General features: G+C 34.1%; 7 protein-coding genes, 1 long non-coding RNA gene and 1 pseudogene across 14 annotated transcripts; 4 read left to right on the top strand and 5 right to left on the bottom strand.

Moving 5' to 3' along the window:
• Positions 1-29735: 29735 nt before the first annotated feature.
• On the top strand, positions 29736-33373 carry LOC108201269 (uncharacterized). Its single transcript, XM_064084133.1, has 8 exons — positions 29736-29789; positions 29913-29965; positions 30182-30246; positions 30392-30470; positions 32485-32611; positions 32697-32763; positions 32940-33127; positions 33241-33373. The coding sequence occupies exons 1-8, from the start codon at positions 29751-29753 to the stop codon at positions 33364-33366; spliced, it is 744 nt and encodes a 247-aa protein (XP_063940203.1). The 5' UTR covers positions 29736-29750; the 3' UTR covers positions 33367-33373.
• Positions 33347-36752, bottom strand: LOC108201268 (probable carboxylesterase 12; annotated as a pseudogene).
• An 8186-nt stretch (positions 36753-44938) lies between these two features.
• On the bottom strand, positions 44939-45568 carry LOC108201267 (probable carboxylesterase 1). The gene has a single exon (XM_064085129.1). It carries the CDS (start codon positions 45566-45568, stop codon positions 44939-44941), a length of 630 nt encoding a protein of 209 aa, XP_063941199.1.
• An 8286-nt stretch (positions 45569-53854) lies between these two features.
• LOC108202778 (4-hydroxybenzoate polyprenyltransferase, mitochondrial) lies at positions 53855-62125 on the top strand. 6 transcript variants are annotated; one of them, XM_017371317.2, is made up of 11 exons: positions 53855-54013; positions 54859-54930; positions 55036-55481; positions 58330-58465; positions 58913-59034; positions 59594-59663; positions 59764-59913; positions 60145-60280; positions 60373-60469; positions 60733-60810; positions 61711-62125. In XM_017371317.2, the coding sequence occupies exons 3-10, from the start codon at positions 55054-55056 to the stop codon at positions 60800-60802; spliced, it is 1209 nt and encodes a 402-aa protein (XP_017226806.1). In that variant the 5' UTR covers positions 53855-54013; positions 54859-54930; positions 55036-55053; the 3' UTR covers positions 60803-60810; positions 61711-62125. The 6 variants fall into 6 exon arrangements, with proteins under 6 accessions (XP_017226806.1, XP_017226804.1, XP_017226803.1 ...); XM_017371315.2 differs by having other exon boundaries at positions 54859-54945; XM_017371314.2 differs by having other exon boundaries at positions 54859-55481.
• Positions 62126-62184: 59 nt separating this feature from the next.
• On the top strand, positions 62185-66184 carry LOC108202780 (receptor protein kinase-like protein ZAR1). The gene is made up of 3 exons (XM_064084389.1): positions 62185-62297; positions 63578-64200; positions 66097-66184. Exons 1-3 carry the CDS (start codon positions 62228-62230, stop codon positions 66163-66165), a joined length of 762 nt encoding a protein of 253 aa, XP_063940459.1. The 5' UTR covers positions 62185-62227; the 3' UTR covers positions 66166-66184.
• On the bottom strand, positions 64475-65799 carry LOC108202779 (8-hydroxygeraniol dehydrogenase). The gene has a single exon (XM_017371320.2). It carries the CDS (start codon positions 65693-65695, stop codon positions 64631-64633), a length of 1065 nt encoding a protein of 354 aa, XP_017226809.1. The 5' UTR covers positions 65696-65799; the 3' UTR covers positions 64475-64630.
• Positions 66185-66311: 127 nt separating the features above from the next.
• LOC135149251 (uncharacterized) lies at positions 66312-67332 on the top strand. Its single transcript, XR_010287569.1, has 3 exons — positions 66312-66455; positions 66765-66890; positions 66972-67332. It is a non-coding gene; the product is annotated as an uncharacterized LOC135149251 (long non-coding RNA).
• An 8223-nt stretch (positions 67333-75555) lies between these two features.
• On the bottom strand, positions 75556-108984 carry LOC108202891 (structural maintenance of chromosomes protein 5). 2 transcript variants are annotated; one of them, XM_017371493.2, is made up of 30 exons: positions 108627-108982; positions 107839-108016; positions 107604-107757; positions 106686-106759; positions 105060-105209; positions 104873-104977; positions 104646-104791; positions 103861-103972; positions 103611-103766; positions 103095-103216; positions 102649-102793; positions 102420-102485; positions 97904-98029; positions 97719-97817; positions 97026-97191; positions 96802-96947; positions 96603-96666; positions 96364-96488; positions 95542-95619; positions 90687-90759; positions 88635-88738; positions 83684-83800; positions 82991-83068; positions 82683-82782; positions 82549-82603; positions 78562-78610; positions 78386-78473; positions 78227-78299; positions 76709-76812; positions 75556-75994 (listed from the first exon to the last, which is right to left on the bottom strand). In XM_017371493.2, exons 1-30 carry the CDS (start codon positions 108662-108664, stop codon positions 75933-75935), a joined length of 3153 nt encoding a protein of 1050 aa, XP_017226982.1. In that variant the 5' UTR covers positions 108665-108982; the 3' UTR covers positions 75556-75932. The 2 variants fall into 2 exon arrangements, with proteins under 2 accessions (XP_017226982.1, XP_017226983.1); XM_017371494.2 differs by lacking the exons at positions 82991-83068; positions 83684-83800 and having other exon boundaries at positions 108627-108984.
• A 22762-nt stretch (positions 108985-131746) lies between these two features.
• Positions 131747-136557, bottom strand: LOC108200355 (uncharacterized). Its single transcript, XM_017368478.2, has 5 exons — positions 136171-136557; positions 134360-134437; positions 133271-133370; positions 132309-132451; positions 131747-132124 (listed from the first exon to the last, which is right to left on the bottom strand). Exons 1-5 carry the CDS (start codon positions 136480-136482, stop codon positions 131915-131917), a joined length of 843 nt encoding a protein of 280 aa, XP_017223967.1. The 5' UTR covers positions 136483-136557; the 3' UTR covers positions 131747-131914.
• Positions 136558-144179: the final 7622 nt, after the last annotated feature.

The following is a 144179-nucleotide window of genomic DNA, read 5'->3' as shown; positions in this document are numbered from 1 at the left end:
CGAACCAAGACCCGACCCGAAACCCGATAAAAAATATTATATGCATATATATTATATGTTAAATGTAGAGTATATATATTGAAATCTATATAATTCTTAAAGCATGAGTCATTTTTTAAGGCTGCTTTGGTAATTTCACTTTCTCTTGGATCAACCCATTAAGCTTCGGATCGACCCGACAGCTTTCTCATTCAACTTAACACTATGAAAGAATATTCCGGATTTTTATGCGACCCACCCGATTTCCACTGGGCATGCAGCAAGTTCCTGCCATATCAGGAGCATGGCATTTATTGCTGTTCCATTGATCAAGCCACTCATTGAGCTTTTTGGATCTCATAGCATCTTCCAACCATATGAGAGTTTGAAAAAGGTATTGAATTCGGTTCCTCCAATCATGGCACTCATTACTACGTCTAATTGATTTCAAATTCAAACATGATAATTAATCATAACAAATCCGTGCTTATTTATCTAAATCAATCTCTTCCTCCTCCATTATGCTCTCTCTGCTATTTTTTATTTAAAATTCGAAATTCTTATTATCAACTTGCATCTGTAATCATTTGATCATTTTTTCTCTCTCGATTTGTAGAGTGTATGGTAGTAACATTTATTTTATATTGCAATGATAACGGTGGTCGTGTTTTTTTAGCATGAAGACGGATTCAACGTCGTCAACAGGTTTTGCAATCCTTTCGATGATAATGTTGCAGTATCGAAATCCTCGATTATAATCGTAAAATTTTGTTTCTGCAGGTGTGAAAAGAAATGGACGTGGATCGTGGTAAAAGTGTTGAGACAATTTCCAAGAATCAAAAGAAAGCACATGCATCAGGTAATTGATTTCCGCACTAGAGTAAAGTTTTCATACGCATTCATTTTCAAGATACAGTACTCTTGGTCTTGGTTCCTCAAAGGTCTTGGACGCGATCGTATTGTCGTTAACGTCTTCATGTAGAATCATTAGTGTGATATACAACAATTTGTAATAAGTTTGTGTATGTTATTAATTAATAGGTATTCTCATGTGGGGAGCTCATATGATTCACCTAATATTGGATTAAGGTAGTTATTGGATGAAAGTTTGGAAAGCTGGAGAGTCCTTTTTTGAAAGTATACGACCTCCACATATGGGATTGTAGCTTAGCATTGGTGTATGTTCTATTTTTTTGTATTTTTGTTCCAGTTTTTAAGTTTTTTATATTGTATAGATGACATGATATTTTGTAATTAATTTTTTTGACATTATTTTTGCATAATTTCCTTTCGTATTGATAGTGATTATGATGCATATATGTCCACTAATGCATTTATTGATCCTTTTTTTATGATTGAGTTTTCTTTGCAGCTGCTGAAAAGAGATGATTCGTCCAGGCCACTATCGGATGCTCACCGTGTGAAGATTTATATTCACTTTTTCTCAACATCTGATCAAGGCTTTTTGTTTACTTCTTATTGCGTGTCATTGTATTTTGACAAGAGACACCGAGAATGAATACGACCCAATTTCCGTCCAGATACATGAATCTAGCCTACTATAACTCATATGTGTATAAGGAAATGTTGTCAAAATATATTTGATTTTCGATGATTTTGGCATTAATTCTTTTTTGTATAATATGTAGTGGTTTCCATATTCACTATATTCAATTTTCAAATCTAGACCTTTTGTTATAATTTCAAATTAATGGAGTACTTTTTCACTTCACAATTTTAGCTCTCGATAAGAAAGTTTTTATATATTAGATTTTTAAATATTCGGATACATAGATCTAGACTGTCATAGCTCGCTCATATGCAAATAGGGAAGTCAAACTTCACAATAAAAATTTTACATATAGTTTATTATATTTTTTTGTTATTTTATTTAACATTCGAGGCGTCGCCTTTAGACGACGCCAAGAAATTTTAATTATACAATCATTACTATTTTCATATCTTTTATAAATATTTTGGAACATATTACCTAATATTTTTGATTATTTAACTATACAAATAATGATTCGATAGTAGATCCATAAAATTATAAATTTTTATTCCAAACATGAATTATTATTATTATATTAAATATTTATTTATATTAATGACACTAATTAAAAATCTATTCCGGCATAAAATCAATACAGAATCTATTCCATTATAGATGTTTATCGCGTATATCTCTTCTTATTATCAATTTTCATTACAGGCAATAATCGTAGCATATAATTTTAGTAATGTAACTGAATTATGACTACATATGTATTCTTTTATTGATGTATTATCTTAAGGTTAATTATTTTTTAACTTATTTATCAATTTTTATTAAAGAAGGGAGAATACTCTATCATTTGCATATTCACCTTAATTTTATAATGAAGTATGGATGGAAGAATTATAATACGCATAATCAGGTTAAGTGTTTATAATTATTTATGTTCTAAATACAAAGATTTATATAGTCCGCGTCCTCATAATTTCTGTGGCACGAGTTTATTTTTTTTCAATCGATATTTGTATATATTATCTTTACCATCTACAACGTACTGATCGTCAATAACATAACTCGAGTATTTTGACTCTTACATACGTTGCCTTTCATAACTTATATCTCATATTATACTGTTTGTTAATAAAAAATGTATAGTTTAACTAGATAAAAAAACAAAAAATCATACTCGTGTGCGTAGCAAGGGCCAAAATGCTACGAGTATATTTTTATTTAAATAAATTTTTCATAAATGAGCAAATTTTCATTTAAATAACTTAACAATAAAATTTTTACATATAATTTATTATATTTTTTGTTATTTTATTTAAGATTCGAGGCATCGCCAAGAAATTTTAATTTTATAGTCATTACTATTTTTATGTCTTTTATAAATATTTTAGAAATAATTACCGAATATTTTTTTATTATTTTAACTATACAAATAATGATTTGATCATAGATCCATGAAGATATAAATTTTTATTCCAAACACGAAATATTATTATATTAAATATTTGGTTATATTAATGATGCTAATGAAAAATCTATTCCGTTATAAAATCAATGCAGAATCTATTCCATTGTAGATATTTATGATGTATATCCTCTTATTATCAATTTTCAATAGGCAATAATTATAGCATATGTATAGTTTTAGTAATGTAACTGAATTATGACTACATATGTATTCCTTTATTGATGTATTACTTTAAGGCTAATTATTTCTCAACATATTCACCTTAATTCTATAATTAAGGAATGGATGGAAGTTTTATAATACGTATAATCTGGTTAAGTTTATAATTATTTATGTTTCTAAATTCAAAGATTTATATAGTCTGTGTCGTCATAATTTCCGTTGTGTGATTTTTTTTTTTAAATTGACATTCGTATATATTATTTTTAACATTTGCAACGTATTGATCGTCAATAACATAACTCGAGTATTTTGAATGTTACATACGTTAGTTTTCATAACTTATATCTCATATCATACTGTTTGTTAATAAAAAATTTATAGTTTAACTAGATAAAAAAAAATCATACCCGTGTGCGTAGCACGGGTGAAAATGCTACATGTATATTTTTATTTAAATAAATTTTTCATAAATGAGAAAATTTTCATTTAAATAACTAAACAATAAAATTTTTACATATAGTTTATTATAGTTTTTGTTGTTTTATTTAAGATTCGAGGCGTCGCCGTTAGGCGACGCCGAGAAATTTTAATTATATAGTCATTACTATTTTTCATATCTTTTATAAATGTTTTAGAAACAATTATCGAATATTTTTTTATTATTTTAACTATACAAATAATGATTTGATCATAGATTCATGAACATATAAATTTTTATTCCAAACATGAAATATTATTATTATATTAAATATTTGGTTATTGTAATGATATTAATGAAAAATCTATTCCGTTATAAAATCAATACAGAATCTATTCCATTATAGATATTTATCACGTATATTCTCTTAGTATCAATTTTCAATATAGGCAATAATTATAGCATTATATAATTTTAGTAATGTAACTATATTATGAATACATATGTATTCCCTAATTGATGTATTACTTTGAGGTTAATTATTTCTTAACATATTTATCAATTTTTATTAAGGACGGGAGGAAACTCTATCATCAGCATATTCACCTTAATTTTATAATTGAGGAATGGATGGAAGCTCTGTAATCTGCATAATCAGGTTAAATTAATAATTATATATATTTCTAAATACAAAGATTTATATAGTTCGCGTCGTTATAATTTCTGTTGTGTGATTTTATTTATTCAATCGACATTTGTATATATTATTTTTAACATCTACAACGTACTGTTCGCTAATAATTCAAGTATTTTGACTCTTACGTACGTTGCTTTCATAACTTATATCTCATATCATACTGTTTGTTAATAAAAATGTATAGGTTAACTCGATAAAAAAAACAAAAAACATACACGTGTGCGTAGCACGAGACAAAATGCTAATAAACATTTAAAATTCTATAATTTAAAACTCATAATAAATAATTTGACTGCGCTGATTACCCGCCAGATTTGGGGTTAATCACGACATAAAGTATAGATTAAGTTTTTTTTTAAAGCAAAGTATAAATTAAGTCGATAAAAATCAAAGAATCAATACCCGTGTGCGTAGCACGGGCCAAAAAAACTAGTATTATGAATTATTAGGTATGAATATAAACATTTTACTTAATTTTATATGCCCAATACAGAATTTATATTCATTTCATCAATATTTTTCTTAATTATTGTGCATTAAAAAATCTAAATATAATAATAGGCTTGTGCTCAAATGAGAACTTTAAAAAAAATGAGAACTGAGATTTAATATCAGCCATTCATTTTTATAAGAGCAAAGTTAATCCTGGCCGTTGAAATATATGGATTAACTTACAGTTTTATCGAACACTTTCTCGCTGTGACTACTTCCGATGCTCTCCCTCTCTCTCGGTGTTTTCTCTCTCTAATTTTGTATATATCTCTCTCTCTCTCTCTTTTATCGCTCTCACTGTCTCGGTGTTTTCTCTCTGCAGTTCTCTCTCTCTTTCTCCCCCTCCCTCCTCCCCTCCCCCCTCTATCCCTCTCTTCCTCCCTCTCTCTCGTTCGGTCCCGCCTCTCTCTGTATCACTCACTGCTATGTAGCTCCATCTGTATGTGCTAATTGAATTCGGTGATTGAATAATTCGAGTATTATGAGCATTCTCCTTCTATCGAGTATTGAGCAATTTACTTCAATAGCATCAATATTATAGTTTTTCAGTATGATTACTCAAGATATTTTAAGAATCGGTGACAATCAAGGTATTTTTGAATATACTGAATGTTCATTTTTGTGTATATAAAAGTTTGATTCTGTTTGTTGAGCTTTTTATGATTTTTGTTTTTGTCAGATTCTGAATATTAATTTTGCTGATTGCGTTGTTAAATTTATTTATTTTTTGTTATTTTGTGTTTGATTTTTTTTTAGTGCTGTATCTATTTTTAACTGTTCTTTGTAATGTTAGTTTTATTAATTTTGTTGTTTTGTTGAGCTTTATTGTTGTTGTTTATGTCTAGTGAAGATGAGCATGTTTTATAAGTTGTTTCTGCAATAGAGTTTGTTATAGTGCTTTGTATTTTTGTTTGTTTTTTTAATGTCTAATTGTGATAATTCGTGTAGGTGTTGGTACTGTAGATGCAGCACATGTTAAGCGATATGTTGATGATGCTACATCTGTTTGTGGTCAAGATTCTGATAGTGCATCAGGTGTGGTAAGCGATGACTCTATTTCAAATCTTAGTATAACTCCAGGGGGTAGTAGGTATTATTTGCAAAAGTGTCCTGATAATAGTTGTAGACCATTTATTGATCAGTTGTTTGACTCTTTGGTAGCTGGTGTGAGTTTCTAGCAGCCTATACTTCATCGTGCTTCTTCATGTCATGTTTCAATATCTAGAAATATAACATTTCCGTGAATCTCTATGTTCTTGGGTTTCTTTGAACTTGGTGCAAGTACAATGGGCATGAGTGTCTTGTTTGCAATCTTTTTGTAGAAGCATTTTGCCTGCTTTGGTTCAATATCTCTATATTCATTCAAGTTAGATGTAAGGATTGCATTTGAGTATTTCACCCTTAATCTTCAAGTTGTGCTCTCTGTCCCATTTGAATCAACAACAACTAGGAAAAAGTTTAAAATGGTTGCGTAAATTGTTTGATAATATAATGTGAAAACGCCTTTAATTTGCAAGTACCTTCTCTGCTTTAAATCCAGTAATCCAGGTATTCTGTTCACCCATATAAGTCTCCACATGTCTCATAACAAATATCCCACATTCTTCATAATTCCTTAAAGTTTGTCACTTCTAGGAATTTTTTATTAAGTGCTTTGTGTATACTTTTAAGTGCTTTGTGCATATTTTATACTTAAGTGTATTCTTATACTTCCAAATGATTTTTTTGTGTATACTTAAGTGCTTTGTGTATACTAGTAAGTGCTTTGTGCTTTTAATAAAGGCTTTAATTCAACATAACAACAGAATAAATGCTTTGTGTACTTATTTAGGACTTTGTGTCTTTTCGGTGGTCTTTGCCTTTCGGTGGTGGTGAATCAGAGAACAAGGTTAATATCTTAAGGCATAATCCTGTTGAATTAAATGAGTTTGGTGAGCTCTGTGAGGTTAAACCTAGAGACTTTAGGACGCTCGAAGATTATGATGTTATTATTTCCGTTGCTAACATCACACAAGTATGTTCATTTCATTCTCACTGGATATGTCGATGTTTATAAATATATTTATTTGGGTGATCTTGATTGATGTGTTTGTTCAGGCAGTCATGTCAACTATCTTCTTCGATTCCAAGACTATTAAGATCTTTGTGGTGACGAATAGAGCTGGGCAACTTGAGATGGCATGTCCGCACTTGGCATAGGAGCATGGACAAGGACAACAAAGCTGTGGTGGCTTTCAGGAGGGCTAAGGACAACAAGGCCACGGAGGCTCACAAGAGCAGGAGCAAGAAAAAAATCACTTGACGGAGAGGATTATCAAAGTGATGGGAGTGATGAAGATTAAGTTGAAATACTTTATTAATTTTCTCAATTTTTTGAATGAAGACTCTGTAATATCATTAAGAAATTATAGTGTGATTTTCTAAGACTCTGTAAAGATAATATATTATGATAATGTCAAGATTTAGTCATTGTTTTTAGTTCAGCAGATATTTTTTATTTTAGTGATTTGTGTACATTTTTTAGTGTTTTGTGTGTACATATTTTGGTGCTTTGTATATACATTATAGTGCTTTGTATTTTATTATTAGCTTATGTAAATTGGGTGATTTAATTACATGTTTTGGGGCTTTGAATACATTTTTTAGGTGTTATACATGTCTATGTGTATTTTAATTTTTGAATCGTTATGTCCTTTTATTTTGAATTATTTTGTGTATGTTATGTGTATGTTGATATTTAAGTTTTTTCTTTTCTATATAGTTGGCCAATTACTTACGAATTTGTGAATTGTTACTTATTGAATGTAAAAGAAGAGTAAAAAAATATGGAATGATATCTATATGCAAAACAAGTAATTAATAAGTCCCTTAAAACACTAGTAATGACTGAAATTCAAATATTTAACACAAGTGATATATGTTTTTACGACAAATAAAATTCTATACATTAAACTTTCTCGCAGCCGGTACTTCATCATGCTTCTTCATGTCCAGTTAATGGATGGAAATATAACATTCCCGTGAATCTCTGTGTTCTTGGGTTTCTTTGAACTTGATGCAAGTACAATGGACATGAGTGTTTGCGATCTTTTTGTAGAAGCCTTTTGCCTGCTTTGGTTCAATCTCTCTGTATTCATTCAAGTGAGAGGTAAGGATTGCATTTGAGTATTTCACCCTTAATCGTTCACGTTGTGCTCTCTGTCCCATCTGAATCAACAAAAAATAGAAAAAAAAGGTTAAAATAGTTGTAGGTATTCTGTTCACCCATATAAGTCTCAATATGTCTCATAACATATGTGTCTCCATATAAATTTAAGTGCTCTGTGTGCAATTTTAAGTGCTTTGTGCATATTTTATAAATCAGTATTTTTTTATACCTCTAAGTGTTTTTTTATGTATACTTAAGTGCTTTGTGTATGCTAATAAGTGTTTTGTGCATAATTTTAATTATATTGATGGATAAAACAGTTTAAGAGCTTGCAATCAAGAGAACTGATTTCTTAGAAGTAACTTATGTATTTATACAACTACATACATGGTGTTCACTTAAAACCTATATGTAGCAACAGAATTCTATGATGTATATATGATTTGTGTTTGATCTGTCCACAAAATACCAAAAGTACAATATAGGCACAAATCAATGAATAGGTTTCTTACCTGCCATATGCATATTACACAGGAAAAACCTTGCTTCCTCTTCACTTAGTGAAACCTATCAACCATGGTAAGAGGCACTCAATCAGTCCAGAGGCATTATACACAAGCTCTGATACATAAGTTCTCATGATACTAAAATGCAGCCGTGCAAGTGGAAGAACTATAAATGCAACAAGTGAACTAGTCCTAAGAAACATAAACAATATTACACACATGCTCTACACATAAGTGCTCTGATACTTAATGTTTTGAGTAAGTAAGATTATGAATAAAAAACGCTCACCTGAGCTTTTTAATACTTTTAATTAAACATCTTAACTTGTGGAAATCACTTTTCTTCTCTTTTAAATGTGGATATATCAGAAAAATCTCCGTATAGCAGTGTCATTCTAGTTGTTTCAGCTACATCATTTACTTCCTTTCTAATTGACCTATGCCAAAGCAATATTTCATCCAGATTGAAATTTGCAGTACGACAGTTTGGCAACATTATAAAGAGGTGCTTGCCTCGGAATCTAAAGAACTTTTGTGCTCAGATTGATCGATTAGATATCTCTCAAGGGCTGGAAACATTACCTACCATTTCAGATCACCCTCAACCACATTTCTACTTTTGCAATTTGCTAAAATATACACCTCAAATTAAATGCAAACACCGGAGCAAATAAACATACCGCTGCCTCTAAACTACAAATACATAATTAGTGCTCTGCATATCTTAAACTGATTAAATCATGAACAAAACCCTAAGCAAAATTTTTAATTAAACACGTACACAAGTTGCTTCCAATACAGTTAAACCAAAAATTAATACAAACTTATTGATTTGCAAGTGATTTAGTGATATGCACTTCACAAAAACTAACTAAAAACGCATGCATACAATATATACGACTCACATACCGTTTTTTTAGTGCTCGAGATATGTTTGTGTCGGCTAAGCACAAAATCTGCAAAAAGACAAAGTGTCTAACATCAGTGATTCGTAATGATGAATCTATTTACCTAACTACTCAAATTTAAAGTGAATCGTTAGAGAAGTGAAAGGAACAATGTCTACGAACACTTGCAAGAACAATTTCAGCAGCGTTGAGCAGCGTTCACCAGAGTTCTGGAGCAAAACACATCGATTGACAGTTTGAGTGGGTAATTTGGGGGTGATTTGCTAGTGACAGTTCGACTGGGTAATGGTTTGTTGAAACTGATTTTAATTTTCATAAACCGCGATGTTTTAGAATGGTTATGTTAATGGGCCTAGTTTTGTCCTAATTTTAAGCCCAATATCTAGTTGTTTTAAGCCCGGTATCTAGTTCTCAACATTTAAAGTTCTCACTAGAGTAGCCCTCTATAATAATAATATAAAATATAAATAATAAGTTGAATGATTGTATACAATTAAGTTAACATGTTTCACGTGTTTATTGTATTAAACGATACTTGTAAAACCCTTTTTTATATTCCTAAATTAAAAAAAAAATCAATCACATTTTTTTATAAATATATAATTTTTAATTTTTATTTAATTTTATTTTTTTAAGTATCTAAATTAGACCCGAACCCGAACCGAAACCCGACGGATCGGATCTGGATCTTCATTTTCCAGACCCGAACCCGACCCAAACCGAAATATAATGGATCGGGTCTGGATCTCAAAAAACCCGACCCGACCGGTTGCCATCACTAAGAATATATTTCATTTAGAAGTACCGTATATTAGTTTGATTTCTGCTATGAGTCGACAGTGGCTTTGATATAACTCCGCCTTAACGTTGGGCTTAAGACTATATATAATATTTTTCTTTTATTACATTTATTAATGATATATTATGATATATTATGTTTGTAGCAGGTCATATGACTGATACTTTTTTACTAATTTTTCTTATATATTTAAACTTATATATAGTACCTTTAAATACGTGCGAAGGTAATTCATATTGTTTGTCTCACTCAATTCACCGTCATCTCTAACCATCTCAAGAAAAATACAAAATATTTCTCTATTTTAGTGACACTGTGTGTAGGAACTTCTTTCGTGTAAATCAAAGAACATTTTGTGTTCTTGAGATGGTTAGAGATGTCGGTGGATTAAGTGAGATAAAAAATATACGCAACTACCTAATTCAAATTTTATTTACATCATTTTATTATTATTTTAGTATTAATAAATTGAAGTTTGATTAAATTATATTAATCGATTGATTATAATATTTTTTACAAAAATTTAGCTTTTACAGTATTTTTTAAATCATAAATCGGAAGTATAAACAAAAAATTATTTTCTATTTCTATCTGTTAATGTTTTTCTAGTAATAATATGTAATTGTTTCAATTATTTTTAAATCATGTTTTTCATGTTTTCTTTTCTAAAAAAAAGATATAAAATTATCATGTACTGGCTTCTTGTTCATTTTGGAATAGACAAAATTATAGTTAAAAAATGTTACACGATTATTTGCGTTATCTTTTAAAGTTAAAGAAGTGTTTGTGTTGAGGTTGAACACGTTAAAATTAAGAAAAATAAAAATTTAAGGAGAACATGTTAAAAACTTAACAAGTGTTTGTCTTAAAAGGAGAACACATTAAAATTAGAAGGTGAGTATCTTCGAGTAGAAGAAATTATAATTTAGAATAGACATGTTGGTCTTTGTTTATAAAAAATAGGGTTAATTATCAATTGGGTCCCTTGTTTTGTTAGTTTGCAAACCAAGAAAATAAGTTAGGTCTCTCAACAAACTCATCTCATATTTACTTTGCATAAACTTGACAAACTTTTGTCAAAATTTCTCATCAGTAGACCCAAAAATTATGTCATCAATATAAATTTGAACAAGTATACTAGAGCTATTGACATTTATATGAAGTTTTTTATTAACAAAACCTCTTGTGAAAAGATTTTCAACTGTCATACCAGGTCGTGTTTTCTTCAGTCCATAGAGTTTTTTGAGTAGGAGTAGATAAATTTAGGAATAATTGGATCTTCAAAATCAAGTGATTGACAAACATACATCTCTTCCTCTATTTCTTTATTCATAAAATCACTCTTGACATCCATTTGATAGACTTTAAACTTGGAATGACCTGCATAGACTAGAAAAATCGTTATTGCTTTCAGTCTTGCAACTGGAGCAAAGGTATCATCAGAATCAATCCCCTCTTATTGAGAATAGCCATTAGCAACTTGTCTAGCTCTTTCCTTGTAACTATGCTAGTGATCCAGAAGTGCATCTTCCACTTTCTTAGGTTCTTCTTGAGACAAAAAAATTACTATATAAACATTCTTCTAAAGTGGCCTTTTTAGTATTGACACATGCAGTGGCATCTCCAATGAAAAGATCAAAAGTTGATCCCTCGTCCATTTTCTTTGAGGTGGTAGATTGAATCTTGTTGAATTAGTCATATTGTTAAATTCATTTTCATTTATGTTGTCTGAATTTGTCCCCCTCCAACTGTGTGGATCTTGAAGTGCTTGACTGATTGGCGCATTTGTATTATAAACTTATGATCTATTATCCATTGATAAGTTGTTGTCAACTGATACCGCACTTCCAAACATATTAGATCAGGCTCACCACCATCACTATATATATATAAGCTTCACCTTGAGTATCATTTTCAAACTAGAGTGCTTCATGAAAGCCTTCATCCAACAAACTTTGAATCTTCTTATCATCAAAGACAACATGAACATATTTCATTAAAATAGACTCTATAGCCTTTATCTACTATATATCCAACAAATATTGCTTCATCTGAGTTTCCTTTAAACTTTCAAATATTATCCCCTTGATATTTGAGGACAACGCACTTGCATCCAAAAACATGTAAGAACTTTAATGTTGGTTTGTTGTCCTTAAACAATTGATAAAGTGTGCTTGGTTAATTAAAGAAATATTCCAAGTATAACAAGCTTTATTTACAACTTCAGCCCAAAAATAAATAGGGAGTTGTGATTCACCAAGCATTGTTTTTGCAGTTTCAATGAGCTCTTCCTTTTAACTACACTGTTCTGTTGAGGAGTTCTTAGAGCTGAAAATTCATGATGTATACCTTTCTCTTCATTGAAACTCTTCATCATAGATTTCTTGAACTCAGTTCCATTGTCACTCCTAATCCTTGTCAATATCCGATTTGGATCGATAATTTTTTACTATCTTAATGTGATTGAATATGATTTCACTTGCTTCACCTTCTACATGCAGAAAATATGTCCAAGTAAAACTTAAGAAATCATCAAAAATCACAAAACAATACTTCTTTGCAATTGACATTATGTTGATTAGGCAAAATAAATTCATGTGTAGAAATTGTAGAGACTTATAATATTGAGAACATTTTTTTACTTTTGAAAAAGGAGCTCTTTTGTTTTTTATCTTGACAAGCATCACATAAATCATACTTGGAGAATTCAAATTTTAGTATTCCTCTTACCAGATCCCTCTTGATCAATTCGTTCATTGTCTTGAAATTCAACTGAGACGATTTTTTATAGCACATCCAACTTTCATCCTTACTTGCTTTACATAAAAGACAAGTGATTAAATATGCATTTGTAGAGTTAAAGTCATCAATGTAGACATTCCCTTTATCGTTTCCAATCAATCACTTTGTTTTCCTTTTTGTTAGTTCCATTCTTGTTAGAACAACCTTAGGCTTATAAAATTTTTTACTTTTTTAGTTTTCGAAGATTCAAATCCACTTTAACCTTAGGAGTTTGTTCTTGAACCACAGGTCAACAGATTGATCACATGCATCATGATTTGCAGTATTATTTGAAATTTAATTAGCATACAAATTATTCATTTCAGGAATTCTACAATATATTTGAGGCGTGTTACATGCAGCAAAATGTGGCTTAGAAATTAATGGCATGCTGACATACTAAGATGATGAATTGTGAAACATAGGCACATAAGACATGTGAATATTGGGGAAGGACAAATGCATGGTATGATCAGCATTTATGTTATCAAGAACATTCCTTTCCAAGATCTGAGTAGAATTCATCTTATCAACATTCCTTGATTCCTTCAATTTTCTATTATTTCTTCCTCTCTTTTCAATCGTGTTTAGGAATCTATTCTCTATTAAGAACAACCACTAATTCTTTTTTTACTATATTAATTTTTTCTTGATTTTCTCAAGTTGAAGTAATTCAGATTCTAATATAACATTTCTATCCACCAACAAATCTTTAGCACTTTTGATTGTAGAATTTTTTTGGTTAATGATTTTAGAGAAGCTCTAAGATTGTATATTTCAATAGACATATCATAAATTATCTACTTGCATTCAATCTCAGAAAGTTAAAAAAAATTAGTGGTTTTCACCAATCCACTGCTTGCAGGGCTGCCTTCTAATTCATTTCCTTTTGGCAACAACACAAGATTGACAAGGAGATCATAATCTTCAGAAATTTCTCCATCGGTTGCCTAGTCTCTGTCTTCAGTTATGAATGCTCTTTCCTTCTACTTTAAGAGCTTAAAATATTTCTTTTGGTAATCAACACTATGAGATGATGTGTTCTTCGTTTTAGATTTAGGCTTTCTGCACTCATTTGAGAAATGACTAGCTAGACCATAATTGTAGCAGTTAACTTTTGGTCTGTCAACAAAGTTTAATGACTTTGGTTGACTACTATTTCTAAATGGTCTAGGTGTCGAGGAGTTTGGGTAGGGTCTAGAAACATAAATATTAGTTGTATAACATGTTTACCTTAGTTCTTACATTTAAAAATTGGTTTACGTACTTCTCCACCACTATTTTAATCGATGTTCAACAAAATATGTTAAAAAAATGTTGAACTCAAGTTATATATGTGTTGAACAAAAAAAGTTTGTAAGTTTGTAAGTTTGTACCAGAACCCTCCCCTTTATATATATATATATATATATATATATATATATATATATATATATATATATATATATATATATATATATATATGTGACGGACCCAACATAAATATCCGACTAAAGCATGCATATCGATAAATATAATTAAACTACAGAGTTATAAATATTAATCTACAAGTCTAAATCCACACTCCCGGAATCACCAGGAATGAGTATGAACAACAACTAAAGTTATTACAACCCAAATAGAATCCAAATTAAGTCTAAGTCAAACTACAGTTTTTAAATCCCAAAAGTTCAAAAGAAAATAACTAGGGAACTACGAGTTCCCAACCTGTCCCATCATACGGCGGAAAGCAATCCCGTTGCCTGAGGTGGTCTTACGAGCGGTCTGCTTGAAACGGGCCATTCTCGGGTTTCACTGAAGGGTTATAACAACAACAATATATATGAGCAAAAAGCTCAGCAAGTGAAAACAGTAAATAAAACGGTTCACAATATGCAATATATCAAGTGCAAAAGCAACAACGGACATCACAAGGTAATAAACACAAGTAAAGGTGCAATGTGGGATATCAATTTATTGGAATTGGAAACACACAGCGCTACGAGCATTGAGGGGTGATCAGCCCACACCAAGCTCCGAACCACATAAAGTGATTCAACCAGGGAGGATCCTCGGCACACATTGGCCATAAACAGACATCAGGCTCCCCGCTACTGATGCTGCAATAATTGACTGGCGCCTCAGTCTTAAGTAAAATATTAACCAATTCCTTTTAAGGTCATTTCAAATCAAATCATTTTCAAAAAGGGGTCTTGATCAAAGACAAGTTATAAGCAAGGGTGTTTTCAAAATACAAGCGATCTTTCAAAAGTAAGGATGTTATTAAGATCAGGGTTCCAAATGAGATAATTCAGGTTAATGTGGGGTATCAAGTTCTCATTATTCATCAAAGGACTATTGGAGTATAATCATGTGGGTGTAGGGTAATAACATATGAAAAAGGTAATTCAAGTGTTAAGGGTATTATTGGAATCCAAAGTCATGATCACAAGGGGTGATAAGGTAATTCAGTTCTAAGTAACCAGTAATTCAACATTCACAGGGTATACAATTATCAAGCAAGTATAAAGGAAGAGTTTCACTTGCCTGGATAAAGCTTACTAAACTCCTGTATAGATGCTTCTAGGGGTTCCTTGCCTGGCCTCCTACTTGCACCTATAATTAATAGTATCCTCGTCACTAACTACCCTTTCGCGTATAAATATATATATATATATATATATATAATATATACATATATATACTATATACACTTAAACTTAATTAAAACAAGTAGCATGATCATCAAGTAATACACATAGCAAGTAAAGCATGGCACTTTATCATTTAACAATTATCACTTAAGAATCTCTAACTACACCTAAGTCACTTAAGCATTTAATCAAGCAACACATAAGGTCTAAGACCAATACCTCCTAACTATACCCTACTGACCTCCAATTAACAAATTAATAGTAAGGCACACTTGTGCCTCACCTCCCAAGACTTACAAGTGAAGTGCAACCTAAGTGACTCACTAGTATGCTTACCTTGGCAACACTTGGGTGCCTTGGTAAAAGAATGCATCTACACTAAGTGATTTGACTTGAACTAACTTGCACTCTCTAATATGACTTAAAACTAACTCATGGACTCAATATGAGGTCAAGGCCTCACTGATGACACATTAAAATGCAATGCACCCTAAGTTGGTACTAGAATGTGACTCCATGTGTGACACTTGTGTTCTTTAGTGGAAATGAGGCATCTCCACTTAAGGTATTGACTCCAAACCAATTTCTAAAGGTTGACACAATCTTAAAATAACATTATGAAGTGGTATGACTCAAAGGTCTTGCCTATATGGGTCCTTAAAAAAAACTAGTGTACCAAAGTGACCATTCTGCCTTGGCAGTTTGGCACCTCTTGGGGGTTTTGGCAAAAACAAGTGTTTCCACTATGTGCCTTGGTGAAATTGTGACTCTACTGGATACTTAAGACTTAAATCTAAGTTGTGCACTTGGAATGACACTAAGGCCTTGCTCAGGCCTCCTTGGGCCTCTAAACAAAGTTGGCACAGAGCACCCTGCCCTGCTGTGGGGACTGCTATGAACTTAACAACTTGAAACTCACTAAACTCACTCACTACACCAATCCAATGACCCAAATAGCTTCCTAATACTTCCCTAAGCTCATCTAAATCAAGGCCCCATGAGGGCCTCATCATTGACAAGGTTTTTAACACTCAAAAGTGCAAATGACACAATTGTGCCCTGTTCTGGGGTGTACTCTGAAATGTGTGTGTGCATCTATGTAAATGATGGTTTTTATGACTTCTAAAGCTACTGGAGACTTGTATACATCAAGTCCTAACTCCAGGAGACTTGGGCCTATGAGGGCCTAAGCATGACACATCTAATTCTCATGGTTTCTAAGGTGCAAAAATCTGCCATGGTGTGTGTGTGACTCCTTCCACCTTAACTCCCTTCCAAACACCAAATACCAACAAACCAATCCTCAAATCTTAATCCATACTATACATATACCTACTGACTATTTACACAAGGCAAGATATTACCAATTTTAACCATTTAAGAGCACAAAACCGAGGCATGTATAGAGGTAAAACAGAGCAGAATTTCAGGGAGCATTCAAAAGCAAAATTTCGAATGTAACATCATGGTATCCACACAATGGCTACTGATTACTACTAGATATCATCATACACACCATAAACTATCATTTTAACACTTAGAACATGGCATGCATGACTCAAAATCATGTACAAAACTCAAATTCCAAAGCTTAACACTCGGTTTTCAAATAACTCAACATGCATCACTAGAGTTTCTTATACATAGCCTTATCTCATCATATAACATCAAAATACTAACATGCAAGGGCTGAAATCACACCAAAAACTCAGCAAATCATTATACCTTTCGAATATACAAGAAACCAACTCAAAATCATGAAGTTTCAAGATCATCACATACATATATACATTCGGCTCCTCTTGAGAGTCATTGCCAAATGTGATGAATCAAGAGGATGCCTTGGTCAAATAGAGGTATAAACCCATCCAAGATCATCTCAAGTTCATCTTTAGGAGCCACCAAAATAGAGACCCTAAGCTCATAAGAACCAAGGCCCTATTTCGGCTCCAAACTCAACATGCAACCAAAGGTCTAACCTCAAAATGAAGATGCAAGCTTGAATGGTGGAGTTCTTGACTTGACAAGCTTGAAATGTTAAAGAAAATGAATAAAAATGGTGGAGAATGGTGGTGTGTATGGTTCGGCCGAGAGAGAGAGAGATGAGGGAGAGAGAAGAGAGAGATGAGAGAAGAGGGTTTTGATTTGGTTGGTGTGTGAGAATGAGTGGAGTGTGGTGGAGTGTTCAAACATTCTTGACCATTTGACTTGACCAAGATGTGGTAGTGGAATGTAGAAATGACCAATCAATCCTTCTAGCTAGTGTTAGTGTAAAATGCATGCAAGGGTAGACTAGACTTTTGATAATTAATAAAAGTGTGATTAAAAGAGTATTAAAAGAATGAGTTTTAGTAAATAAAGTACAAATCGATAAATCATGAAATTAATATCACAAATAATATGAGATTTTAGAAGTTTAATAAAATAGTTTTCACAAATTTTGGACAAGAAATGAATTTTAAAAGAAATATTGCAAGTAGAGCTCTAATAGTCACATTTCTCATAAATATAAAACACGAATATAATACACGTAAAATCTCGAGAAAAATATATACACCAAACGCTATTTTACAAGTTAAAGTTTATCGGCTACTCGCAATTTATCAAATATCACTAAATCGCATATATCTCAACTATTATTTAATCGGGTAACGACAACGATCACATTTATTAATGTAAAGCCAAAACCGTCGCAACTAGTAATATTATTTAATCGCGTAGCGAGAATTATTCGCCAAAAGTCATATAAGTACATTCTAATGATATACGAAAGTCATGTAATCGATAGACGAGTCAAATTCACGTAGTTTGACAATTAAAACACGAAATTTTATATATCACCAAAATGAAGTACTGTAATATATATAAGTCAAATATTACAGACGTTACATCCTTCCCCCCTTAAAAGGATTCTGACCCCAGAATCTAAGTAAACAAATGAGGATACTTATCTAACATATCACTTTCTAATTCCCACGTTGATTCTTCAACTTTGGGATTCCTCCACAAAACTCTAACTAAAGGAACTGTCTTATTCCTTAACACCTTATCTTTTCTATCTAGAATGCTAACCGGTTGCTCGATATAAGACAAATCGGGCTCTATCTCAACTGGTTCATTCTCTATAATGCACTTGGTGTCGGGGTTGAACTTCTTAAGCAATGAGACATGGAAAACATTGTGAACGTGCTGCATTTGAGGCGGTAAGGCTAGTTCGTACGCCACTTTCCCAATTCTGCTTAAAATCTCAAAAGGACCAATAAATCTTGGACTCAGTTTCCCTTTCTTTCCGAATCTTGCTATTCCTTTCCATGGTGACACTTTCAACAGAACAGCTTCTCCTACTTCATATTCAACATCCTTTCTGTGCGGGTCAGCATACTTCCGTTGTCTATCTTGAGCTGCAATCAATCTGCTTCGAATCACATCTACTGCTTCTTTTGTTTGTTGGATCAATTCTGGACCAATTACTTTCCTTTCTCCAACTTCATCCCAATATATCGGAGATCTACATTTCCTTCCATAAAGAGCTTCGTACGGGGGCATTCCAATGCTAGCATGATAACTGTTATTATACGAAAACTCAACCAAAGGCAAATGCTCGTCCCAATTTCCTTTGAAGTCCAAAGCACAAGACCTTAACATGTCTTCGATAGTTTGAATTGTACGCTCGCTTTGTCCGTCCGTTTGTGGATGATAGGCAGTACTCATCTTGAGTCGGGTTCCCAAATGTTCTTGAAATTGCTTCCAAAATCTCGAGTTAAAACGAGGGTCTCAATCTGACACAATAGATACTGGAACTCCATGACGAGTAACAATCTCTTTCAAATACATGTGAATCAGCTTGTCCACTGAAAATCTCTCGTTGATTGGCAGAAAATGAGCCGACTTGGTCAATCGATCAATTATTACTTAAATAGCATCATGATTAGATTTCGTCCTTGGCAATCCAACTATAAAGTCCATTGCAATGTGCTCCCACTTCCATTCTGGTATCTCCAACGGCTGTATCAATCCACTTGGCTTCTGATGTTCAGCTTTTACCCTTTGACAAGTGTAGCATTTACCTATCCACTGAGCAATTTCCTTCTTCATATCTGGCCACCAAAAGTTTTGCTTCAAATCTTGGTACATTTTTGTGCTTCCGGGGTGAATAGAAAACTCTGAATTGTGAGCATCCTTCAAGATCTCATTCTTCAATTCCTCCACGTTTGGTATCCAAATTCTTGATGAAAACCTCAAGATTCCTTGGTTGTCTTTCTGTGTACAGATTTCTTCTCCGGTCAACTCATTCATCTTCTCATTCATCACTTCTTCTTGGCACTTCTTTATCTTCTCTATCAATTCAGGCTGAAAGGTCATGGTATGAATCATTTCTGTAGGTGCACTAGGAGTTCGAATTTCAATTCCCATCTTCTCAAATTCCTGTGATAGTTCTTGAGCCATGGTCAACATATTCAACCTTTCTTTGCGACTTAACGCATCTGCTACTACGTTCGCCTTTCCGGGATGATAGTTAATCGTACAGTCGTAGTCTTTAATCAATTCCAACCATCTTCGTTGCCTCATGTTCAACTCTTTTTGCGTGAAAATGTATTTCAAGCTTTTGTGATCCGTGAATATTTCACACTTCTCGCCATAAAGATAGTGTCTCCAAAGCTTTAAAGCAAACACAATTGCTGCCAATTCCAAGTCATGAGTCGGATATCTTTGTTCGTGTGGTTTGAGTTGTCTTGACGCGTAGGCTATCACTTTCCCGTGTTGCATTAAGACACAACCTAATCCTTTATACGACGCATCACTGTAGATAACAAAATCTCCTTGATCATCTGGCAAAGCTAGAACTGGAGCGGTGACTAATCTTTGTTTCAACTCTTGAAAGCTCTTTTCACATTTGTCGGTCCATTCAAACTTCTCGTTCTTCCGAGTCAGTCTTGTCAATGGTACTGCAATCTTTGAGAAATCCTTCACAAACCTTCGATAATATCCGGCCAATCCCATGAAACTTCTCACTTCAGTTGGGGTCTTCGGCCTTTCCCAATTCATCACAGCTTCTATCTTTGCTGGATCCACTCGAATGCCTTCACTTCCAACAATATGTCCTAAAAACTGCACTTCTCGTAGCCAAAATTCACATTTTGAGAACTTTGCATACAACTTCTCCTTTCTTAATGTTTCCAAAGCTATCCTCAGATGTTCAGCATGTTCTTCTTCAGATTTCGAGTATATGAGAATATCGTCGATGAATACAATGACGAACTTGTCTAAATACTTCTTGAATACACGGTTCATCAAATCCATGAAGGCGGCTGGTGCGTTTGTCAATCCAAATGCCATAACTAGAAACTCGTAATGCCCATACCGAGTTCTAAAAGCTGTCTTTGGAATGTCTTCCGGCTTAATCTTCAATTGATGATATCCCGAACGCAAGTCAATCTTCGAAAAGTAAGTTGCTCCTTTGAGTTGATCAAATAAGTCGTCGATTCGAGGCAAAGGATACCTATTCTTGACTGTCAACTTGTTCAATTCTCTATAGTCGATGCACAATCTCATGCTTCCGTCCTTTTTCTTCACAAAAAGAACTGGAGCTCCCCACGGGGATACACTCGGCCTTATAACTCCTTTGTCTAACAACTCTTGCAATTGCTTGGCCAACTCCTTCATTTCTGCCGGTGCCATTCGATACGGTTGCTTCGAAACTGGTTCCGTGCCGGGTGCTAAATCAATAGAAAACTCAATTTGACGGTCGGGAGGCAATCCAGGAAGATCGTCAGGAAAAACATCAAGAAATTCATTAACTATCGGAATGCTTTCTATATTCGGCGTCTCTTTAGATCTATCAATCACATGAGCCAAATAACCTTCACAACCTTGCCTTAACAACTTCTTAGCTTCAATTATTGTCAGGAATGTCTTAGCTTGTTTCTGCCCTTTGAATTCTACTTTCTTGCCTTGAGGAGACTTAAGGATTATCTTCTTCTTCTTACAGTCTATTTGAGCACCATTTTCTGCTAACCAATCCATACCTAATATAACATCGAACTCTCCTAATCGAAAAGGTATAAGGGAAGCAGGAAAACTAAAGCCAGAAATCTCTATCGTACATCGGGGGCAAATACTTCTAACAGATACTTGTTCTTGATTAGCAACAATGATAGATAAGGGTTCAACTAACGGTTCAATTGCACAATTCAACTTGCCAACAAAAGATTCAGATATGAAAGATCTAGTAGCTCCAGAATCAAATAGCACTTTAGCATGGATGTTGTTGACAGAAAGCGTACCTGCCACAACCTCAGAACTTTGGACGGCATCCTTGATATTCATGTTGAATGTCCTTGCTTGAGCCGGATAAGAGGGATGGAAAACAGGAGTTGCAGACTCAAAAACTTGAGTAGAAGGTAGTTGCAGAATCGGAGCAGAAGATGTCATTCCTTGATTGTAAGGGGTAGCTGCCAATTGCATCAACTTGTTAGTTCCAGGAGCTTTACAATCTCTTGACATGTGACCGGTCTTTCCACACTTGAAACAGGTAACAGAAGACTTCGAATTCTGGCACTCGTTCGCATAATGACCCTTCGAGTTGCACTTGAAACAGACAATATCAGCCTTATTACAACTTCCCGTGTGTTTCTTGTTGCAGAACTTGCATTCTGAATTTGCTTGTTGACTCCTTTGACCACTCGGTCCTTGAATCTTCTTCACATTCCTATTATCTCCCTTCTTGAATCCTCGGGGACCTCCTTGATTCTGAACTCCAAACTTCTTGAAATTCTTTCCACTTTGGCTCCCCTGAGCCGAACCTTCACCTTTACTCACAAACTTTCTCTTCTTGTTATCCTTCTCCTTCTGGTTCTGATCACTTTCTCCTTCAATCACCATTGCCTTCTGGACCACTTCAGCATATGTGGCCAATTCAAAAGCAGCCACTCTGCTTCGTAGCCAAGGCTTCAATCCTTGTTGAAATCTTTTTGCTCTTTTCTCGTCCGTGTCCACATAATCTCCCACGAACCTTGCCAATTCTGTAAACTTCTTTTCATATTCCCCAACAGTCATTCCCTCTTGCTTCAATTCAAAGAACTTCAACTCCATCTGAGTTTGCATATACCTTGGAAAATACTTGTCTAAGAAAATCCTCTTGAATCTATCCCAAGCAATAACCTCACCTTCTTCTAAAGCACGGGCTGACTCCCACCAGTAGTTTGCTTCATCTTTCAGAAAATAAGAGGCATATTCAACTTTCTTATCATCGGTTACAACAGCCAAGGTGAAAGCCTTCTCCATCTCCTTTAGCCAGGATTGAGCTTCAACAGGGTCTTGAGTTCCTCGGAACTCGGGTGGTTTCACAGCTTGAAAAGATTTGAAAGTAGTAGGTGGTGGTGGTGCTTGTTGTTGTTGCTGGAGTTGTTGTTGAAGTAATTGTTGCTGTTGAGCAAGGGTGACAGATTGTTGGTGAAGAAGTTGCATAAGCTGAGCCAAAGTTGGTGGTGGTTCTTCGGTATTTTCATTGGTGGTGTTGCGGGCTCTTCGAGGAGGCATGATTCTGAATGTAGACAAGAAAAGCTTATTCACAGTTCAATATATGCATACAAGTTATATCAAAGGGGAATATTGGGTACAAAGGTATTATTCAAAGGTTATTCACATGGTAACGGTTTATGGTAATTATTATGGCATCATGGTATGTGTGTGTATTATTAGAGTCTAAGGTATCATATTGCAAAGGTACAATTATTCGGTCAAAGTCATATCATGGTATATTGGAAAAGTTTAAACATGATCAAGTTCTAAAGGTTTAACATGGCAATTTCTGTCTAAGCATGGTATATATGTAATGACAAATGAGATAAATAGTCAAAGTGCGAGATTAAACATTAGTTCAAATGATAAGTACGGAACAGTACGAACGGAAATAAAGTGCAAATAAAAGTCTTCCCGAAACAATCCGGGGGTACAAGTACGAAATGGAAAGTCAAAGTACGGATAACATGATCATAAAGATAAATAGACTAAGGAATAGTCTAGGGGGATGGTGATGATGCTGGTGAAGCTGATGGACTGGCAACTGGCTCACGGAGACTGCTAATCACACGGCGGAGCTCGTCAGTAATGGCGGTCAAAGTGATACGGCTCTCACGCTCGCGGTAGGGTGGAATAGCTGCCAAACGGTCCTCGGCCATACGAATGATCTCCTCGACCCTAGCAATCAAACGGGGACGGTTGCCTTCATCATCAAAGTCCTCACGGTACAGCTGGTCAATCCGATGCTGGAGAATCGTGTTCTGGCCCTCGAGTCGGTCAGTAAGCCTCACCATCTGCTCGTAAAGCGGGAACGGAACAGTAGTCGGGAATCCGGGACTAGAAGATGACGATGCCTGCCAACAGTTATATATATATATACGCGGTTATAGTCAAAAGGGTGAGAAAACTTAAAAGATTCTAACGCCCCAAGTCCCACATGATCTAAGTTCATCTTAACCTCTAAATCCTATCTTATATTCATTTATCCTATGTTGTTCAGTGACTCAAACCTGTCGCTCTGATACCAACTGTGACGGACCCAACATAAATATCCGACTAAAGCATGCATATCGATAAATATAATTAAACTACAGAGTTATAAATATTAATCTACAAGTCTAAATCCACACTCCCGGAATCACCAGGAATGAGTATGAACAACAACTAAAGTTATTACAACCCAAATAGAATCCAAATTAAGTCTAAGTCAAACTACAGTTTTTAAATCTCAAAAGTTCAAAAGAAAATAACTAGGGAACTACGAGTTCCCAACCTGTCCCATCATACGGCGGAAAGCAATCCCGTTGCCTGAGGTGGTCTTACGAGCGGTCTGCTTGAAACGGGCCATTCTCGGGTTTCACTGAAGGGTTATAACAACAACAATATATATGAGCAAAAAGCTCAGCAAGTGAAAACAGTAAATAAAACGGTTCACAATATGCAATATATCAAGTGCAAAAGCAACAACGGACATCACAAGGTAATAAACACAAGTAAAGGTGCAATGTGGGATATCAATTTATTGGAATTGGAAACACACAGCGCTACGAGCATTGAGGGGTGATCAGCCCACACCAAGCTCCGAACCACATAAAGTGATTCAACCAGGGAGGATCCTCGGCACACATTGGCCATAAACAGACATCAGGCTCCCCGCTACTGATGCTGCAATAATTGACTGGCGCCTCAGTCTTAAGTAAAATATTAACCAATTCCTTTTAAGGTCATTTCAAATCAAATCATTTTCAAAAAGGGGTCTTGATCAAAGACAAGTTATAAGCAAGGGTGTTTTCAAAATACAAGCGATCTTTCAAAAGTAAGGATGTTATTAAGATCAGGGTTCCAAATGAGATAATTCAGGTTAATGTGGGGTATCAAGTTCTCATTATTCATCAAAGGACTATTGGAGTATAATCATGTGGGTGTAGGGTAATAACATATGAAAAAGGTAATTCAAGTGTTAAGGGTATTATTGGAATCCAAAGTCATGATCACAAGGGGTGATAAGGTAATTCAGTTCTAAGTAACCAGTAATTCAACATTCACAGGGTATACAATTATCAAGCAAGTATAAAGGAAGAGTTTCACTTGCCTGGATAAAGCTTACTAAACTCCTGTATAGATGCTTCTAGGGGTTCCTTGCCTGGCCTCCTACTTGCACCTATAATTAATAGTATCCTCGTCACTAACTACCCTTTCGCGTATAAATATATATATATATATATATATATATATATATATATATATATATAATATATACATATATATACTATATACACTTAAACTTAATTAAAACAAGTAGCATGATCATCAAGTAATACACATAGCAAGTAAAGCATGGCACTTTATCATTTAACAATTATCACTTAAGAATCTCTAACTACACCTAAGTCACTTAAGCATTTAATCAAGCAACACATAAGGTCTAAGACCAATACCTCCTAACTATACCCTACTGACCTCCAATTAACAAATTAATAGTAAGGCACACTTGTGCCTCACCTCCCAAGACTTACAAGTGAAGTGCAACCTAAGTGACTCACTAGTATGCTTACCTTGGCAACACTTGGGTGCCTTGGTAAAAGAATGCATCTACACTAAGTGATTTGACTTGAACTAACTTGCACTCTCTAATATGACTTAAAACTAACTCATGGACTCAATATGAGGTCAAGGCCTCACTGATGACACATTAAAATGCAATGCACCCTAAGTTGGTACTAGAATGTGACTCCATGTGTGACACTTGTGTTCTTTAGTGGAAATGAGGCATCTCCACTTAAGGTATTGACTCCAAACCAATTTCTAAAGGTTGACACAATCTTAAACTAACATTATGAAGTGGTATGACTCAAAGGTCTTGCCTATATGGGTCCTTAAAAAAAACTAGTGTACCAAAGTGACCATTCTGCCTTGGCAGTTTGGCACCTCTTGGGGGTTTTGGCAAAAACAAGTGTTTCCACTATGTGCCTTGGTGAAATTGTGACTCTACTGGATACTTAAGACTTAAATCTAAGTTGTGCACTTGGAATGACACTAAGGCCTTGCTCAGGCCTCCTTGGGCCTCTAAACAAAGTTGGCACAGAGCACCCTGCCCTGCTGTGGGGACTGCTATGAACTTAACAACTTGAAACTCACTAAACTCACTCACTACACCAATCCAATGACCCAAATAGCTTCCTAATACTTCCCTAAGCTCATCTAAATCAAGGCCCCATGAGGGCCTCATCATTGACAAGGTTTTTAACACTCAAAAGTGCAAATGACACAATTGTGCCCTGTTCTGGGGTGTACTCTGAAATGTGTGTGTGCATTTATGTAAATGATGGTTTTTATGACTTCTAAAGCTACTGGAGACTTGTATACATCAAGTCCTAACTCCAGGAGACTTGGGCCTATGAGGGCCTAAGCATGACACATCTAATTCTCATGGTTTCTAAGGTGCAAAAATCTGCCATGGTGTGTGTGTGACTCCTTCCACCTTAACTCCCTTCCAAACACCAAATACCAACAAACCAATCCTCAAATCTTAATCCATACTATACATATACCTACTGACTATTTACACAAGGCAAGATATTACCAATTTTAACCATTTAAGAGCACAAAACCGAGGCATGTATAGAGGTAAAACAGAGCAGAATTTCAGGGAGCATTCAAAAGCAAAATTTCGAATGTAACATCATGGTATCCACACAATGGCTACTGATTACTACTAGATATCATCATACACACCATAAACTATCATTTTAACACTTAGAACATGGCATGCATGACTCAAAATCATGTACAAAACTCAAATTCCAAAGCTTAACACTCGGTTTTCAAATAACTCAACATGCATCACTAGAGTTTCTTATACATAGCCTTATCTCATCATATAACATCAAAATACTAACATGCAAGGGCTGAAATCACACCAAAAACTCAGCAAATCATTATACCTTTCGAATATACAAGAAACCAACTCAAAATCATGAAGTTTCAAGATCATCACATACATATATACATTCGGCTCCTCTTGAGAGTCATTGCCAAATGTGATGAATCAAGAGGATGCCTTGGTCAAATAGAGGTATAAACCCATCCAAGATCATCTCAAGTTCATCTTTAGGAGCCACCAAAATAGAGACCCTAAGCTCATAAGAACCAAGGCCCTATTTCGGCTCCAAACTCAACATGCAACCAAAGGTCTAACCTCAAAATGAAGATGCAAGCTTGAATGGTGGAGTTCTTGACTTGACAAGCTTGAAATGTTAAAGAAAATGAATAAAAATGGTGGAGAATGGTGGTGTGTATGGTTCGGCCGAGAGAGAGAGAGATGAGGGAGAGAGAAGAGAGAGATGAGAGAAGAGGGTTTTGATTTGGTTGGTGTGTGAGAATGAGTGGAGTGTGGTGGAGTGTTCAAACATTCTTGACCATTTGACTTGACCAAGATGTGGTAGTGGAATGTAGAAATGACCAATCAATCCTTCTAGCTAGTGTTAGTGTAAAATGCATGCAAGGGTAGACTAGACTTTTGATAATTAATAAAAGTGTGATTAAAAGAGTATTAAAAGAATGAGTTTTAGTAAATAAAGTACAAATCGATAAATCATGAAATTAATATCACAAATAATATGAGATTTTAGAAGTTTAATAAAATAGTTTTCACAAATTTTGGACAAGAAATGAATTTTAAAAGAAATATTGCAAGTAGAGCTCTAATAGTCACATTTCTCATAAATATAAAACACGAATATAATACACGTAAAATCTCGAGAAAAATATATACACCAAACGCTATTTTACAAGTTAAAGTTTATCGGCTACTCGCAATTTATCAAATATCACTAAATCGCATATATCTCAACTATTATTTAATCGGGTAACGACAACGATCACATTTATTAATGTAAAGCCAAAACCGTCGCAACTAGTAATATTATTTAATCGCGTAGCGAGAATTATTCGCCAAAAGTCATATAAGTACATTCTAATGATATACGAAAGTCATGTAATCGATAGACGAGTCAAATTCACGTAGTTTGACAATTAAAACACGAAATTTTATATATCACCAAAATGAAGTACTGTAATATATATAAGTCAAATATTACAGACGTTACAATATATATATATATATATATATATATATATATATATATATATATATATATATATATATATATATATATATATATATATATATTAGAGCTGGCAATCTGGATCTGAATCCATGAAACCAAACCAATCCGAACCAGATTTTTGGTTTTAGTTGATGACAAAATCACATATTTTAATTTGGATTGGATTCGGTTTGGGTCACATATTTTCTTCCAAAATATGGATATGAAACTGTTACATCCATATTTCAATCCATATTTGGGTCCAATGTAATAGACAAATAGATGGACCCATCATAGCCTTGCTGTCCTTTCTTATAAATTACTGTGCATTTTCCAAATTTTTTTATTTAAAAGTCAAGGTCGAAACTCGCATGTAATATCGGTTAATTTCACTCCGTCATTGCTTCACAGTATCAAATTTGAAGCTATCTTGGTCTGTCATATCATACACAATAGGAGAAAAGATGGAAAGTGAGCACAGTTATGCAGAGCAGCTTTTCGTGCGGAAATATTAACACAGATATAGATACCCCATATTTCTAACCACAACTATTTAGAACCAAACCAAATTATATCTTATATTTGATTAAATATAGTTGAAATATAGTTTTGGTTCCCAAACCAAACCAAATCCATATTATTCATCCAAAACCAAACTAAATCCATATTCTGCCAGGTCATTATATATATATATATATATATATATATATATATATATATATCGAGTCCAAATATGAGGTCGAAAATGACATTTGAAAACTGTAACTTGAAATCAGGATTTGTAGTTGCATATATGGTTGCATATGCAACCACAGTATTTTTGGAAAATATTTTCAAAAAGGTAGTATTTTTGAAAATATTTTAGACAAGGTAGTACTTTTGAAAATAAGATTGGAGAAGGTAGTATTTTTGAAAATAAGATTGAAAAAACAGTATACAAGATAATTCCCCATGATCTTTTCGGAAAGTCTAAAACATTCAATTATTTATCAAAAGAATATATGAATTTTAGGAGAAATATGAACAAGCACAAGTCACATATAAGAACTTAAAACACTATTAAAAAAAAAATGAAGAAGATGATAAGAGGTATGCGAATCAGTGAGAATGAAAGGTGGGGTTGCGGTGACTTGAAGTTGAAGGAGCCAATTAGGCGCGAGACAGAGAGAGAGGCTCGCGCAGTGAAAACTGAACAAGTAGTATTGTTTGCGCACGTGACTAACTCATAATCTACTTACTATATATTAGTATTTAGTATAATCTATATCTATAATATATTAAATAATATACATATCATGGCCAAAAATTATAAATAATATATATAATATATAATATATATAATATATTATTCGGATTTTTTTCGGGTTTCGGGTTTGGATCGGGTTCGAATCGGTTTTGGATTTCGGGTCGGATTTCGATACAGAATACCTAATATCCAAATCCAAATCCAAACTCGTCCGGGTCTAAAAATCAAATCAAAATCCAAATCCAAAATATCGGGTTCGGTAAAATTAATTCTGGTCAAAACGGTCGGATATCCATTGGGATCGGCTTTTTCTGCCATCCCTACCTACCACATATACTTAAACACTGACCCTAAATTCTCCCGTCGACTGCTGCTTCTCAATGCTAAGAACCCTAACTCGCCTCTGTTCGAAATTAGAGGTAATGTATATACTACTCGACTAGCTACTTCAATTAGCTCGATCTTATAACTACTCGTGATTATATATACACCACTCGCATGTTTGTAATCTCATTTGTTTAAGATGCTGTTTGGTACTATAGGCTAGAGGCTCAAAAACTCGAAACTACAGCTCAAAGGCTCGATTACTAAGTGGGTAAGCTCCGATTGGTATGTAAATAGTAAAACTGAATTATATTGAATCGAACCCTAATTTTTTAATTGCTTTTTTTTATATGCATTTGAAATTATGGTTTGTATGTACACATCAAGTTAGTACAGATTTGGAGTTTGTAGTTAGGGATTTGATTTGATACAACTCCAAAAGGGACTATCAACAATAATCGATTTGTCTCAGATTGTCTTGATTCAGGAGGCTGAAATTCTCAGATTCTTCATCTTGGATTACTAGACAACCTGAATTTGGACCCTCAAGAGGTAATGAGAGATCGATGTTCTGGATTATTCAGATAATGAGAGCGAGGCCTGGTTAGCACCAGTGCAGAGTATATTATTGAATCAACTGGTGTCTACTAACAAAGACAAGGGTGATGCACATCTGAAGGTGTGCTACTTGTTTCAGGAATCGGAGTGTCGAAGCTCTTGCTGCTGTTGCTCTGGTTTAGGCTATTCGCGAGGCGCAAGAACCTAGAACACTTCAGGTACTTTTTGTATGTAATATTTTTTTCGTTGTGTAATGTTTTAGTTATACAGTATACTAGCTTATACCCTTATGTTCGGCTATTATATTTTAGTACAGATAGATAGGAGGGGAATTAGGACTCAGACTATTCATCTTGGTTAGGAGGGGAAGATTCAGTAGCGTTCATAAATTGATTATTTGAATGTGAGGAGTTTATGATGTGAACTTAATTGATTTATTTGTTTGCCGAGGTTATTCTTGACTTGAGATTCTAGAATTTACATTCTTGTAGTCATAAGTGATCCTTAAAATAATCCCGCCATCTTAGTTATCGTGCTTTCTGGTTCATTTAGCGGGAATATTAACCCACCTATCTTCCTGGGTATTATTAATTGCATTGAACCATATTGTCTGATGGCCTCTATTGCTGTATTAAAACTATCATAGTTCACTGCATTTAATGGAATACAAGGGTCATACATCCACCTTGCAGAAGTTGTACAAGTTCTGGCTCTTAATTCTTTCATTATAGCGTCGTTATCAACTTCCCATCCAACATCCTTATCTGCCCCTTGAGCCTTTCATTATAGTTTAACCAAGAACATTAATTTAGAGCAATCTATTCAGACAGCAAATTTAGAATTCAGGTACAAAAATAGTTAGCATGATCTTTTTCTTACGGCATTGGTGCTGGTCTGCTTGATAAAGGGGAAAAAAGTTGTGTTAAGTTTATGCATGATTTACATTTACATTCGTGCTGCTACTTAGGTTTTAGTGTTATGTACATAAACTTCATGTTCTGAACAGAGTTCTGGTACGCGTTCTGTGGCACTGTAAGTCTGTAACACATGGTCTTTTGTTTAACCTTTTGTCTTGAAATTTAAAAGGGATGTACTCCTTTGTTAGATGCAGGCCTAACCTCAGTAGAATCTCGTTTGAGACTTTGTACTAAGGTTGCATGGCTTAAGCCAGAAGGTCTATGCACCCGATGGATCTATTTTGTTGATAAGTAGCCATTTGCTTCTAGGGCTGATAAGTAGCCATTTTGTTTTACTCTTAATTAATGTCCACTAGTTCAAGTCTTATGAGCCAAATTCCTTAAAGAAAGTAATCTTGATTTGTTATTTTGGTTGGCAGAACTATATTTCTCTGCCTTGGTTAGCTTTCATGCTGACTAGACTTTTAAAAATATATTCATGTAATCTTTACCACCACATCGTGCATCATACTAAACTATTATGAATGCATAAGTGGTAACATTCTAGTTAAACTACTAAAATTCCTTCCGTTTTATGTCTTAAAAGTTATACTCCCATAATTGTACACCCACCTTTACAAATTATATGTGCAAAAGTGGATGTATTCTAATATAGTTGAGTATATATAAAATTGCTGGTTATCCTTCAATCACGAAAAAAGTTGCAAAAATAAATCTTAATAGAAATATTAAACTAATAAGTAATAACCATAGCTAAGAAACCTAGATTAATTAAGTGTATTCATTAGTATGTTAGATTAGATAAATTAATTAGGATCAAAGAATAAATACATAACTGAAGTTCATTTGAGATTTTTTTTAATTACAAGCAAGAATGTAAGCTAAAGTTCTTTCTTTCAGAACTGAAGTTCAGTAACCTGAGATATTTTTTACAAAATAACCATATGTTGTAAAGAATATCTAATGTTGTAAAGAGTAACCTGTGATGTTAATGGCTATAGACATCAGTTATTAGCTGATGTAAGCAAAAAATTCAAGCGATGTCTTTGTGGGCGATGTTAAAGACATTAAGTTTTAACATCAGTTATTAACTGATGTAAATGAGTATAACAGACATCATTCAAGCTTACAGAACTGATGTTAAAGAGTATGATATACATCATTTAGGATGTACAGAACCGATGTTAAATCCAATAATAGACATCAGTTATTAACTGATGTTAAAGGTAGGTACCTTTAACATCGCCCACAGTAACATCAGTTACAATTCTCTGGGACATCAGTTTTTAACTGATATGTATTAGCAAATTTCTAGTAGTGTTCCAACGGAGCATCTTGCTGATAAAGAGAATGACGGCTCCACAAGTGGCTCACATTTGGATGCTTTGTTGAGTGGCATAACTGGAGACTATAATTCTTCCTTCGGAAATGTGAAAGGAAAGGCAAGAATAATTTTTCTTATACATATGTATATTTAAGTTTACCAATGTCCTTGCTCCATTTGATCATGCTTTATTTTCTTTACAGAAAGGCGACACAGGCTCTTTGATGGAGAACTCAGATGCTTTTCTTTCTCAAGCTACAACTGTAACTGGTAAGCACCAGACCATTACATTCCAGGTGTATACCTCTTACTTCATTAGGTAATTGCTACAAGTTGTAATGGAAGAAAATGATATGTCTCTTTTAATCTTACATGACATAATCGGAAGAACATGTTCAACATCATTTCCTTCAACTCTAAAGCTTCAATTTTTATTATTTGTTCAGAGACAGAAACCACCTATGTTGACTCGTCCAGGAATGAAGAAGTTATATTAGACAGTGCACGTGATACTTCTGTAGATCATGGAATGCAGCGATTCAATACTTCCAGTTTTTGCTTAGATTATGAACTTCCCGCTTCTCTTGATACCTTCCATGAGGAATTCACTTCAAATACAGATGGATATTTTCAAGTTGAGAATGAGTACTTTGAAATTGAGGATTGATATATAACCTTTATTACTGATGATTTTATGATATTATACATCTTACTGATTATGTTGTTTGGCTTATTGACTTGGTGCAGGTGGGGAATACTTCTCCTTTTCTAGAAACTCAAAATATTACGACCGAGTTCACTTCTAGGACTGGTGTGTGCAACATAATTACAATCACTAAACACGAACTCACTTTTATTTCCCTTCGTTTATGAATGAGGCGATTGACCTAACCAAGGACACAGCATTCTGATTTGTGGGATAAAACAGATGAAATACATGATCCTCATCTTTTGATTCCACAAATTCAACTTTTCCTCCCCACCCACTCTTTTCCAGCAATTCTTTGTAATACACTCCCCTATGCTTCAAACCATCTTTCTCAGCCACAAATACAATGACTCTCTTGCACCCCAGGTTCGAGATCTTCGGGTCTGAACCTGGATCAATCAGAGGGTCATCCAAGCCCCTGCTACCTGGATTGACAAAAAGCCACAACTTCTCCATAGAGGCTCTACTCCGCGGGTCGAGAGGTTCACCCCCCACGGCCTCCTTCCCCCAAAAATATGAATGCACCAGAACAATCCCTTCAACTTGCACACCATCTGAATTTTCTGACCCGGCAAGCATGGCCATGTTATGTGCTATGTTAGCCCCCGCGCTGTCACCACCAAAAAACACTCTTTGAAAATCAGCGTACTTATTCAGCCACGGTTCTTGACCCTTTCCTGAGGAATGAGAAGCCGCCCATACTATGGCAGCCCATGAGTCTTCGTACGCGATGGGGAGTGGATGTTCAGGGGCTCTGCGGTAATCCACAGAGAAAACCATAATGTTGGCCTCAGCTACAAGGTTGTTGAGAAAACAGTGGTAGAGCGGAGAAAAGGCCGTTTCAATAACAAAAGCACCTCCGTGAAAATAAACAAAAAGTGGAAGTTTTTCATCAGTGTTTACGGATTTTGGCACGTAAAGTCTAGCAGAAATACCACACTATGTATTTATCATGACATCCTTGGATCGGACGCCTGTGACCGGATCAACTGATGCAGGGACTGTATGGTCCCCTACTAACCGCTCCACCTCGCCGCCTTTTAGGACTCGAAAAAAGGGGGAGAAGTCCTGGAGTATCTCATCAGTGGAACCCATGAGTGCTTGAGAGGGAACAATTAAGAGAAACAAACTTGAGATACAGGTGTGTTGCTAGCTAGCCTAGCAGGGCCTTTATAATTTCTTTTCCACAGAAAAACAAAGATGGATGTGATCACTACATAGTTCTCTTAACATTTAATAAAATATTGAGCGGTCCCTTTTGACTAAATTGGCCGATCAGAACCTTTTGCTCTTGTCTTCTCCAAGAAGAGGCCAAGGATTCAAGCTCTGTAGTGCATCTTCAACAAGACTTCAGAAAAATGCTTAAAGAATTTCGTCTTAGTGATACAAAGTTTTTTTTTAACGATTAGTCACAGTTTCATCAGGTCTATGTTAGTAGTAAGAGGTTGAAGATTCTACATGTGTCGTGTTAGCATTTAAATGACTAAACTTCACAGCTAATCTTGAGAAAGATACATATATAAACTAACAAATAACTCGTGCCCGCAAAATATTGTCTACATATAACTATCGATAACATTTCATTTGGAGGACCTGTTGCTGAACCCTCGATCGGTTGCTTGAACCTCAGTATTTGCATCTGGTAAATTTTAATGTATCCAATTTAATAGGAGTTCTCGAGTATCCGTGTCAGGCACTCTACACTCTGACACTTATTTTTGGCTAAAAGCATTTAAAAATTTTAAAATATTGTTGAGTCCGACAATCAGACACGTATGAGGTTTAGACACTTTCAGCCGAGTAAGGGTAACATAGCAGAACAATAATTATGTTGGTGTTTCAAGTTCTTGAAACTTGCCTCACTTTGCACCTTTGGGCCACATTTTTCATCTATAATCGTTTAGAGATAAATTTCGAGAGAAATAACTTTAAATCTCGATATTTTCCTGCATTTGTCCACTTCTGATTCTACAATACAGAACTAGCAGAGGTAGTAGTTGAGGGTGGTACTCCTTTGCTAACCTGATTTGTCAATTAGTAGTACATAAGGTTTAAAACACACCTCAGCCTCTCGCTATCATCTTCACGTTCACCTATGACCCTCGGCTAAAACTTTCAAAAATGCAAGAGGCAAGTGAGTTTGGACGTACTGGAGTTCAATTTTTCTTGTAAAAGGATCTGTCACTCAATCGGTGTTGCCTATATGTTTCTCTGTTTCGGGTTTACGGTAGATTCTAATTATTCGCTTTCTGAGAATCTGAATTCTGAGCTCTTAAATTTAATACTTTTACTTTATTTCCTCTTGTTTCTTTGGGTTAACCGGTCATGGTAAACATCAGCAGCAAAACTAGAATCTTCTGGAAAATGACCAAATCACGGCTCATCAAAGGGATGCACTTGAATATACGGCTCCGTCTTATTTCTAACCAGTTTGTTCAACCACTTTTCAAAACTAACCAGTTTTTTTTCGAGCTTTCAAAACTAACCAGTCTAAATCAACCGAGAAACAGCGACCTGAACGAAAAAAAATTTACAGCACGGGTCGCGCTTTGAAACAACGACCCAAACACAAAAAAACCCCATTGGGGTCGCGTTTTCAAACAGCGACCCAAGCTGGGTAAATGATCCCTGTCGTGTGCCCTAATTTCTTTAAAACAGCCCTAATTATAATATAATTTTCTTTAAAATAATATAATATTTTTTATAGTATTATATTATATAATGATATAATATAAAAAAATCATATAATTCTTATACATTATTTGTGATATATTTTATTTAAAAATAAAATCATTAATCGGATAATTCTTATACATTATATGTGATATTATATTTTATATTATTATATTATGTAATTATATAATATAATAATATAGATTGTAATATTTAAATATTTAAGCTCATATAGATTGTACTTAAAAGGTAATTCGCATTAAATAAACTTAAACGAAACAGAAGCATTACATAAACTGAAGGGAAATTACATATGATTAAAATGAGAACATGACATAAGTTCCCAATCCTGAGTGAGGTCCACAATATAGTCGGAACCATATCCTTCATCATCATCTTCATCGTCCTCAGCGTGAGCATCATCGTCTCCACCATCATCAGCAACACCGCCTTCCACTTCATCTTCAACATCATCATCGGCCCACGGGGTATGCATTTGCACTCGACGACACTGATAAGTTACATTGTCCACATCTCCCCACTCGGCCCAAAATGTGGCTTCCTGACTTCCCTCGAGTTTATCCTGCAGTGCGGCGCACTGTTCATCGATTTTAACCGCATAATACCTCCTACGAGAATCACCAAACGGGATATCCATCTCACCCATCTCACGATGGCGTTGAAAATAGAGTTTGTGACACCCATCTCACGATGGCGTTGAAAATAGAGTTTGTGAACTTCAGGGAATTTTCTGTTATGGATATCATCCTCCGCCTCCGTCATCACCCAATCTTTGCCCCTTCTAATTCTCCTATAAACATACCTGCAAATATAACGGAAGAGTTTGTTCCACTTCTTCACGTTCTTTTGATGTTCAACCTCGAGACGTCTCTCTTCTCTTGTCTCCTCTATCATTTTCTTGATGTCAAAGTCAGTGCGCATCCGTCCCAACGGTGGCCGAGTTTTCTTTTGTTGCACGACCGGTGGTGCCTTGCTTTTAGGAGCTGGTTTAGGTTGTTGGTTGCTTCGGTTGTTGCGCATCCCTCCCAACACAAGCTCCGGCTGTCTCCTATCTTGTTGCTGTTTGAGGCGTTTTTCGTAGTCGGGGGTCGTTGGTGCTTTCCCCTTATCCATTGGTGCCTTCCCCTTATCCATTTTCAGCTTAAGTGATGAGTGAATTTTGTGTTTGTTTAGTTGCTTGTATGTGTATCAACCATAATGAAGACCTATTTATAAGCGAATGGATTATCGTTTAGCTGAATATATTTAAAGGACTTGTCAATTTTGGAATTGACAAGTCCTTTAAATGAGCTGAATCTTTTCTTTCAATGCATGCTATGGTTTGGCAGTATGAAAACGTGGGTCTAATCTATAAAGTGAGAAACTTTGCACAGTCTAATCTTTACAGTGAGACACTTTACTTTTGCAGAACCTTTACTTTATGACCTACTGTACACCATGTGATCCTCTGCATTATCAGATACTACTTTTGCAGAACCTTTACTTTATGACCTACTGTACACCATGTGACCCTCTGCATTATCAGATACTACTGTTGATCATGTGAATATCAGCATTATGAGATACAACTGTTGATCATGTGAATATCAGCATTATGAGATACAACTGTTGATCATGTGAATATGAGCATTATTTCGTTGCAATGTTATGCTGTGCCTATAAATAGGTTCACATACAATATTGACAATGCACTCACAATCATAGAACTCGCACAAGAAATAGTTCAACATAAATCATGAGTTACACACCAGGTGATCTGTTTGTTGCCATGGGTAGGAAATGGTGGTGTGAGGAGAGTTTAGGTACTCTTTAAATCCTAATTTACGCTACTCCCCTGAGTCGATTACCACCATGTTGGATGAGTGGACGTGGCGTGTGCGTACGCTTGAAGTGTGCAGGGAACGTTGTGCACTAGCTGGGATTATTGGGCAATTTGGGGAGATGTTGACGCTGTGGATGATGAAGATGATTACGAAGAATATGGTTCCGACTATATTGTGGACATCACCAAGGATTGAGAAGTTATGTCATGTTCTCATTTTAATCATATGTAATTTCGTTTTAGTTTATGTAATGCTTCTGTTTCTTTTAAGTTTATATATTGCTTTAACACCATTACATTAAATTAATTAACGAGAATGGATTAACAACAATAAAAAACAAGGACTGAAAAGAAAAATACAGATTAACAATAAAAACTAGATCATGCACTGAAGCACAATATGTCATTACATGTGCTTTAAACCAAATTGCGACAAATTTAACAACACAACATTTAAATCACGAGAAAAGCCACAAACAGTACGATCATTAAACAAAGTAGTCCTACTACGGAAGTCAATGCCTTATGCATTTTCCTGCTTCTCTCCAGGATAATTGCATTCTCGAGTTCTTGCACCCTTGTCTCACAAGCGTGAAGAGTGTCCTGCAGATGTAGACGCTCATCATTCAATCAAGTAATTATAGCACCATCCTCCAAAGGCTCATCATCAATCCATTTGAAATAATAACAGCTATTTGCCTGCAGTGAAATATTTTACAGTTTTAAGCACAAAGAATGTAAACATATGCTGTATATTCCAAAACTTTACTTACAATTGGAGAACCGCAACAGTAAAATCTCTGAGCCATCATCTCATCATTCCAACAAGTTCGTATTTCAGCCCTCAAACCACAATTACAGACGTGGTTGCTTGATGCAACGAGAGAGCTTGAAGACAATGATATCATCGGAATTGTAACAAAATTATGTGTTTTATGTGTTTGTTTGGTTGAATGTATGTGTATCAACCACATATGGAGGCCTATTTATAGGCCAATGGAGTATTGTTCAGGTAAATATATTTCCGGATATGATAATAATTTTGGAATTGACAAGTCCTTTAACTGAGCATAATCTTTTCTTTACAGCCTTTCTTTTGCCAGTGTGTAATATCTTGTCCCGAATGCTTCTGTTTCCTTTAAGTTTATTTATTGCTTCAACACCATTACATTAAATTAATTAACGAAATTGGATTAACAATAAAAAACAAGGACTTGAAAGAAAAATACAGAGTAACAATAAAAAACAAGGACTAAAAAGGAAAATACAGATTAACAATTAAAAACAAGGACTGAAAAGGAAAATACAGATTAACAATTAAAAACAAGGACTGAAAAGAAAATGGCAATTAAATTACACAGTAGGGTCAACATTGTACAATGGACACCTTCTACTACGTCTAGTGTGTCCTTCTTGCTTGCAGCGGCCACATTTGTGACTTGTACGGGAACTGTCCATCTCCGTGCGTATTCTGACGGATTGACCCCTTTCTCCTCGTTTACGCCTTCTCTTTCGCAAGGCCTCATTCGGTACCACAGTTCCAAACATTCTCCATTGCACTGGCAAATCAATATCCCAATACCCAGTTGCTGGTAATGGATATATCATTGGCTCCCACAATTTCAGCAAAGTAGAGTTGTAGTGGAAGGGGTCAATCCACTGTTTCCAGTTTAAGTGATTGTGGTTGCAAGCAGCAATCAAATGTGAACACGGCAGGCGGTGGCAAGCCCATTTCCCCGCAAGTGCATGTACGCTGAGTTATGTCAACCACCCGCGTGTTCCCGCCCTTATTGCACCCTTTTACCATGTACCTTTGCGTCTTTACGGAGAACAAACCGGTTCCTCTATTAAATGTCTCGACCCGGTGTGTGTTAGCTTTGGCTGCAATATTCTCCAACTTATTTCTCGTCCTTAGACAAAGTTCATGACCCTCCCCAATGCCCTCAAGCACTGCGTTCCTCTCCTTATTGACCGTCCTAACAGTTTTATAAAACATGAATTCAATCATTGCGGTCACAGGTAGGTGCCGAGCCACGCGCACGTTACCATTAAAGCTCTCCGTGATGTTTGTGGTAGCTTGGCCGAAACGAGCGTGGCCTGTGTCATGACAAATAGTCCAGAGGGCTGGACTTATCCCTAGCAACCACCTCAAGCCTTGAGGCGAAAGCTCTCGAATCTTCTTCATGTAGGCATCATATTTCCTAATCTGTGGCGTATTGCCGGCTAGCCACATGTACATTTTAAGCTCCTTTCCCGGGAATGCCTTGGAGAAGTTGCTCCTAACATGATGGAGGCAGAATCTGTGATAGCCCATCGGCGGGGTAAAACCACTCGTTTTGTCATTCATTGCAGCAAGGATCCCCGTCGCACGGTCAGATATAATACAAACCCCCAATCTATCTCGGCATACATGTCTACGTAAAAGACGTAGAAACCAAGACCAATTTTCAGTTGTTTCCTCATCAACAAGGGCGAAGCATATGGGATATTGGTGGTTATTAGAGTCGACTCCCACCGTGACCAGCAATTTCCCATTATACTTTCCCTTAAGAAATGTACCATCAATGGAAATAACTGGCCGTACATACTGCCAACCATCAATCATTGCTTTTAGACACCAAAATGCACGAACAAATGTCGATTTACCCCTCTCTTTATGATGTGGAACAACCTCAACCACAACTATACTTCCGACATTTGTACTAGCAAGGAACCGAGGGAGCTCGTTGTAGGTTGTCTTCCAGCTTCCATAAACGCTTTCCATGGCGGCCATCTTCCCCCTCCATGCTTTCAAGTAACTAACCAAATGGTGGTACTCATCATTGACCATTGTGATGATGTTGCTTACCTTCAATTGAGGGGTCTGGGAGATCTGTTGAAACAAAATATATTAACATTAACGATGAATAATAAACGATAATATTTAGACATATAATGATATCCAAGGTTGTAGGACTTATGTAGGGAGCAAACACATAGCCAATCATTTTTGCTGAAATTTTGCGGTGGTCCTGCGTGGGTCTATCTAGTAGGCATGTGTGAATCTCTGGACATTTAGTTATTTGAAAAAGGCCGTGGGACTTCTTCTTCGCGGCCCTTAGCTTCCACTTGCAGTTTGAAACCACACATTTAACTTTGTAGACTTGCGTCGAGCTTTTCTCCATGATGAAATTTCGATCTGTACTTATGTGTGAATGTTTCATAGCAGCTATGAGCACTTCCTTGGTAGCAAATAGAGCTTCTTCGGTCAACTCATCGGTGGCGGGATCAAATCCGAGTGACATAACTGCGTCCTTGTTGGACACAATCACAGGCTCGTAATCCTGGGATCCAAACCATGCAGCTCTAGGTTCATGAATAGACAATGCCTGTGTTTGCAAGTGCATGTTTCCCTCTCTTTCTTCATCGGAATCAACCTCCGAGAAATCTTCACTTTCCGGAACATCCTCCTGTGATAGATTCCACTCCGAATCGTCACTGCTGCTTATGGCTCTTTCCGAGCCATACTCTTCATCATCCTCCTCGTTCTCCAGTGCAAGAGCTATAGCTACACCTCTTTTTGGGGTTTGACGAGCCGGTGATGGCTGTCTACCACTCAAATCGTCCTCGTCCACAACCTCTTCAACAACAAAACGACCCGTATTACTCGAGCCACCACCATACTCTCCAATCGTCCCGTAGTTGTAGCCGCTAGACCACCCTTGCATGCCTTGACTTTGTCCATAGTTTCCCCCATAATCGCCTCCAAAACTCCCACCGTAGTTTTCAACATAATTTGAAACTTGGCCACCTGCAGCGGTTTGTCCGGTTTGTCCATAGTTCCCCCCATACTCGCCTCCATAGTGTTGGCTGGGTTGAGCAATACTCTCGGCCTCGATAAACAATGATACGTCTCCACCCAAGTGAAATCTCTCGGGGATACTTAACATCCTACGAACATCGTCGTCCGATTTAACAGACTTCACAGAGAACCCCGACACGAGGTTACTAACCCCGATTCGAGGATATTTCACACTAAGCTTGACATCCCAATGATGCCTACTTATATGCATCAACCCGAACACCATATCTCGTAGTTCTTCAAGTGAGCTGCTCAATTTCACATACATCATTTCTTTCGGATCTAAGGTGTAGAGAACATCGTTATCTTATTTTATGATTTCACCTCCCCAGAAGAAATTAACGTTTACGTATCCGTCCATCTTTGTTTTGGTTTTTTTGAAGTGGTTTTGCTTTTGGTGGTTTTGGTGTTCTGATAGCTTGCCAATGAGGTTTTTTCAAGTGATGATGGTTTTGTGGATAGGCAACCACAAATGCTTCAGCTTTTAAGGACGAATTTCAAAGTTAACCACTGTGCTTCAATAGTGCATGCATTTTTTGTGTCCACTTATTGGTATGCAGTCAATCTATCAATGAGCAATAAAGTAAATCTTTTTGCTGCTGAATGAATGATTCTCTGGACAAGCTACTGCATAAATCCATTGATATTATTGCATGCTGCACCATGTGTTAAATGTGAGGGATGTGACCATACGAAAAAAGCTGATGCACACTGTTCAAAAACTCATAATTGCATGACTTTAAACGAGCTCATAATTGCAAACAGATGATGCACACTTTCAAAAAAATCATAATTGCAAACAGATGATTTGACCATACGTTTTAAATTTTTTTCACACTCTTTACAAAAATACATTAAATAATATACATATATACACACATATATATAACATATATATATAAATAAATATATATATATATATATATTTCAATCTTTAATTTATATATATATATATATATATATATATATATATTATTTACATTATATATTTTATATTATATAACCGTTAAATTAAATTGAGACTTTTAAGGACGAATTTCAAATGCTTCAGCTTTTAAGGACGAATTTCAAAGTTAACCACTGTGCTTCAATAGTGCATGCAATTTTTGTGTCCACTTATTGGGATGCAGTCAATCTATCAATGAGCAATAAAGTAAATTTTTTTGCTGCTGAATTAATGATTCTCTGGACTTTTTGCTGTTGCTGAATCAATGAGCAATAAAGCTACTGCATAAATCCATTGATATTATTGCATGCCGCACTATGTGTTAAATGTGAGGGATGTGACCATACGAAAAAAGCTGATGCACACTGTTTAAAAACTCATAATTGCATGACTTTAAACGAGCTCATAAGTGCAAACAGATGATGCACACTTTTCAAAAAATCATAATTGCAAACAGATGATTTGACCATACGTTTTAAATTTTTTTCACACTCTTTAGAAAAAATTATAAAATATAAATAATAATATAAAATATAAAATATCACAAATAATGTATCACTATATAATATAAAATATTTTAATATTATATCATTATATAAATAATATTATAAAATATTATAATATAAATAATATATAAGAATTTTCCGATTTTTGAATTTTTTTTTTAAAATAACCCATATGGGTCGCCCTTTGGAAAGGCGCCCCATATGGGCATAAAATCCTGTATGGGTCGCCCCTTACTGGAGTGGTTTTTGGTTTGGGTCGCCCTTTCTCAATGAATTAGATTGGTTAGTTTTGAAAACTCGAAAAAAAAACTGGTTAGTTTTGAAAAGTGGTTGAATAAAGTGGTTATAAATGATACGGAGCCTTGAATATACTATCATCTTTTCAATAAGATGATAATCACTTCATGTCAGTTAAAATTACAATCTTCCTATCAGTTGTTGGTTTCAGGACATTTAGTCATTACATGGTTTTGCAGAATGTACATTTGTAACGGTTATAATTTCATATTGGGAAAATAGATTTTTTTGCCATCCAACTTATTATTTGTTTAGAAACCTACCACTGAATTATAATTTTTTTCTTTTTTGCCACTAATGTTAGGTTCGGATTTTTTTTTTGTCACTAACGCTAGGTTCGGATTTGATTATTACCACTGAACTATAATTTTTTTCTTTTTTGCCACTAATGTTAGGTTCGGATTTTTTTTTGTCACTAACGCTAGGTTCGGATTTGATTATTAACACTATGTTATTCTATTTTTCGGACTATTGAAACGATATTTTTCGAAAATCTATTTTTCGGTAGTCTGCAATATAATGGTGATCTGTGTCTATATCTTTATATGTAGTACTCCATGTGTGTCCTAGGTAGTTTATCTTGGAGGACGAGAGTACGGATTTTTTTACTCAGAAAGGAAATCTCAAAATTAACTTATGGAACTATATTTATAAAAAGTGGGAACCTTAAAATACGTGACAAGTAGTGGTAAAAAACTGTAAAGTCAAGTGATACTATATTTTTGTGGAGTCCTAAAATAATTTATAAAACTAAATTTCTTACGTTCTTAAAATGCTTGTTAAACTCTCGTACTTCAAGATAAACTAGCTAGGGGACATATAGATGACTGTATATAATGTTATAGACACATATCATATCACCATAATATTGAAGACTACCACTATATTTTTATAATGCTAAAAAAATAACATATTGTTAATAATCAAATTAAAACATAACGTTAGTGACAAAAAAATCTAACGTTTTTTTGAGGAAAAAAAACCAACATTAAATTTTATTCAGAAAAAATAAAATAAAATAATTTTTGAAATTTTTCGGAGTCTCAAAATGTGTGTCCAACTCTCGTCCTCCAAGGTAAACCACCTAGGACACTACATATAAAAATATAGACACATATCAGATCGTCATTATATTGCAGACTAACACTATATTTTAATAATGCTAAAAAAATAACATAGTGTTAATAATCAAATCCGAACCTAACGTTAGTGACAAAAAAAAATCCAAACCTAACATTAGTGACAAAAAAGAAAAAAATTATAGTTCAGTGGTAGGTTTCTAAACAAATAATAAGTTGAGTGACAAAAAAATCTATTTTCCCTTTCATATTTCGTCAGTTTCTCGTATTTGCTCTTTCCTCAATGTCCGGCTATGCAGTGATGGAACTAGGTCGGGACTGACTGATATATTTTGATTCAGATTATATTTAGAAAAGTAAAAACTACCGACGACGATAAGCTGTCAAAATTAAATTGCTTTCAAAGAAAAATCAAATTCAAGTGCAATAGTGAAGGATAAATATAAGCATATTCTTGTTCCCACAATAAACTACAAGAAGCATTCTTATTGATAAACAGCTGGAAATTTATTCAATTCATAACTAAGATACAAAATCACATCGATTTGCCCTCACTCATTTACAAAAGATGCCACTGACCTAACCAATGACACAGCATTGTCTGTTGTGGGATTAAACAAATGAAACACATGATCCTCCTCTTTCGTCTCAACAACTTCAACTTGTCCTCCCCAACCACTTTTGTCCAGGACCTCTTTGTAAAACAATCCCCTCTGCTTCAGAACATCTTTCCCCGCCACAAATATCAGCACTCTCTTGCATCCCAGGCTCGATAAACCCGGATCCTTACTCGGATCGATCAACGGGTCATCCAGCCCTCTAGTACTCGGCTTGACAAAACTCCACAGCCTGTCTAGAAAATCTCTGCTCTGAGGCTCCACAGGTTCACCACTCAACGCTTCTCGTCCCCAAAAGTACGGATGCACTAGCACAATTCCTTCCACGTTATAACCCTCCGGCTTCTCGGACCCCACACGGATAGCCATGTTGTGTGCTATATTAGCCCCTGCACTGTCACCACCAAAAAACACACTCTGTAAATCAGCATGCTCATTTAGCCACGGCTCTGAACCGGTTCTTCGCGAATGAGAAGCGATCCATTGTAGCGCCTCCCACGAGTCCTCATATGCAGCTGGCAGAGGATGTTCGGGTGCTCTACGGTAATTAACTGAGACCACCATAAGCTTGAGCCACAAGAAAGTTGAGATGAGTCTGGTAAAGAGGCGAGAAGGCGGTTCCGATCACAAAACCTCCTCCATGAAAGTAAACAACAAGTGGAAGCTCCTGATCAGAATCAACAGACTTCGGGACGTAAAATCTGGTGGAAATAGAGTCACTGATTTTGACATCCTTAGAGTGGACGCCGGTGGCAGGATCAACTGAGGCAGGAACTGTTTCGATTCCTCTGAATCGGTGGATCCGGCCGTCTTTGAAGACTTAAAGAAGAGTGTAAAAATCATGGACTATCTCATCATTGTTAGAATCCATGAGTGGCTGATCAAAATGAGAATTTTATCAGGAAAAGGATGGTGATGGACTTGAGACTTGAGTACTAAGCGTGGAACTTTATATGCGTGAATGTGGTAGCTCATATATTGGCGATTCATAAATTATTTTTCTTTGAAAAGAACTGTATATTTGGGGCTTTTTTTTCCACTTTATAAATTATTTTTGAAACGGACGGTATGTTTGGGCCTTTTTTTCACTTTATACATTATTTTAAAAATACGGCATTGTTATATAATAATATATGTAAGAACAAAGTTGAGAGAGCTGGAGAGCTAGACAAGGGAGAAAGAATGATAAAGAGAATGAGGAAGCATTTTATTGTTCATCTCAAGTATTTTACGAACTCATACAAATGGCTTTATATAGCCATCAAATGTGAGTTACAAGTCATGTGAAAGGTTAAAAGTCTTGCACATTATTGAGAGTAAACAAAAGTTCAAAAGTTTTAGGATAAACCAAAAGTCATCCACATATTCATATCATAACACTCCCCCTTGGATGACTTGTATCAACATCATGCCTCGTTAAAACCTTACTAGGAAAAACCCAGTGGGAAAAACCCAAGTGAAGGAAAAAGAGTACATGAGTTGTACACAATAAAAATATTTCATTTATGTCTCCCCCTCATCAGGATATAAAAATTAGCAAACATGACGAAGTATGGGCATCCCGATCATGTGTACTGATTTCTCGAACAAATCACTGATTTATCTCTTTTGTCAAATTTCACGAGTAAAGAAGAACTTCGAGTATATATGTTCCGTCATGTCGCCTTTAATGTATCCTTCCTTGCACGTGATGTTGTCTGCAATTTGTTTCATAACAAAAGAAAATCTCCACGATAATTTATTCAACTTTTGATCCCCTATTCTTTACGCCTGCAAAATTATAGCTTAAAACTTTATAGAATAGGTTAGTGCATATCGAATAAAATTTTCACTTTGTAACTTGAGGATTAACACGCCCTTAAAGCGAGTGATCCCTTAACAATGAACACTAACCGAAAGCGGAGACTTACTTTAAACAATTATGTCAAAACGTGTATGGTAAAACATGTTGTAGTTTACTTATATACGGTACTACAGGGCCGAAAATTTCTTTCAAGTGTTCACAAAAGTTATTGTATTATCGTATATAATCCTTTTGGGATTCACATATGACAATATATCATTCATCAAAGGGTAATTCTTCTTTCAATATATATACCAAGAAACACTTTTTCACATAATATAACATATAGTATTTTATTCAGTTGCAACTCAATTCAATGTTAACTAGAAACACATTCTAGTTTCCATCTGCCCTGGCCAGAGACTTTATGAGTTGTAACCTATAATTTGATATACAATAATAACATGTATTTGTCAAAATAATTTTGTGTTGGACTGCTGGTCCGAATCCCTTTTCCATTTGAGAGGGTATAGTTCTCGAGAGTTTGTTATACTGCTTCTGACAGCTAAGATCCTTCTAGGATGATTATTGTCAAGTGGGTTGTATAAAATTTAAACTGAACCTTCACATATTGCGGGACTATTTCGCAATCAAATATTCATTTCCACCACAAACACTATTACTCTTCATAACCAACACAAGGTTATCATACAATTATTTGAGCTTTACATTCATAATTTCTAAAACTTCATTTTGTTTTCACACAAATAATCATTCATATCCCACTGACTTGACACCTTTAGGTGTGTTACTGCAGTTTCAAATATTTCTCTATTTTTAAGAGATACTAATTCGTAGGGCGCACTATTTTCACAACTTCAGGTGTGAGAGGACTATTGGTCCAAATAATTTGTTTCTTTATAATTGCCTCAATTATATTCTTTATTCTTTGGCCAATTATATCAATATTTTCTAACAGATTCTGCTTCATGATCCTTATTATCAATAACCTCAAGTTCTATAAATATCATCGACGTCAATTCGATTTATGGTTCCATTTCATTCTGGACAAAACATAATATATCGAGATCTCAATATTTTTCATTACTTATATTTTCTCTAAATTGTCATGTCTATAATCTCTTCCAGAGATCCTTCAATATAATCTCTTCTGGAGATTGTTCAAAAATTATTGATTTCTCAATCTAGCCATCATCAATTATTGCTCCTTTTCACATTTTTTTTGTATAAGATATGAAACCAACTTGCCTATCACGCTTCAGGCGTTCTTTAGACATAGTAGTATCTTGAGGTTGTCCTTTTGCGACATTTATATCATAGGAGCATATGTAGCCGGTGTTTGTGACATAGTCACTATTTTATGGTCATCAAAATGAATTATCTTATGAATTTCTGGTTCATATTCTTTATTTTGAGGATCAAGATGAGCTAATGATAATTCATACTTATATTTCTACTTTCACCGGCTATTTATTTTCTCCCCCTGATTTTGGAAAAACAAACTCATCAAATCAAGTCATAACAAATACATACTGATGATTCCAAATGCACTCATATGTAATATATATCCAATTGAAGAATCGATCTTACTAACATGGTGGAATATCTATTATGACCAAATAATATGTTTATGATGGGGAGACACTACTACAAAAACTGGCTTAGACATCGGCTAAAAACTAATGTCTATTGAAAATAAGACCGATGTCTTCGCATGTGATGTAAAAGGTAGGGGTCTTAGACATCGGTTTTTAACCGATGTCTATAACCACCTTTCACAACATTTCTAATTAAGAACCTGATGTGGTATTGCATTTTTACCATCAGTTACTTTATTTTAACCGGTGTCTAAAATTTATACTTTACATCAGCTTTATAAACAACTGATGTATATTTACTTACCTTACATCAGCTACTTTATACTGGCTGATGTCTATGTTTGTCTTTTAATTCATTTTCTTTAAAAAACTGATGTGTATATGTATATTTATTTTTAGGCATGAATCACCTGCTTTGTATTCTGCCAAAATTCCAAAACCAAAACACTCATATTACCAAACCAAAATATCATAACTGAAAAACAATATCACAAAATGGAAAATCAAAATAAAACATACATTCAACCAGTCAAATATATTATCTAATTCATCAAATACTAAAGCCAACTACATAATCCATAATCATCTCTCCTGTTCTTGATCTCAATGACTCTTTCTTTGAGTGATTCGATCTCCTTGCCAATCTCATAGAGTTTGGCTTCTTTCCTACACAAGAAAATAGAGCTCCGCAAACAACCAAGAACGCTAAACCTCTCCAGGATGATTACAGCATCATTGGCGACATCTTTGACGTTGTTTATCCATTGGCGGATCAGAGGATTCAATTCTTGATTTAGCTAATCTACTGTTAACTTGCGGAGTAAGGAAGTCACCTTACACCATCTTTAAATTATTGCTCGATCGTTTCGCTGATTTCAAATCTGAAATGTGGTCATGAGAGTCCTTTAGTGATTTAAATGAACTAACAGTTTTAGCAGAGAGCTTTATACTGATGTATTTTACATGAACTAACACACAATAATGCATTCCCCTGCAGTATCCTATCTGTTAGGAGTATGCCCCTACCTGTCGACTACTTTGATTATTAATGATATGTGGCTGATAAATTACTATCTCTAAATGTATAGACTTGATCATCAGTTCACCACAGATATAGTATTAGGGACAACTAGCAAGCAAAAAAAAGACCTAACTTAATTATATTTCTTGAGTATGTATTATTGTATTACAAGAGTGTAAACTTAAGTACATTTATAAAAAAAAACCATCACAAAGTTCCTGGCAAATAGATTGATGTATATATAAATAGATTGCTTCATTGTTAACTTAAGAAGTCACTAAACAGATAATAATGTATGAGTCATATTAACACATACCAGTACCCAGATGAGCTTCATAGTGGCATATGTTCCTGTCCTAGTCCAGGGTTCATATTAGCAATATCCAGGGTCCAAAATGCTTCAAGAAAGAAGCACATGATGATCAATATCTACAATTATTTTAATGGAAACAATTAATCAAGTAAAAAAGTAACTGAAGGTTCTAACTTCTGTACCATATGACAAGTAGCAATTAATCAAGCTAATTTCTAGTCAAATTCACAACCAACTAGCTTCATTAAGTAGCAAAATCATAAGACTTTCACACAACTCTAGTCCTCTATTGCTAACATCTCAAGAACAAACAACAACAATCACTAAAAAGAAACAAGAAAGCTTCAAGACATAAAAATTAGCAAAAAAACACAAAAGATTGGATTTTGAAAGGAGGATCATACCAGTGTGGCAAATGGGTGCTTGAGAAACAGAAATCCCACGGCAGGATTTGATGGGGTATATAAAGATTGACTCAATTTTTGCTGCTGCCATCTTTGTATATTCAGTTGCTCTGCAAGATTTTATCTCTCTTTCTCTCTCTCTCTCTCTCTCTCTCTCTCTCTCAGTTGTTAGATAGTAGGAGTAGTAAAGTTGGAAAAGTGTACCAACTCTTTCTTGTCAAATTTGTACAAGTTCAGTCAGCTTACACGTACAGACAAAACAGGTTGTCTGTTGTTAAACTAGATAACACATTCGAAGTGCACAAGATTGAGAGACTGAGGCAGTTGGAGATACTCCCTCCGTCCTTTCCGTCCCAATGAATTGTATACAGTTTCTTTATTTGGATGTCTCATCAATTGTATACATATCAAAAATAGTAATTTTTATAATATAAAATAACATTACCCCAACTACTTTTTTCCACTATCTCCATTCTATAATAATATAAACACTATTACACCCACTACTTTCCTCCACTATTTCAAATCTATTATTAAATATAAATGAGTCCCACCACTCTACTCACTTTTCACCTAACTTTACTCATTTTTTACACTTTTTCTTGGTCTCCGTGTCCCAGCCATTTGTATACAAATGACTGGGACGGAGGGAGTATATGAATTTCAGAAGGAACGAGGGCCAATAATAATTATAGTTTTTTTTATCAAAAATGCTTGGTTCACATCATTGTGTACAAAAACATGTATATAATGACATGTGGTAAGTTTTAATTGCAATGGTCCCTGCATTTACATCAATAACCCCAATTAAAACCCATCACATCACTTGCCACATCATTATATACAAAAATTCTGTACACAATTATGTGCATCTAGCACTACTCATTTTTTATTTAGCGGTCAAAATTTGATAGAAAGAGATTTTTGTATATATCAAGATTATCATTATTATTAAGATAAGTTAACAAAAATGTCTCATTTAAATAAGTGGTTGTTATCATAATAGGAATATTTTAGGAAAATCTTGATTTTACAAAAGCAAATATCAATTTACATGGAGATTGGATTTTTGAATTTAAAAAAGGTAATATCAATTTATATGTTAACGCATTATCCATAATTTATTATCAACAAGATTAACATACGATATATTTTTCTAGCGTGTGATAGCACAACACGGTTAATAGTATATTTTAAATAGATTTTTAATAAAATATTATAATATTTGGTGATACTAAATAAGAAAAGACGGAATCATATTTTATTGAATTGATTGAATTTACACCTCACAATTTTCGTTCAAAAACAAATGTGTACCAGGTTTTAAAATATGTAAATTGCATCGATATCATATTTTAATGAACATATTTTAGTGAATTGATTGAATTTAAACCTCACAATTTTTGTTAAAAAATAAATTAGAAATGAAATTTTAAAAAACATTAATTGCATCGATAAATTTCTCCTACTTATTCATTTAGAATATGTTTAGTTAATTTTTCTCTAAATTTTTGGTTTTGCTGTTAAATAGTGAAGGACAAAACTAGAATTTCAGCACTCTCTTTAAAAAAAACTAAAATTATATCAATAATTGAAAATTTTAACATGACACACACACACATATATTAGAATTCTACACGATCTAAAAAATATTTATCAATATATTTTATTTAAATTTTTAAAAATTTAATATAGAAATAAAACGAGTAATAAAACTTAACATAAAAGGTAACATTTCGATATCTATATAAATAAATATTTGAATGATTAATATACATACATATATATATATATATATATATATATATATATATATAAATATATATATATATATATATGTATATATATATATAGGGTCTTACTCTAGTACAAACTCCTTACTGTACAAACGTACAAACCAGTGATTATGACAATAATATTTAGTGATTACCAGATTTTAATTTTACAAATACATACATACATACATCATCCCCGCCACCACCACCACTGCCCAACGCCTCTCTCTCTCACCCACCACCAACCACCACCACTGCCAGCGGCTCTCTCACTCTCTGGTTGTTCGCTCACCGATCAGTGGTATACACACACACATTCATCACTACTTTTCTTATCTCCCTACTTCGTGTCTCTCTCCCTCAATCATGTTTCTAGCACTGCCCTCACGCTGGTGTCACGGCTGCCGCCGGCCGCACTGCACCACCACTCGGCTATGCCGCCCCGTAAGTGTTATCCTCCCCTTATCTCTCCATCAGGGGGTCAGACCCCTGGTAGATTTAGTGATTCTGTTCAATCATTTAGTGATTCTGTTCAAGTCATTTAGTGATTGTTTGTACGTTTGTACATTAAGGAGTTTGTATTTGAGCACTTGCCTATATATATATATATATATATATATATATATATATATATATATATATATATATATATATATATATATATATATATTTATATATATTTATATATCAGGTTTCGATTTATCGATTCATTAATTGATAAAGATATTTTTAATTACACAGCTGTTCTCAAAATATGTGCAACTTTTTGTCGTGAAAGGTGAGTTATTACGATGTTCATCACCGTTTCATATTTGATATCAGCCTTGCGGATCACCTAATCAACCAAAATACAATATAAATCATTCTTAAGAAATTATCTAAACCCATGATGAATACACAAAAATATCAAATTCCTAAATTAATGGACACGACATTGATAACAAGGCATTCAATAAGAACTCATGCAAAAAATATCGTATCTCAATTTTATTAAAAAATACAAATATGCCTTTTGTCAAAAAAAAAAAAAAAAAAAAAAAATACAAATATGCCTTAACAGTTATCAGATCAGCACAAGACGCATAACCGCCAACAACGACGGAAAAATGAAAAGTCTTAATCAATGAGAAGGATGAAGATCGAAGAGCAGAGAAGAGGCGGCTGAAACCCTAATTTTGAAAATTAGATTTTCAAAACTAAAATTCCTAATTGTCCATCTTAAATATCCTAATTGATATTATAAATAATATGAACAAAAAAAAATCTAATACCACCCGAATTCTTTAGCCGTGTTTGGAATTTAACGGTTTAGGAAAAAATTAGAGGTATGGGGTAATTTAGAGGTTTCAATTTTTCAATCCGCTAATGATAGTGTTTGATAGTTAACAGATTGAAATAAAGTTTTGAGCTCAAAAAGCTAATTTTCAAAAAGTTACTTGGAGGAGTTTTTTGGGTTAGAGATTTTTCAAAAAGTTACATTGAGGAGTTTTTTGGTTTAGAGGTTTATGTATGTGTCATAAAAAACTAATAAAACAGTTATTTACCAAATAATTTTGCACAAAACTTCAAAACATCTGATTTGATCCACTAACAGCTACTCCCTCTGTCCCTAAATACTTTTCTAATTTGTCCTTATCACGTTTGTCAATACACATTTTTGATCATTAATATTTTTGATTTTATATTAGTATTAAATATAAAACATTCACCATATTAAAGTACTTATAAATACGAATCCAACAAGATCACTCATGACTATATTTTATCTTAGGGATTAGATATAAATTAGTAATTTGTCTCGTATTATGAACATTGTCAATATTTTAAATGAGAAATGTTTTTAGAAACGGAGGGAGTAGCAGCTAATTTCCAGACACAACCTTTATACCCGTTCGCATGGAAAATCCGGAAACATAAAACCCATTATAAAAAACTCGCTCGATAATTAACCAATAACAAATTGCCCAGCGATCTTTCCAAAACCCACATACATCCACCCAACCCGACCCGCTCCAACCTACGGGTGTCCTATGTTACATAGATCCGCTTAACTGAAGGAGAAACAAGCATCTCGCCCCTCGTCAATAATCACAGGTATTCAAATTTCTCTGATTAAATTATAACGCTGAATTATATTCATCATTATCTCAATTCACGATTCTATTTCTATTGTCAATTTGTGTTTTTAATTATTATATTGTGATTTATCATGTCTTCACAATCTTAGGGGTGTGCATTTAGGGTTTTTTTACAGACTCTATTAATCTAATCTCGCGACTTCATTGATTTTTGTAATGTGGAGTTGAGGATGTTATGGGAATTTGCTGATAGCGCTGTAATTGTTTCGAGTTTTGCGATGCGAATGGTAGTCGAGAACTCGAGATTGAGTTGGAGCGGTGGTTAATGTTTTGTTCGAGTTTGGCTAGGAGAAAGCAGCTAATTTGCTCGGAATATTATATAATGATAATAATATTGTTTTTTTTTCCGATGTGGGTGTAGAGGATTTTTCCGGGGTAAAGTTGGTTATAGAAGTTTAGGACCTTAAGTTTTAACTGATGGGAGAATTTTTTTTAGAATAAGTAAAACTAGTCTCATGATTATCAGTGCATTTGTTTGCGTTTTTATGAATGATATTTGAATATTATAATGCAAAAGCATGAGCTTAGCGTTAGGTGTTTTTGTATGGAATGATATGACATGAAGATGATAAAAAATTATTTTAACAGATGGCGTCGATATACAAGTGGATGTAATTTTTTCCCTTCTGATTTTTTCGCAATTTTTTAGCTTAATTGCGTATGATTTTTTTTTGTATCTTGCAATAAATTTGACCTTCTGCTGTAGTGTTATGTTAGTCGTAAAAATGTACGATCACCGTGGATACTTTCTCAGATGTTTGATAACTTTCTAATATGATCCGTGATTATATATATCTGCAGGAAGTCGTCTGGAGCATACAGAGGATATTTCTTTCTATCATAAAGATTCTGGCCTTTAATTTTGAGGACAATGTCTGTAACAGCTTGGTATTAGTAATATATGTTTATACTTTATACACATATCACATATGACATAACCATATAAATAAATATATTTGTATTAAAAATTACACGCAGGCTCTGAGCTTCACTCGAATGGCTCTGTTTCGCCTGTGTAAAGCTACACGCAGGCTCCGAGCCTCTGCTCTCTCTCTTCAATTGACCGGACCCGTATTGTCTCCCCCAATTCCAAACCCTAAAACCCCATCCGACTCTTTTTCTCAATCATTCACCACCAATCTCTTCAATTCACTCCACACACACACTCATTGCCTCCCTAAGTGCATATATATTCAAGAAAATCAGAATTTTAGGACTTTTAATTCGACCCAATTGGTGAAGAATGCTGGCATATCAACATTGGGATATGAGAAAAAAGAGGAGAATGAGAAAAAGGAGGAGAGTAAAGTAAAGGGGTGTTCTTGGATTGATTTGTATTTGCCGAAAAATTTGGTGGGTTATGCTCATTTAGCTAGGTTGGATAAGCCTATTGGGACTTGGTTACTCGCTTGGCCATGTATGTGGTATGCGCTTCTCTTTATTGCTTTAGTTTGTGTTAATTTATCGGAAAGATTGCAACTTTGTTACGTACAATGTGGTATTTATGTCGAAAAAATTGCACTGTATTATTTCGGGTGTGTTGTATGTATCGAAAAGATTGCTGGTTTATGGTGTACAATGTGCTGTTATATGTTATGTACATTGTACAGTGTGTTACATGTACAATATGTAATGTATGTGAAAAATATTGTAAGTTTGCTGTGTACAATTTGTCATGTGTATCGGAATCACTGCAACTCTGCATACATTTGTGTATTTTTCGGTACGGTATTTAAGACCATTTTACCTTTTGTGTGTTGTACTTTGTGAAGGAGGAAGGTATATCAGGAAGATTGCTGCTTAGGCTTAGGCTTATATATAGTATTTATAAGCTTCGGCTGATTTCTAACTAGGCTCTAGTTGTGCGGTTAAAAATGTTGGTGGTTTCCAATTCAAGTCTGTAATTGTTTGGTATTTAATAATAGTGTTGACTGGGGAGTTACTGTTGTTGATTTGACCTCTCTATATATAGGTTACAGTTAGGATCCTCGTCGAATAAACAACAATATTCGAGACCAATCACTGAAAAAAGTTTAGTAAATACACGAGTTGGGGTCATTTTCTTTTGTATTGACTATTGAATAGATATGCGACTTTCTGGACTGTTAGTGTCATGGATCTCTTTTCTCCTCCTGTTTACCTTTTGGTTCGGGAATGGTATGGCAAGCCTGGCTTAGAGAATGTTGTACTTATTCTATGAAGAGAAGAATTTGGATTTCATCAACCCATTTTTCTTTTTAGAACTTGCTTTTGCACATGAATTCTGGAAGGCTTTTTGTATTTTTGACTTCGAAACGAGCTTCAACTTTTTTCCTTTATCTATACGGCCTTGCAGTATACTCATCAGTCATCACAAATTCCATAGACAACACCTGTTATCAGGAGCAATTAGGTTGAAAATATGTTTACAAATGCAAATCTATGTGCACCTTAGATTCCAGCTTTAAAATTCTGTAGGGAGAACTGAATGCTTAGATTTGTTTTATATTTGAAAAAAGCTCCTCCACGGCTCCAAAGTGTTTGCTTTTGAGCTTGATTGTCACCTGCAACTACATTTGAAGAAACAGTACCATATGTTGAAAAGATCATATAACCTTCTAGCTAATGTTTTTTGTAAACCTGAGATTTCTTATTTACGTCGATCGACACATGCTCCATTAGAAGACACCTGAAAGATTTACAATGTAATCATGCAAGGGAAAAAGTTTAATTAAGCCAAACACTTGAGTTCCTATAGAATATCAAACAAGAGGTGCATTAGCTTTTTGGTGTTTCCGTTTATGTATTTTGCAACCTAATTTCATCCTTCAATTGGAGAAAATCATGGAACAGGCTGTGCATATTTTGCTGACTTATAGCCTGAATGTAGGAGTTGCCTTTATAAGTATGTTGCAGCAAATCACTAACCCAAAGAGGATCCATTCCCTTAGATTAGCCATGTATTTATTACGGGCTTAATCTTCTTTCCTTCCTTCTAAGCTGTTGGTTTGGTTCTAATGATGCTTATCTTCATAAAGCTAATCTACATGGTAAACATTAGTATAGAACTTTTAAGAGAAGTCAAAAGAGTGTATTGAATTTTATAAATCATTGTCCATTATATAGCAAACTATTTGACCAAAATGATCACGTATAGTAATGGTTTCACGGACAACCTATATTGTTGACTTAGAACAATGTGTATACCAGTTGCAGCAGCAGCTTGCAGCTGTTCGACTAAGTAGATCACTTGGACTCGTAATTATGTAGTTGATGCTCAGGACATATTAATTTGTTTGTCATTCTAATTATAGGTTTGACCGATGAGTTACTGCCTTCAATTCAACCTTTTTCGCACAAGATTGTAGTTAGGCTCCTAAGAGGTTGCATCTGATTAGTAGATTATATACGGATTTTGTGTAATTTCAGTTCTCCCTCAAACTTATTTGGCGCTCATTTTTGTTAATTATCCTTCAGATCGTAGTTAGAGACTAAAGAACTACTTGCCTTCAGGCCCACTCAGCTATTGACTTCAAAGAAAATAATGTTAACTCGTAAGCAGAGACATGAGTTTTTCTCATCGAAAATTTTATACACATAATAGCATGAGCATTTTAATGAACCATAAGCTAATAATCTGTAACATTTCAAACCTTCTTAAAACATTAACACTTTACACAAATCCCTCTACGGATTGAATTTTGCCAAAATTCCAGAATTGAAATTATCTGATGCAGCTTAAAACTAATACTAGCATCACAATTTCTTAATACTTAAAACCAAATATAGAAACGTAGTAATATAATAGATATGGATATAAACAAAGAAAACAAGTCTCCTTTCATTGCAATTTGTCGTCATACTTGGACTCCTAACAAAATTTAGGACGAGTTACCATAAATCTGAACTGTTAACATAATAAGCATAATCATATCTATTGCATATCCTGTCATATGAATAACCAGGTTCAATAAAGAAAGGAAGAGAGCTGATTCAAGTCATATATGCAGTAGACGAGTCTCTATGTCTTTATGTCTCATAAAATAGGAAATCTTTAGTATAACTTTATACTTTTACATCACTGTAAGCCTTTAACTAGATGTTTTGTATATAATTGATTTCCATTTGTTTACTCATTTGCTAGTTTAGGTCGCTGTAAGCCTGTAACTAGATGTTTTGTATATAATTGATTTCCATTTGTTTACTCATTTGCTAGTTTAGGTCGCTGTAAGCCTTTAACTGGATGTTTTGTATATAATTGATTTCCATTTGTTTACTCATTTGCTAGTTTAGGTCTATAAATTTGGCAGCATCGCCTGGGAGCTTTCCTGATTTTAAAATGATGGCCCTATTTGGTTGTGGGGCTTTTCTGCTAAGAGGTGCAGGATGCACAATAAATGATCTCCTTGACCGTGATATTGATACAAAGGTAATTAATAATTAAGTCTGGCAGACTAATTACATAATTTATCATAAAGGCTGTATATAACTATATTAACAGAAATAAAAATGAAATGACTCTCTTTTTGTTGTACAAAAGTAGTATGTCTTTTTATATTCATGAATTTTGTCCAAGGGCCATATTTCTAGATGACTTCTTGCAAATAGGAACACATTACTTGGGCTGATGGTAGTATATCTGTATGCATTTTTCAAGTCCTTTTCTGTACCATGAAAACCACAGGAATACTGAAGCTCATGTATTGTCTAGACGATTTGCTTGTCAATTTTTCTCTATTGTGCTATTCAATAGCTTGTCATTGGTCACTGTAGGTGTTGAAATAAAGATTTATTCTCCGGTCATGCATAGATCCATTAGCCTTTTTTGTTGTCTGTAGACGTGTCTGTTCTCAATTTACAATTTTACATATTGCAGGTAGAACGCACAAGATTGAGACCAATTGCAAGTGGTGCTTTGACAAGGTTTCAAGGGCTTTGTTTTCTTGGAATCCAACTGTTTTTGGGTCTTGGCATCCTCCTTCAATTGAATTCCTATAGGTTTGCCTTTTGACCTTTTTGATTTGTTTGTTCCATCAATTCTATTTTTACTATAGCTATTATCATAAGAAAGTTATTTTAGTTGTCATAGAAACTTAAGGAAACCAGTGATGCTTCAGTCTTGTAGCTCAGAATGATGGGAATTTCTTCATATTATAGAGGCAATATGAAGTTGTCTAAAATATTTAAGTTTGCATCCCAAATTAACAAATTCATTTACACTTTTTTGATGTTTAATATCATGCATGCTTTCATGTTCGAGTGTCAAGTGTATAGCATGGGTCGGGTACAGAGATATTTTTGGCAAGTCAGGGTGACAGAGATTGAAAGAACAGATGTCTACTTTTGTTATACTGTGTTGAGTAGAGATACTGTGATAGTAATATCACCATCATTATAAAAAAAACAGCAAAATCTAAACCAGTGATTTGATAGTATTACTGTGATAGTAATATCTGTGATAGTTTTTGCTTAGCTTTGCTGCTGTTAAGATATCTTTACATTCCTTTATGCCCATACCCACATAACTAAAGTGTGTAATTTGTCTTCATTATGACAGTCAAATGTTAGGAGCTTCATCCTTGCTGCTGGTCTTTACTTATCCTCTCATGAAGCGGTTTACATTTTGGGTAACATTCCTCCATTATATGCTCTCTTTTTTTGCCTTAGCAGTACTGTAAGTTTCATGCATCTCACTGATTGTATGTATCAATTATAATGCTGGTGCAGCCTCAAGCCTATCTTGGTTTAACATTTAATTGGGGTGCTTTGTTGGGATGGGCTGCTATTAGAGGAAGTCTTGATCCTACCATAGTCTTCCCACTTTACCTTTCTGGAGTGTGTTGGACACTTGTCTATGATACCATATATGCGCATCAGGTATTCATAATGTGTCTGTGACTTTGTGATTATTATTTTATTTATGGTCACTTTAGAGCAAGGACCGAGTGGGAACCAATAAAGGGGCGTCTCCAGCAACCATGCATCACCTAGTTCTTGTAAACACCGCTCACATGCTAGTATAGCCAAATATCTTGATCTGTAAATATGCGCTAAATCATGCACCAGCATAAAGAAATTAAATAGCTATTCCTATTGCAATTTCTCTAGGATAAAGAAGACGATATGAAAGTAGGTGTTAAATCCACTGCTCTCCGGTTTGGGGATACCACGAAGGAATGGATTAGCGGGTTTAAAATAGCTTGCATTGGTGGCCTTACTCTTAGTGGATTTAATGCTAATATTGGTAAGATTTTTCATATGTTGCATACTCAGCATAGCAACTTAGTATACTTACAGTGAGAACTCTATCCTCGTTTTGTATTTTGTACGGGACAGGATGGCCATACTTCATATTTCTAACGGCTGCCTCTGGCCAATTAGCATGGCAAATTTGGACGGTTGACCTATCATCCCGAGTTGATTGTAATCGAAAGTGAGTATAGTTACATAAACATACAATAATTTTGCACGCACATGAGTTGAAGATCCTCAAAAACAGCTTGTTAAATCTCTTCAATAGTATTACAGACCAAGAATAGGGAAATGACAGAACCTCAAGGTTGATGGTTCAAGATCCTCGATTCCTCTTTGGCACATTTTAAATTTGTATTTAGGGTGCTTGACATTATTTTAATTATGGCAGATACTCATTCTTGAGCCAATTGACAATAACATTCCTCTTATTTTTCTTATCAGGTTTGTATCCAATAAGTGGTTTGGCGCAATGATATTCAGCGGAATATTATTTGGACGACTGATGTCATAAATTATAAGGTAATTTCAAGCTAAATTAATTTGGTTGTCTTATGCTTAGATCTCTGTTGTAGCTAGTGGTGCTCCAAAGAATCAAAACTGTCCTGAAACTAAGAATTTTCTGGTAGTGCATGCATTTTTTTCCCATGGTCGGATTAATATTACTGAAGTATATGCCAACAACTTCTAACCATTAATCAAGTTTCCTTCCTATCAATCAATAATGCCCACTACTCTTTTGGCACATAGCTCGCGTTTTATTCGCGTACAACTCGGTTCGTTTACAGCCCTAGGCCCTTGCTGAAGTGTCTTATAGAATGCGACTTATATACATTCGACACTCTTGAGCTTACTGTAGTTATGCTCATAGAAGGATTGGGACATGTCAGAGACCAAGTTATTGTGTTGGTGTCTTTTAGGAATTTTGCAAGGCCTACTCGCTTAAATTGTAAAAGGCTAAAAGCTAAATTCACCATTCCTTGAAGTTGGGTTTGCTATGTTGAATAGGACGTATTTAGGATATAATGTTCATTTTCATTTTCATTGTACTAGCTTTCCTCGGAAGATGTTCATCCCCTTATGTACTGGTATTCCTCACAATCTGAAAGCACACATGTTTTACACTGATTTGTTCTTATCTTTCTTTGTTCTTCTATGCACCAGTTAATTTATTAATAAATTTTCATTCTCTTACTACCATATTAATAAAAGAGAATTATGATTTACAGATATGTATATATATTGAATTATGATGTACATATCTGTATAATGTATATATTGATTGGGGAGTTTACTAAATAATGGAAATTAAAGTCAGGATATTTTGTAAAAATCTTCATATCATATTACTAAAGTTGAATTATGTTGGTCTATATATTGCGTTGTTAACTACTTTTTTCATTTGTTTTTTTTCCATTTCAGATATCGGCCTTTAAATTCTCAAATTCTCGTCAGGCGCTTGGCTATGTGCTATCTGTTAATCAGATTTCAATTGGTAATTGGTGTCCATGGTGCACACATCCCAAATCTCCAAGCTGCCATATCATGTTGCAAAACTGAACTGCATTTGCATTGGGCTGGTAAGGCCCGAGAGTGGAACAGAACTTTTGAAAGGGCTTCCAATGATCATATCATTATACTCAAAATTGATAGGTCTAACTACAAAACCATATAATATGTGCTATATCTTCCTCACAGTGAAGTGGCATTTGGCATATGAACCTAGTGGTAAGAGATTTGATGTAATTATGAGAATTATGAAACAAAATGGTCTGAGGTCCCATTAGCAACTCATAACGAATTAATTAGAAGACTAAGACATGTTGATTTGGATGTTTCTGAGGCAGCAAAATGAGTAATTACAATCATGGCTAACCTGATTCCCTTGTGCAGGCATGTGGTGGCTATTAATGCTTAATACGAATGTAATAATGTGTTTATGTGCATTTACCTAACAACAGAGCCCAGCGTCCATGATCATTTTTTCTATAAAGATGCAGAAATATATGGTAATTAGCATTTTCCTACTTGTTTGTTTCATTTCTTCACTTAGTTGCGGAGTCAACAAGCGAAGATATATACTATAATTAAGCAGTCCTTGAGATGAAATAACGACTTCTCAATTGTACTAAATAACTAAATTAAAGCAGCAATCGCGGAGCATGATTGGATAGCCCAAGTGATGAGTTTATCTTCTGTTATCTAGGGAGATTCGGGTTTGACTCAAGGAAAAAAGCAGCAATCGCGGGGTATATGACGAAAATGAGGCAGACGAAACATGCGTCTAGCTCTACATAATCTTCTGTTCGAAAATTAGTAAATTTCGAACATGTCGTGATTTTATTGAAATAAATTAGAGTTTCAAATACTACAAAATTTGAGTAAAACCCCGTCAACCTCCGTTGACTACTTATTAGACATAAGAAAGCGGCGACATAAACAGGAAATGAATTATATGTGTCCGGAAATACATGTGTAAATAGGCCCCGAATATGATAATTGTGTTTTGGGTGCATGCACTGTGTTTATGCGATCAAGGGAAACACAAATTAGATGTATAGTTATATGTAAGTAGCAAGTAGTAACATGCGGATGAATTATGATGAGGCTGTTGTCGCTTTTGATCATCGCCTTTTAATCCATTCTTATTATTATGATAGAGTAGATTTCAAGTAAATAAATCTCTGTATCTAGCGACACACTTTTTGGTATGTTAAGCATCATTACATCGACTGCGCTCGTTGATTATATATGCACTTGTGCTACCTTATTTCATCGAAAATCGGCCTGCGGTCAGCCGACCCGGCCCCTCTTTGAGTACTACTTTGAACTTGCAGAGAGTTAGGTCCTGGGTTCGATTCTGTCTCACCCGAAAATATTTTAATCAAAATCAGTTTTGAGATCATCAATATATGTTGATCAGTGTATAATTCGGAAATTTGGAGGTCCTGAGGTCAGGTAGTCTAAATCTAAATGCTAGTCTTATCCTGCAGCAAAAATTACCTCCGCATGGCATGGTTCTTAAGAAAACAAAAATACTTTTGCAAAGTCATAATCACTATGTATCTGTGATGCTAATCTTCTTCATAAATTTGGTTAAGATTAGATACCGACCTAACATCACAATGTTTGTCCATTATTAATCTATTTTAATAATCGTATAATAGCTAAATAATGGCAACTTGGTTGCTGCTCTGCATGGTATGTTCCTTCTGTTGTGCGAATCATTTGAATGTCATTGTATTTTGCAGCAACAAAATGCCTAACTATAGTTTTTTCCGATCCACAGGGCGATATGGTCAGCCATCGTTAAGCCTCTCTTGGGCAACCAGGCTAAGGATCGCGAAAGGCATTGCCAGGGGTTTGGCCTACCTCCATGAATGCAGTCCAAGAAAATTTGTCCATGGGAACATCAAGCCATCCAACATCCTCCTGGACAATGAATTCCAGCCTTACATCTCCGATTTTGGCCTCAACCGGCTGATTGAGATCACTGGAAACAACCCCTCCACTGGTGGCTTAATTGGCGGAGCTTTTCCCTACATGAAGTCACTTAATTCAGAGCAAGCTAACAACTATCGAGCTCCAGAGGCTCGGATGAGTAACAAACCCACACAGAAATGGGATGTCTACTCTTTTGGAGTTGTCTTGCTTGAACTTCTGACAGGAAAGTCCTCAGAACTTTCATCTGCAGCTGCATCCACTTCTGCCGAGGCTCTTAATCTAGTGAGATGGGCAAAGAAAGGGTCTGAAGACGAAAACCCACTCACAGATATGGTAGATCCATTATTGCTGAAAGAAGTGCATGCCAAGAAGGAAGTACTGTCAGTATTTCATTTAGCTCTTGCATGTACTGACGAGGATCCTGAAATTCGACCAAGGATGAAGACAGTGTCGGAAACCCTTGAGAAGGTTAGACCATAAGGCTTCTGAATTGTAACAAGAGTAGCCTTCAAAGCTTTTCTTGCATTCCCTTCAAACCTAATTAAGGTCGGATTATATATCAGTTTCTTGCAGTCATTGCACTTGGCTAAATCTCATAGTTCATGATTTTTGTTCCTGTCATTGTAGTATTAATAGAATTGTTAACATATCAGATTCTTGTTATCCTGTAGAAATAGTTCAAGGTTACTACAGCATAGACACAAATCACACCCCACCAGAAACAGAACCATGAGCACCAGTCTGTAGTAAAGCATGAAGTAGTGTGGCTTAATAAATTTATTGATGTACTTGCTATAATAGTTCAATTTATTACAATGTAGACATGAATAACAGACCACCAGAAGCAGAACAGTTATAAGACTACATAGGATCACTTGGAGCCCGATTAACGATAATATCAGGAATCTGGACTGTTTGCTTTCAGAGTGTTCCCGACATCAATTACAAAACGATAGTTAACGTCGCCTTTTGCCAGCCGCTCCATTGCTGTGTTCACATAATCCATAGGAATGACCTCAACTTTCGCGGTTATCTTGTGCTTTGCTGCAAAGTCAATCATTTCCTGCGTCTCTTTCAAGCCTCCAATACTGCTTCCAGCCACTATCTTCCTTCCTGAAATCAGAGGATACGCTGGTAACTCAAGAGGTGTGGCAGGTACACCAACTAATACAAGCTTCCCATGACTTTTCAACAGCTCAAGCAATGGCAACAATGGATGTACAGCAGAAACAGTATCAAGAATCCCATCCATTGTCCCCTTTGCGGCCTTCATCTCTTCTGCATCACGACTAACTAAAAAGGAATCAGCACCCAGATTCTCAATGGCTTCTTTCTGTTTGCTAGGGGAGGTACTGATCACCGTCACTTTAGCGCCAAAAGCCTTTGCAAATTTCACAGCTACATGGCCTAAACCACCTAAACCAACAACACCAATATGTATTCCAGGCTTACTGAGTCCAAAATGTTTCAGGGGGCTGTAAGTTGTGATACCCGCACATAGAAGAGGAGCACCACAATCAAGAGGCAAATTTTCAGGCCAGCGAATTACAAAGTGCTCGTCGACAACCATAGTATCAGAGTAACCTCCATAAGTCGTGGATCCATCCAAATAAGTTGAACCATAAGTGAGAATCATTTTAGGGCAGTAATTCTCAAGATTGTTCTTACAATCAGCACATGTACGGCATGATCCAACCATACATCCAACGCCTACTTTGTCCCCAACTTTGCATTTCTGAACCTTTTTACCAACTTTTGTTACTATACCCACAATCTCATGGCCTGGAACAAGAGGATATTTAGATGATCCCCACTCATTTTTAACCATATGAAGATCTGTATGACAGATTCCGCAAAACAACACCTTGAAAGTCACGTCTTTAATGCCAGTAGCCCTTCTGGAGAACTTGAATGGAGAAAGTGTCCCAGATTGTTCTCTGCTTGCCCATCCAAAAGCCTTCATTGGATGTTCATTTACTGCATTAAGCTCCGCACTATTTCCTATTCTTCTGAAACCAATGCCTCTTTGTTTCCAACGGTACTATCCGATATATTACAAGATGGCCTTGTTTCTTATTAACTTTAGGATTACTTCGATGACGGATGTATTACAGTTCTTTTCTGTCATCTTATAGTCAAGCACGTGTTTTTTGACTTGCTACTTTCAAGTAATATTTTCTGATGTTTTGATGTTATGTCATGCTTGCATGTTGAAGCTTCCTGATTGTGACAGTACAATTTTTTTAGTTGGTGGTTTTTATCCCAAATATGATGATATGCATAATTGCAAATTGTTCTCCTTTGCACAGTTTAAAAGATAGATTTAGCTTGTTGGGCCTATTAACAGTACACATTCTTCCACAGGTGAGAAGTTCGATGAGGCAAAAAGTGCAGGAGCATAATTGCATATGCTTTCTTACAGTCTGTCAGTAATACTCAGAATTATATGCACTCACACACACATATATATATATATATATATATATATATATATATATATATATATATATGGCAAGTTTCCTTTCAATATTGCAACATATTTACTTCTTCTTTTGATGTATCTGTACGACAAAGTTACTGATTCTAATATTCTATAATGGCCTGTTTGGGAGCTTGAATTTCATTTGAAATTCTGGATTTGAGCAAATGACATGTTTGGATACACAAAAAATTTGGATTTGAATTTCATTTCAAATCCAGGACATTCAAATACTAGTGTAAAGGTGAGAATTTGAAATGACAGCTCAATTTATGTCATTTGAAATCCAAAATTTAAAATGAGTTACATGTTCCCAAATGCAATTTTATTGTAATTCATTTTCCGAAGTCATTTTGCTTTAGCTGTTTCATTCTTTAGTCATTGGATATTATGACAAGAAAGTATTGAATGATAGAAATAGCAGCAGTCATAAATTCCTGTATTAAATTGATGTCTTAATTTTGTACTTGTTCTTACCTTTGCTCTTAAGCATCCAATCCATGTTTAAACTTGTAATGAAAATACGGGGTTCACGGGACCATGCATCTTGCAGGCTATCAATGAGTTTAAAAAGGGAAAGGTTGAATACAGGGCGGATAAAACTGGGATAGTTCACTTGCCTTTCGGGAAGGCTAATTTTTCAGAGGAAGATCTTCTTGTAAACTTGCTTGCCGCAGTGGTATTCTCTCTCTTCCCTCTCATGTTTCACTATTTAGCTGGACACAATTATTTAATTTTGTTCACTTATTTGATATGCTAGAAATCAGTAGAATCGAACAAGCCCCCTGGTGCAAAAGGAGTATACTGGAAAAGTGCACATGTATGTTCATCGATGGGGCCTTCCATCAAATTAAATATAAGGGACATGCTTGATTTCAAATTGCCAACTGATCTTTGAAGGATGTAAGTAAAGTTTTAGTATCCTCTGAAGTACACTTCCCTCTTTGGTCTCCGCGTATGGAGATTCTAGTTCTTAGAAGATAGTACAGAGTTGAAGGGAGAGCCTTAAATTGCCTGTTGTGGTAAAATAGTTACTCAGAGATCATTCCTTATGTGCCACTTCAACACAATCTTGTATTACTGACTGACGCATTTACGGTTATAGAAAATATTATATATTATATCTCAGGTGTCGAGATTATGTTTGTTGAAATTTGCGACCTTAAAAAATTCCTCCATCTTGTGTTGAGAACATTGACTTGAATTATGAGCTGATAATGATATATAGGGTCGCGCTCAAAAGAGAACCAGTCCTTAAAATAGAACCATAGAACCACTAAGGTTCTGCTGCGGAACCCTAAATTTTAAATAGATTTTTAGGATCTAAATCAAAATACATGTTTTTTTCATATTTTTTCATCGTTGTGTGTGTTCAAAAATAATTTTAAAATCTAATACATAGATATTGACGTTTTTTGCATGTGAAGTTCTTCTGCAGAACCCTAACTCATACTTAAGTTCTACTGCAGAACTCTGCCTTATAAGGTAAGAGTTCTATGGTTCTCTCTGGAACATGACCCATGATATATATCATTTACTAGCTTTATGTATTTATGATATTGTAAAATTTCCTATAGCCATCTGCCCTTGATAGCATTCTTGTTCAGATTAATTAATTAACTTGAGTCTTTAAGGACCTGTTACTGTTATCAACTTTTGGAAGAAGTAAGTATCTGTGGGCTAGTCATTGAAGATGGCACAATACGTGAATACGAGATCATGGCCTTCAATGTGGTATTCATTTAACTGTCAAAGGTGCAAAATAAGACACCATTAATGATTTTCGACAATCCTTCAATTCTAATATATTCCAAATAATAGTCAAAGATAGGGGTTAGTGGGATTAAAAGCCTACATCAGGGTATAAAATTTGTACAGGTAAGTTTCATGCAAAATTTTTAGCCTAACAATAATAAAAATTTTACAAAAATATTTTAATATTTTTGAGAAAACAAAGATATATTAATTTAATTACTTTTAATCTAATTATTTCTCACAATATGAATGAATTTTCTAGCTCGGCGAACAGCACGACTTGTGCATTAGTTATCACTTAGTTCACAAATGACGTACTTTTATTTTCTTCCTGAAGTCTAATTGCCTAATTGGTGGTAATTGGTGGCGAGAGATCCAGTCATCCAGAATACACAGGGATGGCAGTTTTATCCGATCCGTTTCGACCCGATCGGGTGTACCAGAACCTGATTTTTTTTATCCAGATCTGGATCTTATTTTTAGACCCGAAAAAGTTTGGATCTGGATCTCAGGTATTCCGAACCAAGACCCGACCCGAAACCCGATAAAAAATATTATATGCATATATATTATATGTTAAATGTAGAGTATATATATTGAAATATTATGAATTATTAGGTATGAATATAAACATTTTACTTAATTTTATATGCCCAATACAGAATTTATATTCATTTCATCAATATTTTTCTTAATTATTGTGCATTAAAAAATCTAAATATAATAATAATATAAAATATAAATAATAAGTTGAATGATTGTATACAATTAAGTTAACATGTTTCACGTGTTTATTGTATTAAACGATACTTGTAAAACCTTTTTTTATATTCCTAAATTAAAAAAAAAAAAATCAATCACATTTTTTTATAAATATATAATTTTTAATTTTTATTTAATTTTATTTTTTTAAGTATCTAAATTAGACCCGAACCCGAACCGAAACCCGACGGATCGGATCTGGATCTTCATTTTCCAGACCCGAACCCGACCCAAACCTGAATATAATGGATCGGGTCTGGATCTCAAAAAACCCGACCCGACCGGTTGCCATCACTAAGAATATATTTCATTTAGAAGTACCGTATATTAGTTTGATTTCTGCTATGAGTCGACAGTGGCTTTGATATAAACTCCGCCTTAACGTTGGGCTTAAGACTATATATAATATTTTTTTTTATTACATTTATTAATGATATATTATGATATATTATGTTTGTAGCAGGTCATATGACTGATACTTTTTTACTAATTTTTCTTATATATTTAAACTTATATATAGTAGCTTTAAATACGTGCGAAGGTAATTCATATTGTTTGTCTCACTCAATTCATCGTCATCTCTAACCATCTCAAGAAAAATACAAAATATTCCTCTATTTTAGTGACACTGTGTGTAGGAACTTCTTTCGTGTAAATCAAAGAACATTTTGTGTTCTTGAGATGGTTAGAGATGTCGGTGGATTGAGTGAGATAAAAAATATACGCAACTACCTAATTCAAATTTTATTTACATCATTTTATTATTATTTTAGTATTAATAAATTGAAGTTTGATTAAATTATATTAATCGATTGATTATAATATTTTTTACAAAAATTTAGCTTTTACAGTATTTTTTAAATCATAAATCGGAAGTATAAACAAAAAATTATTTTCTATTTCTATCTGTTAATGTTTTTCTAGTAATAATATGTAATTGTTTCAATTATTTTTAAATCATGTTTTTCATATTTCATGTTTTCTTTTCTAAAAAAAAGATATAAAATTATCATGTACTGGCTTCTTGTTCATTTTGGAATAGACAACATTATAGTTAAAAAATGTTACACGATTATTTGCGTTATCTTTTAAAGTTAAAGAAGTGTTTGTGTTGAGGTTGAACACGTTAAAATTAAGAAAAATAAAAATTTAAAGAGAACATGTTAAAAACTTAACAAGTGTTTGTCTTAAAAGGAGAACACATTAAAATTAGAAGGTGAGTATCTTCGAGTAGAAGAAATTATAATTTAGAATCGACATGTTGGTCTTTGTTTATAAAAAATAGGGTTAATTATCAATTGGGTCCCTTGTTTTGTTAGTTTGCAAACCAAGAAAATAAGTTAGGTCTCTCAACAAACTCATCTCATATTTACTTTGCATAAACTTGACAAACTTTTGTCAAAATTTCTCATCAGTAGACCCAAAAATTATGTCATCAATATAAATTTGAACAAGTATACTAGAGCTATTGACATTTATATGAAGTTTTTTATTAACAAAACCTCTTGTGAAAAGATTTTCAACTGTCATACCAGGTCGTGTTTTCTTCAGTCCATAGAGTTTTTTGAGTAGGAGTAGATAAATTTAGGAATAATTGGATCTTCAAAATCAAGTGATTGACAAACATACATCTCTTCCTCTATTTCTTTATTCATAAAATCACTCTTGACATCCATTTGATAGACTTTAAACTTGGAATGACCTGCATAGACTAGAAAAATCGTTATTGCTTTCAGTCTTGCAACTGGAGCAAAGGTATCATCAGAATCAATCCCCTCTTATTGAGAATAGCCATTAGCAACTTGTCTAGCTCTTTCCTTGTAACTATGCTAGTGATCCAGAAGTGCATCTTCCACTTTCTTAGGTTCTTCTTGAGACAAAAAAATTACTATATAAACATTCTTCTAAAGTGACCTTTTTAGTATTGACACATGCAGTGGCATCTCCAATGAAAAGATCAAAAGTTGATCCCTCGTCCATTTTCTTTGAGGTGGTAGATTGAATCTTGTTGAATTAGTCATATTGTTAAATTCATTTTCATTTATGTTGTCTGAATTTGTCCCCCTCCAACTGTGTGGATCTTGAAGTGCTTGACTGATTGGCGCATTTGTATTATAAACTTATGATCTATTATCCATTGATAAGTTGTTGTCAACTGATACCGCACTTCCAAACATATTAGATCAGGCTCACCACCATCACTATATATATATAAGCTTCACCTTGAGTATCATTTTCAAACTAGAGTGCTTCATGAAAGCCTTCATCCAACAAACTTTGAATCTTCTTATCATCAAAGACAACATGAACATATTTCATTAAAATAGACTCTATAGCCTTTATCTACTATATATCCAACAAATATTGCTTCATCTGAGTTTCCTTTAAACTTTCAAATATTATCCCCTTGATATTTGAGGACAACGCACTTGCATCCAAAAACATGTAAGAACTTTAATGTTGGTTTGTTGTCCTTAAACAATTGATAAAGTGTGCTTGGTTAATTAAAGAAATATTCCAAGTATAACAAGCTTTATTTACAACTTCAGCCCAAAAATAAATAGGGAGTTGTGATTCACCAAGCATTGTTTTTGCAGTTTCAATGAGCTCTTCCTTTTAACTACACTGTTCTGTTGAGGAGTTCTTAGAGCTGAAAATTCATGATGTATACCTTTCTCTTCATTGAAACTCTTCATCATAGATTTCTTGAACTCAGTTCCATTGTCACTCCTAATCCTTGTCAATATCCGATATGGATCGATAAGTTTTTACTATCTTAATGTGATTGAATATGATTTCACTTGCTTCACCTTCTACATGCAGAAAATATGTCCAAGTAAAACTTAAGAAATCATCAAAAATCACAAAACAATACTTCTTTGCAATTGACATTATGTTGATTAGGCAAAATAAATTCATGTGTAGAAATTGTAGAGACTTATAATATTGAGAACAATTTTTTACTTTTGAAAAAGGAGCTCTTTTGTTTTTTTATCTTGACAAGCATCACATAAATCATACTTGGAGAATTCAAATTTTAGTATTCCTCTTACCAGATTCCTCTTGATCAATTCGTTCATTGTCTTGAAATTCAACTGAGACGATTTTTTATAGCACATCCAACTTTCATCCTTACTTGCTTTACAGAAAAGACAAGTGATTAAATATGCATTTGTAGAGTTAAAGTCATCAATGTAGACATTCCCTTTATCGTTTCCAATCAACATCACTTTGTTTTCCTTTTTGTTAGTTCCATTCTTGTTAGAACAACCTTAGGCTTATAAAATTTTTCACTTTTTTAGTTTTGGAAGATTCAAATCCACTTTAACCTTAGGAGTTTGTTCTTGAACCACAGGTCAACAGATTGATCACATGCATCATGATTTGCAGTATTATTTGAAATTTAATTAGCATACAAATTATTCATTTCAGGAATTCTACAATATATTTGAGGCGTGTTACATGCAGCAAAATGTGGCTTAGAAATTAATGGCATGCTGACATACTAAGATGATGAATTGTGAAACATAGGCACATAAGACATGTGAATATTGGGGAAGGACAAATGCATGGTATGATCAGCATTTATGTTATCAAGAACATTCCTTTCCAAGATCTGAGTAGAATTCATCTTATCAACATTCCTTGATTCCTTCAATTTTCTATTATTTCTTCCTCTCTTTTCAATCGTGTTTAGGAATCTATTCTCTATTAAGAACAACCACTAATTCTTTTTTTACTATATTAATTTTTTCTTGATTTTCTCAAGTTGAAGTAATTCAGATTCTAATATAACATTTCTATCAACCAACAAATCTTTAGCACTTTTGATTGTAGAATTTTTTTGGTTAATGATTTTAGAGAAGCTCTAAGATTGTATATTTCAATAGACATATCATAAATTATCTACTTGCATTCAATCTCAGAAAGTTAAAAAAAATTAGTGGTTTTCACCAATCCACTGCTTGCAGGGCTGCCTTCTAATTCATTTCCTTTTGGCAACAAGACAAGATTGACAAGGAGATCATAATCTTCAGAAATTTCTCCATCGGTTGCCTAGTCTCTGTCTTCAGTTATGAATGCTCTTTCCTTCTACTTTAAGAGCTTAAAATATTTCTTTTGGTAATCAACACTATGAGATGATGTGTTCTTCGTTTTAGATTTAGGCTTTCTGCACTCATTTGAGAAATGACTAGCTAGACCATAATTGTAGCAGTTAACTTTTGGTCTGTCAACAAAGTTTAATGACTTTGGTTGACTACTATTTCTAAATGGTCTAGGTGTCGAGGAGTTTATGTTGTATTTGAGCTTGGAGAATTTTCTAGACAAGAGATGTTCATCAATATCATTGAGCTCATTCTATGTAGAAGACTCATCATCCTCTTCAATCAACTTGCATTTACCTTTACTAGCTTCTACTCTACCTTGATAAGCCTCCATGCTTGGTGTAGCTTTTGTAGTCCTAGTTGTTGTACCTTTTATAGTAAGTCGAGAATCTTATATAACTGTATTCAACCTTCCTTATACATTTGATTATTACTTGGGAAATAATGGTATCAAAGCGGGCTGGATATTTAATATCAAAAACGATAAATAAGATGTCGACAAACAAGTATGAAAGCATGAAGATTCCAATTCTTAAGAAAACTGAGTACTCTACTTGGAAGGTTAACATACTGACGTATCTTGAAGCATCAGATGCTGATTATCTGGACATGATCTATGATGGACCATAGATCCCAAAGAAGCTTGTGTCACACACAAAGAAGCACAAGTTTTTTCATTTTTAAACTAAAGATAAGATATCGGTGGTTTTAATTAGCGATGTCTAAGTACTCTTTAAAGTTCGTTTCTTCACTTTTGATATTAGAAATACTTTTAACATCGGTGATTTTTACAACCGATGTTAAAGGCTCGAAGTTGTATCTACTTTCTCTAGTAGTATCATGTGATCAACATTCAAATTCTTATGAGATTCCCTACTCCTTATTTTGATTTTGATCGTTGACGCGATCTTTTTCTCCCTTGATATTAGTAGCCCATAAAGAATCAGAATCGTAGTTCCTCCTTCTGCTCGTCCCTATTCCTGGATTATCATAAGGCCTTAGCCTAACAATATATGTAAGATCTTGAGCAATCGTCTCTCGGGGATCAATTACCAGCATATTTGGTTTTGATTCTGAATAGCAGAAGGCAATATAGTGGTTTCGTATTGAAGCCAAGTAAGTGTGTTTGCCATCAAAGAAATAGTCGTGGATTGAAAAGGAATCAATTTTGTGTGCTGAATCGAGAGATTGAGCCCGGTGTTCTGAACATGGGAATCATCCATGAGTAGGAGCCTAAGTATCCTCCAACGAGAGAGTGGTAGTTGAAACGCCTGCTCCGACGATCTGGGAACTTGGTTTCATATTTGTGGATGGGGATATGTCCTTGTAACGGAGGATGGAGTGGTGGCTGCAAGAATGGAATGGAGGTTTTCCATTTCAAAACCGACAACTACTCGTGTAGGCAATGTTTAGTCGTCTACTCTTTAAATTGTGTTTCGTGTGTTAGTCTTGATTGTTGTTTTCCTTCCAATAGACATCGCCAATGATGTTGATGAAAACTTAGATCAGCAATTTGTTAAAAAAAGTCACGCGTATGTCCTAGATGAGACTATTTGGACCGACTTTACATTACTATATTTATCCTTGCAATGTGCTTATGTATCTTAAAGCCTTATTAAATATCAAATCAAGACATGGATCAAATGTGTAGATTCAAAGAAGTATTTATAGGAAGTGTAGAAGTCACAAACTCAGATTAAGCGCCCGTTGTTTGTTTGTTTACCTGAAGCAAAGCAGACGCTTCAGTGCTTTTGGATTCTGTTTTTCTTGACCCGTTTGTATAAATAAGGAAGAAACACTATTAAGAAGTTGAGAATGTTAGCTTCTTTGTCAGAGTATCTATTTCTTAACCAAATACTTTATTAACTTATTTACTTGTCACTTCTAATCTAATTCTTTACTTCAAGTAAGAAGTCACTTTTTTAAAACTTATCCAAATGGCCTCTAAATTTAGACTTCTTGAAGACAACTACTCGTAATCCTCATTCTAAGGCTCTCCTTGCCAAAACCAGTTTCCTATTCTCATTATTCATTCAGAAAACCACCGAGAAGTTCTGGACTTGTTTTTTAGTCCGAGAGTCCAGTTCGATCTTCACAATTTAAAAGAGCCTCAATTCTTTTAATCGACTGGGCTGTTTCTCTTGCAAGTTGTAGCCCATAGTGTTAAAAAATTTGTAGTAAATAGTTTTAAAAATATGAATCACTTTTTAAGATTTTATTCAATAATATATAATTGTCTCCGAGTCGCCATCTAAAATATGATCATTAACTTTTGCCAATATCAAGTACAAAAAATATTACTTCATGTTCAAAAAAAACCCAGGGGTGAAAATATAAATATAATAAATATTATATCAAGTATATCAAGTTAGCATCTTGGGATTTTCTCCTACAAAGTCGCTCTTTTTTTTTTTTGTGGAGGGAGTCGCTCTCAATTCTAAATGAATTGTATCCATGTCTAAGCCTAATCCAAATGCACACTGAATCAAACAATAGCCACCACCCACAAAAGTTTAAAAACAGATGTTATTTATCATGGCAAGGATGAAGAAAACATGCAGCGCCAGGGACAGTAACTGTTTAACTTGACGTAAGTATTCATGTTGCTAAGTTAACCTAGTGAGCGGTGATTAAGTTTTTGCATGACTGAAGAACAAACAGAAAATCTTATTTCAAACTAATACTGCATGAAATCTGAAGTTCTTGCAAGTTGCAACAATATGTGCATAATTGTTTAAGCTCATAACATACATCAACGGTTCCATACGACAAGCACCAAAACCGCCTATATATACAATGATAATACAATTTTTAATTCACAACTCCTTGACATGGGAATGGGAAAAATACTGCAGCTACAAACCTGTCCTTTTAAATACTTGCTATACATTGCATACTAAAAGAAACAAGATATCTTAATTTACTAATACAATCCAAAAGGTCTAGTGAATCAACACAGATGCATTTGTTTACTATGTAACATCTCAGGGTACTCATTCTGGATAATATCAGATGTAGCTGTTTTTGACAAAAAAACATGTCATACCTTGTCTTTGCTGCAAGCCTGCAACTACCTATGGAGATGGTAAAATTATTCTTCAGCACCGACTTTCTGTCAACGAATGCACGATAGAGGTCCAGGTTCCTCCACCACTCCATGCTAAAATGTAAGGGAAGAATGTAAGATAAACTGCCAAAAAATTGAAACACCACCCATTCCAATAATACGGCAGAGAATATTTTACTGGTATGTTTTAGCCAGTAATAACACAATAGTGCATGCAAGTATATCTATAAGCGCACTTAAATATTAATACATAATACCAAAGATAATATTTCTTTCTACAACTTGTATCGCCACAACTTTTATCGAGTATAAATAGTGAAATTTTCAGACTTTCCACTTGAATTTTGACATCCTCAATTTATTACGTCAAAGACCGAAAACAATATAATCTTGTTCTTGCCCAACTGCTGATAATACTTTGTGTACAGTTACTTTATGCATAAAAATTGCAAGAACTTGAGGAAAGTTTCAGACCCGATATAGACCATGTGCAATATGATGCACACACTTTTTAACCAGCACAATTTTGCCAAAAAAAATAAATTAAAACATAGAATATGGAAGACAGGACTTCAGGTACAAACTGAAAAACCTGCCAAGGCTTAGGATATATATGCATCAACACCACAAACCATGGAATATACATTTAATAGATTATTTAAAGGATGCAATTTCAGGTTTTATCAGTTCTTAGATTTTCAAAAAGAACTGACCAGGATTATACTTTATTGAAGTTCAGGGAAAAAAGTCGCAAAAAGTAGTCAATAGTGCAAACAAAGATAGATATGAAGACATAGGCAAAGTAACCTTTTGAGGACTGCTCTATCCATGGCCCATTCATTACATTTATGACACTACATGCCTCGCTGTATTCCAGATCTGAGAGCAGCTTTGGTGTAAGCAAGAAACACCTGAGCATTGTAAACACCACTTTAGAGGCAAACTTAACATAGGGACTATATTTGTGATTAAAAAACATTCAATGAGAAAGGGCAGAACCTTTATTTTAATTGGGGTTAATATAAAAAAAACAAAAACAGAAAAAAAACATACATCCACCAGAGAATTATAAACTAAAACTCTGCATTATACAAAACATTTGCCTGCTTTCTAGTTTCTAGACTATCTATCTAATTTGCAATTCTATCATGAGTCAATTGCATTTCGATGGATGAAATTCACTATCAGATTACTTGCTCTATTTGAACTTAACAGGTTAGTCACCTGAGCCAGGTTCCCAGACTCTTCCTTCGCACCCATGGTTGATACTCGACACTTTGATATGGACACTTATCATAGGCAAAAAGCAATACATAATTTTCAACAAAAACAAATATAGACTATTTTTGAACTTAGATAGTGGGTTTTACAAAACCATTTTCCTAAGATTATGGGTAACTTGACTAGATGAACCAAAAAAAGGTAATTGGTTGTTATCACTTTTCTTCTTTGGCCGTTGTCTCTTTTCTTCTTTTACTAACAATGATGCAGAAAAAATATAAGATATTACTTAAGAGAATTCTGAAGTGGTCTGCTGGAGGAGAAGATCCGTTTCTTCAAATGTGGTCTCATGTTTTTAGTAGTGAAAATAATGGCAGTAACAATACTAAGATATTAATAGTATGCTGTTTGTGGTACTAGTCCTGATGAGGGTCTTGCCGGTAAAAGTGATTGACAAGGAGGCTGTAGTGGGCTATTTGTTTGGTGGTAGTGGTTATAATAGTAGAAGAGGTTGTGTTTTTCCAAGTGGGTTCCCCGGTGGTGATCTTGCCAAAAGTAGTTCTCCCAGCAGCATAGGCCGTCCAACAACTGCTGGGAGGCTGGGACTATGGAAAAACCACTTTGGCAAAACGCTGTCAGGAAAGCCACCTCTGCCACCTGTCACCTCTTCTGCCAGAACCATGAGTCCCCTTGCAAATCTCCCACCACCTCTTCCACCATAAGGACAAACTCCACTAGCGAGACCCTCAACAACAGAGATCCATTAACAACCTTGGTATTTCTACCAAAACTACCACCAATTTTACTATTAAAACCATGATATCATATAGCATAGTGCTTTTGAATATATCATTTTGACAATAGTTAAAAAATACTTACATATATGACAATATTATATTGTAAGAAACATATCTACAAACTATAGAAGCAGAGTGGGTGTTCTCCGCTGCAATTACATCAACACCAAGGCATAGTTTTGATACTACACATAAATTGTACACGGGAGTAGACTATAGATTAGCTATATATCCATTCAAACAATAGCCCTCCAGGAGAAACATACTAGATATTTCCAATTCTATTGCACTTATGCCAAGTACTTACTGTGGTGTATTTGGTTGGCTAGCAGCTCTAACCAACTGCTGAAACATCTTTCTTTCATTAACCGGATCCATTCCTGAGAAAAACGACAATAGTTATACCCTGAAAGAAACACAGCATATACAATATTGCCTACTGTGGTCACAATGAAATTAAACAAACCTTGATTAATCTCATCAACAACTCTGAAAGGGCAGTTTGTGAGGTCTTGCAGCGAAACAAGGTAAAGAATGGTCGAAACAGAACGCTCCTGAAAAGTGGAATGATGTGTGAGTTTTCGTAATACCCATTAAAAAAAGCGGAAAATCATGACTAAAAATTCAGATGTACTACTCTACCCCTCCAGATTGATGATGGGCACTTAAAACCTGAAGTTGTCCAGCTTCCCTGATATTTGTGTAGAAAGACACGATGGGAAATAAACCAAATTAATAAACCATCTTAAATAGGGAGTTAAAAAAAAAAGTGTATATCATCATAATTGGGTTAGCAAACTAATTCCTGATTTATCCAAATTAATACAATATTCCAAATATCCTTAAATGTGTTCAGCATAGAAAATGTTGACCAATGTCTGTAAGCAGTCCTGAATAAGTTACATCTTTACAACCTATTTGTCTTTAAATTTTTGAATCTTCACAATACCTTTTGTCTTTATCTTCACTACCAAATCAGAAATCAGTACAGATATTAATTTTATTAAGTGCCATTTAAATTAGCATTACCGCACAGAGCAAGATAAGAACTGATGCAATGAACCTCAAGTCACTGCCGTTATGGTAGAACAGTAGTTACTAGTCTTCATGTTGCACAAGTTGCTATAGTTGATCAAGATTCAGTATATTTAGGTAGGACAACACCATGAATCAACTATAGAACTTACTGAATAGGTCAACTGGGGCAACAATCGAAAAACTCAAATGCTGACTTAATTGTTAAAGAGGACAATTGCAATTCAGAAAACTGGTACAAGGATATATCACAATCAAAGTCCCAAATATAATAATCATATAGACACTGCTGTTTTAACTAGTACAGCACTAAATTGGGCAGAATACATCTAGAAGTGTTGCTGCTTTACTTGAACTTCAATCAAATGTTAATTGCATTTGCACCAGGGTGCTTTCAGAATTTGTACGGGTGATCATTCTGGATTGCCTTAAAAGTCTGCGGTCATTGCAGCTTTTCTTGAGAACTCTACTGATCATGAAATAGTGGATAGGCACCAAAGGTCCTTCTAAATATTGAGATGCTTTTATACTAGGATGGGAACGTTTCTATTGACCAGGAAATACCATTTAGATACTTAAATGTAACCAGCGTTTTCCTCTGACTTGCTTTTCTTTTTGGTACCTCATCAGTCCATGTTCGTAGATACAGCCATGTTCAAAACATTTTTTAATGTGCATTAATGCATTTAGTATATATGAGAAATCTAGCTTTAGTTGAATACCACAAAACACAGATGTACAGAATAGATGCAATTAATGTGGTTTAATATAGTATTTCGAAAAGAAAAGGAGGTGTTCATCTTTTATATACCTTTTACAACCTTATGATGGTAAGAGGAGGATTAAATTTCCTACTAATTATTGTAACTTTACAAACATAAAATGAAGGTGAATTATCAGTGTGTGTGTGTGTGTGTGTGTGTGTGTGTCTATATATATATATATAGGGGGAGGGAGGGAGAGAGAGAGAGAGAGAGAGAGAGAGAGAGAAGGTAGATTATCAGCGTGTGTGAGTCTATATATATATCTATATATATCTATATAGGGGGAGGGAGAGGGAGGGAGGGAGAGAGAGAGAGGGAGGGAGGGGGGGGGGGAGAGAGAGAGAGAGAGAGAGAGAGAGAGAGAACAAACAAAGTAAGCATTTCCTTGGACTGAAAAGTGGAAACTTTGACCAAATAAAGGACTTGCACATAAAAAGAACTTTTAATGCAATAAAGAATAAGAAAGAGATATAAGTAAGAAGGAAAAATGAGGGAAAAAACACAAGACGAAACTTAATTTGCAAAATCCTTAGCAATATCATGTTTAATTTGAGTTCTATTCTTAATTGTTGCTAATAGTTTTACATAAACTAATTTTTCATCATAGACTATGTTGTATACCTGTACCCTGTACAAATATTGGACAAAGCCCCTGTGTCTTTAATTTCTAGAACTTCTGAGTCGGACCAACTCTATACCCAAGACTAAGTAACATAGTTTGTGTGATTGCTGAGAGTCTCGAGGCTTGTGATGTTTTCTATTGAAAAATACTAAATTAGTTCACCCTATTGGTTTTCTCTACATCTTCCAATACACAGAAGACAACTGGTGTTTCAGATCACTATAATAAAATCAAAAGCAAATGGATGAGGCAATGAATTAGAATCTTGAATTAGACTCATTTCACGAAAACATTACGGTAAAGTGTCCACACTAGTAAAGAAAATTGTTCTATGATATCAACATATCAATCAAAAGCATGTACAAAGCTAAATAGAGGACAGAGACCAGTCAGCTAATAGTTAATCATCTATTATCCTCAAAATCTTTTACCATGATTAACTTTTAAGTTAAGCTAGGAGCGGGTCTTGCATTCAACCTTAGCATCCAATTATAGGTATTTCGTTCATTTAGGATAGTGATACTGGATTTTAAACCAATTTCAGTTCGCACAGTGGCGAGCCATGATATCAATAGAGACAGTGTCCCAGCAGGCCTTTTTAAAAAATAGACATCACTCCTACAGATGCAGTAGCGGAGGCATGTTGCGCCCTCCGGGGGCGCGTGCCCCCTGGATTTAAAAAAAAGACTTATTTTTCAGGTAGAACCCACGTAAATAATATTAGAAATTAGGGCTGTAAACGAACCGAGTCGAGTCGAGTTTTACCGAGTTCGAGTTCGAGTCGAGCTTTTTTTTACCGAGTCGAGCCAAACTCGATTATCTTATCGATCTTTTTTCTTGGTTCGAACTCGAGTTCGTTAACGACCGAGTCGAGTTCGAGTTCTTAACGAACCGAGTCGAGTCGATACCGAGTCGAGTCGAAACCGAGTCGATCGATAAAAATTTCAACTTTTTTTCTTTTCTTGGCTTTGATTTTGTCTACACACTTAAAAAATATTAAAAATTAAAAGTTTAAAATAAAAAGAACAAAAACCAAAAATCTTATTATTAATCCATTCTTTAAATAATATAAAAAAGATTATTTTTCTAATGTATATAGCTTACCGAGTCGAGTTCGAGTTCGAGTTTAACGAGTCGAACTCGAGTTCGAGTCAAAATCGAGTCGAGTCGAGTCGGACATCTAAAAAGCTCGGATCGACTCGTTAAGCTTATCGAACAGATTTCGTTGTTCGAACTCGAGCTCGTTAACGAGTCGAGCCGAACCGAGTCGAGTTTCTTACCGAGTCGAGTCGAGTTTCTTAACGACCAGCTCGGTTCGTTTACAGCTCTATTAGAAATATATAGTTTTAAACCTCATGTACCTCCTAAATCTCAAATTCGATATCATAATTTTATTATAGTTAGTATTTTTCTCCTTATATTCTTTTCACAAAAGTATGAAGGTAATTGAGGGCTCAAAAGATATCACTAATAGTCATGTAACTCATTACGGTTAAAAATAATTTAATTTGCCACCTAGAAACCATGGACTCTAATACGGCGACACGGGACTCTGGGTATGAGGACTAGGGGATTCCCCAAACATCGAAGAGTCTTGGATACAGGACTCGGCAAATAAAATAATAATAAATAAACATATAGATAGATAGATAGATAGATAGATATAGATATAGATATTCATGACAAAATTTAAATATGTATAACAATTAACATTTTCTTTCATAAATTATAATCCGTAACAAGTACTAAAAGTTTCATTCCTAAAAATAAGTGGAAAACTAATTAGACTCGGTTAACATTATAGAGGCAGAGATGATAAAGTTTGTATGTACATATAAAATGTGTGGTTTTATATAGGCGGCTGCTATTAAAATTAGGTTACAAAGACCTTGGGCTCGGCTTTTTCCTACTTGAATTGGGCTTTTTTTACTTGGGCCGAGTCCCAAACGTGTCTGCCCCGAGTCGGGGCCGAGTCTAACCCCGTTTTTACCCCAACTCTCCACCTGGCGAGTCTGATATGCACTCAGCCGAATCGGGGCCGAATTCCCGAGTCGGACTCGCATACGGAATCCAAAACGAAGAGTCCATGCTTCCTAGAATCTCACTAAATACTAAAACAAATTTAACCTTTTCCCATATTCGGAGAGTGCTGTTCTACCAAAACATATAGACTTAATGAATTTAAGGGATATCCACAATTGCTATTACCTGAATTTCACTTTTATAAGTATCCCGTAGTTCTCATAGTCTATGTCCCGCTCATCTGGAAGAAAAACACTGTATTAATATAGAGGTAATGAAGTATCCACTCTCTATATAGAACAAATCATGTGTATATATACCCAATGAAACTTCTCCTGCAACAGCCATATCTTTAAAGTTCCGACTAAATGTATCATTTATCTGAGCAACGAGATCTCTAATTGTTGGAAGCCAGCTTTCCTGCAAACATTCCATAACTTAGCAGTTAGAACTGAGTAATTAGTTTAAACAAGTACAAGTTTGCAAGTATTTAGTAATTAGTATTATAGTACGATTAAAGTCAAAACTCTTCTTCAATACAATAATCACGAACACAGAAGTATGAGCTTATTTAGCAAATAAAACCACTCACTTGAAGAAGTACAACTAAAAGCAATTAAATTTTAACCTTTAAAGCATTTATTTCATCCATGCATCTACGTAATTCCAATTCAACTGTGTCCTGTTTGCCACTAAGGGAATCTATCTGCAAAAGAAAAAATCTTGTACCATCACTTCTATATGATTTAAATTATGGGTTAAATATCAAAGTGGTCACTGAAGTGGAGGCCATATATCACTTTGCTCACTAATCTTAACGAGGTCTCATTCCAATCAATCAAGTACCTCCAAATTTCAGTTCAAGGAGTAAAAATATTATTTATAATGTTTGACACATTACTTTTGATAACTACCACAACCAATTAAAAGGTTATGACTTCTAGTATTTATGATAATATATTGAGATTTTATCAATTCTTTTTACTATTTATTTTTAATTAAAACAAATAAAATATTAATATAATAAAAAATAAATAGTAAATAGACTTTATAAAATCTAAATATATTATTATAAATACTAGAAGTCATAATATTTTACTTGGTTGCGTTAGTATTCATAAAAAATGTGTCAATATCTATAAATAATTTTTTTACTCCTTGAACTGAAATTTGGAGGTACTTGATTGATATTTATTGTGACTTTAATGATTGAAATGAGACCCCGTTAAGATTAGTGAGCAAAGTGATATATGACCTCCACTTCAGTGACCACTTTGATATTTAACTCTTTAAATCATGGATCAGACATTGCTAGATTTACTTTTCTTTGGCGGTTTTCATATTCTTCCAAAATGTTTTGATTAAGTAAAAGAATGGAATTGGCTTCAGACATTGTATCCTCAATATCCTGCTTCAGTTCCTCAACGGTAGATGGCATCTGCGATCATGAAAAACATGTCACAGTGATCAAACTTACCATTCAACGTACCAGGAAAAGATCAACTTCACAACAATCACTTTGAAAGAATATTAAAAAACTGGACACAGCTCCAAATCAACCTTACAACTCAATATACAGAGAAAAGGAAGGAATTAAGGATTATATTTCACATGTATACTCATTCAATGATATATAACAATTTTACACACAATGTTGGTCGACCATATGATAAAGATTGTGGTTTTCCTATACTTACTACAATTCATGTGGTTGTATCATGTTCTGATATTTAAATTTGAGCAGTGTTTGATTTTTTCAAGGGTTAAATCTTTTCGACAAAATGTAATGTAACTAAGATCAACAGATTAGTGACAACAAAGAGTATCTGTAATGTCATGAGAACATATGATCGAACAACCAATCCATTAAAACAAAAGTACTTCATATCACCGAAAAGCTGACTCCCTTAGTATAACCATAAAAGAAAATTTGTGGACATGAACTACCAGGTCTTTCTTGATTTATAAAACTATATATATATATAGGGTCTTACTCCAATACAAACTACTAAATTACAAACTAAATAAAACCAATGCGATTAAGTAGAATGGTATGGGTTTTGAGACCGGGGATGGATCATGAACCCCGAGATGGGCCTAGACGGGGTCTAAGTGGGCCCTAGTAGGGTCGGGGCCTGACCTAGTGGGACCATGGTGGGGCCAAGTTTTGGCTCTTAAGGCTATCTGAAGCCTGTCCAGGGCCTGTGCTGAGCCTTGGCGAAGCCCTAGCGAGTCCAGGGTGGATTGAGTGGGAGCGAGTGGGTGATGTCATTTAGGTATAGTTTCTCTTGGTTTGTATTTTAATGGTTTGTATTTAAGCAATTGCCTATATATATATATATATATATATATATATATATATATATATATATATACTAAAACAAAGCCCACCTTACATCAGCATTGCCACATGTCAACTTCTCCTTTGAATACTGACATCATCTCCCACTAGCCATTGACTTATTAATTTATTTTCTCTTTCTCATTAATTAGAGTCTTCACTAATTCTCTCTCATCCTCATTTCTCACATATTTCACCATTTCTTTTTAATTACAAACTAATGTAAATTCTTTTCTATTCTCCTTTCTCATCTATTTCAAAATCTTAATTTCATACTATTTTATTTCTATAAATGCTTATCAGTTATTTTGTATTTTAAATCTATAAAGTTATCATAATTACGAACATTCAAAAATTTTTAAATTATTATTTTCAAGTTTTTGTTTAAAATTGCAATCATACTTATACAAATAATATATGATATATAAATTTAAAATATACTCTATCGCACCAATAAAACTTAAATATATTATATCTGTTCTTTTTTGTGAAAAATATGAAGTAATATGAATAGGAAAACGGGCAAACTTCCAGGAACTAAAATAATATATTTTGTACTCATAAAACAAATAGAATAATAAACATTTTAAGTAAAATGGTTTTTAAGATAATTACTAAACGTGTTTGGGTTAATACATTTTTATTGATGTATTAAATAGAATTTTTGTTTAACACTATTGAAAAGAGCAAGTCCAATAGGTTACCTAAACTTGATCCTAAACTCACATTTAGGTAATGTACTAAAAAAGAGCACTCCAACACTCTCCTAGTGGTTACTTAAATCACTAGCACAACCTCAAATCTTCTAGCCATTACTTATTTATAAGTAACCCCTAGCCATTACCTATCTAATACTTATGAATAAAATAATCTCTCTCCTTTCTTTGTCTTTTCCCTCCCTTTCCCCTTCTCTCTCCCAAATTTATTATTAAAATAATCTTAGGAGAACAAATATACGAATTGCTATTGGAGTTGACACTAAAAATAGATTACCTAAATTACTAAGACTCACTGGGATTCATTATTTTATATTATTAATAGGTAATGAGATAAGTAACCTATTGGACTTGCTCTAAGGTCTTAATAGTCAATCTCACTAAAGGAATAATTAGAAATTGGACCGAATGTATATTCACAAATGACATGAAATTAATTTATTTTCAATTTATACAGCAAATTGTATTGTCTCCGATTATAATGTAATAAACATCAGTTGGCATCATTATTAATAATCAATCTCACTAAAGGAATAATTAGAAATTGGACTGAATGCATATTCACAAATGACAGGAAATTAATTTATTTTCAATTCATACAACAAATTGTATTGTCTCCGATTATAATGTAATAAACATCAGCTGACATCATTATCCTATACACGTTCATTTTCTCCATTTTTAAATATTTAATATTATACATGTACATTCCATCCATTTATCCATTATAAATCTCCACTAACTCAACACTTTGATGTTTAATGTCATGCTCCTCTTCATATCATTATTACCTTTTTAAAAAAATAATATTAAATGTTTATCCAAAATAAGTTTTATAATAACATAATAATATAATATGAAGATTATAATTTATGGATATATGATCTATATAAAGATAGATAAATATCTTATTTATACACATTTAGATTGTTATTATAAAATATATAATATACTATAATTTGTTAAATACTACTCTCTCTTGTCCCTTTCAATTGTTTACATTGGGGTCGGGGGCTCGGCACACATTCTAATGCTCTCATAAATTTAGTTTGATAAATTATTTTGTTTTTTTTCTTCTGAGTAAATATTTACTATCTAAATTCTTATACAAAAAAGAAATGTTTTTAAAAAAATTTATAAAATTATGTTTTATATATGCGTGTCGAGTAATGCAAAAAAAGTTTTAAAAAAAGAGGGGGGGACAGAGGGAGTAACTTATAACCCGTGCCATCTACAAGTCACTTATAATATTCCCTATTTTATAGGATATATTTTGATATTTAATTTTGTCGTGAGTATGGATTTATTCTAGAATAATATACGTTTTAGGTAAAATAATTTTCAAATAATCAATAAACATATTTGGGTTAATACTATTTATGAGTGTGTAACATAAAATTTTTATTTAACACCACTGAATAAGATTTAATAGTCAATTTCAGTAACTAATTAGAAATCGGCCCCAATATATATTGATGAATGAAATTAAAATATTTTATTTTGAATATATATAACAAATTGTGTTACCTACGATTATAATATAATTATATGTGCTTTGTTTAGAAATATTATAATAATTTGTTAATGTTTAATTTTAATATATTGTTAATATCATTTTTATATTTCAAATTAATAAAAGTATTAATTTTATAAATAAGAAGACATAATCAACAATATTAATATCAATTACTTACTAATAATATATAATTTATTTAAAATTATTACAATTCTTTAAAGTACATGCAATATTTATATGAAAACAGTGCATCTGCACGGGACTAATCTAGTATATATATAGTCAGTGATCAAATACAAATCACTAAATATAACCTTAAATGAAAACCAAGAGAAACTAGTCCTATATGACATCACCCACCCCTTAGATGACATCAGCCACTCGGGGCCCACCCCCAACCCCACTCAATCCACCTCGGACCCATTAGACCCTCACTAAGTTGATGGGAAAAAAGGACTCCCTACCCCCAAAACAAGACTCAGGACAGCTCCAGAGGGGCTCCAAACAAGCTCAAGAGCCAATACTTGACCCCATCCCCATCCCACTAGGACCCATCCAGGCCTTGCAGATCGGGGTGCATCCTCGGGACCACAAACCTCCCCATCCTCTTAAAAAGCATTGGTTAGTATTTTAGTTTGTATTTAGCAATTTGTACTAGAGAGAGAGAGAACACATAAGAAAAAACAGGTGATCTTTTAATATTCACCCTTTAAACAACTTGATGTTTAATTTGCTCATATATCCAAAAAAGGCTCTAACTGTTATGCGCAGTAGATAAAAGATCCATTATTCCAATATCATATACAATTTACCAGGATACCAGTTGGCTTCCCTGTTTACAGAGGACTGTAAAGCCACCAATGCATAAAATAATACATGACCTTTCTTAATTATCTATCCATCAGAATCACAATTTCTCGAATTGGCCATTTACTTATTTCCCCACCCCCACCAGCCAAAAGGGAAAAAAACAATTTAACAGATTACCTAATAGATATGGTTGAAGATTAACAATTGAAACTTATGAGGATTGAGGAGCAAAAGAACAGCTCCAAATTTAACTGAAGAAGACATAATATGGTAAAATATTTGTCACTTCTTATTGGCTTATTATAACAGACTAATATTCTAAAAACTCAAGCTCAAAATTAGTTTTGCAAGAAAATGACCAATGGAGTAAGATTTGTGTATATTTTCCTTTGTGTATTATAGTAGAGAAGACCAATGGAGTAAGAAAATTAGTTTTTACGCGACTTTACGGGATGCATTTACAAAGATATTAAAGCACTTGGTAAGGAATGGTAAGTTTCTTAAGTGCAAAAGCACAGTATAAAACTAAAAGTTTATACAAGCAAGTTCTTAACCTATTTTACATAGCACGCTCCAGTCATTTGATGACTCCTCAAAACATGAATAGAGAAAAGGCAAATTTTAACTTGTGAAGGTCCAGTTTGAGAAGACTCGGCACAGGCAATCTTATGTATACATTATCTAATTAATAAATTCTACATTTTAATTTCACAAATTTTATGAAATTCAGTTACTTAACGTCCATTTTTTACGGAGGATGTAATTGTGCTCCACAAATACATGTTTGTGCTATCTGTATTATTGCGTTAAGACTTTATTTTGCACGCCTTACTATAACTGGTCATCTCCATAAATGTAAACTAGTTAAAATGCTAGTAACATAATAGACCTCAAGAAAGAGCTTTTCCAGTTCCGGAGTAATCATTGAAACTGATTCTGCATGCTTCTTGGCAGCTTGCAATTGTTGTCGATGTTTCTCCGCCTCACTTTTACCTGTTTAAAAATGCAAAGTTTAGAGTAGTAAACTATGTGAATAAAGGAATATGCTACACCATATAGAGTGTAAGCTGCACTGCTTTCTTCCATTGTTTGCCTATTGACATTTCTTGTTCATTTAAGTCCTACAATGTAGAACACTAGATAAACCAGTGATCCATTGACTAGACATTTACTTCATGGGCCATAAAAGAGATAGCTTAAAAATGTTGTTGAAATCCCACTGTTCTGAAAAGGGTTTGCTACGGAAAAAGTGCTCAAGGCAGCACTGCAAATGCCCCCTAAACCTATGGTGCCATATTGAAGGGAGCACATAAAATACGATTAACCTTAAAAGAAAAATCATAGTAATATGTGTCAGATTCCCTTTGACATTTACAGGTATAAAGTAATAAAACTATTAGGAACCACTGGCCTATCGTATTGCCAGAATATACACCAACTTCACGATAAACTAAATATTCTTCACAAATGTCAAGTACTATGAATAAAAATCACAAATTTCAAAGACAGAATGACTCAAGTCATACATGGATTCTGACAGAGATGCTAGAAGCCTCCACTATCAGCCAACCATAGCAATAACTAATTAACTATTAACGACTCTCATTTCTTTGATAATTATTAGGCCTTTAACTAGTCACTGCCAAAAATAATATACTACTTATAAAAGGGAATGATCTCTTAGCACATTAAAATTCCATGAGCTTTTCTCTTGGTTTTACAATTAATATATTACAAACACATTTAAAGCAAGGCAACAGCCTGCATGTAAACATGTAAATAACATTTATATCTTAGAAAATTATTGCAAATTTATTTTACAATCTAGAAACTTATGTAAAAACTCATTTGTAAAATATACTTGAGCAAATAATATTTTACATTTTATATAGTCCCTACTTTCAACTTCTGTTTTTATTTTAATCCACTATAGATAATATATAATCCAGAATTTATATGAAAAGAAGATTTTAAGTTAACTATATAGTGCAACTCAATTAATTTTTATGTACTATCGAGGAGGACCATATTTTAGAAATCTCACCTTTTTGTCAACCTAAGTATAATATTTTGACTCGGTTTTTATACACTATCTTGCATCCTATTTGTAATACCACAATCATTTTTCAGTCTAATTAAATATTCTACTGAATTATTTAATCAAATATACTTTCCATTATTTTAACCAAAAAAACTGACATTACCGATTGACAACCAATGATTGACATTACCGATTGACATTACCGATTGACAACCAATTATTTTTCAGTCACTAATAGTACTGTACATATTAGCCTGTTTGTTTCCCCTCTTCTTTATTATTACATTGTTGGCGCTTTTAAGTGCCCAATTACTTAGTTTTTCTGCGAGATAAGCAGGTATATATTTGTGAGATAGGTAGTAACAGAAAATGCTGACCGCCACCCAGTTTCATAGGCCATAAGTATGATGATCAAAAGGTCACGAGTTCTTTTGTTTGTTTTAGTAACTGTGTTTTCATACTATTTCCAGCATCATATTTGCAGGCTATTTTTCTTCCAATAGAGGGCATACTCATTCTGTAATTGATAACTATCATCTCTCATCATTTAGATACTGATTTTGTATCTGTGCTCTGTTTCTGTTTGTGCTGCTCAATGTAAGGGTCTCTGTAGAAATAGCACATCTATTTTCCAGAGTAGAGGTGAAATCTGCGTGAATCTACCCCCCCCCCCCCCCCCCCCCCCTCGACCCTGATCGATAATGGCAGACAATAGGCATATTTGCTTTTATGCGAATTTCCTTTAATCAAAAAGAGTTAAATATGTAAGCAACAATTATTCATCATCAGTCTACTGAATCTTTCAAGATCAACTTTTAGATAGCAATCATATACGAGACATGACTTTAGCATTGACCAATTTCATAGAGACTAAAACAGAATAATTAGTAGGAGTCATACAATACTCAAATTGTTGAGATGCTTGTACAGCAATCTTCTCTTGCTCCTTAACACCAACTTCTAGTTCTCTAATCTGAAAGAGGTCAAGGAAAACATCACAAATGAAATTGTATTATAGGTATATTAACATATAGAACAACAATAAGCATAATATGAAGTTAATGAGAAAGAGATAACGAGCATAAAAAAGTCATGAAATATAATTTGATTGATTGCCAAAATTCTACATGCTTGTTTTAAAGTATGCATGTCATGCGTAGGGAAAGCTTCTCAAGATAATGGAAGAAATTGTAGAAACATTTATCACCTCCACCGATATAGTAATCTATCTAATTGTTACTTTGTGATAATGAATATATATAGAGACTTATGTTCTATGGAGACCATTTTTTTTGGAGACCACTTATGTTCTACAAGTAAAATATTGCATTAAGACGTTGCAAAACTCATAATTTTGAAAATCATTTGTATTTTGTACAAAGATCATTATATCATTTAAAATCTTGAATATCATGTATGTTTTGCATGTAGAATATTGCAAAATGTTTTATCCTACAGAATATGTTTAGTTTGCAGAATATTTGTTCAATTTGCAGAACATACACATTCTACTTCTTAAACATAGATGTTCTTCAATACTTTTAATGAATTAGCGATATTTGTAGAACATACTTCACAAAATAATGTATTTTATAGCATTTTGATTTGCAAAATTACGAGCTTTGCAATGTTTTTATGCAAGATTTTACTTACAGAACATAAGTGGTCTCCACGGTCTCCAAAAAAAGTGGTCTCCATAGAAATTTTATTTCTCTATATATATAAGTGTGTGTGTGTGTGTTTATATATATATATATATATATTGGGTCTTACTCGAATACAAACCAAGTTAGCCTAAAAACCTAAAAACCACAAGTACACTCCCAATTTTGCTATAAGCACTCCATAATTGCAAACTGCACTCCGTTTCATTTTTTATTTTTTGTTTTTTTAGCTTCTAGGGGGACCCACTGTTGACGTGGCAGCAGGCCCACTTGCTGACGTGGCAGCCTGGCAGCCTGCCACCTGGGTGGCCCCACTGCTGACGTGGCAGCCTGGGTGGTCCCCCAGTGATGACGTGGCAGCATGGGTGGACCAAGGTGCTGATGATGGAGGGTGCCATGGCGCCTGGGGTGGGTCCTATTGCTGACGTGGCATTTGGGTAGAAAGTGTTAGTTTTGAAACATTGATGACAAAACTAGAGGGGGCATATTGTAAGTTTTAAAAAGAATGAGGAGATATTTGATCATTTTAAAACTAGTTTTTAGGTTTTTAGGCTAAGTGTGGTTTGTATTTAATAATCTACTTACACACACACACACACTCCACACACACCACTATAAAAAGAGAACAACACAGAACACTATCATAACACTTTATTTTTCATAAAAACTTATTTGTTAAGATTATAATTATATACTTAAACACCAATTAAACTTAATATATGAAATCATTAATAAAAAATATTATAGAATCCAGAGAAAAATCCATAACTGAATCCAGAATAGAATCATATATATAATTTTTGCATGATTAATATTACATAAGATCATGTTATTTTTATCCATATTTATTATTAAGCATGTTAGATACTTTTATTATTCATAATAAAAGGTTAATTAGCTTAACATTAGAATATAATTCAAGATTTAAATGAGATTCTATATTTGATTCTAAAGTGTTCTTCTTTTAAGGGTGTTTTTTGATCGGTACCCTATATATATAGGCTACTGATCAAATACAAACTAAACCTTACATACAAACTAAACCTATTCTAGAATTACTATTTACAACTACATGAATCACTGGTTTATACTGAATTAATTACTGTTTATATAGTAAAATCTGCAACTTTTAGTTTTCATAATTGAGAAAATCTACTTATCTTAACTGTTAATTGTTGATTATTAATGATCAATTATAATAATAGGAGGTCCATGATGGTAAACGAGGGATGTGATGGTAAGTAGTAGGTAATTGTGGTAAGTTATGGTGGCAAGCGGTGAGACTATTAGTGATGGTAGCCGGTGGAGTCCTGTTATAAAAAGTGTTGGTAATTGTGTCAGGAGGTCCCTTATTATAGTACGGGTAAAGTTGATGATTATATACGTTGTATATGTGTGTGTGTGTGTGTGTATTTATATTCGTGAGATATATTATATATAGATTAGTGATATGTTATGTACAAATTAGTGATTTTTGTTGTTAAAAATAGTGATAAAAAACTTACTAGAAACTGGTTTTTACTTTTTAGGCTAATTTGGTTTGTATTGGAGTAGGACTCTATATATGTGTACACACACTAAGTCACGTTTGACAGAGTTACTTGACAGTAAGGTGTGGCCAAAATTGACACTACCAAAACCCAACAAAAGAATATGAACTTCCAATTAGGGATTTTGGATTTTGGGAAGGGTCAAGTAAATTAGACATCATGTCAGTTGATACGAGTATTAAGAAATTGGGCTCTAGTTATATTTTTCAGCCCATTCGTATTCAAATTAAGCTAAAAAAAACAACCGTGTATAGTCAACCAGGCCCGATCGCCAAACCATTTCCACCTGAAGGCCAACTTTAATTACTTGGCACATGACATAGTGCCCAATCAATTAAATTAGTTCTGCATGTTCCAGTTCCCATGTTTTCAACACCGATAGTAATACATAAGAAGTTCATTAAACTTTAAATTAGATTTGTTTTCTTTTACTGCCATAAAGAATTTGTGTTTTCACATATAATGTTAGTTAAGTATAGATTACACGATTTCGGCAATATATATATAGATATATAGATAGATTACAGGAAAAAAATTGGATTGAACTCTTACTGGAAAGCCTATCATGCCCCTAATTTTAGAAAAGGGCCAATAGACCCCTAAACTCAACCATTTTTCTAATATTTACACCATATTTAATAAATAAATTATATTTTCAGTATAATATTAATATATATATATATATATATATATATAGGCTCATGATCAAATAGAAACCACTCTTAAAATAAAAACTAGAAACCAATACAAGTTAGTGATATTCTCAGTACAATTTAGTGATATTCTCTTTATGATTTAGTGATCTATGTTACAAGAATTAGTGAAAACTTGCACAAACCGCCCAGAATCTCCATATAATGTTCCAAAAACTGCTCAAATCTCCAGATATGTTCACATTTTCAATTCAGATGGTGATGACGGTGGTGGAGATGGTGGAGGTGAAGGTGGAGATGGAGAAGGATGATTGTGGTGAAGGTGTGGGCGGCTTGAAGTAAGGGGTTGGAGCGTTGCCGGAATAGTGGTGGCTCCACCGCGTTTTGAAGTTGAGCCGAGGTGTAGAAAGAAGTATGAACAGGGCTGAAGGAGGTTGAAGCATCGACCAAGATGGGGTTGGTGAAGATGGAGTGGAGATTGTGTTGTTAGAGAAATAAAGGAGGTGGAGGTGGAGATGGAGGGGGCGGGCGGCATAGAGGTGGTGGTGGTTATGGAGGAGGTGACAACGGAGGTGGTGGCAGTGGCGGATGTGGAGGTGGGGTTGGTGAAGATGAAAGTGGGGTTGGTGAAGATGGAGGTGGAGATTGGGTTGTTTAAGAATTTAGTGGTATTTGCTTTAGGATTTAGTGATATTTTAGCTTGGTGTTTAGTTTTTAGAATAAAGAGGTTTCTATTGGAGTATGACTCTATATATATATATATATATATATATATATATATATATACCGATGCGTAACTAGTTTTTGTTACATACAAAAAATTATTCAAAACTTTATATATCAAATATTAATTTCACATCATCATTCAGGAAAATTAAATTGAAATATAATTAGATTATTGCTAGTGAAATTGTAACATATTATTTTCAATTGGATGTAAAATAATATCATTACATAGAGTCTTATTAGCATTATAATATAAACTTCAATAATAAAATAATTAGAAGAAATCATTCAGCTTAACATATATTTATATAAACTATTAAATAATATAAAGAATTAAAGAAGGAATTTAAGATTATAAAATTATAGAGTATAAGGGAATGTTGGGTCTTGTTCAAGAGTATAGGGGTGAGATATGTCATCTTTACAGATGAGGGACGAGAGAGTTTTTAAGAACAAAATCAGGACCTTGTTTATACATTAGGCCAAAAGAAGATATTCTCTTAAATTCAATGTGCACAGACAAGGTGCATTAGAATATTGCAAATTAAGCATGACAAAAGAAAACCAAAATGCAGAATTGGGATGAGGTTAAATAAAATAATACCCTCTCCTAATGTAAATGAGTTATAGAAAGGTAGGCATCACCGCATAAGCACATACTAGGTTTGTCCAACTCCAACATTTTTAAACTGAATCATAAATAATATAAACACTCTTATTATATTAAAAGTTCAATAGATTAAAGCTTACGAACAAAGCAAAAAAATATTGACATATAATCTATCTCAAAGTCCATGGACTGGAAGAGCGTATGACACTTCAAATAAATGGCCCCTACTAATAGTGTTATACAGTTATCCTATTTGAAGTACTGATGGATACTAAAGGCATGTTTGACTACACTTTTCTTCCCGAAATTAGGACTTGTTTAGGGAAAAAGTTAAACATTTACATATTTTTGTTCAAATAAGTATTTAAGAGAATTTTAGTACTTATTACTTATCTTTAAGAAGTAAATACTTATTTATGCAAAAATAAGGTTAACATAAACATGGAAGAATCAGAAGACAGCTTATATAAAAAACACATATATACTGGTAGTATAATTAGGTGCGTTATGTTAATATACGTTGCTAACAAGGACATGAAAAAAAATTAATACCTTAGCCTCAAGTTCAATAACAATCATATTTTCTTCAGCAGAAGATCTTCTATAAGCCAATGTTTCAATAAGCAAATTCTGCCAAGAGGAAAGAAAATAAGAAATAAGAAAGAAACTAAAAGAGAAGTAAAAAAGGCAAAAATGATCCATAAAAATTGAATTCCAGATAGGGCTGTCAACAAAGTTCGAAAAATTCGATATCCGTTCGAAAAATCTGCATTCATATCTGAGATAAAGCGAATTTTATCAGTATCCAAGACAAAGCGGATATTATACGAATCCGACAATTCAGGATAAGGATGGGGATATAGGCATATTCGTATCTGATAATATCCAAATGCGAAATCATATATAAATGATATTTCAATATATATTTATATATATTATTATTTTATAACTTTATAGTGTGTGTATTATGGTGTATGTATTTATATACGAATTCATAAAAAAAAATATTATATAATATTTTAAAGATAACAAATTTATATTAAAAGATAAATAAAAAATAATTTTTGAATAAATATAAACCATCTTTAATGACTTTAATTCATAACTCAATTTTTAAAAAATAATTTATAGTTTTTACTATTTTTTTAATTTTCTTAAAATTTTAATATAAATATAAAAAAATCTGATTAAAAATCGAATTCGAATGCGGATATTATCTGTCGGATTCGGATATTATCTTTGAAAAAATTTCGAATTCGAATCCAGAAACGGATACGGATCTGTCTGTATCCGTATCTGAATTATCTGTTTGACACCCCTAATTCCGGAGAGCCTAAAGGCTAAACCATCTGTGACTGCCCAAATATAACCCACCTTGATCTCAATTGCACACTGAAATCGCTGAGCATTTAAGTCTGAAGCAGAACTTATGAGATTTGCCATGAGAGTGTCAATGTTTTCTTCTGCTTCCAGTGATTTTACTTTTGATTTTCTTTGATCTGAAACAACAGAAATTCAGTTGTGAGGTATCAGAGGTATGAAATAAAAGGGTTTTACTCAAGTGCATATAACAGTGGGGTGCAATAAACCAATCATGCTCTGTAGACACTTACTGACTCTACTCTCAAGTTCACGTCGTTTCTTTCTCTCAAGTTGGGCAATGCTCAGAATGTCTTCCTATACAGCACAGTTACAAAGTCAATATGTAGAACTGTAGATACAGAAAAACTCTCAAGTCTCAACAAATAGAAATATATATTAGCTCAGGGATAATAAAGGATAATAAATGCAATTTTTGGTCATTTGGCTTACACGTTCCCTTTGAAGTTTAGCTGCTTCATCTTCGAAGTGTCTTAGCTCACTCTGAAGCACTTTCAAACTACTTTCAAGATCAGAAATTACATCTTCTAGCTCGGTTTTCCTAGTCCTGAGACTTTCAAGCTCCTCAACATCCACATCTGGAGAACAATAGTATATATATTACAAAATAGTAGATGCATTCAGATGAGTTGTTAACATAGGTTCCAGGTTCATACTGCATAAAAGAAGACGCGACTGGTTCACTGATTCAACAACTGCTGAAACATGATCACCATATCTAGATTTGGACCACCTATAGTGGTTTTCAGGAGTCCACATATCCATGATTCCCAGTCTCTGGACCTCATTAGCTCTCTCATCAGTTGCTTTTGAGCCAATGTACTGAAGAACACAAAAATAGAAGAACAAATATAACCTTTAAAGGTATCTTGTTAATAGTACAGTATAATAATTAACATATCAGACCATCCATTTACATATACAATTTTTGAATAAGGGGTCTGAATAAACTAGAACTTAAAAACCAATATCAACCTTAGATATGTGTTTAATCAATAGCTCATAGTTAATCATTCTGCTGCAGAACAGAAATCATTTTCTGTAAATGCAGGACATAATGTTTTTTCAAGAGTCATAAGATATGGTTTTTCATTCAGAACAAAATGTTTTCTGATGTAAACGTACATAAAACTTTTTTAAGAAAATTGTTCACCTACATTACATGACATTTTGTCACATTTTTATAAGAACAATTCGAAAAATTAGTTAAGCGCTAAAATGTAATGAAAACAATATACAATACAATATTATGTTTTGCTGAAGAGCATAAACGAGTTCCAAGATTCTAAGAATAAGTTTGTTCTAAGTGGAACGTGATCCTTTAAAAGAATCAATGTTAAGAAGCATACAGAATACTCCAGCCCAAACTGTCCTATCAGAACATCTTTGACTGCAGAAGGAGCTTCAAAAACTCGGTCAAGTCTGGAATAGATCCCAATTGCATGCATCTGCTAAAAGAAACGAAACAAAATTAAATAATTGTATTAAAATAAACGCCCAAATGGTTACTCGAGAAGAAATCTGAGTTGCGTGCCTCCTGAGAAATTTCAAATGACTCCTTGTTAGGACCTTCATCCACATGATTAATAACCACAACATCAAAAGGCATAAGATTTTGGACCAAAAAGTCCCGATCACCAGAATCCTGAGTTATAAATGCCTGCAGAAGTTTACATAAATTACAATGATGCAATTCAAATTTCCAAAAGAAACTAACATAGCATACCGACAGTCCACTTCTAACTAACCTCCTAACATAAACTGCAACCTAATTTAAATTTAAAACTCAAGCAAGGAACATAACAACACGCATTTTTATTCTTAGCTTTATAAAGATTAACCAACGTTAGTTGTTCATCTCCCATTCTTTATGGAGTGGGTGGGCATTTGTAGAGAAGGATCCAAATTATAAATAACAAAATGGACTCCATCCAGTCTCCTGGATATTTGTTTAGGTCCATTTTCCGTTTGATCCCAACTATGTCTGCTGCACTAGGTTTTTTTTTAATAGACCTGTGATGGGATCAAATGAACCTTTTGCAGAATTTCCAAGACAACTAAATACTCTATTTCCGTCTACTCTAGTATCCCGGCCAGATTACTGATCCTTTCACTTTAAGAATGTTATTTTAAGAGCTGAATATATCCTTTATATAGCACGCCGTGTTGAATTTGAGGACTGTAATTCAACCCGAGTTAAATCTTTTTCTTGTCAAATCGAGCCTAAAATGTATATTCGAGCCTAAAACGATTTATCGAGTTTTATAACATGTTTCCAAAATAGCAAGTGCTATCGAGTTTATCGAGTTCTTAACATGTTTTTTAGCTGTCGGGATCCTATTGAGCTTATCGAACCTGTCGAGGAATAGCTTAATTTTCATAAAAGTTATCCGATTATATTTTCTTCAACTTTATGCTAAAAAAATAAAAAAATTCCACTATTAACAGTGACAAATAAGCTTTTTAAATAAAATAATTTGTTATGTGAAATGACTCTAATATATTCAAAAATACATTGTTTGTACTTGTCACATAAATGCCAATAATATTGATAGTTAACTTTTCAAATAATCAAAATAAATTTTTGATCTCGTTTGTTCATACTTTTTTTTTTTGAAATACCGTTTGTTCATACTTAATGACTTATGTCATTCTATATTATTATAAATTGAAGTGTCTATTATATATATGATAACAATAATTATAATATCAGAATCTTATTTGTTGGGAGAGAAAAATAATTTTTATTTTTCCAAAACAAATGTACACGATAAACACCAAATCAATAATAGTTATAGAAGTTATATTTTTAATTTAATAAGAATACAACAAACTACAATGCTATGACTTTAGTGTGTCATTGACTTGATATAGTTTAGACTTCAATTGCATAAAGTATGTTATTGTAGATTTGGAAATTGGACCTAATTGATTGACATATCTCCATTGGGAATTTAGTCAAAAGTATTAATCAAAACAATAAGCAAATTATGTGATGTATTTTTAATATAATAGTAATATAAATTATTAAATGAGGAAAGTGCACTATGTGTAACTATACTATGGCCTATACAGCACTTGCAATACTAAAGTTTCAAATCCTACTCCCGATGTACTATACTTTCTAATTTTATGCAGTTAGTGTACAACCGTCAATTAAACACTGATGCCGTGAGATTAAATAGTTTAAGCCATGGTTATTTCAGTCATTTAAATATCAAGCACCCAAAGTAGACAAAAAGACGCAGCAGTTAAGGCGATCGTTACATCTTCAAGCACGCAAACTCATTTCCACAGCATCATCATTCACGGATCATAGATCGAGATCACGAATCTCACAGGAGGGGAGGGGCTGGAATCACTCGATTTTGTCTCACTACCGTTGTTTGCGGCCATTTTAGAGGAAAATGATTTAGGTCACTGTTTGGGATTAGGGTTTATGTTGGGAGATGAGTGCACAAATGTTCTGGGTAGAGGAGAGCCTTTAAAGATGATTAAAGAGTCGTTGAAATAATAATTTCCATAAGTACTCTAACGACGTCAGTGTTTATTTGACAGTTGTACACTAAATGCATAAAATTAGAAAGTACAGTACATCGGGTGTAGGATTTAAAACTTCAGTATTGCAAGTGTTGTATAGGCCATAGTATAGGTACACATAGTGCATTTTTCTCTTATTAAATTACTTGGTCATTCTCGTATATTTTGTAATATACAATGTTATATAAGAATTTATAATGATAGTAGCTAAAACGTCTTATAAGAGTTAATCAATTGACTCGCAGAATATCCAAAACATTACTACATGTACGTATGTAAACAAGTGATTAATTACTTAATTAATATTATGTGGGAGTATACAAACTCTGATACTCATAAATTGGAACGTTTCAAAATTATAAGAAATCATATATATATTTATAGACAATTTCTCAAATACAAACCACTAAAATACACATTAAAATACAAACCAAGAAAAACCACGTGTAAACGACACACCCACCCTCTATATGTCATCACCCAGCCCCAATATGTCATCAACCACCTGCCCAACCTCGCACCCACTCAATCCACCCTGGGACCACTAGATATTCACCAAGGCTCTACATGCCTTTAACATTCTCCGGACAATCCCAAGGGCCAAAACTTGGCACCACCACGGTCTCACTAGGCCTCGCCCAGACCTTACTAGGCCCCGTCTAGGCCCACTTCGAAGTGCATCCTCGGCCCAAAAACCCTTTCACATGCTACTTAATTTCAGTGGTTTGTATTGAGTTTATACGTTAGTGGTTTATATTAGAATAAGATATATATATATATATATATATATATATATATATATATATATATATATATATATAACTCGACTCGAGTCTTTAACCGAGAACAAAAACTTGTCCCAGCTTAAGCACAATAACAAGTTCGAGCCGAGTTAATTGAGCCAAGCTCGAGTTAAGCTCCAAAAAGTTTGACTCGGATTACAGCTCTTTATTTGAGTACCCACGTTCATTTTATTTTTAAATTAAAATAAAATACCAACACAATGCTACAGAGCACGAAATTAAGAATTTGATTGTTAATTATTTACATGTATTAGTAAAGAAACATTTACCTATATTAATTTATTAGTATAAGAATATTAGACTTCCTCTATTAAACATGGTAGTAGCTAATTATTACATAGTACTGTAGTTATCAATTAAGAATAGTTTGCAATTATTTAGCTAATCACCTTAATTCATTAAAGTTGAATACTATGAATTCAATCTCTGGATTTATTGTGTGTTTTTGCCAATTCTTGGTGCAGATACATTCTATCCCTATCCCTATTTTTACCCTTGTTGTATATCAAGTGGTATCCCGTCACCACCACCAAACACCATAAACCCTTGCCGCATTCAACAACCACAAGAACCCTATCTTAGCAATATATATTCATATATTTGACCAACTATATCCATATACTTCAAAGTTTTCATTTACTTATAAAGCAACCCTTTACTTTCAGATTCTCATAATTCAAATCTTTGTAATATAAGCAAGTGACATTGCAAAGAACTCCAACCATTATTGCTCATGAGATATATTGTGTTATAACAAGTTGTAAAGCTACGTTCATTATTGCATCCATGTAGTTCTCATTATTGGATATCATACGAAAAGTGCCAACTAACATGATTTAATTTGGAAATAAAAATAAGAATCTCGTAGGTTTTGTATTTCATTGTATATAAGCCTCTGGCATCTCTATATACTTGTGTAGATTATTGAAAAGTGCTACCATATCACTTGTCAATTTTAAACCAAGCATCTAATTTATAAACTTCATTTTCTGTTGCTTAACTATTTGCTTCAGACTTCAACTTATTAAGAACTATAATAAAAAGAGCCCATCACACCCTCGCTAAAGTGGAAGAGAAATAAAAGCTCCACAACGGAATCATTATTAATGATGAAAAGACCCAGGGTACTGAGGAGTTATTAGTTCAGTGACATATTTGTGTTTTGACCAGAGAAGAAGATACCATTACTCGAAGTGGCAAAAAGAATGAAATAGTTGCATCTCAGAGGGAAGATGATGTAGAAGCAGCCCAAGGATATTGCAATTATCTAATCATTAATAGAGACAAAGAGATACATTGATTTTGATATACCTGATAGTCTTGGGTGTTAGATGCAGGTTAAGCTTCGATGCATGGTTTAAAATCGATACTAAAATTAGGACAACAGTGTATATCATTATACTATATTTCAAAAATTTCTCTCGTCTTGTTCTTACACATTCCAAGATATTTTCCATTATTATTTTCAAATTTCCTGCAAAACTAAGGAAAAAACTAGAAACAGAAATGATAATGTCACTTGACACTTCAAATGATCTTCATCTTCAGTTAAAGGTTTAACAAGGTTTAGCAGTCAATACTTTGATATTTGAGTTTCTTGATGTAATTTAAGAAGAAAATTATAATGTACAGGAGCATATATGAAAAGGTTAATTATATTTACAAGAAATTATCGTACTAGTAATAACCGCATCAATTTTGATTTACCTTCCAGATATAGTGAGCAACATGACCTTCCAAGTAGTTTGCATGGACTCTATCTTTGACATTAACCTGATTTTGCAGTAATAAAAAGAAAGAATTGATTTGAGTAGATAATACAGTATTACTCAGGACTCCGTTTCTGAACTAATAAGTAAAAAACTGAAGGGAAAAAAAAGCAGCTCAAAGGTACTGGTATTATCATTCCAAACAATAGTTTGTAAAGATTGTGTACCTCAATTAATACTGGACCATACACATCTTTGTTGAACTCATGGCGGTGTTCATTCACCCATTTATATGCCTCAAATATTTTTTCAGCACCTGAATTACGTAAAGCATGTAAACTTTTATTCTTTGAATCCTCCATATTCCTTAACCTGCAAATATTTGTCCAAAGATGTAAAAGCAGCACTTTAAAACTCAATTTTCATACAAAGAAAAATGCAGAGGTTTATAGGAAACAACACTGTCTGCCTCCAACAACAAATCCAAAAAGTAGAGATGAGTATATATGTATAAAGAAGGGAGTTTCCTTCCCACTAATATTTGTCTTGGACTGACAGATAAGCTCTAGAATCCTTCATCAAATTTTCACTGATTCCTTGTCCTCTTTAAGACACCAAGACACTCATTTACATCCTAGAATAGACACTTGTTACACTATTTGCATCCCTTTACCTGTCAATACATCGGGCCAATTGTTCTTTTTTCTGATATATGGATTTCTCCTTTTCCCTCTTTTGCGATCTGACATTATCTGCTCGCCCTTCCAACTCCAAAATCCGAGCACATAAGCTATCCTGAAACATGCTTTAATTTCAGTAGCAGGATCAAGGTAAATGTCCATGTTTTACTGCAAAGGATATGCTGGTCATCTCCAGAATCATATATATAAGTACAGAAATAAGAAGTGAAACTGAAAATCAGAGCACAATATTATCTCCCTAAATTTGAAATTATAAGGCTAACGAAGATTTGATTGTAGAAAATAATGCAGTAAATTCCATCGAGGGCTGCATAACAAGCGGGAATGCAAAAATACCCATGAATAACAAAACAATATGAAGCACTCTAATAATCCCAAATATCATAATGTAAAATCTTGGATGCCCCTTCTCTGGATTGACAAGCCTCTGTTGAGTTAATCAGGAAGTCAATGGCAAAAACAGTAGCTTTACTAATACGGATACTTACAAGTTTATCCTTAGGAGGTTCAGAATGAGGCAGGTTCGCAAGTTCCGACTCAGCCGCGGCAAGATCTTCTTTAGCTTTTAAGATTCTTTCTTGACGAGATTGTTCTTGCCTTCTCAATCCTTCCATTTCCTTAAATTTTCCCCGCACTTGCGCACTCTACAAGTTTGTAACCAGAATTTAGATTCCCCCATATGCAAATCTCAGGTCCTAGAGAAAACTTTCACAACAAAAAATTTATCCATTTAGATACCAAAATATTTTCTCTCTCTGCCAGTTGCATCCGTTTCTTGGAATTGCCATCTAAGATAGCTCTTAATTTCCTCAATTTAGCATCTTGAGCAGTTTTCTCTTTTTTGTGATACCTGAAATTAATTAGCAAAGTAAAACAAATTAGCGAAGTAAAAACAAAGAAACTTTACAAATAACAAGATGAAAAAAGAAGTTACAATAATAGGCTGCACGAAAACTAATCAAATATGTGAAACTCTCAGTACAGTTACTAAATAATATCTTAGAATTATACCTCCTTCCTGTTCGAAAACAAATTTTTCCCTCAAAAAATTGTTTGATTCCCACTTTATTACTCAAAGAAAATAAGAAATATATTTCTCTTGAATCACATAGAACACTACAAAAGATATATACATTATACACTACATCCAAGAGCAAGTCCAATGCATACCATATAATTAAATGCATAGCAAAACTATAGAGCTAGATATACAAACTGGCCACTCCAATACATGGTCATCTTAGCATTAAAAAAGAATGTTTCTACATATAAAACCAAACATAGTTATAGCCATCCTACCCATCCTTGCCAGATCATTTTCCAAGAGAAAGAAAAAAGGAAGCAATCTTTGTACCCTGAGTCTTGTCTTAAGCATTAGTCACAGTCATCTTAGCATTGGCATTGGAGTATAAGTTCTACTTTAGCACCAAAAACCACTTTTTGTTGTAAAAATACAGATTTAGCTATAGGCATTAGTATTAGCATTGGACTTGATTCAAAATTAAGCTAAACAAATTGCCTACTCTATCGGTCCTTGTAGTTCATTCATAGCTTTAGCAAGCTCGTCAAACTTTCTCTTAGCATCTTTCTCCTTCTCTTTAGCTTCTATGTAGTCAGCCTTCTTCATGTCATACATCAGCCAGGGCATTTTCTTCTTCATCGCATCAACCTACAAATGATTAGAATGATCAGCTAAAATCTGTCATCAAAGAAACAAAAAAAGTCTATGCAAGGAAATCAGAAGGCAGACCTTTTTCAAGAGTTCTCCCCTTTGACGAACGCGATCAACATCTCTTTCCTGCTCAGCATTAAGTGACTTCAGCTGATCCAAAGTTTCTCGATTTTGCCTAACTGCCTAAAATATAACACAATGTGTTTAGAATTAGTAAAGAGACACTGCAAGTCCAACAACTAATCGAAATGTTCTTAGAACTCACTCGTTCAAGATTGCGCAGCTCATGACTTTTACCAATAAGAGCACGATGTTGTACAGGTAGTCTTGGGTCACCAACAGCCTTTTCAGTCTCTTCCAAAAGTTGAACTGGAGTCAATTTAGCAAACTCACAGACCCTGTCTTGGGGCAGAAACTACAATCCCCCACAAAGGACATGAAGAGAAAAAAACTAAGCTCCAAATAAGTAGTAGGAAAAAAAAGTGTGCTGAACAAAGAGAGAATAATTTAAAAAAAGGTCATATATGAATATACTTCAAATAAACATATTTTGATAAGCTAGCTACAGGTAATTATACTGGATTGGGGTGATAAAGACAACACACATGTGGTATTCAAGTATGTGTGTGTTGTAACAAAAGTTAACCAAGAACTCTGTACATGAAACAGGTTTTCAAGACTGAAATTATTCGGCAACATCATCCATCCAGAGAGAGAATATGCTACTCTTATAACACATGACAAACAATTGGTTTTCGTAATTGAATTTACAAAAGAAAATATTGACAAGCAGTTCATCTCTGAACCTTTATTGAATACACACTATAAAATAACGGTAACACTAAAAATTGGGGTCAGAACCATATAATGGCACTCGATATCTTGTGTGCCATTAAACTTACAGTCACAAGTCAAACAAGTGCTCCTGAAATAATTTAACCAAATTTTGTAAGCTGCTACTCTAATTGAATGAAATTGTACTCTAAATACAATTTCAGGAGCCCCTCGATATTTTAAAGGTAAAAGAGTATTTCATTCACTTTTCTTTAACAAGAATAAACAATGAAATCATTTCCGATTCATATAGCACCATCATCTTGCTTCTGTAAAAATGATATGTAAAACCAACTACATCAGTCAATTTTTCCTCCCCCATCACAAAAATGTTAGAAGTTGTTAAGTGACCAATTCTCCTAAAACCTTAAGGTGTTAGGAGGGCTTACCAGGATCATATTCTAATATTCTCCCTCACTCGAAATCCCATTTATGGATCGAGAGTGTGTCCTTAATAAATTCTAAGAATATTGGGGGTCACAGGGAGTCGAACTCGAGTCTCCCACGAGCCTAGGCTCTGATACCATGTAGAGTAACCAGTTACTCTAAAACCTCAAGGTGTTAGAAAATGGCCCTTTCCATGATCTTATATTCTAACAGAAGTGAACATAATATATGCAGTATCATTTGGTGGAAGTTTTTGAGAGGTAAAAGCAGGTGCGGGGATGTTTGAAAATAAGGAGAGATAGTCGAAGAGGCAAAGAAAATATTGAATCTGAATTTGAAAAAGAAAAGAAAAGAAAAGAAAAACTTAGATGAGATTTCAAACAATAATTTCCTCTATCATATTAATGAATGAGCAAGTTGCCACTTAAGTTGTATAATAATGCTACAAATCACACATTGCCTTGACCGCATCATTTTCATAATAATAGCTCAGACTTCTGTTTGTGAAGTGTCATAAGTCATATGGATGCAAACCTTGGTCCAAAAGCAGAAAGAAGCAGCAAGTCAAGTCAAAATATGATGTCCAATGAAAACTCAAGGTTTTTAAACATTAGAGCATAACCATGATGCATGCATGTCAATATTACAATACAAGATATCTAAATCTCACCTGAGTTAAATTGTTTACTTGAATGTTGAACTTTTTAACTATCTCACCAACATCTTTTTTGGGTACACCAACACCTGCAACACATAGAAAAACAACTCAACTTCCTCACTGACATATAGTTGTCTTACTCTATAGGAGCTTCAATATGGACAGATCTTGTAACAAAAACAGAGATATGCATGTACTCATAAGCATCCAAAGTTTCAAAATGATAATGTAATAGAGGTGACAGGATATGCTGGTATTGTAGGCAAAAGCAGAGTAAATTATTAAATGTGAGACATCACACCTCTAAAAGTTTTTTTGTGTACTAAAAATTTGAAACCAAGTAAATCCACCAGTCAAAACTCCAGAAAAAGTTTCTTCTGGAAAAAAGATAATGCGAATTCTCATCTTGGTGAATATGTAGATACATGAATGTTAATGAACCAAAGAAAAAACCAATAAATCGGCCATTAAATTATTGAAATCTTGAGATGTGAATTACCTGAAGATGTTTAAGGGCCTAATTTTATAAAATTTGAAAAACACTAACACGGTAACATTGACACACAGAATCATGACACACAGACTCATGAGAGTGGCTGGACAAAACCTATCCTATCTTTGGTTTACAAAAAATCTCAATGCATACCATAAATATCATATAAGCTAGTTAAATTTTGGGGCCCGTAATAAGCATGGCCCAAGGCAACCGCCCTGCTTGCCCTCCCTCGGGGCCGGGCCAGAATAATGTTTTATCTAATATTTTATATTAAAAAAACTTTAAAAGATATATTATTACCAGCTATATAGATTATATAAAAACAAAATTATCATATAAAATAGCTAAAATTTACTTTATCCAAGACCTCACTTTCCACAGGGTCTCCATATGTTCGTCTATATATATCAGCAACAATAAAAAAACTAACTTACCATTATATAACCACTCAGACTTGTTGTGTATGTCAATTTTACGCATTATAGTAATTAGATCGTCATTACTGCTCCCTTTCAAAGTAATCTTGATATGTCCAGATTCTTCTCCACGCTTAACAAAAGCTCCAATTGTCGAAGCCCTGCCAAGAAGCTGCACACATAACAAAAGATCTCAATTCATACAAAATCGTATATTCCATTGCACAAAATAGACAAACTTGTTCCGACTAACCAGTGGCTCTCCGCCAAGACCAAGTGCAATGGCACATACTAAAGAACTCTTTCCAGACCCATTTGGTCCAACAACAAGGTTTAACCGAGATGCTGGTTGGCATTTCAATTTATCAAATGTCATAAAGTTACGGATCTCAATATCAACAATATTTCCTGGCATATAATCATCATCTCCCCTGTATAATAAGAAGACAACAAAATATTAGAGACATAATTAATTCTATTCGTCTGAATCTAATTCACTTCAAAAAACAGTAAAGACATATCAAAGATTGGACATTTGAAAATTACCTAACAATATTAGTCCAAATAATATCTAAATTATACACAAAGCACTACCGAAACATGTATACACAAAGGAAAATGCTTGTGTTCTCCTAATATAAACATATGTTAGTAGCGTATAGACCAGAACCACAATTAAAGAACTTTATGTATATAAACATAATCACGATCCGTAAACAAAAGGCACAATTTTCTAGTAGTGGCAAAATTAGAAAGCAGAAGAATGCTTAACTGAAACACTTGGATCCATTAAAAACGATTAAAACATTCCGAATATTCGCGATTTCGAACTTAACTATCCAGACTATTCTAATTCTAATAACAACCATATGTAACGTAACGACGAAAGTGCAAAATCGAAACGATTCAGCTACAGTAGAAACGAGTAAACATGAATGAGCAATATTTTAAATAAGAATGTAGTAGAATCACAATTGAAAGCAGGAATATAATGAGCGAGTGACGAAAAAGGCACGAATTTCGAGGAGCGAGAGGATGAACCTGCTGACTTTGACGCGTTTAGCGGAGCGCTCGGCCATTGAAAAGCTAGGGTTTCATACGAATGATTGCAAGTGTGTGTTGGATTGTATGAGAGAATTGGCGGCAACAAGGGGAATGGAATGGGGGTGTGAGAATTACTGGTGCTCCTGCTTCAATTGGGTTTTACTATGCAGTCAAAACTTGTAGGAGGCGGACCTGCTTTGACTTTTGAAACCCAAATTCTTTATTGGGTTTTTAATTTTTTATTGGGTTTGACAAGTATAGCAGGAGAGATCAATCACTTGGAGCTACAAAACTTCATAAAACATCATTGATCGCCAATATCTTTGTGAAATAAAGAGTTGGTATTTCCATTATTTTTATTAGGAAACAGGCAAATAAAATAGCCCACAAATTGGATACCATCTAAAGAAAACGAAGCGTGATAAGAATGGCCTTTGGAAAACCTCGTCTCTGCATAGTGGTGTTCATGGGTCGGATTGGGTTGGTTTTATCCGAAATCTTAACCCGACTCATTGTATTCGATTTTATTTGAGTTGTTTAGAATTTTGTTTGGGTTGGTACAAGTTGGGTCGGCTATAATATTAATATGCTTTTATGTTTTATAAATATATTATTTATTTGAGTCGGTTAGAATTTGTGTGTTCTGATTGATAATGTCGTAATTTTTGATTAACTGCGAAGTAAGCCTCCATCAATTTCTCATGTTTTGCTACAACATAAAAAAAAATGCATGTTTCAACGATCATAGCGTCGTGTACACTATAATACATAAACTCATATAAATATATGTGTGCTTTCAAAAATAAATAATCGACAATATCAAAAAAAAAATCGACTCCGAAGTTTGATAAATAAATAATAGATTCTGAAATTTTAAACTTAGATAATAAATAATATAAGTGTCCAATGTTTTATGTAAATTATATCAAAATAGGGATGTAGCGCACAATTAAGTGTCAGGTTGGGTTGGGTCGGTTGAAAATTAATAAATCTCTAACCCAACCAATTTAATTCGGGTTTTTTAATTGTTAACCCAATTAATTTTCGGTTTTGTTTTTGCCGGGTCAGTTAAAGTCAGGTAAGGTCGGTTAGGTCGGGTTTTGTAACCCATAAACACCCCTAATTCGGCGTACATGGAAAACCCAAAATTTTGTCGAGTTTTGTCTTTAGGCTCCGATCTCGTTCCTCGTCAGAATTTTGATCGGATGATGATTTATGAGCTTTATTTTAAAATCGGTAATATCATTCTTTTATTTTATTTGGAATCAAATTCTATCCGTATCTTATGACAAAAAAAAAATAAAAAAAATCTCTCCGTCTCTTTAGAAGGTACGTCTTTTCTTGATGTTTGTTGCGTGTTTTTCATTTATTTCGTTCGTTTTTGTATTTTATTATGATAGTAGATACACATTAGTGCATGTTTATTTCTTTTCTCTTCTGATATAGAGGTAGTATGGGTTTTTTTAGGTGATTGGATTCATTTGTAACTTCTTTAAAATTTGTTCGGATTAGGTTGTAAATTTTGTTGAGTTTAGTGGCCTATATATTTTTAACTTGTTTTATTTTGGCCGAATTTGTTGTGGTCGGCCATAAAATTAGTCGAAAAGGGGTTTCGTTTTAATTTTCTATATGTATTTTTTGTGTTCTTGGCAGTTCTTGATTGGTGGATGTGTTTAGTGTGTGTTTGATCTTATACATCATAAGTTTTAGTTTTTAAAATTGTTTTTGGTTGCATGTACGAATAGATTATTGATTTGTTATGATTTGAATATCAATTGGTTTAATTATGATATAATTTTATATATTATACATTTATATATGTTAGTGTGCAATAATTTTGGATAGGAAGGAATTAAATTCTTCGGTTATACATCAGAAGGAATTAAATATTTGTGTAAATACGATTTTATATTTACACATTCATATTTTTAAATATATTTGTGTTTGGTAAGTGTTTTTATGTGCATTTATTCGGCTTAAATGTCATATTAAATTTGTTGATTTATTAATTATTAATTAGAATTTATTGGGTGCCATAACTGATGGTTTTTATTTAGGTCTTGATTATGTTCAAGGGGTTTGTACCATTTTTTGGGTGGCTATAATTGGTGGCATATATTTTTGGACCATTATGGGCTAGCACGATTATTGTCCTAGATGAATATTGTGCTAGAATAATTTTGTTCTTGGATTAATAATTAGAATCTATTAATTTTTATACTTTGTGATGTTAATGATAATCATTGTTGACTAATTGGATAGTTAAATAATAAACTTATGTTGATTAGGATTTAAATATTATTTAATTTTATAATAAAAAATTTTATAAGGAGAAGCATTAATTCTTTTCATTCTTTTCCTAACAAAAAACTTAAATTTAAAGTTTATGTATTTTTGTCCTCATAAGAAAAGATTAGTATGTATTATGATTTCTTTAGTATCGTGTGTCTAACCAAATTATAACTTTTCATAATTTTATTATATTTTTATAAGTTCTAATATTCTTGTTCTTGAATAAGTTGTTATATTATTATGTTTTTTGTCAGGAATTATATGTCATAATTGAGTTTAGTTTCCCCCGCATTTTTTTATTCAATTTATCATTCTTATGTTTCTTTTTCCTTGTTTTGATTTTCGGGAACTTGGAAAAAGACTTTACGGCTTTTCTTATCAGACATTAAAGTCTTATTATCTAAACGTCCGGAGATATCTTTGTGTATCTTTCGATTAGATGATAAACTTTATTGAATGAAAGTATTCCTTGATGCAGCTTATTGTATCTATGATACAACTCATCTACGAGTACGTAGATCCTGACAAAAAAAATGTTATAAATTTTAATTTTTATATAATAACCTTCTAATTTCTCAGAGTAGTGTTAGGTCTCTGATTTATGCTTTCAAATTTCTTTCCAAAAAATCGCAAAACAGAAGACTAGTTGGGAGAATATTTATACGGAAGTTATCAAAACTATCACTTTATCTAAAAAATTATAATTTAATCTTCAAAAATATTTATAAAAATATTAAATATTTAGAATATATATAGGGGGGTTCAAAGAGACGGGGCCTTAGCGAGAGACATGAGAGACGTGATTTCTATCTGTTGGATCAGTCTTGATCTTGTGATTCGATTAAATACTCTACATACTGTATAAATACAATTAATTATCTACAAGGGCAGTATACGGAACATTTTAAACACACAAATTTTTTATACGTATCTTTAAGTGTATCAATTGCAGATTTATTACAAAACTTTCCTTCATTACTCTCCTTAATTGATTATCACCTCCAAATTATCTTTTTCCCTTTCTGTTCGTTACAGTTGTCAATGTAATATTGTTTGTTTGTTTATTATTGAAGATTTGATTGACGCTGCTGTGATTAACATACTCTAATCATCACAAATATTTTTTTCATCTGTTGCTCGTAAAAAAATATCACGCGTCAACAAGCTTTCATGGAGGATTCTGATTCAACCCAAGAATTCTTAAATACATCTGATTCGTTTTTGTGTTCTTTTTCGTGTTTACCAGTATATGATATAGAACCTCCGTTCATTCCAAATATAATTATTCCTTTTTTGCTTCTTTATTAGGTTTCAGAAGCAACAGTGCATTTAAAGGTTCTTGTTCTTCTAGCGATTTTGATTTTGATTTACAAGATGTAGGTAAGGATTGGATTCCGGAATGTCCTACATCGTCAAAACCTTTTTTAGATCAACGTTTAAATAATTTTGATAAAGGTTTTTTTTTTCTACAAACATTATGGGAGATTGTCTGGGTTTGATGTTCGTCTATCAACTGAGAGGAGCGATAAAGCTAGGAATACTGTTAGGAATATGTGATGCTTGATGATACAAAGTATTTTATTCTTACTTAGAATAAAATTGCATGTAGCTGATCAATTGATGGCATGCTAAGACAGTATCAATTGATCAGATTGACCCATCAACGGATGATGAGGTACTGTAACAAAGCTGGAGTATCTTAGCAGTTGATGTAAAAATAATGTGTACTTTTAGATTAACAGTTGATCTATCAATGGATGTTTAGATAGGGTGACATAATTGTAAATATGAGAAGTCATGTAATCTATCCAAGTGAAGTGAAGATCGATCGGTAATCATAAAGTATCAATGACTATTTGGAAGAAAGATTATCAACCGCTACATCAACACCATTATCCCATAATTCAAAGAAAACTATCAACCGCTATTTCAGAAAAGTATCAACTGGTAATATTAGCAATTGATGATTAGCAGTTGACAGCAACAATTCAAGATAAAGACAAAGAGCACATGGGTTGATGTGACAGATGCTGCACCAGCTTTGGAAGCTAAACCAAAAGGAGTTTAGTCAAATATTGAGAACCTCGAAGCCTACCATTTCTGGCAAAGCAACAAGAATTTCAAGCTGCCAAATGCAGTATCAAGTCCAAGAAATTCTATATTTGTACTAGCTAGAAAGTGAGTAGGAAAATACTTTTACAGACTAGTTTTGTTTGTAGTAGTATATATTCAATTGGTAATTTACATTTCAAAGTATCCAAATACCAAGAACTGAAGAGCAAAGCACTAGAGAAAGTTAGCAAGAAATTGTAAGCTTCCGCTCTTCATTCTTTTGTAAGCAGCCAAGTATTTTTACTTGGAAGGTTCTTGATATAAAAATCTCTCAGGTGGATCAAACAATCCACCTGAAATTTTTAAGATCCTTGTTCTTTAAATTTCTGTTTTAGCTTTTATATTCTCTTGTAGTTTGAATATAGTCTGTTGTGCAAAAGTTGTTGAAATTTTTGTAGATTGTATTCAACCCCCCCCCCCCCTCTACAATCTAACTTATTGTTTGCATTGTCTAAATAACAAATACCACAAGGAAATATTTTGTATGATTTAGGTGACCAGATTATAAAGAGCAAGAAACGGACGTCCAAAAAAGAAGGAGGGCCATATGTGGAAAGAGCGTGTGTGATAGGCTTGTTTATTTCTCCCTAGTGTTCTTATAGAGATTCTTATATTATTAAAAGATTTGTATTAATGTTTTACCATTTTAAAGAGATTGTATTAAAGTTTTACTATATTCACATTGAAGGTGTACATTAATGCACACGTTTATAATCCCACGATGTATGAATTGTATTTAATGATTTTTAAATTTAAAATTTTTATTACTAGTTTTCCATATTTATGTTTTTGTAGTACGATTTGCTGGCTACAAGTGAGATCCTTTCCATTTTTCAGGATTCTCTTCTGATTCTTACCTCCAAAGCTAATGTTATAGTTTAACAAAAAAAGAAACAACAACTTAATAGAATTTTTATTCTGAAATAATACAATATTTAATCTTAGACTACAATATTTAAATATTGAATCTTACCCTGGAACACTAAAATGAATCAATGATAAGATAAGTAAAAATATAAACAAATATGAAACTTGTATAAAATTGAAAATTCACAATATTTTTCTCAAAAAAATTATATTAAATTTTATATTAGAACAATTTATATATTATGCACAAACCTAAATATTTACGAGCAAAAAAATGTTGTTAGATCTCTCATTAGAACCTTAGTATTTTTTGAGAACACCTTAATGAATCTCCATATTGATCAAATAATGAATCTCTATTAATATATTTTAAAATAACACAACCATATATTTTTATTATATGGCTGTGTAACACCTTAAAGAATCTCTACAAAAGAAGATATTGAATCAATATATGAAAATTTTAAATTAGCAAGTCACTTAATGAATTAATTTATTTGTTTTTAGATTTACCATCTAAAATTAAATAAAACATAAGCGTACAATTTTTATCGTATTCGTAGGTAACATCTTAAAGAATATCTATGAAATCAGTTGGAAAAAATTTGAAATTATAAATGATTCCTTAAGATATGTTACACTGGTGAAAAACTCATGGATTAATATAAATTTTATTTAAATAATTTAAAATATTTTTACCTTGTCATCTAACTTTTAATAAGAAAAATGTTTTGATCGTGAAATTATTATCATGTGTCTAAGGAACACTGGAAGGAACCCTCTGCAAATCTTTTCAGCACTTACAGACTTGATTTTGAGTTATATATGTCGTATATATTAAGACTTACAAATCTTCCAAAATTAGAAAATCCATGACTGAAGCTCCAAATCAGAAGAATATACATGTTACCTTATAAAGCACGTATATTGATCGTGTGCTTCCAATTTATATTAGCATATAAAAGTTTTTATTTGCCTAGCGTACCCCTGTAGTTGTTATAACAGTACTGATTGAATCAACGGCTGGTGTTATGTCTCTCTCGTCTCTTGATAAGGTTCATCTCCCCGAAACTTGACCATATATATATATATATATATATATATATATATGAAAATACGATCTGCAACTAGATGCAACTACATGCAACTTCAGTCAATTGACCCTGCATGGTTGCAAGTATGGTTGCATCTGATTGCAAGTAGAGTTGATGTGACTGAAGATATAATATTTTTGCGAAAAATATTTTAAACTTGGGTATTTACGAGAAAACCCCTTTTTTATATGACTATGATCTATTACTTAGGTAGTGTTTGGCGTCGCTTTGCAGACAGCAACAACAGTTTTTTGCTGAAAAGCAGGTGAAAAATTGTTTGGTAAATCTAAAAGAAGTTTTACTGAACAATGACTTTTAACTGAAAAGTTGCTTCTAGAAAAAGCAGGTGCTCCTACAATTTTGGAAAAAACTGCTTTTCAGCTTTTGCAGGAATCTGTTACGGATTTCACTATCAATCCTCACCAAAACATTATTTTTTATATTATAAACTCAAAATAAGCACATTTCAAAAAAATTACCAAATGATTATCTGATTTATACAACAGCACTTTTTTTACCAGCACTTTTTGAGATTCAACTACTCCCACCCTCCGCCCACTATATTGAATATATTGGAGGACAAAGAAACACTCATTTTAATACTCCAACAAAAAATTTTCTAATAGCTTATTTTTGAGATTTATTTTTTGAATAAAAATTTAACATGTAATTTTTTATTCTAAAAAATTAAAAATAAATTATACAACTATATTTTATGGAAGAATTAAAGCGTGTGTAGTAAGGAAAAAAAACGTATTAAATTGAATGGGACAAGTGGGTAATTAAGATATAGATTTTATAATATTTTTTTAAAATAAAGTTTATAACTAAAAAAATATCAAATGTGTTAAGAATATGTTATGCTTGATGATACAAAGTTTTTTCTATTTTGTACTTAGTCAATTTTTCAATGTAGCTGATCAATGACTAACATATTTATAGTGGTAGCAATTGATCAGATAATCCATCAACGGCTGATGTGGTACTGTAACAAAACTATAATATCTTAGTAGTTGATGGATAAATTAGTGATCAACCTGTATAGCAATTGTTTTTATCAGTGGATGTATAGATAAGGTGGCATAATTGTAAATATTTGAAATCATGTAATCAATACAAGTGAAGTGAAGATCAATTACTAATGAGAAGCATCAATGGCTAAATAAACAAGCTATCAACAGCTACATCAATCATATCAATGGCTAATCAAGTAAAGCTATCAATTGATGATTTTAGAAGCTATCAACGACTACATTCTTCCTAGCGGTTGATTACTATCAATTGACAGCTACAAGTCAAGAAAAGGACAAAAGTCACATGAGTTGATGTGAAAGTTGCTGCACTAATTTTGAAAGCCAAAAGGGGTTTAGTCATATATTTAGAACTTGGAAACCTAACATTTCTAGCAAAGCAACAAGAATTTTAAGCTGTCAAAAGTACTATCAAGTCGAAGAAATTCTATATTTGTAAATGTTAGAAATGGATTAGTTTTATACTTTTGCAGACTAGCTTAATTTGTATTCGTATATATTCACAATGTAATTTTCATTTCAATGTATCCAATATATTGAGAACTGAAGAGCAAAGTAGTAGAGATAGCAAGCAAGAATTTGTAAACTTCTGCTCTTTATTCTTTTGTAAGCAGCCAAGTAATTTTTACTTGAAAGTTCTTAATAGAAAAATCTCTCAGGTGGACTAAACAACCCATCTGAAATTGGAAACCTCTTTTCAAAGAATTTGAAACTAATAAGTTGTAATTTTTATTTTTTAATATCATCTTTCATATGATTTACAAACTTCCTTTTAATAAAATAAAATTTTAAAAAAAAATAACTTTAATTTTTCAATATGAATTTTACGATCTATTAGAAACTTCCTCCCTACAATACAAAAGAAGTAATTTTAATTTTTTGATAAATTAAAATTTTAAGTTCCAAGACATTTCCTCGTTAGAAAAATGAAACTCAAAAAGATCATTTTAAATTTTCAATATAATATATCCAACCAATTAGATTTTTCTTCCAAAAAAAATAAAATGAAAAAAATTAGTTTAAAATTTTTTGTAAAAAAAATTTCTTACTATCTAAAACTTACTTGCAATAAATATTTTTTGTATTACTTTTCCTAACATTAAAAAAAAATTCAAAAATTCAATACTAGGAAAGAATAGTCTTAATTTTTCATTACGATATTTTCAACTCATTACGGATGTTATTTTACACTAACTGTTAGGTACAGATACGATTGTAGAAAGGGGGGGGGGGTTGAATACAATCGATACCAAATTATCGCAGAAGTGAATCTGATTGGAATATAACTGTTAATCAGATTATAATTAATTAATATAACAATGTTTTAAGTCGTTATATAATTAATATGGTTCAGTTTTAATGTCCACTAAAGTTCGTAGAATAAATTCGACAGGGTATATTCTAGATTTAGTGATTAAAACAACCGGGTTATCAAAGCACAGAAAACTGTGGATATAACGATCAAGCAAGTTACGAACAACTTGAAAGCTTTACAAATGCTTTGAATTACAAAGTGATGAACACTTAGAAATGAAGAAACTAAGCCATATTTATAGGCAAAGCTTTGTACATGAAAGATAATCACTAGACAAGACAATTACAAGCTAGGAAAGACAAATGCAAAGAAGGTATGACAAACTAGGCTTGGGCAAGACAATATAAGGCAAGGAAAAACAATTTCAGATTGTCTACCAAGCCTTAAACTAGCCAGAAAGACAATATATAGAAGGGGAAGACAATTCAAGGGGAAGGAAAGACAAATCGTATGGTAGAAAGACAATCAGAATTGTCTTGATCATCTAGTAAATTCGGCAAGACAAACAGATTATCTTGCAGCCCTTCAAACTTTCGGCAAGACAAATAGAATGTCTTGGCAGTGGTGAGATCCTCGGCAAGACAATTCATTTGAATTGTCTTGCTGCTACATTAAACCATTCGGCAAGACAATTCAATAGAATTGTCTTGCACACCACTGATTCATTCGGCAAGACAATTCAATAGAATTGTCTTGAACACCCCTTTCATCCCTTGTAGCAGGTTCAGTAAGACAATCATGGGTTGTCTTGCTGAGCTTGTTTTGGTGATAATAAATGGAATATAAAAGCATATATAAAATAGAAAATTATTCACTTAATTAAGTTAATCATATAAATTCATAAATTAAATTAATTCGAGAGTGAATTAATTTAATAAATAAATTACATAATTAATATAATTATTTGAGAAGTGAAATAATAGTCTATTAAATATTTAATCACCCAATCTTCAGTAGAACTGCTTTCGGTCTTCGTTAAATTTTAATAACTTCTTCTTGATTTGTCGAACGAACGAACTACCACTTCTGCTTGACTTCAAATATTTAATTTGAATAACTGATACACAGATGTACTGTCTGGTTCATCTGTATCTAGTTAAATCAAATATTCTTCGTCAAATAAACAATAAGAATTTGGTTTGTTCGTCGAGTCTTCGTCTTGTAAGTACTTCTTCATTAAATGGAATCTTTTGATAAAATAAAGTATAGAAACTTTATATCTTCTGAACTCCTGGACGTGCCACAAAAGATTATTTGTGCACTGAGGCTTGAACATATTAATGAACTTCTTTCAGTGGTGTGCAGCAGCATCCTAGAATTTATCTGACATATAATTCCCATAAATCATTTGACGTTCTTCCTACGGATTCCGATGACTTGCTATTTACTGAGCTTTCTTATCTGAGTTAAGTTGCCTTTCACTAACTATAAGAAAGATTGTAGAAGGGGGGTTGAATACAATCTTTTACAAATTAAAAGATTCAAGAACAAGAACACTTAAAACAATAAATCAGAAAAACACCAAGTATTAAAAATACGGGTGGATTGAATGATCCACCCTTGAGATTTTATATAGAAGAATCTGTGGATTGATTACAATTCGCACAGCTGCAGGTTCATCACTTGAACAGTTTCTAACTCTCAGAAGAATCTGTGGAAGATATGTTGTGAAAATTCTGCCTTGTTGTCGGAGCAAACACCTTAGCCAAGGTATCGAAGAAGACATCCCATTCAGCCTTCAATTTACTCATAGACATTTTGGGAAGAAAAATATGTCCCTGGTAGTGGATGTCTTGGAAGAATTGAGTAATCTCTTCACTGGTTGGTTCCACTTGAAAGTTGTCCCTCGGAAACCCTAGAATCCGGTTAACATCATCAACAGTGATGACAATCCTCCGTCCATTTGGCAGATCACCAATCAACTTATAATTCTCGAGAGTTGTAGAGTTGACGGCATTGGAATAGAAGTCGTACAGTGGTTGCACTTGGATTGGAATATCAGCAGTTAGTGCAGTACTGACGAGACTTTGTTGAGTAAGGAATCTGATCCACTTCTTGAATCTATCAGAGCAATCCTCAAAATTCAGATTAGCACAATAATTGGTCTCAGCAATCTCAAATTCCCCGGCCATTTTTAATAATTAACAATTGAATTAAGCGAGAATTTTTCAAATAAAATGTTAATTCTCAAATGTCTCGCAAAGTTCAATTAATAATTAAAATTGATTAATTAATTAATAATTCGAAATATTATAATAATATCGAATTAAAATTTAATTAATTTAAATGGCACTTCAAAATCAAATAATCCAATCTCCAAATGTCACAAGCCAAACGTGTCCTTAGGCTTAACTAAATTAAACAACCAAACAAGTCCTTAATTGACAAAATCCCCAAATCAAACAAGAACCCTAATTCAAACACAAGGCACTCGGTTTCTCAATCCAACAGCAAGGATGAAGACACAGGTTCGTAAACTCAAGAACACACAGTAGTCGAGCAAAATCGCGCACAACACAGACTAAAAACAGGCAGCAGTTCGACCGGTTTTTCGATTAAAAGCGAGTAACCAGCAAGCAACGAAGGCTTGAAATCGAGAACACAGCAAGTTTTTAAGTTCAAAACTTGAAAAACCGATAACAATAGAGTGTGTGCGTATATGATCGTGTGTATGAAGATGAAGCAGTGGGCAAGACAATAAGATTGTCTTGCTCGATTGTCTTGAGGGGATACTTATAATACACTAAGACAACGGAGGGCAGGGAGTCTCGGTAAGACAATTTGAAATTGTCTTGCCGAGATTAAGTGAAGCATGCGTGTGAAGTCAGTAAGACAATTCAATTGTTTTACTGAGATGTGCGAAACTAAACTGAGAAAGACAAATTCATTGTCTTGCCGAGTTTGAGCGGATAAAACTGGTTCAGCAAGACAATTAAATTGTCTTACCGAGCCAAACAGAAGACAAATACATTGTCTTGCTAAGACAAAGTAAAATAATATGTTTTTTGATTATTTTTAAAAGATGAAACATTTTGCAACTAAAATCAAAAATCTATAAATAATAATAAATAAATAAATATTATATATTACAGAAATATTTTGTAAATTTCACTTTAATTAAATATAAATACTTATGAATTTAATTTTAATTCAGTAAAATGAATTAACTTAAATTCAAATATTTATGCTTAATTAAGTTTGAAAAATACAAAAACAAATACAAATAATTATCTAAATGCTTAGAGAATATTACAGGGGAGTATATGAGCACTTAGAAAATTACAGACTAATATATAAGCATGCATAACTACTCAGAATATTATCAGATAATATACAGAATATCATATAAAATCTAATAATATAGATATAATTACAAAGAAAATTCGCAAAAATATACAAAAACATATAATACATATGAAAAATATATACAAGAGAACTATGTCATATCTAACATCCCTAACTCACAAACCAGCTTAGAGAAAGTGGATTCATCCAGTGGTTTTGTGAAGATGTCAGCAATTTGCTCAGTCGTGGGTACAAAATGTTACACCACTGTACCATTCATGACATGTTCTCGAATGAAATGATACCTGATATCAATGTGCTTGGTTCTTGAATGTTGAACCGGATTGTTGGAAATAGCTATGGCACTTGTATTATCACAAAATATAGGAATTTTGTTTACTACAACACCATAATCATTCAGTTGATTCTTGATCCACAAGATCCGAGCACAGCAGCTTCCAGCAGCTATATACTCAGCTTCAGCAGTAGAAGTAGACACGGAGTGCTGCTTCTTGCTATACTAGGAAACCAACCGACGTCCTAGAAATTGACAGCTTTTAGACGTACTCTTCCTATCAATCCTGCATCCTGCATAATCAGAATCTGTATAGCCGGTTAAGTCAAAACCAGTATTCTTAGGGTACCAAATACCTAAACCAGGTGTACCCTTAAGATATCTAAAAATTCTTTTGACGGCTATAAGATGTGATTCTTTAGGATCAGCTTGGAACCTAGCACATAAACATGTTGCAAACATGATATCTGGTCTACTTGCAGTAAGATAAAGTAAAGAGCCAATCATACCTCGATAGATTGTGATATCAACTTTCTTACCAGATTTATCCTGGTCAAGCTTTGTGGCAGTGGCCATGGGTGTTTTTGCCGGTGAAGAGTCTTCTAGATTGTACTTTCGAAGAAGATCTCTGACATACTTGGATTGGCAAATGAATATTCCATCTTCCTTTTGGCTTACTTGAAGACCAAAGAAGTAGGACAGCTCACCCATCATACTCATCTCATAGTTACTCTGCATCAACTTAGCAAATCTCTTGCACAAGTTATCGTTAGTAGAACCAAATATAATATCATCAACATATATTTGTACAAATATCATATCCTTATCATGCAATTTGTAAAAGAGAGTTTTGTCTATGACACCTCTAGTAAAATTGTTTTCAATTAAAAACTCAAAGAGAGTGTCATACCATGTCCTTGGTGACTGCTTGAGTCCATAGACAGCTTTGAATCGGAAGTATACAAAATCAGCAAACTCTAGATTTTCAAAGCCAGGGGGCTGTTCCAGATATACTTCTTCTTCTAGTTTTCCATTCAGAAATGCACTTTTCACATCCATTTGATAAACCTTGAAGTTGGAGTGTGCAGCAAATGCAAGAAATATTCTGATGGCTTCAAGACGAGCAGCTGGAGCATAGGTTTCATCATAATCAATTCCCTCTTCTTGTGAATAACCTTTTGCGACCAGTCTGGCTTTGTCTCTCACAACAATGCCATCACCATCTAACTTGTTACGGAAGATCCATCTAGCTCCAATGGTAGATTTTCCTTTTGGTCTTGGAACCAGGGCCCAGACTTCTTGTCTCTCAAATTGATTGAGTTCTTCTTGCCATGGCAAGAACCCAATTAGGATCAGCAAGTGCTTCTTCTATTTTTTTTGGCTCTAGTTGAGCTAGAAACCCAGAGAATAGGCATTCATTTGTCGTAGCACTTCTAGTCTTGACACCAGCATCAGGATCACCAATAATTAAATCAAAGGGATGATCTCTGCTCCAAATCCTTTCCCTTGGAAGATGTGTCCTTGATGATTCAGCAGTATTGTCAGTAAGCTGAAATGTGTGACTAGTTGATCCACCAGCTCCCCCTGAGTTGTTGCCATGTTGACTTGATGATCCACCACTAGCATTAGTGGAATCTCCAGTGTTTCCACCATTTCCTCCACCATTGCCTGGATCATCACCATCATTGTTGTCATCTCCTGTTGCAACCTCAGGTGGCATATCATCATCTGAATCAGAATCTGGATAGTTGTCAAACTTAAGAGACTCAGATGGATCAGCAGATTGTAGACTAGGAAGTTTAGTGTCATCAAAAGTAACATTGACACTAACTTTCACTGATAGGGTGTCAATCACAAAAACTCTATAAGCAATTTTGGTATAACCAACAAAGATTGCTTCATATGCCTTTGGCTCAAACTTACTTAAATTCTCTTCACCATCTTTAAGAACAAAGCATTTGGCTCCAAAGACATGAAGATGTTTCACATATGGTTTCTTGTTGTTATACAGTTGAAAGGGAGTTTTCATGTGATCCTTATTGATTAAAGTTCTAATTCTGGGTGTAACAGGCAGTGCTCACAGCTTCAGCCCAAAAGTACAGAGGAAGCTTTGCTTCAGCAATCATTGTTCTAGCAGCTTCAATCAGTGTACGATTCTTTCTTTCGACGACTCCATTTTGTTGTGGAGTCCTTGGTGCTGAGTATTGTCTGTTGATTCCCTTGTCAGAGTAAAAGTTGATTAAGGTTTGATTCTTGAACTCCGTGCCATTATCTGATCTTACAGCTTTCACTGGCACACCTTTATCTAATTCAACTTGCTTGATATGATCAATTACTGTCAGGGGAGTTTCATCCTTGGAAGCTAGGAAGTAAATCCAAGTAAACTTTGAGAAGTCATCCACAATGACCAAAGCATATCTTCCTCCATCAATTGACATAATATTCACTGGGCCAAATAAATCCATGTGCAACAGGTGCAATGGTTCAGTGATACTATTGATGGTCTTGCTTTTGTGAGATGCTCTCTTCGCTTTTCCTTTCTGACAAGCTTCACAGAGATCATCAGATGTAAATTCCAGGGAAGGCAAACCTCTCACCAAATCTCTCTTGACCAGAGAGTTTATAGTTTTGAAGTTGAGGTGTGAGAGTTTTTTATGCCATAACTGACTATCTTCAGAAGATGCTTTTTCATGGAAACAGTGATATTCATTTCCTGGTCCAGTAGATAAATCAGCTACGAATATGTTGCCTTTCCTGATGCCACATAGTGAAGGACGTTTATCCTTGGTATGTTTGATTATACATATTTCCTTTTCAAAGTGAACATAATAACCTTTGTCACAAAACTGGCTGACACTAAGGAGATTATGTTGTAATCCTTCAACTAGTGCAATTTCTTCTATGATGATCCTTCCAACTTTGTACTTGCCATAAGCAACGGTACGACCCTTGCTATTATCAGCAAAAGTAACTGTAGGTCCAGTTGCTTCTCTAACTTCTGTCAGCAGGGATCTATTGCTAGTCATGTGCCTTGACGCTCCACTGTCAAGCACCCAAACAACTCGAACAACTCCACTGGCACCCTGCAAAAGACAACTTGATTAAACATTCTTTGGGACCCACACTTAATTGGGTCCAGCAAACTTAAAGAACTGATTTCTATCAGGTGTAACAACAGAGCCTCTTGGACTGATACTTGGTTCAGACTTGACTGAACTTACTTCCTTAACAACAGCCTTATAAACCTTAGTTTTAGGCTTTGGAACATAAGTCTCCTTCCTAACAGGAGGAGGACTAGCAGTCTTTGCCCTAGCATACTTTTTGTTTGTGTGTTGTCTTGGTGACGTGTTTTCATTTTTAGCATGCAAATTCTTAAAATAAGCAGACATAGTATTGAAAGCACAAAGCATACAATTATCAACACCACAAAGTTTATGGCATGCATCAAATATAGGGACAACAGGAGTATCAATCACAATAGTAGGAACATCAACAGATTCTACTCTAACATTATTAACAGTTTTAAAATTCTCAGTAGAATGGCATCTATTGTCTCTGTTCTTACTATTCACAAAGTTATTAGGCTTGTTGAACTTGGTTCTTTCTGAGTTGACACCTAAACCAGCTTTAGGCAACCTAACATTGCCTTTCACTTTGATTGGTTTAAGGTTTGTCAGAATCTCATCTCTCTTCTCATTACTCTCTTTCAATTTAAGGTCTTCCTGTTTGAGTTCATATTTAATGACAACAGGAGTTTCTAAAAGAGGTTCAGCTACTGATGATTTAAACAAAGGATGAGGGGAATCTTTCAAAACAAAAGGAATTCCTCTCTCCTCAGCACTCTTCTTAAAGGGAGTAATGTTACTAGCCTTTCCTACAGACTTGTTATAGTCAAAGCCTATTCCAACAGTTCTCTTGATCTCTTGTTTATCATTAAGCTTTTTGACTCTAGTGGAAGCATCCTTAAAGGCTTTACATTTCACTTTCTCTTCGTCGAGCTGAAGTCTTAAAGCAATCTCACCTTTCTCTAGAACTCTGACTTTAGCACATTGCAATCCTAAATCCATAGTCAGTTGTTCAATTTTAGGTTTTAATACTTTTATCTCATTCATTTTATAAGCATGAATATCTAAGACTAAAGTATCAATTCTAAGATTGGCAGCTTTCAACTTTTTAATAGCATCATCTCTTTCAAGTCCTAATTGCATAAAAAGTTTAGGGCATGTAGGATCTACCTGAAAGCTTCCAGCAGGAGGAGCTGAAGATGATCCAGTATTAGCCATGAAAGCAACATTCTCTAGCTGCTCCTCTTCATCACTATCTGTATCATCCCAGCTTTTCCCTTCTGCCAGATAAGATTTGCTTTTGAAGCTTTGACCTCCAGAAGTACCCTGATGCTTTCTCACTAAGGCATCATACTTCTGTTTCAGCTCATCGTACGAATCCTTTCTCTTTCCTTGAACCTTGGGCTGCTTGCACTCAGTTGCAAAGTGTCCCAGTTCACCACAGTTGAAACATTTAAACTTGCTTCGATCCACCATCCCAGTCTTGTATCCTCCTTTTCTTGTAGAAGATGAATAACCACCCTTCTGAAACTTACTAGTAGTGGGTTTGTATATGTAGGAAGGGTTCTTCCAGAATCTCATGTTTCCAAACTTCTTGGCAAACAGTGATAGAGATTGATCTTCTAACGGTTCTAGCTCTTCCATTTTATAGAACTCATCATCACCACTGGAAGAAGCAGTCTGACCCATCTCAGGTACAACAAAATCCTGAGTGGTTTTAGAAGGAACAACAACATCCTTCTTTTCTTCCGGTGTAGGTGATTCAACAACTAGAGCTCTTGAGTGGTTCTGTGTTTTACCCCATCCATATCTCTGTTTTGTCTGAACTTGTTCCAGTTCATAAATGATATCTCATTCAGATCTCTGCTTTCCCTGATTGCAGTGATTCTGTGTTCCAGATGTTCAGGAAGGGTTAAGAGAAACTTCATGTTGACCTCTTTATTGTCGTAGTATTTCCCATTCAGATTTAAGTTGTTAATAAGATTATTAAGTCTGATGAACACATCTGAAATCCCTTCTCCGGGATTGGAACCAAACTGTTCATACTGAGCCATCAGTATCTCTTTCTTGTTCTCTCTTACTTCTTCTGAGCCTTCATTGATGATCTCTAGCGTATCCCAGATTTGCTTCGCATTCGTACAATTAACAACAACATTGTACATGACAGGATCTAAGGATTCAACTAAGATCACTTGGAGAGTATCATCTAGGTTCATTTGTTCACTCTCTTCATCTGTGTACTCAGAAAGTTCTTTCGGAACAGTTTTATGAGGCATTAACACACCATCCTCTTCGTGTGCTATTATAAGCTTCATCGGAGTAGAAACACCCTTGTTTAATATCCCGATATATTTTCTATTCGCAGTGCGAGGAATAGTAACATGTGCCTCTTCCATAGGCCAAAGTGTTCTTTGCTGAACGGTGGGATTTTAATGCTACTAATCTTTTGTGTACTCATTTTTAAGGATTTAAAGTGAATAGTGTTTGGATGAGATTTGGATTACTGAAAGAAAAATATTTTAAATCAGAATTAATTTTTGGAATAAAATTAGTTCGAATAAAAAATATTTGAAACGTTACAGAGTGTGTATAAGATCTAATACGGTGTATTCGTATTAACCGCTCTTGATGCCAATTGTTAGGTCCAGATACGATTGTAGAAGGAGGGGTTGAATACAATCGATACCAAATTATTGCGGAAGTGAATCTGATTGGAATATAACTGTTAATAAGATTATAATTAATTAATATAACAATGTTTTAAGTCGTTATATAATTAATATGGTTCAGTTTTAATGTCCACTAAAGTTCGTAGAATAAATTCGACAGGGTATATTCCAGATTTAGTGATTAAAACAACCGGGTTATCAAAGCACAGAAAACTGTGGATATAACGATCAAGCAAGTTACGAACAACTTGAAAGCTTTACAAATGCTTTGAATTACAAAGTGATGAACACTTAGAAATAAAGCTTTGTACATGAAAGACAATCCCTAGACAAGACAATTACAAGCAAGGAAAGACAAATGCAAAGAAGGTATGACAAACTAGGCTTGGGCAAGACAATATAAGGCAAGGAAAGACAATTTCAGATTGTCTACCAAGCCTTAAACTAGCCAGAAAGACAATATATAGAAGGGGAAGACAATTCAAGGGGAAGGGAAGACAAATCGTATGGCAGAAAGACAATCAGAATTGTCTTGATCATCTAGTAAATTCGGCAAGACAAACAGATTGTCTTGCAGCCCTTCAAACTTTCGGCAAGACAAATAGAATGTCTTGGCAGTGGTGAGATCCTTGGCAAGACAATTCATTTGAATTGTCTTGCTGCTACATTAAACCATTCGGCAAGACAATTCAATAGAATTGTCTTGCACACCACTGATTCATTCGGCAAGACAATTCAATAGAATTGTCTTGAACACCCCTTTCATCCCTTGTAGCAGGTTCAGTAAGACAATCATGGGTTGTCTTGCTGAGCTTGTTTTGGTGATAATAAATGGAATATAAAAGCATATATAAAATAGAAAATTATTCACTTAATTAAGTTAATCATATAAATTCATAAATTAAATTAATTCGAGAGTGAATTAATTTAATAAATAAATTACATAATTAATATAATTATTTGAGAAGTGAAATAATAGTCTATTAAATATTTAATCACCCAATCTTCAGTAGAACTGCTTTCGGTCTTCGTTAAACTTTAATAACTTCTTCTTGATTTGTCGAACGAACGAACTACCACTTCTGCTTGACTTCAAATATTTAATTTGAATAACTGATACACAGATGTACTGTCTGGTTCATCTGTATCTAGTTAAATCAAATATTTTTCGTCATATAAACAATAAGAATTTGGTTTGTTCGTCGAGTCTTCGTCTTGTAAGTACTTCTTCATTAAATGGAATTTTCTGATAAAATAAAGTATAGAAAATTTATATCTTCTGAACTCCTGGACGTGCCACAAAAGATTATTTGTGCACTGAGGCTTGAACATATTAATGAACTTCTTTCAGTGGTGTGAAGCAGCATCCTGGAATTTATCTGACATATAATTCCCATAAATCATTTGACGTTCTTCGTACGGATTCCGATGACTTGCTATTTGCTGAGCTTTCTTATCTGAGTTGAGTTGTAACTCTTTAAATACAAATAGGCTGAACATATGCCTTTCACTAACTATAAGAAAGATTGTAGAAGGGGGGTTGGATACAATCTTTTTCAAATTAAAAGATTCAAGAACAAGAACACTTAAAACAATAAATCAGAAAAACACCAAGTATTAAAAATACGGGTGGATTGAATGATCCACCCGTGAGATTTGATATAGAAGAATCTGTGGATTGATTACAATTCGCACAGCTGCAGGTTCATCACTTGAACAGTTTCTAACTCTCATATTGTCTCTCAAGTATTCGAACAAGTTCAACTAATGTTTCTAACTTGGTTATATACTCCAAGTTTTACAAAGATTTTTAACTAGAATACAAATTATGCACTCTAATCTAAACTATGCTGCACATCTTTGTCTTATGCAAGCTTTCTGTGATGTCTTCATCTTTGACCATCATCTTGATTTGATCCAGATTGCATTGCATGAGATAAGAATGTTTCTGGTCTTCTTTATTATCCTAATCAGGCTTCCATGTCTATTTTGGTGTAATTCGATCCATGTGACTTGTCAGAATTAAGCTCTAGTTACTTTCAATTGCTATTTGCTTCATCAGTTGAAAGTGGCTTCATCAGTTGAACAAATTACAGACTTCACCAGTTGAGTCCTGTTCCAGTCTCATCAGTTGAATACTTTTAACTTCATTAGTTTAACACTTTGTCTTCATCAGTTGAATGCTTGGTTTTCATCAGTTGAAACATGATCCAGTCTTCATCAGTTGAATAGTTACAACTCATCAGTTGAATATCCTTCACTTAGACAAAATCACATGACATTGGATATTTACAATTAGCCATCCTATTCTATCCATCCGTTGATAATTCTCAAGGACAAGAAATATAACAATTACAACTGAATTTTGATAAAGATTCTAACCAGAACATGCTACAGAGTGTTTGTGTTATCATCAAAATCATTGATTCCTAACAACAGATATTCTTACGACCTACTCTTAAAAACCAAAATGGAAACTCCTTTTCCATATCAAGGTAGAAATAAATTTTATTTAGTAAATTTTCCACTTTCAAGTGTCCAACTTCGAATATACAACCTATATCTCTGTTAGAGAGTTAAAAAAGACACAAACTTAAAAGTTAAAAATATCATTCTTTTCCTTTCTCTTCAGATCTCCGATTTCATTTTTTTCCCGACGCGACCAAACCGCCCCTTGATGTCTTGTCTAGATGCCAAATTAATTCACTGTGAAAAGTGAATTTCTTTTCAAACAAAGATTTGTTGGAGAAGTCCAATCTCCAAAGTTCAGTGCAATACATATACACAAGTCGCAACCACTAGTAGATGCCGCCACGTGTCTCGCCGTTGCCGACCGCATGATCGCTCTCGGCACTCAGATTGGTACCGTTCACATTCTCGATTTTCTCGGTAATCAGGTATTTATTCGCCCAGATGACGATCGGTTCTGGAGGATCTTTCATCACGGGTACATCTTTGTTCCTCATCTCTACAGATTTGTATGCCTGTGTATATTTTGAAATCTTTGATTGCTTGATGCTTCGGATTCTTATCTTTCAATATGTCAAGATTTAAATAGTTATAATCTTAGGATATGTTATGTTACTTGGGCGTTTTGAAGTGGTCTGTTAAATGTTTTTCCGGTGGTATTAATTTTCTCAATGGTATATTGTCACTTCTATCTATTTTGTCTGATTTTGAGAAGATTGGATTTGTGCAATCTACTTAAATTTATTCGATTAGTTATACTTTGTTTAGTATCCTCTTTTTGAGTATTAGTTTTTCGCTAGTGTTCTTGATGAATGTTTGCTATTTCTTGGACGGTGGTAATGGAGGTTCATGGACGGTGGTAATGGAGGTGGCGTAGTGGTGACTAAATTAGTGCTCATTGATTATTCTGATTGACTATTTTTGTTGCATGATTTAGTTTTAAGTATTGAAATTTTGGATAGGTTGATTTTAGTAATAGTAATTGTAGATATTAATTTTATTTTTTGAATGGCAAGTTGATTCTTTTTAAATTTGCTCAAATTTGGAATTTGACTTTCTCTACATGCCTTAATTTGAATATTTTTATTGCTGATTATTGTACCTGAATTTCATAATTCATGAGGCCATATAAGATGGATTAATTGTGCCTTAATGAGGTATTATTGCGCCATTAATGGTTGATGGATTAATTGGTGTATACCAAATTTATTGTGCCTTAATGAGGTATTATTGCGCCATTAATGGTTGGTTGTTTGATTGGTGTATACCAAACTTGTATTGCATTGATAATGATAATTAGCTATAATCGTGATACATTTGTTTTGTCAAGATTTTGTCTTATATTTGACTAGATATTTTTTAACTATGTTTTCCATATCCAAACTATATTTTCTTATTTTAAATTTTTGTTATTATATGTGTCAGTTATTTTCAGATGGGATTTATTTTATTATGTATCTAACCAAAGAGATCTCTTATCTCTTTGGTGTAGATTTTTATGATTTGTTTAACATTAGTTTTGACTTACTGTTCTTTTTAAAAAATTATATTATATACTTATCTTATTTTCTTAATTTAATTATGGTTTTTGACCCTTTTAATCTGTCATTTTAAATAGTTTTCTTATTTTATTGGCGGCATGACCTTATAATGTTTTTTGTATTGTATTTTTCAGGGTAGGAGAGGATGGATTAATGACAGCGAGACCTCTTACGATGTTTTCTTTTCGAACATTAAAGCTTTATTGTCTAGTGTTCCCGGTCATCTCTGCATGTCCGAGGATTAGATAGTAAACTTTCTTGAACGAAAGAAACTCCTGACTACGGCTATTGTACTCCTCGGTATACGAGAAAGTATCTTGTGACAAAAAAAAATATCCAAACTTCCAATAATAACATCTCATTTATCCCTCGACTATTTTAAGTAACTCAGCATGTCTTGTCTCGCAAAGTTCTCTCGATGGAGAACACACTTTAAACATCACTTGACTTTAATTTTTCAAACTTGTTTGATAAAAATTACACATAAGTCATTAATTACTAACAAATTATTTTATTTCTATTGTTTCAATTATAATAACTCATAAGTCATTAATAAGTTGAAATTATCCGAACATATATGTGGACTGTACAAACTCAACTTTTTAATTTTGAGGGCTAATTTTTATAAGAAATGCACTTTTTTATAATATTTTTGAATATAAATGTTAAACATGTGTTTCATATTTGATATTTGACAACCAAAATAAGGACTTCTATTAGAAAAAAAAAAATTACACACTTTTTTTCAAAATAATTCTAAAAAATAAGTTTAGTCAAACCGCCCAATACTGCCGTATAACCTGTTTACTTCTGTTCTCACCAATTGGGTAAAGATTGGAGAAGTATTTTGTGAATGTGAAGTGGCTGAACATCTCTAAATGCAAGAAATTATCGTCTAGAAGTATTTGGGCTACTTTACATGCTAAAAATATCGATGAACATAGAACTTAAGGTGATCATAATTTTAGAGCTCTGGTGCAAGAATCTGATGCAAGTTTGTGATGATTATTCTGGGGTATATATGCTTTCAACAAATTAATGCAAGTAAATCAGTACTAATTGCAAGTCTGTACTGATCATCATGAGAAAAATGGTTTTGACAAACTATACCATATTACCATGTAGTACTAACAATGAAGACATAATGGTGAGGGAATACAATTACCACAGCAGACTAAGATTGTTTTTTTTTTTCCCTCTTTGGCTATTAACATTTAGGTTCGATATATGTTTAGAGATATTATGTACATTTATTCTCCCTTGTGAAGATTGTGAAGGATGTACAAGGAAGCAGAGGACAAGAAAATACATACAGAGTAACTTAATAAATCAAGACCAGTGGCTATGGTCACCATTTTGCTCCTCTCAAACATTTTTACCAAAAGAATCATGACGATCACATGTCCCACCTTTGTCTTTAATTCGTCAAGCGAACTGATTTTCATCCATAGTGGCCTCTCCTATAAGCAGTTACGTAACTATCTGGTGAGAATTATATTCTACTTGATCTATCAGGCTCAAGTAGGTGCACATTCATGTCACAAGGGTAATGCAGGCGAAACCTCCTCAATTATGCATGCATCTAACTACTAAATTAAGCATAAAGGAAAACGAGCATATAAAAGATGGGGGTGGGGGGGATACCTTTAAAGCAAACATCCCAAACAGAGAAGATCCTTTAAGGGCACGATCAGTTTCAGGAGGGCCATCATTTGGAATATTACTGATAAATAATCCATAAAGACCCATACCAAATATTAACATGACAGTACCAGCTAGATAAACATCTGCATTAAGTGGGAAATCAAACATCGTAGTCAGCGTCAATGAGGAAAATATAATTACAAGTCGGTAATATACTTGTTACCAAGTCCAGTAGATCTTTTAAAGTTTTCTTCATAACTAAGAAGTTTTCTAAGATATCAGGAGAACCAGAAAAACTGGAAGAGCTAGTCATGAGTTTACAGAAGTTAGGGGGGCGTCTGGATCGTGAGGGGGAATGGGAATGGGAATGAAGGGTATGGGAATGGGTATCCCAAGGGGAGTGTAAGGACTGATTTACTCTCCAAGTGGGATTGGGGTTCCCATTCCGTGTCACAAAATTGCTAATCCAATCACCAACACATGGGTTTGAGGTTCCAATTCCCGTTAACTGGGCACATTAACCAACGGCAATCGGAACCTCAAACCCATGTGTTGGTGTTTGGATTAGCCATTTTGTAGTATGGAATGGGAACCCCATTCCCACTTGATGGGTAAATCATTTCTTGCACACCCCTTGGGATACTCATTCCCATTCCCATCTACCATTCAAACTTCTCCGGAAGAGTATAACATGGTTTAATATAAAATAAAAGCTCTAGTACTCTTCTACTGTAAGAAAGAATTGACCAAAGGGGGGAAATCACAGGGTCCTGGTGCAAGTTATACTTTGGATTTTCAGTAAATACTTTCTTACTTGATTAAAGCGTAGTGGTCTAATGTTAATAACTTCTGAGATGAGTTAAACATTTGAACTATTTGAATAATTATGAACGTCCAGTCGTCCATGAACTTGTGAAGAAGAAAAGGACTGCAGGAGAATAAGTAGAGCTTCAGGAACTCACCAATAGCTTCAACTAAACGGAGAACCATCTGTCCAGTATGAATTCCTTTAGAACAGCTTGACCAGTAAACTTTGTATGCATCCACAATATAAACGCAACCCTAAAGATAATTGAAGCTGTCAATGCGACTGAATCTCAATCGAAGCTAGTATAAAATTGCAAAAGACGAATACACAGGTGACAAATTTTGTATTATCCACAACAGACATACTTATAAACACTACGTAAACATGCTAATTTATATATGTATGAATAAAACAACAATGGCATCTATGCTTTCACAGATTAAACAATCCACATTACATCAAGACAAGCCGAATGATCTAGCAATAGGGGAAAGAGAAGTACAGCATCAATGCAATACTACCAACTCCAGTGCTTTAGATTTGTTCAGAATTAGGTTACACATGGATTTTTTGAGGAATGCAGCGATCTCTTTATAAAGTCATTGAGCAAGACTAATACTTTCTACAGGAGTATTACTAACTTGCTGTTTCTGTGAGTTCCTTCCTCTCAATTAGATATACTTGACAAGAGCACAATAGATAAATGAACTCCTTCAATTTCGAATCCAGGTATTATAGAAAACGTAACATATGCTATTCCATTTTAATGCAGTTCAATTTCACAGCCAACGATCAAACATTTCATGATCTTGAAGAATTTCTTATGGATCACATACATTGTAAATTTCGAAATTATCATCCAAAGGTAAAAAAGAGGCCTGGAATAAACGCTTAAAAAGGATACCAACTTATAATAATTAACAGTTCCTCTGTTTTATCATGAATTCAGTCAGAGTAGAACCAAACTCGGTATAAAGTTCATATCAGAAACTTAGTGATAGCTACTCTGAGACTATAAAGTAATTATCTTTAAAAACAGTACGTCCTGACATTGCTTGATTGAGTAACATATACAAGCTAAGCTACTATAAAAAGAAAATAAACCATTACCAGTTAGAAACAGAAAAGTAAGCTTACTAATTGAAAAATAATGAAGTAAATGTTAATGAAGGACCAAGTATCTATAGTTCTCTAGTTAGGACGTTCATCACAATATAAATTATAAGGTAAATGAAAAAATTACATTGAGAAAGCACAATAATGAACCGGCTAATGAACCCGCAACAGCTAGAAGTGCCAGAAAGCGAAAGTCAAATATCACCTGCTCATTAAAAAAATAATGTTTAGTAGACTGCGCATAAAAGACACATCAAGGGTACACATTTTGGGTTAGATAGAGATATAACCAATAGTATTACCTGGTATAGGGGTTTTAAAAGCATATTAATCCAGAAATATCTTGATATCAGCAATAGGTCAAAGAATATGAAGGCTGAAGAGGTTATCCGATAACATCACATTAATATTATTGATTTAAAGCACTCAAACATGGATATAAAGCCTAGAAATTGGGGGTACATATACCATGAGTTGGGTGATAAACTCAGACAAACCATCATTACTTGCCGCCAATTTAGTAATATTGTACATTAATATAGAAACTAAAGGTTTCTGCGTCTTTTAATAGAGGAAAAGGTTTTACAGTCTTTCCCACCTTTCGCCACTACGGCCACTATGAGATATACACAGTCTTTAGACCCCAACTACGAAAATTCGATCAGATAACTCAAACTGAGCTTTCAAGAATTGGTTTTGATAGGACGTGTAGTGACCTTTGCATATGAAATTACATCCACAATACCAGCTTTCAGGTCTCCAACTATAGCACCTTGATTAGGCAGACCAATCCGGGCTTGTAAAAATTTGTTCTGATACCTGTATGAACCTCAGCCTAATCTTAAATTACAGGAAAAAAACAAGCACCAGTGTACTGGTCCAAGTAAACCTTGGCTGAACCACTACCTTCTTACATATATGTAGTCTTACATTTATTAAGCTTGAACAGAGTCTTTTCTTTTTGAGTGCTGAACAGAGTCTTTTTAGTCATAAATTTGTTTTGGTTTATATCCTATAGTGAGTTCAGGGGGATCAGTCAAATTCTTTTTCTTTTTGTCTTTCCTCCTATCGATTAAAACAAAGAAAAGAAATTTAAGGCTGAAATGGGGCAAAGCCCAAATAACTTGTTTACTTTTTAATTTTATTTTGTTAACAATCAAAGGATATGTTAAGGCGATAACAAGAGAGGAATCTAACAAGAGAGGATATGTAGGGGCAAATGTTTATAAATTTCATTCCAAATGTTTATAAATTTCATTCCTTCCTCCATTTCATTCCTTACACCCTAAGCTAGAGATCACACCCCTAATTTGAGAAGGAATGGTCCATTCCTTCCTATACTCATTTTTCTTCTCAAATCTTATCATAACAATTTTGCACTCACTCAATTTTTTTTTTAAAACTTTCCTCATATCTCTACCATTTTCATTTATTTTCGGTCATTCCATTCCATTCTCCCCAACCAAACACAAGATAAGTTGATACACGAGAAAATCAGTTCTTTATCCAAATACCCTGGTTGGTTCTGTCACAATACTCAGCAAAGAGCGAACACGCATAAGCTAGTATAAATCAGTTTTTCATCTTTATTCGCATGGCATGCTCTGTTTGATTAAAAGAAAGCAAACTATTATTTAATGGTATAATGGTAGCATGGTAGTTGGTACCATGCCAAATTAATTTCCGGCCAAATTTATTCACCCTGACTCAAATTTTTTATTTTTTTTCCCATGTCCATTAGCTCTTTATATAATATCATCACTTAAAATATAAGTAAACGCACTCTTACAATTATTCTGTATTCACAATCAATCAAGATTTCCAATCCAAATTTCAAGACCCATAGGCTCAACATTAACACAAACAGATTAAACCATACAATCTAACTACAATAAACCACACCTAATTATACACATAAATACATAATCACACACTTACCCGTTCAATATTGGCCTCGGTAGAACGAAGAAACCGAGCAACTGGGCTTCCTCCGCTGCTCGAAACCGCATAACTTACCACCTTATCAGGAGGGGTTTTGCTAGATGATGGTAGTTTTGCTGTTGAGGTAGAACTAGTTGATGAAACATGTACACTACTCTCAGCTGGAGATGGTGATGCAGATGACAAAGATGATGAACTTAAAGTTAACCTTCTGTAGTGACTTGTTGTTCTAACTGGAGGAAAAGGGTTATGTTTTGATATAGAGATGAGAGACAATGGAGTAGCATGAACTGAAGCAAGTAGCGCCATTCAAGATGTTATGTTTGACAGTTTCAGTGTGTGTTTTATAAATGACTGGTGGGGAGAGATTTGAAGGTGAGATGTTTTTATACGTAAGTGTTGGCTTCCCTTTAATTTTCTTATATATTTTTCGGTGTAAATTCATCTCTTTCTCGCCACCTAATTGTCCGAAAATGTGGGTATAATTTTGAGTATTATGACTAAGAGATATGTGAGATATGATTCTTAATAATGGAAATTATTATTTTCATTGGAATTTGACTCAAATATTATGGCATATATTATTTTGATTTTGTTTCAGATTAATTGATATGGTGTATATCTTGATATATTTTAATCTGATACTGTTTCAGATTATTTATAGAATGGGGTAGCGTGCAGATATTACACCGATTCCGTAATTAATGATATTTAATTATGAAAAAGAGTAGCGCATAACACTCTCTGCACCTATAAATACTCCTATAGATTGTCAGGTTTGTATCACCCAAACACAGTCTCCTCTCTCTATCAATACCAAAACCCTACCTCTCTCTGGTGATAGTTCTTTAACCAAAGAATCAAAGGCTCAGGACAAACCAAAGACTGATAAACCTAAACAGGTCAACATTGGTTTAATGACTCAGAAACAGCTTAAGCATAAGCTCAAGGAGGTTAAGAAAGAAAACATGATTAAGGAACCTAGGAAAAATAGAAATGGGAAGGTAGAAATAAACAAAAGCAATAATTATATGCCTATTCCAAATGCTCATAGGAAAACTTGTCATAATTGTGGTAATCCTAATCATCTTGCTTCTTTTTGCAGGAAGAATAAGGACATAAGTGCTATGTCTCCCAAATCAGAAGTTAAGACTAGGAATACTAGATCTAGACCAGAAAATCCTTGTTTTCATTGTGGTAGTTTATGGCATTCCATCTACACTTGTAAGGAATATGATAGTTTATACTATGACTATTATGAATTGAAACCTTCTTTGAAGAAAAAGATTGATTCTCCTGGTTTAAACTCTGTTAAAAAGTCTGTTAGCACAAACTCTGATTTAAACTCTGATAAATCTTCCGCTGCTAGTGTTAACAAACTCAACAAGAACAAAGGATCCAAGCAAGTCTGGGTCCTTAAAACTAATCATTAGTTGGGTATGTGATTGCAGGGCAACAGGAAAAACATCCTAGTTCTGGACAGTGGATGCTCAGGACACATGACAGAAAATAAAGCCCTGCTATCAGACTTTGTGGAGAAGGCTGGCCCAAATGTTTCTTATGGAGATGGCAACATAGGGAAAACTTTGGGATATGGCAATATCAATCTTGGAAATGTCATCATTCAATCTGTAGCTCTGGTCTCAGGACTTAAGCACAATCTGCTCAGCATAAGTCAAATCTGTGACAGAGGGTATCATGTTGATTTTTTTGAAGAACACTGTGAAGTGGTTAGCAAAAGCACTGGGAAAGTTGTTCTGAAGGGATATAGACATGGGAACATCTATGAAGCCAAGCTCTCTTTAAACTCTGAAAGCTCTGCAATCTGTCTAATTGGCAGAGCTAGTATTGAAGAAAGCTGGAACTGGCACAAGAAACTATCTCACCTGAACTTCAACAATATAAATGAGTTAGTGAAGAAAGATCTTGTGAGAGGACTTCCCAAATCAGTTTTCACTCCAGATGGACTCTGTGACTCCTGTCAGAAGGCAAAACAGAGGAAATCCTCATTCAAAAGTAAAACTGAGTCCTCAATTCTTGAGCCATATCATCTGCTCCATGTTGATCTTTTTGGACCAGTAAATATAATGTCCATTGCAAAGAAAAGATATACTCTGGTCATTGTTGATGAATTTACCAGATATACTTGGGTCTATTTTCTACACAGCAAGGATGAGACATCATCTCTTTTAATTGAGCATGTCACACAACTGGACAAAATTTCCAAAGAAGCAGTCAAGATCATCAGAAGTGATAATGGCACTGAGTTCAAGAATTCTAAGATGGAAGAGTTCTATAAAGCAAATGGAATTAAGCAGGAATTTTCAGCACCTGGAACACCTCAGCAAAATGGTGTTGTGGAACGAAAGAACAGAACTCTGATTGAAGCTGCTAGAACCATGTTGGAGGAAGCAAAGTTACCAACTTACTTCTAGGCTGAAGCTGTGCAAACTGCTTGTTTCACACAGAATGCAACTCTGATAAATAAGCATGGGAAAACTCCATTTGAGATGGTCAAAGGCAGAAAACCAAATCTCAAATACTTCCACATATTTGGGTGTAAATGCTTTGTTCTGAAAAATCATCCTGAACAGTTGACCAAATTTGATTTAAAAGCTGATGAAGGAATTTTTGTTGGCTATCCTCTGTCAACAAAAGCCTTCAGAGTTTACAATCTGAGAACAAGGGTAATCATGGAATCCATTCATGTATCCTTTGATGATAAGAAAATTACTGGAATGGAAGATTTTGCTGACCATGAGCAACTGAGATTTGAAGATGAAGATGCATTCTCTGACTCCATAAACTCTGACTCTGAGATCATATCAGAGTATGTCACTCCAACTCACCAACCTCAAGCACATGTTGAGGGGGAGCACTCTCACAATGAAAATCTGGATGAAAATGTTGACGACTCAGCAGAAAACACAAACTCTGATACTGACTCCTCAAACTCTGATCATTCTACAGCAGAGAATCATGAGAACACATCTTCAGGGGGAGCATCAGAAACTCAGAATACTCATGGAGATAGCATGAATAATGGGGGAGAGGCATCAGAAACTCAGAATCAGAATCAGAATGACACTGGAAACAGCATGGATTATGGGGGAGGATCTAGTTCCAGAAGTCAACTGCCACATGAAAGGAAATGGACAAAGTCTCACACACCAGATCTGATAATTGGAGATCCAGATGCTGGAGTACAAACCAGAACTGCAACAGCAAATGAATGCTTATTTCACTCATTTTTATCTCAGACAGAACCAAAGAAAGTGGAAGAAGCCTTAAAGGATGCAGATTGGGTAACAGCAATGCAGGAGGAGTTAAATGAATTTGAGAGAAACAAAGTCTGGACATTAGTACCAAGACCAAAGAACAGATCAATAGTTGGTACCAAATGGGTGTTCAGAAACAAGACAGACAGTGATGGAATAATCACCAGAAATAAAGCCAGACTGGTAGCCAAGGGATATTCTCAACAAGAAGGAATTGACTATGATGAGACCTTTGCCCCAGTTGCCAGATTAGAAGCAATCAGAATTTTTTTGGCCTATGCAGCACACAAGAAATTCAAGGTTTTTCAAATGGATGTGAAAAGTGCCTTTCTAAATGGAGAGCTGGAGGAAGAAGTATACGTTGAACAACCTCCAGGTTTTGTAGATTCAAAATTTCCAGATCATGTCTACAGACTGGATAAGGCACTGTATGGACTAAAGCAAGCACCAAGAGCATGGTATGAAACTCTGGCTCAATTCCTCTTGGACAGTGGTTTCAACAGAGGTACAATAGACAAAACTCTGTTTTATCTCAACCATGGTAATGACCTGCTTTTAGTTCAAGTTTATGTAGATGATATCATTTTTGGATCTACTAATCCTAAACTCTGTGAGAGATTCTCAAAGCTTATGCAGTCTAGATATCAGATGAGTATGATGGGAGAGATGAGCTATTTTCAGGGACTGCAAGTTAAACAGACTGATGAGGGAATTTTCATTAATCAGTCTAAATATACCAGAAATCTGCTAACAAAATTTGGTATGCAGGATAGTTCAGCTGCCACTACTCCCATGGCCACAGCCACCAAGTTAGATAAAGATACTGGATCACCAGTAGAAATTACTAACTACAGAGGTATGATAGGCTCACTTCTATATCTCACTGCTAGTAGACCTGATATCATGTTTGCTACCTGTCTCTGTGCAAGATTTCAAGCAGATCCAAGAGAACCACATCTGATAGCAGTCAAAAGGATTTTCAAATATCTCAAGGGTACAGTTGAGATGGGACTCTGGTATCCCAGAGAATCAGACTTTACACTGATTGGTTACTCTGATGCAGATTTTGCAGGATGCAAAATAGACAGAAAGAGCACAAGTGGGAGTTGTCAATTTCTTGGAGGAAGACTGGTGTCTTGGTTCAGCAAGAAACAAAAATCAATTTCCACATCCACTGCAGAGGCAGAGTATATTGCTGCAGGAAGCTGCTGTGCTCAGATTTTATGGATGAAAAATCAATTGTTGGACTATGGTTTATCTCTTACTCAAATCCCTATTTACTGTGATAACCAAAGTGCTATTGCCATGACAGGAAATCCAGTACAGCATTCCATGACCAAGCATATCAGTATAAGATATCATTTCATCAGAGAACATGTGATGGAAAGAACAGTAGAACTTCACTTTGTTCCAAAAGATCAGCAGTTGGCAGATATCTTCACCAAACCTTTGGCTGAAGCAACATTCACCAGACTTGTAAACGAATTAGGGATGATCTCTGGTCCTCTCTAAACTCTGTTACATTCCTTCATAAGATATCTGTTATTAATCTCTTTTATTAACTTGAACTACAACTGCATCTGTTATTCTCTGATTCTCTGATCTAAACTCTGATGATTATGCACTGATATGACAAACTCTGATATTTATACTCTGACCCGACAAACTCTGATGACATGAAATTTTTACTGATAAATGACATTCCTGTGAAGAATATGTTGCAAATACTTGAATTAGATCATGAAAACCTCTAAAGTCTGATTTTTGTGACATTACATATGTGGAAATCTATGTTACACAAAACATGATTTAAATTTGTTACTTAGACTGCCTTACTTCTTAAATATTAGATAAGCACTCAGTGAAGAACTTACTTTACTCCCCTTATGAGCTAAGAGTGATTAGGTCTCAGATATGGATCACAAATTTGTCTCTTCTCAACAAACAAAAAAAAAAGAAAAATTATCTCAGGTACTCCTTTGAGATCTTAGAAATTCTGTGAGAGGAAAGATCCAAGTGCACTGCTGGTATTAAGCAGAGGCATCAGAAAAATCGTATTTTTCTTGGAGACCTTTCGCAATCTCTGATTACTGGAGAAATACACTGAGAAAATAAAAATCTGATGAAGGTTATGACTCACTTACCATGAGAAGTTTCCTTTCAAAAGATAAATGATATAGAAAAGAGAAGAAAACTTAAACTCTGATCCATATTGTGAGAAACTCGGCTTATGAGATGGTTAAAACATCTTCTGTACATCTGATTCTCTCTAATATTATTTAAGAAATTTGTCAATCTCTGTTACAATTAGAGGAATCATGTCAACACACACCTTTCACTCCACATCTGTGATTAACAACTTTTAAGACATCGAGTGATTTTCGATTAAATTCAAATAATCGTTTGCAAACTCTGAGGAATAATTGTTATTCAGACTTTCACTGTTTATGTCTCATCAGTACAAAATTTCATGAACAATCTCTGTTTTGTCTCATAATCTGCCATTTATTTAAACTCTGGTCAATGGTCAATCATCTGATTCAATTCGGAGTTTAAAATAAATGATTTTTGGTCACGAGAATATTAGAATTAATTGTCAAACGGTACAAAATCCATTTGAATTCCTGAGTGGAGAAAAACACGGTGAATAATTGTGTTTTCTCGGTAATTGTTGCACTGTAATACATATTCACACTCCACTACACGCTTGTCATGATTACATCTCCACTACCTCATTTTCTGACCGTTAGACATCTGCCACGTGTCCCACTAACACCGAGAGTCAGTACATCGTGTATACACACATATATATCGTTTTTGAAAATTTCTTTTCACTTTTTACACACGATATTTTACTGTCTCTCTCTCTCTCAAACTCTCTTCTCATTTTATCACCAGCATTTCATCAAACACCTTATCTGCACTAACTTAAACTCTCATTTTCTTTCAGAAATCATGTCGACAACAGCTTTTGAGTTCAATGGAGCGAAGTTTGTCACCAACAACTACGCTGCCATACTAGATAACGATGAAGCCCCCAAAGAGTTTCATCTTATTCAGGATTTCTTGGCTCACAGTGAGCTAATGTATGCTCTGACTCAGCCGGAGTCCATCTCTCCTTCTCAGGTTCTCACCTTCTGGAGGACTGCCAATTATGATGATGGGGTGACCATGGCTCTCCATCTCTGACCTATGAGTATGAGGGTCAGGAGTATTTTGTCTCTCCAGCTACAGTCAGGAAGGCTCTTCATCTTCCTGATCAGAAGAAGTTTGATTCTCCAGTCCCTACTCAAACTCTGAGGGACATGATGGGTTTCTTTGGGTACACAGCAAGTACTGACAAAATGGGTGAGCTAAAGCGTCCAAACCTCTGCAAGGAATGGAGCTTTTTCTATGACTGCATCACAAGAGCATTTGGAAACAAGTGCAGTAACTTCGATGCTATTCCTATATTCAGCCAACCGATCGGGTACTCTCTAATTCATAACCTTAAACTTGATCTTGCTACATTGATACTGCGTTTTATTGGAGATAGAAGAAAAGAGAATATGAACATTGTATATTATGCTAGATTTTGTCAGCTTATATTCTCTTACTGTTTTCCTGATGTACCCATCCCTGAAACTGGTAATGAATTGCCCTTTAAGATCACCAAACGTGCCTTTACTGATCTTATTAAGAAGGATAGTAAGAAACCAAATGTGCTTGTGTTTGCTATTCCTGTGACTGTACAAGATAATTTAGGGGTAGCTCTGCCTGATAAGTATGCCCCATTATTCTCTGATGAGAATATACCACAGCCTCCCCCTTCTACTGTTGATCCAGAACCAGTCCCAACCTCTGGTCCTTCCAAAAAGGGGCCAGTTGTAAAATCTACTCCAGCACTAACCTCTGGTCCTTCCCAACAAGGGCTAGTTGAAACATCTTCACCTAAAAGGGTTCTCAGGTCCACTAAATCCCCAACCAAATCCTCCCCACCTCCCAGAAAAAGAAGATTTCTGCAGAAAATATCAGACTCTGACTCTGATGAAGCACCTCCACCTCCTCCACCAGCAAAGAAACCAAGAAAGAAAATCAAGCCAACCACAATCACTGACCTGACTGTTGAGCCACCTCAGTCAGAGGATCCCACACAAGCCTTGATTCCATTCTCTGATCAACCCTTAGGTGCAGAGCCAGTCATGATTGAACCTCTTTATGCAATTCCACTTGACACAATGACAGTTGATACACAAATGTTAGAATCATTCTCTGAGCACAATGATCAACCAGCAGTGACAAAATCTGATGAAGGGTTGAAGTTGAATCAGGAATCTCTGATTCAACATGAAAATATATTTGCAGCTGATACTACAGTGTCAGAAAAAGCTTCTGATGTCCCAAGTCAATCAGAAGATGCACAGATAGAGATGGTCCTGTAGATGATTCAAGACTCTTTGCTTCAACCTGAAGAAATTGATGCAGCTCCTGCTCAGGAGATTACTACAGCTGCAAATTCTGATGCAGCAACTGAAGCTCTGGCATCACATACTCTGAGTATTTTTGCTGATGAAAATGAAGATGATGATGCAACAGAAGTTGTAACATCCCAGATTTTCAGAATTTGTTTATTAATATAGAAATAAGTTTTTGAATATTATTATTGGCCTTAATTGATTTTGTTTCTGATAAGGTGAATGGTTTGTGTAGTATGAGTATAATTGTGATGTGGAAATATAAGGTTTAAAC

Source organism: Daucus carota, chromosome 9, assembly GCF_001625215.2.
Source record: "Daucus carota subsp. sativus chromosome 9, DH1 v3.0, whole genome shotgun sequence".
Classification (NCBI taxonomy): domain Eukaryota; kingdom Viridiplantae; phylum Streptophyta; class Magnoliopsida; order Apiales; family Apiaceae; genus Daucus; species Daucus carota.
This window is presented reverse-complemented; position numbering and strand designations above follow the sequence as displayed.

Bases quoted from the DNA above. Each gene is read 5' to 3' on its own strand.
- LOC108201269 (XM_064084133.1), top strand. From the start codon at position 29,751: ATGCTAAGAACCCTAACTCGCCTCTGTTCGAAATTAGAG. The intron at 30,471-32,484 runs GTACTTTTTGTA...GCAAATTTCTAG, and splicing joins AAGAACCTAGAACACTTCAG to TAGTGTTCCAACGGAGCATC. The intron at 32,612-32,696 runs GCAAGAATAATT...TTTTCTTTACAG, and splicing joins TCGGAAATGTGAAAGGAAAG to AAAGGCGACACAGGCTCTTT.
- LOC108202778 (XM_017371317.2), top strand. From the start codon at position 55,054: ATGGCTCTGTTTCGCCTGTGTAAAGCTACACGCAGGCTCCGAGCCTCT. The intron at 59,035-59,593 runs GTTTGCCTTTTG...TCATTATGACAG, and splicing joins CTTCAATTGAATTCCTATAG to TCAAATGTTAGGAGCTTCAT. The intron at 60,470-60,732 runs GTGAGTATAGTT...TTTTCTTATCAG, and splicing joins CGAGTTGATTGTAATCGAAA to GTTTGTATCCAATAAGTGGT.
- LOC108202780 (XM_064084389.1), top strand. From the start codon at position 62,228: ATGTGCATTTACCTAACAACAGAGCCCAGCGTCCATGATCATTTTTTC. The intron at 62,298-63,577 runs GTAATTAGCATT...TCCGATCCACAG, and splicing joins TAAAGATGCAGAAATATATG to GGCGATATGGTCAGCCATCG. The intron at 64,201-66,096 runs GTTAGACCATAA...ATTCTTCCACAG, and splicing joins TGTCGGAAACCCTTGAGAAG to GTGAGAAGTTCGATGAGGCA.
- LOC108202891 (XM_017371493.2), bottom strand. From the start codon at position 108,664: ATGGCCGAGCGCTCCGCTAAACGCGTCAAAGTCAGCAG. The intron at 104,792-104,872 runs GTCTGCCTTCTG...AATCATTTGTAG, and splicing joins GGGGAGAACTCTTGAAAAAG to GTTGATGCGATGAAGAAGAA. The intron at 95,620-96,363 runs GTGGGTTATATT...TCCTCTTGGCAG, and splicing joins AGTGTGCAATTGAGATCAAG to AATTTGCTTATTGAAACATT.
- LOC108200355 (XM_017368478.2), bottom strand. From the start codon at position 136,482: ATGGCGCTACTTGCTTCAGTTCATGCTACTCCATTGTCTCTCATCTCT. The intron at 133,371-134,359 runs GTAATTTTTTCA...AATTATCTTTAG, and splicing joins CATTATTGTGCTTTCTCAAT to GGTTGCGTTTATATTGTGGA. The intron at 132,125-132,308 runs GTATCCCCCCCA...AACTGCTTATAG, and splicing joins TTGGGATGTTTGCTTTAAAG to GAGAGGCCACTATGGATGAA.
- LOC108202779 (XM_017371320.2), bottom strand. From the start codon at position 65,695: ATGAAGGCTTTTGGATGGGCAAGCAGAGAACAATCTGGGACACTTTCT.
- LOC108201267 (XM_064085129.1), bottom strand. From the start codon at position 45,568: ATGGTGGTCTCAGTTAATTACCGTAGAGCACCCGAACATCCTCTGCCA.